This window comes from Eubalaena glacialis, chromosome X (assembly GCF_028564815.1).
Source record: "Eubalaena glacialis isolate mEubGla1 chromosome X, mEubGla1.1.hap2.+ XY, whole genome shotgun sequence".
In the NCBI taxonomy this organism is placed as follows: Eukaryota; Metazoa; Chordata; class Mammalia; order Artiodactyla; family Balaenidae; genus Eubalaena; species Eubalaena glacialis.
In genome coordinates this window covers 20,645,418-20,767,055 of record NC_083736.1, presented here as the reverse complement: position 1 = coordinate 20,767,055, position 121,638 = coordinate 20,645,418, and the positions used below count along the sequence as shown (strand labels likewise).

At 40.7% G+C, this 121,638-nt stretch overlaps 4 protein-coding genes and 2 long non-coding RNA genes across 9 annotated transcripts in view; 2 read left to right on the top strand and 4 right to left on the bottom strand.

Moving 5' to 3' along the window:
* Positions 1–29,980: 29,980 nt before the first annotated feature.
* Positions 29,981–32,992, bottom strand: SAT1 (spermidine/spermine N1-acetyltransferase 1). The gene is made up of 6 exons (XM_061178921.1): positions 32,741–32,992; positions 32,465–32,516; positions 32,291–32,374; positions 30,765–30,866; positions 30,630–30,670; positions 29,981–30,501 (listed from the first exon to the last, which is right to left on the bottom strand). Exons 1-6 carry the CDS (start codon positions 32,804–32,806, stop codon positions 30,331–30,333), a joined length of 516 nt encoding a protein of 171 aa, XP_061034904.1. The 5' UTR covers positions 32,807–32,992; the 3' UTR covers positions 29,981–30,330.
* A 236-nt stretch (positions 32,993–33,228) lies between these two features.
* LOC133082411 (uncharacterized) lies at positions 33,229–69,015 on the top strand. Of its 3 annotated transcripts, XR_009698948.1 has the most exons (6): positions 33,229–33,556; positions 41,984–42,423; positions 53,769–53,971; positions 62,713–62,769; positions 67,511–67,655; positions 68,577–69,015. It is a non-coding gene; the product is annotated as an uncharacterized LOC133082411 (long non-coding RNA). The 3 variants fall into 3 exon arrangements; XR_009698949.1 differs by lacking the exon at positions 41,984–42,423 and having other exon boundaries at positions 68,603–69,015; XR_009698947.1 differs by lacking the exon at positions 41,984–42,423.
* LOC133082393 (NADH dehydrogenase [ubiquinone] 1 beta subcomplex subunit 1) lies at positions 67,129–67,378 on the bottom strand. The gene has a single exon (XM_061178978.1). The coding sequence runs from the start codon at positions 67,373–67,375 to the stop codon at positions 67,202–67,204; it is 174 nt and encodes a 57-aa protein (XP_061034961.1). The 5' UTR covers positions 67,376–67,378; the 3' UTR covers positions 67,129–67,201.
* A 684-nt stretch (positions 69,016–69,699) lies between the features above and the next one.
* LOC133082209 (uncharacterized) lies at positions 69,700–71,828 on the bottom strand. The gene is made up of 3 exons (XR_009698920.1): positions 71,799–71,828; positions 70,272–70,311; positions 69,700–70,021 (listed from the first exon to the last, which is right to left on the bottom strand). It is a non-coding gene; the product is annotated as an uncharacterized LOC133082209 (long non-coding RNA).
* Positions 71,430–99,496, top strand: ACOT9 (acyl-CoA thioesterase 9). Of its 2 annotated transcripts, XM_061178700.1 has the most exons (16): positions 71,430–71,594; positions 76,366–76,463; positions 77,608–77,634; positions 78,245–78,290; positions 80,146–80,316; positions 80,575–80,612; positions 84,645–84,728; positions 85,106–85,209; positions 89,993–90,066; positions 94,992–95,059; positions 95,529–95,640; positions 95,803–95,893; positions 96,071–96,156; positions 96,569–96,656; positions 96,806–96,956; positions 97,380–99,496. In XM_061178700.1, the coding sequence occupies exons 1-16, from the start codon at positions 71,575–71,577 to the stop codon at positions 97,466–97,468; spliced, it is 1,347 nt and encodes a 448-aa protein (XP_061034683.1). In that variant the 5' UTR covers positions 71,430–71,574; the 3' UTR covers positions 97,469–99,496. The 2 variants fall into 2 exon arrangements, with proteins under 2 accessions (XP_061034683.1, XP_061034685.1); XM_061178702.1 differs by lacking the exon at positions 77,608–77,634.
* Positions 99,497–109,501: 10,005 nt separating this feature from the next.
* PRDX4 (peroxiredoxin 4) overlaps positions 109,502–121,638 on the bottom strand; it is a 17,246-nt gene continuing 5,109 nt past the window's right edge. Inside the window, exons 3-7 of the mRNA XM_061177771.1 lie at positions 119,793–119,909; positions 117,132–117,254; positions 113,681–113,811; positions 112,800–112,834; positions 109,502–109,616 (exon numbers count right to left, since the gene is read on the bottom strand). Coding sequence (XP_061033754.1) covers positions 109,566–109,616; positions 112,800–112,834; positions 113,681–113,811; positions 117,132–117,254; positions 119,793–119,909 — 457 coding nt within the window. The 3' untranslated portion in view covers positions 109,502–109,565. The remainder of the gene's footprint in view (positions 109,617–112,799; positions 112,835–113,680; positions 113,812–117,131; positions 117,255–119,792; positions 119,910–121,638) is intronic.

Sequence of the window (121,638 nt, the reverse complement as noted above, 5' to 3'; positions counted from 1 at the left end):
ATCATTAGCCTGGCTGAGGCTCTTCAGAACCGGAAGTGGCCGTAGTGCTTCCAGGGCCTTCCCCACTTCATGCACCCCACTTGCCTCCTGTTGGTGAGGGTGGAGAGGAGAATGTGTCTCCTTTCCGCACCTGCCCTCTATCCTATCAAGCAAACATGGCACTGTTTCCTACTCCTCACTTTGTGTTACTGGCTCTTTGTGGTCCCACTGACCTAAAGGGGCTTAACTTATTACTAATAGATTTCTTTGTGCGATTTCTGTTACCCCTTGGGACATCTTCTGTTCTTGTTACTTGTTTCTAGGCAGGATGTGAGGTTTAGGAAAAACTTGCACCCTTGCAAACCATTTTTAACTTGTTTGTACTCCTATTGAATTCATCACCACTCTTCAGTTCTGAAGAACTGAATTTCCAGACATTAAAAATCTTCTCTCTCTGAACTCCTGGATCACTTTCTCGATTTCTTATGGCTTTATGCATGTTCTACCCTTGTTAGCTCATACCTGATCTCTAGTGGACTATAATCTCCTTGAGGCCAGGGCAAGTATCTTTCTTCTTTGTGTTCCCAGTGCTGACCTAATGTACTGATGTATACATTGCAAAATGTGTGTTGAGTGAACTCTTTAAAGTTCAAAATTGCATTATGATTTTGTTTTAGTCGAGCCTTTGAGGGTACCCATAGGCATTGGAATTATTTCATTGCCACCAACCTGAGAGTGTGTGTCCCTGTGTTTCTGACTTCCAAATCTACAAACAGAGGAGATTGGGCTAGGTACTCTGTAAAGGCCTTCAGTCCCTGTAACTTTTCCTCCTTAGATTTATTAAGCATCAATTGAGTGCATGGTCTAGATATTTTGTTTTGATAGGCAGAGAGGAGAAATACAGTTTACAATTCAGATGCAAAGACAAAGCAAGTACACAAAACAATCAGAATAATTACAGGGGAGCATCATTATAACATACAGATTAACTATCTAATAGATAGTGATTCCATATATTGGTCTTGTGCAAAGAAGCACCCAAGGATATTTGTCTCTAAAACATGAACGTAATGTACCTAGGCAGTGGTTATACGTTTTTTGTGTACAGTAAGTTTTTTAGAGAAAGAAGAGTAATCAGAGGAAACAAGCCTGGTAAAACAGATGACATTGAATGCGTGATTTTACTTTTACTGCGTTAGGACCTAACTTGTGCTCTCTTTGTGTAATCACTGTTGCCCCTTGGAACACCTTCCGTAGTAAGTTCAGCAGGAGTTAGCCCAGGTTGGGCTTTTGAGGCACCCTTGTTTTATTCTTCTAGCTTATTCCTTAATGTTATTGCATATAGACAAGATTTTTTTTTTTTTTGGCTGCGCGCAGGCTTTCTCTAGTTGCGGCGAGCAGGGGCTACTCTTCGTTGCAGTACGTGGGTTTCTCATTGCGGTGGCATTTCTTGTTTCGGAGCATGGGCTCTAGGCGCGTGGGCTTCAGTAGTTGCAGCATGCGGGCTCAGTAGTTGTGGTGCGCGGGCTCTAGAGTGCGGGCTAAGTAGTTGTGGCGCACGGGCTTAGTTACTGCAAGGCATGTGGCATCTTCCCGGACCAGGGATCGAACCCATGTCCCGTGCATTGGCAGGCCGATACTTAACCACTGCACCACCAGGGAAGTCCTAGACAAGATTTAATGTCTTATTACTTTCAGTATGAATAGGAATTTAAATGTCTGGCTAAGAGTAGTACCAGTTGAGATCCTGCAGGTCGTGCTTTAATGGATAGATATGTTTAATTTAAAATTAATATCTGGGCTTCCCTGGTGGCGCAGTGGTTGAGAATCTGCCTGCTAATGCGGGGGACACGGGTTCGAGCCCTGGTCTGGGAAGATCCCACATGCCACGGAGCAACTGGGCCCGTGAGCCACAACTACTGAGCCTGCGCGTCTGGAGCCTGTGCCCCGCAACGGGAGGGGCCGCGATAGTGAAAGGCCCGCGCACCACGATGAAGAGTGGCCCCCGCACCGCGATGAAGAGTGGCCCCCGCTTGCTGCAACTAGAGAAAGCCCTTGCACAGAAACGAAGACCCAACACAGCCAAATAAATAAATAAATAAAGTAGCTATAAAATTAATATCTGTTTGCATAGTAAGGTATGCCACTGTCCTTTAAAAATCTCTTAGCTTAAACATGTACCATACAATATCTACTGTTGTAATATACTTTTTAAAATTCATTGATAGTATAAACTTCATCTCACTAAAATGATGACAAAATCAGAATATCATTAGACACCAAATTTGAATGTTTCCTTAAGTAAATTTCAAATTGGAGCTTAAGTGAATGCGATGGCCTCTGTGCAGAAGAGAGTTAACATAGCAGGCCTGAGACTGCCATCTTTAGAAAGACTTGCTTGCAGGGTTGGCCCTTAGGAAACTCAGCTTCTCAGAAGTTCCCCAAGCTGATAAAGGCTGGGGCACCAGACTCTGCTCTGTCAGGTCACATAGATTGTTTGTGCAAATGATGTGATTTATGGCAAACACTTGATTTCCTTCTGGGGATCGTGAATTTTGGTAGTTGCTAGGCAGGGGCTGCCTCTGCGACCAGCCCCCAGTAAAAACCTTGGGTGCTGAGTCTCTATAATGGGCTTCCCTGTGGCAGAAGCATTGCACATGTGTGGCTGCAGTTTTTCTGCTGGAGAAAGGAAGACGCTCATGTATCCCTGCTAGGCTGGGAGGGAGAGAGCCTCTGAAGCTTATGCGTGCATTTCTCCAGATTCTGCCCTTGTCTTTTTCTCTTGCTGGTCTTGTTGTGTACACTTTGCCTTGATAAACCTAAGCCACGAGGACAAATGTATGCTGTCCTGTGAGTCATCTCAGCGAATTGCCGAATGTGTGGGTAATCTTGGGGACACACAAAACAGCATGTTGAGATGCTATTTGTTTAATTTATGTCGTGCCATCTTCCCCTCTGCTTTAGAGGAAAAACATAAATATAAAAGGACTATTATATTTACATTAAATATTTCCAGGTCACAAAACATTAAAAAACAGTTTTTATTCGTCTTCCTCAAGCAAAGAGAAAGTAGTTTTTGAAAGCCACCAAAAACTCTAAGCTCCCTTATTTAGACCAAATTAGTGATTGGATTTTTTTTTCTGATTCTTACAATAGAGTCTTTCTTCCTTCCCTCACGCTATGGAGGCAAGCTGTTTGGGCTAGTTCATAAGTAAATAGGTCATAAACTGCACTCCATTCAAAAGTGACGTACTTATGAAAGCATTTATTTGTCCTACAGAGAGAGCACTAGCTCATTTCAAATATTGTTCTCAGCCTAGATCAGAATGCTAAAGAGCACACATTGCACATTTTGTTTTAAACACAATAGTTTGTTTGTTTTTTGATGGTGCCATAAATATTTCCCTGGGAAAGCACTACCAAATAGGTAAGACTTTTAGACTGTGTGGGATCATAGACCTAAATGTAAGAGCTAAAACCAGAACTCTCAGAAGATGACATAGGAGTAAATCTTGGTAAAGGAGTAAATCATGACCTTGGGTTGGGCAATGGTTCCTTTGATACAACACCAAAAGTACAAGTGACAGGATAGATAAACTGGGCTATCTCAAAATTTAAAAACTTTAGTGCTATAAACAATACTATCAAGAAAATTAAAAGACAACCCATTGAGTGCAGAAAATATTTGTATAATAAGACGTATATCTGATAAGAGTCGGTGTCCAGATATATGAAGAACTTTTACAACTCAACAGTAGAAAGACAAATAACCCAGTTAAAACTGGGCAAAGGATTTGAACAGACATTTTTCCAAAGAAGGTATACAAATGGCCAATAAATACATGAAAAAGATGTTCAACATCCTTAGTCATTAGGGCAATACAAATGAAGACCACAGTGAGATACCACATCACATCTACTAGGATGGCTATAATAAAAAAGGCAGACAATAACAAGCATTGATGAGAATGTGGAGAAAACAGTCCAGCAGTTCCTCAAAATATTGAGCCTAGAGTATTCATATGACCCAGAAATTCCATTCGTAGGTATATACCCAAGAGAAATGAAAACATGGTCCTCATGAAAACTGGTACACACATGTCCATAGCATCATTATTCATAACAGCCAAACAGTGGAAACAACTGAATGTCCATCAACAGATGAATAGGTAAACAAAATGTATTTTCACACAATGGAATATTATTCAGCCATGGAAAGGAATGACGTACTGATAAATGCTACATCGATGACGCTTTAAAACCTTATGCTAAGTGAAAGAAACCAGTCACATATTGTATTGTAAGACCACATATGGTATGATTCCATTTACTTGAGATGTCTAGAATAGGCAAATCCATAGAGACAGAAAGTAGATTAGTGGTTGCTTAGGGCTGTGTAGGGTGGGAGTGGAGTTGAGTGTTATCAATCAGGGTTCAACTAGAGAAACAGAACAAGTAGGAGATATATATTGAGAGGTTTATTGCAAGGAATTTGCTTAGGTGATTGTGGGGGTTAGCTAGGCAAGTCCAGAATCCATAGGACAGAGCGTCAGGAAGGGCAGGCTCTCAGGTGTGAGCTGAAGCTATAGTCCGTAAGTGGAACTTCTTCTTCAGGGAAACCTCAGTTCTGCTTTTAGGCCTTTCAGCTGATTGAATCAGGCCCACTTAGATTTAAGTCAACTGATTATGGACTTAATCACATCTACAAAATAACTTTCACAGCAGTACCTAGATTAGTGTTTGGACACCTAGGGACTGTAGTCTAGCCAAGTTGATACATAAAGCTGACCATCACGGGCAGGGGCATGGAGGGGAAGTGACTGCTAATGGTTTTCTTTTTGAGGTGATGAATATGTTCTAAAATTGTGGTGATGGTTGCACAACTCCGAATATATGGAAAACTATTGAATTGTACACTTTAAATGGGTGAATTGTGTGGTTTGTGAATTATATCTCAATAAAGATGTTTTTTAAAAGACTGTGTATGTATTTGCATACCTGTGTTCATAGCAACACTATTCACAATAGCTGGGGGGTGGAAGCAACCCAAATGCCCATCGACAGATAAATAAAATGTAATATATCCATAAATGGAATATTACTCAGCCTTAAAAATGAAGGAAATCTAAAACCAAAAAAATTTTTTTAAAAAGGAAAGAAATCCTGTCAGCATGCTACAATGTGAATGAAACTTGAGGACATTATTCTAATTGAAATAAGTCACAAAAGGACAAATACTGTGTGATTCCACTGATATGGTATCTAAAGTACAGTGGTCCCCCCTTATCCATGGTTTTGCTTTCTGCAGTTTCAGTTACCCAGTTTCAGTTACCCATAGTCAACCAAGTTCCCAATATATTAAATGGAAAATTCCAGAAATAAACAATTTGTAAGTTTTAAGTTACCATTATGAGTAGTGTGATGAAATCTTGCGCCATCCCACCTGGGACATATAAAAGTTATGTTTATATTGTATTGTAGTTTATTAAGTGTGCAGTAGCATTTTGTCTAAAAAAGCAATGTATGTACCTTAATTAAAAATACTTTATTACTAAAAAAATGCTGACCATCATCAGCCTTCAGCAAGTCATAATCTTTTTGTAATAGTAACATCAAAGATCACAGATCACCATAACAAGTATAATAATAATGAAGAAGTTTAAAATACTGCAAGAATTACCAAAATGTGACACAGAGACCTGAAATGAGCAAATGTTTGGAAAAATCGCACCAAAAGACTTGCTTGACACAGGGTTGCCACAAACCTTCAATTTGTAAAAAATGCGGTATCTACAAGGTACAATAAAGTGAAATGCAATAAAACGAGGTATGCCTGTATGTATATAGGGTTCGGTATTGTCTGTGGTTTCAGGCATCCACTGGGGGTCTTGGAACAATGTATCCCCCATGGTTAAGGGGGCATTACTATAGTCAAATTCATAGAAAAAGAATGGTAGTTGCCAGGAACTAGGGTGAGGGGGAAATGGGGAGTTCTTGTTTAATGGGTACAGTTTCAGATTTGCAAAATGAAAAGGTTCTGGAGTTCTGGAGTTTCAGATTTGCAAAATGAAAAAGTTCAAGATGGAAAAGTTCTTTTGCATAGCAATGTAAATATACTTAACACTACTGAACTTAAAAATAGCATACTTAAAAATGGTTAAGATGGTAGGTTTTATGTTGTTTTTTTAAATCACAATTTTTAAAATGAAAAAAAAAAGACTTTGTGTCCTGCACTGCCCAAGCAACACCCCTATTACCTGAACTCTGCCCCAACACCCTGTTCTGTCCCATATCGTGTTATACATAGTCTCTGAAATGAAAATGAGGGAATTTCTCAAAATGTAATAAAAGTATACTTAGGCAGTTCAAGTGATATTAACTCAGTTATTTCTATTTGTGGCTTATTTCTAGGAAGCTGATGATATTTAGAGATGGTGAGTTTAGATGATAAAATTTGAGGTAGAGTTGTTTACATTTATTTTTTCCAGTTAACTAAGACAACTGCTAAAAGCAACTAAAAAGCTGGTCTTGAATGATAGAAATGTGGCTGCCTGGCCCTTCTCTAAGTTTGATGGACTGCTGGGGGATCCTCTTCAGGGGAGTGATGCAGAACCCAGTCCCATGGTACCCGCCTGACTGTGTACCCTGTGGTATTCTGATACTATCTCACCCCAGTTTCAGGCTGCAAGTGGGGAAGAAGAGCAGCCCACGAAGAAGGGTTGAACCAGGAAGTATTCCCACTTCGTGGTTTACCTCTTTCATCTTCAAGATCTATTGCCAGTTGTCACAGTTGACAGATTCACTGAGAGGGAGGGGCAGCTGGAACTGGTGAGGCCAAGCAGGCTGGGCCCAGTGGTTCTCAGTCAGGCAATTCTGCCCCCCAGGTGACACTTGACAATGTCTGGAGACATTTCTGGCTGTCTCAACTTAGGAGAGTGGGTGCCATTGGCATCTTGTGGGCAGAGGCCAGGGATGCTACTGAACTTCTGCCAATGCACAGGACAGTCTCACAACAAAGAATGATCCATCCCCAAATGTCAGTAGTGCTGGGGGTGAGCAGCCCTGCCCTGGATCTTTGCAAGGCTAGCTCCTTGACATCCAGGTCTTGACCTAAATCGATCTTCAGTTGGGTGGGTTCCAATCACCCAGTGTAAGGTAGTTTTATTTTCCTTCTTGCACTGTCGCTATATTTTGTTTGTCTATCTTTTGTCTACACCATCTTTTCCCCACATACAATATACTAATGACTAATATAAATTCCAAAAGTCTGCAAAGATCAGATAGAGACCTTGTTCTTCCTCATTGCTGTATCCCCAGCTTCTTGCATAGTCTTTAGGACCTAGTGAGATGGAATCAATATTTATTTCATCAATGAATGAAATGAATTTAACTTGCTCTAGTAACTGGACTTCCTCCCTGCTCCCCAAGGCATGCCAGCTCCTCTTTCTTATTCCTAAAGCCCCTGGTCCCTTCCTGCCTCCCCAACTCCTCCTCCTATCATGGTGGGAATTGGGGAGGAGTGAAATTCCTGGGGGAACAAGACCGGCAGGGCTCAAGGGAAGTCTCTGGAGCATGCGCCAACAGGGAGAGGAAGGACTCATGGGAAATTAAAAAGCTAAATGGCAAAGGGTAGGATGGGGGAGTCTGAGTCTGCCTGACCATACATTTTTGAGTGGGAAAGAAAGGAACTAATATTTATTGACTGCCTTCTTGGTGCAGGGCAAAATAATCTCATTGAATCCTTTTAATAATTCTGAGATGAGGACCCTTAAGTCCGGCATAATCAAGTCCACACGACTAGCACGTGGCAGAGTTGAGATTTAAATCAAGAATTGTGTAATTCCACCATACACAAAAATAAACTCAAAATGGATTAAAAACCTAAACGTAAGGCCAGACACTATAAAACTCTTAGAGGAAAACATAGGCAGAACATTCTATGACATCACAGCAAGATCCTTTTTGACCCACCTCCTAGAGAAATGGAAATAAAAACAAAAACAAATGGGACCTAATGAAACATAAAAGCTTTTGCACAGCAAAGGAAACCATAAACAAGACGAAAAGACAACCCTCAGAATGGGAGAAAATATTTGTAAATGAAGCAACTGACAAAGGATTAATCTCCAAAATTTACAAGCAGCTCATGCAGCTCAATATCAAAAAAACAAACAACCCAATCCAAAAATGGGCAGAAGACCTAAATAGACATTTCTCCAAAGAAGATTTACAGATTGCCAACAAACACACGAAAGGATGCTCAACATCACTAATCATTAGAGAAATGCAAGTCAGAACTACAATGAGGTATCACCTCACACCAGTTAGAATGGGCATCATCAGAACATCTACAAACAACAAATGCTGGAGAGGGTGTGGAGAAAAGGGAACTCTCTTGCCCTGTTGGTGGGAATGTAAATTGATACAGCCACTATGGAGAACAGTATGGAGGTTCCTTAAAAAACTAAAAATAGAAGTACCATATGACCCAGCAATCCCCCTACTGGGCATATACCCTGAGAAAACCATAATTCAATAAGAGTCATGTACCACAATGTTCATTGCAGCTCTATTTGCAATAGCCAGGACATGGAAGCAACCTAAGTGTCCATCGACAGATGAATGGATAAAGAAGATGTGGCACATGTATACAATGGAATATTACTCAGCCATGAAAAGAAATGAAATTGAGTTATTTGTAGTGAGGTGGATGGACCTAGAGTCTGTCATACAGAGTGAAGTAAGTCAGAAAGAGAAAAACAAATACCGTATGCTAACACATACATATGGAATCTAAAAAAAAAAAATGGTTCTGAAGAACCTAGGGGCAGGACAGGAATAAAGACACAGACGTAGAGAATGGACTTGAGGACACCGGGAGGGGGAAGTGTAAGCTGGGACGAAGTGAGAGAGTGGCATGGACATATATACACTACCAAATGTAAAATAGCTAGCTAGTGGGAAGCAGCTGCATAGCACAGGGAGATCAGCTCAGTGCTTTGTGACCACCTAGAGAGGTGGGATAGGGAGGGTGGGAGGGAGATGCAAGAGGGAGGGGATATGGGGATATATGTATATGTATAGCTGATTCACTTTGTTATAAAGCAGAAACTAACACACCATTGTAAAGCAATTATACTCCAATAAAGATGTTAAAAAAAAGAATTGTGTGATTCCAGAGGCCAAGCTTGTTGTTAAATCCTTTGGGGAGACCAGGTAAGATGGGTCCTGTCCTTAAAAGAGCTTCTAATCTGGTGGGAGGGGCAGGTAGGCCCACAAATTAGCATATGAAAGTTGTAGTAGGTATGACCTTTTCACCAGCTTGGAGGTACAAATGTCACTTCCCTGTAACCAAGTTAATTGCTCAAACAGCCACATACCCAAATTAGTAGCCAATCCAATATTGCACTCTCTCTCTCAAGCCCCCCCGCCCCAAATCGTATTCAAGAACCCAAGGGGCTTACTAGGTCTGAATCGGTCAGTCCTAAATGAAAGATAGACACATGACCATTACCACCTGCTCACTACTGAAATTAGTCATTGCAAGGGCTGGAATGGTGGCCTAAGATTACCACTCTTTATATTCCTGTAGGTGATTTGTACTCATGGACTCGGCCTTTGTCCCACAGGGAGTCCCCATGCCAAGATAGTTCCAGCCTCAGGCACGTACCGCCAAACCTGCTATGATCAGATATGGCCATAGCAGTATTTCTGGTTCCACATGTTCTTGTAGAACCTGGCCATACCTCCCACCAAAAGGAGGAATCTAATTCTCCTCCCTTTGAGTGCGGGCCGACCATAGTGATTTCCTCATATCAAATTGGATGCAGCAGAAGTGAGCTGCATGACTTTTGAGGTTAGGTCAGAAAAGGCAATGTGACTTCCACCTGGTTGCCTCACTAAGCTTGCCCTCAGAACCCAGGCACCATGCTGTGAGGAAGCCCGGGTCGCACGGAGAGGCCAAGTGTAGGTGTTCCACTGATGGTTCCAGCTATGATCTTGGCAGACAGCCAGCATCAACTGTCAGACATGCGACTGAGCCAGGCTTCAGGTCTTCCAGCCGAGATGCAGTGGAGCAGCAACCCTCTGTCTCTGCTGAGCTGTGATGGAATTGACGACTCAGAATCCATGAGCATAAATAAATGGCTGTTTTTCCGCTTCCAAGTTTGGGTATAATTTGTTTCGCCACCATTGCAACAGGAACCCCACATAACACCTGTGAGAGTTTCAGTCCTGGCATTGAGATAGCCAGTCCAGATACTCCCGACTTCGTTGTTCTCAAAGGCCTAGTCAAAGGTCACCCTGTAATCATTCTGACGCCTCCTGGGGAGAATTCATCTGTTTCGCCTCTATTTTGATGTAATGTTTGTCATATTGTATTAAAGCTACTTGTGTCTGCCTCCCAGGTTGACTGTGAGCTGTCTTGGAGGACGGGCCCACGTTGTATTCTCTCTCTCCACTGGCACCTAATATGTGGCAAGGCTACCAGCTCCTTCTATACTCGCATGAAGCGTAGACTCAAAATTCAACCCCTTTGTACAGTATCAGATAACTTCAGTGTCTTTGTTTATGAACACATGTATGTATCTTTTCTTTAAAAACAATTCCTATATCTATCCATACAATGAAACATAATTCAGCCCTGGAAGGAATAAAATTCTGACACATGCTACCACGTGGATGAGCGTTGAAGACGTTAAGGTAAGTGAAATAAGCCGGACACAAAAGGACAAATGCTGTATGATTTTACTTATATGAGGCACCTAGAGTAGTCAAATTCATAGAGACAGAAAGTTGGATGGTGATTGTTGAAGGCTGCAGAGAAAGGAACGGGGGCTTAGTGTTTAATGAGAGAGTTTCAGTTGGGGAAGATGAAAAGAGTCCTGTGGATGGATGGTTGTGATGGTAGCACAACAGTGTGAATGTATTTAATGACACTGAGCTGTATGCTTAAAAATGGTTAAGATGGTAAATTTTATATTATGTTAATTTTACAACTTAAAAAAAAGATTTCTATATAGCCTGTTTTTTGAATATCACCAAGAAGATATGAGACCCATACCACAAATTTAGCCCTGGAAGAAGCAATAGAGATGCCTTCTGGGCAGTTTCATCTCTTCCTCGCAAGCCTTCCATGAAAGAGCCACACGAGAGAAGTCACGTGCACACAGTGGGAGCCTCTTCCCTTTCCCATCATGTGCCGCTCAGAGCCTTTGGGTTAAAAGTTCAGCCTGTGGTCCTCCCCATGTGCTTCCCACTCCTGTGGCTTCAGCTCTGCCAACAGATTATAACTTGGCAGAGCTCGTAAGGCACTCGTCTCACCCTCCACATGCTCTTCCTGGACATGGCAACACCAGTTTTGAAGTGGAGTGCCTAGTGTGCCTGACTCCTTGGCTTGAAGGAAAGAACATTGAACCAGGAGGTAGAAGGCCTGGATTCGTGTCCCAGGCCTGTGCCTCACCACCTGTGTGACCTCACAAATCATTTTACAACCATGTTCCACTCTCACTCTCCCCGAGTGACAAATGCATTCTGAATTATACACCCATAGAACGTGTGCTCGCCTACCCTTCTCCCTAGATGAAGACTATTAGTCATTCATTCTCACTGTGAATCAGTTTAATCAGATTGCAAGAGGGTGTTGGACAGTTTTGCTGTAGGGAGAAGGCAGGCCTAGAAGAGGTCACAAGGGAAGGCGGCAGAGAGGCCAAGGGGAGTCTTTGGTAAGCACCATGGCACTGACCTGGCTTCTAGCAATACAGAAGAGGAGTCAGGAGCCAGGAGTCTGCCAGTCAAATTAAACTACCTTTGCAGTAATACAGGAATATATCATGAAAACAAAGGGGTACCTTTGTAAGGTAGAGGACTGGTACCCTCCCTAAACTGAGTTTGATGTGTTAAGGAGAGAAAGGGGAGGGTCTGAGACCTCTCCCCTAGTTCTTTATTTTCTGAGATCACAGCTGTATCTCTTAGGATTGGGTTCAGCCTAAAACTAGTGGCTGAAAATACAGAAGTTTATTTCTCAAATAAAAGAACCTTAGAAGTAAGCAGTCCAAGGGCTGGTGTGACAGCTTCATGGTCATAGGGACTAAGGCTCCCTTCAGCTTTCCACTCTGCCATCTCTAGGATAGACTCTTCATCCTTATGGTCTAAAATGGCTGCTGGAGCTCCAGCCATCACACCATAGTTCCAAGCAGCAGAATAGAAGAAAAGAGGACGGTGCATATGCCACCTCCCTTCCAAGACTTCCCAGAACTTCCACCCATTACTTCAGCTTACTTGTTGACTATAACTTAACCGAGCTACAACGGAGTGTGACAAATGTCTTTTAGCTGAGAAGCAATATGCCAAGTGAAAAACTGGGATTCTCTTAATGTGAGAGAGAATTGGAGAGTATATTTGGTAGGCAGCTAGGCCCTGCACCACAACAGCCTAAAAGGCAACAGCGGGCATGGTTACTAGGAAATCTAGTTCATTCAGCCACACATTCCCTTAGCATTTATTGAGGTGTCATAATGCAACAACCACTTTTACTTTAAAACTTTTAGCTCATTTTCATGTGTAGAAAGATGCCAAATTTGTCTGTCCTATTCATTCAGCAAAATTTCCTGAATGCCAGCAAATGGCAGCATAGCACTGGAGAGGAAGAGATGAGTAAGATACAGCTTTTGTGCCTTCCCTCACTTCATCACTACTGCTCCTGCTGCGTAGATTTGCACCGCCTACCCCGACTCTCCACTCTCATGTGCTGAAAACAGCTGTGACACCCCACCTCGCGCTGCAGAAGGAGAAATACTGTGGGGGAAGAGAGGAGGTCATGACATTTTAGGCAACACTGAGAACCCAGAAAATACGGAATGCAGTGTGAATATCTATTGTTTCAAACTGAAGAGAGCTGTTTCCCTGAAAGGGAAAAAGTTAAATTTAGTACTAAGAATAGAGCAAGAGAAACATAGGCCCAGTGCCTTCAGCTGAGAAATGAATTTCATTAGAGTCACAGTTATTGTCTATTGTCCCCATTGGTTGTTCTAGTCGGGCTGAGATCTGATTTCCACTTCAATTCTCACAGTTGGCATTATTATTTCCCTTTGTGTAACTTTTGGGAAAAAATTCAATATGAATCAGATTTTGTTTTTAGTTCCCACCAAAGAGAGACTTTTCTTTTAATAGAATGAGAACAGACTCAGATCAAAATACATCACAATGGAATACCTTTTCAGAGTACTGTTGAGTCCTCTGCCTTTTATTGTTTCAGAGTCTGCAGTTGCACGACTGTTCCTGTCCTAATTTAGAACGGAGGGCACCTGCTGCCCAAACCCTTTGACTTCCTTTAGCTCAGCCTTCCTTTTTTAGTTTTTTTTCCCCCATGATATTTATGAACCCGAGATTTATTACTGGATGCTTCCCAGTCAAAGGAACATGCAAAACTCTCCAACTTCAAGGGACCACCCAATTGCCTGATTCCCAGTCTTTCTTGTTCTTACAAGTTTGGATCTTCAGCCTTCTCAGATTTGATCCATGAGTGATCACATCATCTTCCAAATTTTCTTCCTTTAAGTTACCCAGATTCTGTTTCTGACATTTGAAACCAAGATTTTTAAAAACTTGTCATAAAAACCACATAACATAAAATTTACCATCTTAACCATTTTAAAGTGTACAGTTTAGTAGTAGTAAATATAGTCACATTGATGTGAAAAAGATCTCCAGAACTCTTTCATCTTGCAAAACTAAAACTCTGTACTGTTGGGGAGGAAGAAATTTTCCTTTGCCCTCCTAGGTTTTTCTGGCTGGTCTAAGAATTAAATTGACATGAAAAAATTAATAGGAGAAAATCAAACAAAAGTTTAATAACATGTATACATGGGAGAGACCCAGGGAAACTAAGTCACTCCCCAAAACGGCCTAAGCCCTCACCTTGAATACCATCTTCAGCTAAAGACAAAACAGCATGTTGGGGGTAGTGGTTTGGGACTTCAAAGGAGAGGAAGGCAATTCATAGTGAAGATGGAACCATAAGCAAATGTTTCATAAACAATGTCTGCTGGGCCAGGCAGAGACAGTGGGGTACATAGTAGACTCTGATCTCTCTAGGCCCTGCTGAGTCTCCTTCATCACACCTCGCCCATGTTCTTTACAGAGATCTCTGGTGATAGCTCTATTTGGGGAGCAGGCCTTTTACCTAAATTCTTTTAGGCAGTTAGGCGGCAGGTCAGAGGTTCTTCCTGAGTCTTGGGCCTTGGTTGTTTTCAGCTCGAAATAATCCACATGCCGAAGAGACACATTTTGGGATGGCAAGTTTTGCTCCCCTATAATACCGATTAAACGACAACTCCCTGTTTCTCCCTTCCCACAACCCCTGGGAACCTCCATTCTGCTTTCTGTTTCTATGAATTTGACTAGATAGATACCTCATATAAATGAAATAATATAGTATTTGTCTTTAGTGACTGCCCTTATTTCACTTAGCATAATATCCTCGAGGTTCATCCACGTTGTAGCATGTGACAGGATTCCTTTTTAGCGCTAAATAATATTCCACTGTATGTATATACCACATTTTGTTAATCTGTTCATACATCTATGGACATTTGGGTTGCTTCTGCCTCTGGGCTATCGTGAATAATGTTGCTATGAACCTGAGTGTACAGATATCTCTTTGAGACCTGCTTTCAGCCATTTTAGATAAATACTCAGAAGTGGGATTGCTGGATCATGTGGTAGTTCTATTTTTAACTTTTTGAGGAACTTCCATACTGTTTTTCTCTTTCAGTTTTAACCCAGAGATATGTAAATCTTAATCTCTTTGCAGATTCAGAAGTGTACATCAAGGAAATACCAATATTTTTGGCAGACACAGAAAAAAAAGGTGGAGCAGAATTTATATCAAATTGAAATGATCAAAATGAAATTGTAATGAAGTCACAGCAGTGAACGGTTCATTTCGAGATCAGACTTGAAAATGTATCTTCATTTTCAATCTGATTTTCACTTCTTTATACTATTTTTTACCTCCTCTCATTAAACCTCATTTTACTTTACTAGAATGAGTTCTCAGAGACAAAGAGGAGTTACAGATCACTTTTTTCCTCATCTAGCGCTGTTTAATTGTTAGGTGAAATAAAACTAGACAGAAACTAAAGCTCCCGCATGTGCATCATTACATAGATATTTTTATGGCTAAAGTTACATGAGCTTTTGGTCAAATGGAGGTAGCAATAAGTGTGATGTCAAGCACCTTTACACCAGATTTCTCTGATTGTCGTTAAAACACACACACACATGCAGGTCCCATCTCTTAAACAGTCTAACTTCGAACATTTTTGGCGTTCAAACTCAGCCTAAGTGGTGGTGAGCAAACCCAGCATGACAGATGCCAGCCATGGAACTTTTCCTTTATACCCTTTTCTCCCAAACATCTGAAAGAATGGGAAAATTCAAAAGGTGGTTTTTTGTTTTGTTTTTTTAATTTGGCCACACCAAGTGGCTTGCAGGATCTTAGTTCCCTGACCGGGGATTGAACCTGCGCCCTCGGCAGTGAAAGTGTGGAGTCCTAACCACTGGACCCCCAGGGAATTCCCTAAAAGGTTTTTTTGATGCCCAGATTTCTTAGAGTAGAAACTCTCTGAGGATATACCTGCGGTGGAGGGTGCTAAGCTAAGGGGGATGGAATCAGAACTATGGATTCCATCTACCTCAAGAAATTCCCCGAGACTTCCCTGGTGGTCCAGTGGTTAAGACTCAGTGCTCCCAACGCAGGGGGCCCGGGTTGATCCCTGGTTAGGGAACTAGATCCCGCGTGCCCCAACTGAAGATCCCGCATGCCCATGCGGCAACTAAGATCCCGCGTGCTGCATCTAAGACCCAGAGCAGCCAAATAAATAAATTTTTTTTTAAAAGAAATTCCCTTCTTTCTCTGAGCAGCTGCCTTGCTTTCTAAGCAATTTTGAGGATAGTGGTTCTTGCCCTTAACCACACATTTGAATCACCTGGGGTGATTTTTAAATGTCCGATGTCCAGGCTGTACTCAGACCAATGACATCAGGTTCTCTGGGGCAGGCAAGCGGGGGAAACCCAGTCATCAGTATTTTGTAAGACTCCCCAAGGCTGGGAACCACTGTGCCAAAGAGAAAAAGCAGATTGCTACTGCTTTCCTCTCAGCACCATGATTTGTAAATTTACCATTTTTATTAAAACACAGCACACAAACTTTCATTTCAAAGTTGAAGTACCATATAATCTGTGATATTTACGGTCTGAAAAATATAAGAGCAAGTATCCTTCAAGAATTATTCTCTCTACAAGAAAGAACAAATGGCTAGCGTGTACGTAGTGCAGGTCAGTATATCTCCAAATTAATTTCCATTAAAAATCATTTTTCTATCTTATGAATATTTTCCCTAACTGTGACTTATGTCTTATTTCTCACATTTGTATAGAACTTTATACTTTTCAAAGAGCTCCAGGTCTGCTCTTCCTTGGGGTGTCCACTTCTGGGTTCCCACACTATTTGCTTCTTGTGGTTCTAGTGAGTTTTGAATGCTTGTGACTCACTGGAATGTTTACCCTTTTAATTCTTTTTCACAGTCGGCCTCCTGGTCTCCTTCTACCTTTGATGTTAACTGGCTAACACTGTGGTTCATTTCCTGTTATTTGCAACTTTGGAATTAAAAGCATAAATAAAGTCAAAGAAATGAAAGGCCCAGGTCAGCTATCTTGTTAAGGGTCACAGCTGTGGTTCTGGAAGGTCCCAGTCCAACAACTGGCTTGTCCTCCCTCCCTCCATTCCCCAAATGTAGGCCTCTCCTGCAGAGACAGTTATTAAGGTTGGCCAAAGGCACTCTCAGAAAATGTGTTATCTTCATGAGCAGTTAGTTTTTTCTATGCTGAATCACATACTTTGTTGCTTGGGAAATGTATTTGATGAAATTCAAGTGGATAATTTGTCCAGTTTATTCAGCTTGTAAGGCCTTGTCTTTGAACATCCTTTATCCCTGAGATAACCAGGAATAACAAGGTGCTGCAAGTTTGCTTGTTGGTTGCGGGGGGGCGGGGTGGGGGTGTGGTGAAGAGGAGGCATTATGGGCCGTTCGTTTTCTTATACAGAATTTGGAGTCAGGGGTACTTGCGTTCATTGCAATTTATAACTCAGTTCAAAATTCCAAGGTCATAAACTTGAACATCCACCTCACAGGTTAGGTGTGCAGATTAAACGAGATAATGTAAGTTCTGCACCATAAATGCTGTTTTTTAAGCAGCCACCTAGTGTGCTCACTTATTAGAAAAACATTCTGGTTTTAGTATACTTTCTGTCACAAGAAAAGAATTGAACAAATCTTAACTACATTTCCTTGTTTCTTGGAAAAAAAACACAACAACATAACATGACCTGCTACCAAGCCATTTAGGACCTAGGGGGGGAGAAGAGCTACTCTCGTGGGGTAGATTCAAGAATATGAGGCAACCTATAAATGGGGAGGCTGCGGTTCATGGTGGAGCGTGAGCTAAGAGTTCAAGGGGAGGAGGAACATGTCAAACCCAGCGCTTGGCTCTGGCTCCCACAGGCCTCGGTGCATCTCGCAGCAGGTGCTCCCTCAAGGCGAGGACGGTGGCAGCCAACAGCCCCCGGCTACAGCCTTTAGCCTGTGAACTAGTGGGAGCTGTGGAGCCTGGGTACACCCCGCCCTGAGCCAAGTCCTGGGGTGATGGGAGCTTTGAGAGGAGCGGGCATCCTGACTGATAATCTTACCAGGACACCGGGACCATGTAGGTGGAAGGGGAGTTCTGCTAATGAACAGAAGGAGGGAGATGGGGAGTGGGCTGCGCGAAAACTAGAGCCTCTGCAGGCCATGATATTTGCACTTTTGATTTTTTTGCTTTCTAGACAGAAAACAAAAAATCTGGACCGTTCCATAAAAAAAACCAGAAACCAAACAACCTTATATGTAGTCCCCCTGTATTGTCTACAGGATGCTATTGGTACATTAAGGTCACTGTCATACCAACGCCTATACAGACACTTCAAAAAATGTTCAGTATGGTACTAGCCTCTCTTCCCTGCCACTCAGCACAATTTCTCTATGATTTCTCACCACCCCTCTTTTTTTTTTCTTCTTGTTTTTTTTCTGCTTGCAAAGCATGTGATTCTATTTTAAAATGCTGTCTCTTTCTCCTCATGTTCCTTATCCTGCAGACTTTTCACCATATCCTCTTTTGGACTTTTTCTCAAACAAAACACTAATAATGAAACACTTTGCAAAAAGTTGTTAGGATGTTTGTATGCAATGTATACTGAGAGAACTGGGGCTCTTACCCCTGGAGCTACCCCAGGGTTCCTGCTGAGAGTCCAGGTGGGAGAGTATAGATTGTGATGATGACAGGATTCTATTTTACAAGAAGAAAGAAGTTAGGTACGAATCCAACCGCATCAGCCACAAAAGCTTCAGAAATGATCTTCCATATAAAAGACTCACATGAAAAGATAATTTTTTTCAATCAGAACAAATAATCCCCTTCTAAACCTTTAAATAATCATGAAGACTTATTTGAGATTTTTCCTGGTTTATTTTCAGTACTCAAATAGTAAAGGCAAAGGTTTATCTGAGTTTTGAAGATACTGTTTCCTTAACAGGAAATGAAACTGCCAATGTTCCACAAAGCAGACAAAATGCATAATTTGATGAAGAAATCATGCTGATTCACCAGAAGAAAATGGTCTTAATCGTAATCAACTGAACATTTGTGTGCAAGTCTTTTTAAAATTAAGTTGCCTTAAAAAATCAAATTGCTCTATAGACAAAGTCATGTCCTGGTGTGATTCACAATTTAAAATGCATTTTAAGAATTTCTGACTTACATGCTGATCAGGAAACGTGAACATCACAACCATTTGACACTTTGGGGTAGGGTGGTTGGAGTTGGGAGTGGAAAGAGAAGTCACTGGAAAATTTCAAGAGCAAAGCAATGTCAGGCCATGTATACTACCTTTTATTTTTTTGTGAGTCTACATTTTTTGGTGAACTGTTTATATTTTTGCTTTGACCCAACTAGAAAATTGCGTTGCTTTACACACTGTCAAAGTTTTGTTTTGTCTTAATAACTACTTTGTTAGCTGATTATTTAGTTTACCTTACAGTCTTCCAAATAACTTCTAAAACCATAGCTTGTAATTTTTCCGATATGTGATTTATCACTTTGCTCACCTTATACCCATGACTTTCTATAAGAGTAATCGGAAAGCAACATACTAGAATTCCCAGCCTCCTTTACCACTAAGAGTTTCCTTGTGACACATCCCAGCCAATGAAATGTAGATGGAAGTGATTAGAGAAGGCTTTCTTTCTTTTTTTTTTTTTTTGGAGATGGCTTTCTACAGAATTTTTTTTAAAAGGCCGAGCTGTTTAAGGACAGGCTGTGTATTTTACCCTCTGCCTTCCCCCTTTCCCTGCGTAGAAAGTGGACACATTGCTTGGAGGTGCCGGAAGTGACATTTAAGCTGATTGCTGAGGAAGAGTAGGAGTCTATAATTAGGTGAAGGGGAATGGAGATCTTCAAAGAAGGATGGTGCCCTGCCAAGAAATAATATAATACAGAATTTTTAAAGGATTGGATATTGGATGTGTCTATCTTGGAATCATTAAAAGCCTGCTCAGTGGGTGAGGGGCTATTCCAGCTCCAGTGGCAGAGTTAAGGCCACAGTTGGGTGAATAGAAACAACAAAGAGACAGTTTTCGACTTCAAGCTAGCTGAACTTTTTCACAAATGGAGCTTTCCAACAGTGCTTTGAGCTAGCATGTAGGGTAGTAACTTCCCCAGCACCGAATGTGTTCAAGCAGATGCTGACTGACGCCCACCCAGGAAGAGTAGAAGTGGGAGTCCTGTGTTCATGCAGTGATTGTACTATTTCAGTTTCGTTCAAGCATTTCTGTTCAAAAGAATTTTGAACAACTATGTACCCCTCCACATATTTCATCTTTTAAAAATTTAATTTTCAAATTTTCTCTTGTACATTTTGAATTGACATTTTATATTTTTAAAATCATAGGTTAAATAGTTGCAAAGAACATGATTTCTGATGTACTGTGCATTATGCACATACTTTAAATCTATTTTTATTGCTTTGAAATCTCAGCACAGCTCATTTAGCTCATTCAGTTAATGGAAAGTGCCTGCTGTACACCTAATGGCACAGCCAGTCCTCATTGTCAAACCAATCAGCCAAAGCAAACTAACTTTTAAAGAAGTGTGCAAAATATTAACCCTCTCCCTGCTCACCAACCAATGGTGGACCTAAAACTGACATGATTCTTACCGTTATGAGCTTCTGTTCTAATGAGAGAGACAGATCTTAAAGAATTTCACAGATTAACAGCAAGTCACAAATGGGAAGACTGCAATGAAGGAGGTGTTAGTGGAATGTATACTAGGGGGTGGTCTGGGAGGGCTTCCCTGAGGAAGTGACATTTAAGTGGAGAGTTGAGGAAGAGTAGGAGTTAATTAGGTGAAAGGGAATGGAAATCCTTAAAGAAAATCTGACTTTATTTTTCAATTCAAATAAATGTTAAACATTACCTCACTTCCACTTCTAATGCTTAGATAAAGCAGTTTGTCACCTGGATAAAATAAGTTGCCGTTCCTCTCAATTTGTTTTTTAACCAAATGAGCTCTTTCTCAGATCTTGAGAGAGAAAACTGTCCCAAATGTCTAATGGAATTTACAGTCTCTTCTGGGATGTAATAAACAATCATGATAAAATGCTTGAGCCAGCAATCTCGTGGAAATTTATGGTCGTTTCCCCACCCCCCACCCCCCCACCCCGCCCCGCCCCCGCCCCTGCCCGGAGCCAACTGACTGCTGACACTCTTTAACCAGTAGTTCCTTTATTGTACCACTTAGATCTCTACCAAGAGAGACACTTTGAATTGGCTTGCTCAGGAGCCTCTTTCTTTGTGGAGTTTGAAATATAAACCTTGGTTTGTGCTCCTAAGCAATCTGAGAAGCTGGTGAAGGGGAGCAGAATATCCCTCCCCCCAAACATGCCTCTTTGGCATGACGATTATTTTAGGCTGATTGTTTTTAAGAACTAGCAGACACAGGAGAAGCTCTGAAAATCGAGTAGAAATTACCCTTTTGTAAGAGACGTTTACACTTATAAGAGAAATATCCGTTTGTAAGGGTGTCTCCCTCTGTGTACCAGGACAAAGAAAATGTCTAAGTCTCTAGAACCTCTTATCAGTGGAGAAGACAACAACTTAAATCTGCCATACCCTTTACTGTTTACTGTGCTTTTTCTGGTAACCATCCGTAACTGGCTCTCCTCTCCCCTAACATCTTTCTTTTGTCTTTAGCTAGAGATGGTATTGAAGGTGGTGCCTTGGGCCATTTTGGAGAATTAGTTTTCCTGGGTATACAGGAGGCATACATGTTGTTAAACTTCTGTTTGTTTATCTCCTGTTAATCTGTCTTTCATTATAGGGAGATCTCAGCCAAGAACCTAGAAGGGTAGAGAAAAAATTATTTTTCCTCCCTGACTCTGGCTTAACTCTCAGGGAACTTCCCTCAGGAGCTATACATTGCTGAATTATTCCTTGGTTTGGTGCCCAGAGGTTTTTACACTTTGAGGTAACACACTCTGCTAAGATTCAGGGTAGATGAGGGATACATCTTTTTGTATTCAAGTGCAAGGACTATTATGGACGGGGAGATGGTCAAGAGGAACCCTTGTTACCCCAGGGGCACTGTCAGGCAGATTATTTCCAGAAAGAGTACATATGGAATTTGAGGCTTGGAAAGCAAGTTCCTAAATCTCAGTCACCTGGAAAGTTCTCATATACTTCAAATGGCAAGTATTTCCCAGTTTGAAGGCCTTGAACTAGTAGACTCCTCTGTGCTAGGGGCAGAGGGTTATATAAATGACTGCAGAGAGTGATTTATCAGAGATCATGTCAAAAGATTATTCTTAGGGTTTGGGGACAGAGGCCCCTGCGGCAGCAGCCTGCATCTTGTCGAGTATCCTCAAAGCCCAGTCTTCTCAGTGGCTGCTTTGAGGACAGAGTGATTATTATTCAGTGGTTATTGTTGCAGAAAGATCATGTTGTGCTTTAGTTTCTGAAATGCAGGCCTTGATGAAGGAAACTAGAAAGAAACAAAAGTATTCTGTTTCTCCCCTAGGTGTTGGAGCATATGAAACCTAAGGGTTTGTTTTAAAAACGAAGTCTTAAACAATTAGCATTTGACCCAAAAGATGGTGTATTTTTCATTGGAAAAAATAATATTTTTAGTTTTGTCTTATCACTTGTAAATAAATTTTCATTTCCTTTCTCAATCCAAATCTCATTCTTTCCTACAAGCCATTACCAGGAAATACCTAGGTTTTAAAACATACACTTTGCTTTTTCCCATTGAGTTTTAATTAGAAAGAATAATAAACTTCATGAAATTCAAACCTAGGACAATACACCCAGAAAAATACTAACACAACAACCTGGGTTGCAAAACTTGTTTAGCAAGTTTCAGCTGGAGGTTAATTAAAACCTGCCTGGAAACCTCTTAAAACACAGACAGGAATGCAAACTACACACACCACCACCTAGATTCTTCCCTCTGGAACTTCCTCCTCCCCACTTCCCTGGATTTCGGTGGGAACATTTCCAGAGAGTTCCATCTGGTTGGACCCAGTGTCCATGACCAATAAGATTCTGCTTGTCCCATCCCAGGGGAGGAGCGGTAGGAGGGTGGGTAGGCAGCTCCCCCGCCCCCTTAGCAGTTATAACAAACAGCCTGCTACACCACTCCTTAAGCTTTTAGCTCTTCTGGGAGGTGGGGTGGGGACTGAGGGATTGTAAGAATTTCCTCCGGTGTTTCATGTTTTAAGTCAACATGTTTCAAGATACAGAGGAGTTAAGTGATGTTGTTCTGGACAAGACAAGAGAGCACAGAGAGAGCTCAAAGCAGAACAGGAAAAGGTAGAAATGCTGCCTGACGTTTGATCTGCCTGTAAGAGACTACTGAACTGGCCGAACGTTCTAGAATATTAGCTGTATATTCTTTCAGAAGTTCCTCAGGGTTACCGCTATTATTTCTTCTGTCCAGGCTTGTTTAGAGTGATTGTCAGCTAACACCCCGTTGGTGGATAAGCATCTGCGAGATGTGCAGGAAACAAGGCCGGGGTGTAATTATAACATAATGCTGTAACAACATTGCACAAGGCTGCCTCAGTACTATATGCCAGAGTACATCGCCACCATCTCACTGACAGGCATTTGGATGGTGATTAGTGTTGGATCATGTCCTGGAATCAGGCTTGAAGCCAGAGAAACTGGAAAATGATTTTTGTTTTTCAGTTCCTTGGAGGCCCGTGTGGAAAATTTAGGCGAGCAAATTTTTGTTTCTAGTAACAGAACTTGTATATAATTTGAGGAAGAGAAAGTGAAGTGGGGTGGTTCCTGAACCACTTGCCTTGCCTTGAAGCTGGTCCTCTGCGGAAAAGCCGCATTTTCTTGCAGAGCTGGCTGGGAAGCGTTGCGGCAGGAAGCAGTTGGTCTCAATCCCACCTTCCCCCTGGCTCCTCCACACCTAACGTAAGCACAGGCAAGACCTTTTCCAGGTGACAAAGAAACAGTCTGAGTCCCAAAGCACCACCAGTATTAATGACTCAAGGCCACTGTGTACAGTTAAATTAGACAGTGAGTTGTGGTTTGTGAGGTGTGTCTGGGGCCCAGCTGTCCAGTTCAAAGCTCAACCCCATTGCCTTCCGGTTGTATAACACAGAACAAGTTGTTTCACCCCCTACACCCTACCTGCCTCATACACAAAAGGATGGCTTTGTTTTAAGGATTAAATGACATAATCCATGTATAACATGTGGAATGTAGAAAGTGCCCTATAATTATCCGCTTTTTTTTTTTACTTTGTACATATACAAGATATATAGTTCTTTTTATTAAAATAGAGACATAAAATTAAAAAGAAAAACACAGCAGGGTCCTCAGGAGGATCTTTTTTTTTTTTTAATCACTCATCGATTTTATACACTCCACTTTTTTTTTTTTCCCAATTAAATTCTGACTCTCAAAGTGGATGCCTGTTACAGGTAAAGCATGACATTAAAGTTGATTCTCTCTTTCCGTTTCCCCCCAAAACTGGGGCTGGTTGATTCAATTTATTTAATGAATGTTTGTTGAATGCCTACTGCGGGCCATGCGTGGAATGAGGCCCTGAGGATATAAAGATTATGGGACACGTCCCTGCTCCTGGGATGTTGACAGTCAAGGAGGTCAAAGAGTGTGGATCAGCTGCTTTGAGAAGGGCCAGCTGTGTGGTAGAGAAAGCACACATTTGTGGAGGCACAGACCGGGTTGACAGCCTGGACCCACACCCCCTGCCGTGAATCCAAGTCGCTCAACCTCCCTAAGCCTCCATTTCCTCATCTTTGAAATGGGCCTGATTCAGTGGTGTGCTGAAGCCTGCTCCTACTGGCTTGGGAGAGCCTACTGTTAAATATTCGGGAATTTTGCAAGCCAGTTGTTGAAGCCTTTGGTAGCTTGAAATCAGCCTTGGTGGAAGTATTTACACGCTGTTAATCAGCAAATTCTACAAATCAAGGCTCCTCCCTAACCCCAGCTGGTTCACTGGCACACCACAGGAACATGTGGGGGGAGGAAAAACTTGACCTTTACCCTCTTGCGGTTTTTGGCTGGGCCTGAGAATTTAATTAATATAAAACAGACTAACAGGAGAAAAGCACACAAATTGATCAAATATGTTTTACAGTGTCATGGGAGCCCTCATAAGGAAATGAACGCTCGAAGAGGTGGCAAACCTAAATGCTCTTCTAACAGATTGGACAAAGGGGCGATTGTGGAAAAGTAACTGAAATAGATGGGAGGCTAAAGGCAGACCTTGACTCCCAGTGGAAGAATATTTCTTTTTTCCTGGTACAGGGGAGGCATCTTTCACTTGGGAGTGTTATGTCCCGTTTTCAGAAGGAAAAGGGGAGATGAGAATGCTCTTCTTGGCATCTGCTGTTTTTCGAGTGCCTTTAGCTCAAAATAATCCTTATGCCAAAGTGGCATATTTTGGGGTGGCATATTCTGCCACTGTTGTTATGAAGATTAATGAAATAAAATCATGGTATCTACCACATAGTAGACGCTCAACATAGGGTTACTCTAAGTATATCATATAGAATATATTAATCATGTACATCCTGCACTTCCGTATTCATAATCTCATTTGCAACTCTGAGGTAGTTTATTTTTAGTCCCGTAAATGAAGAAGAGCCAAGATCCAATTCAGTTTCCTTTGACTCCAAGTGGAGTGTTCTTTCCACCAGACCCAAACTGCCCCTGGACACACCGTGTTGCTCTGCAAACAAGGATCATTGTCATTGTGGATTTAGCTGTTTTGTAACCACTTTTGTTGTTTTTGTTATTGATTCACTGAATGAAAGAAAGCGGGATAAGCCCCGAGGTGGAAGAAGACAGCCCTGGGCCACAGCTGGTGGAAGGCTCCCTGAGCTAAGCTGGAGGTGAATGGCACCAGTCTGCTGTGCCCATGTTATTGTCAAAACAGAGCTGTGAACACTGCTTGATCCCAGTAAATGTTGCTTCCCTGGAAATCTCAGAAGCTCGGAATTACCTAGCCATTGATGTCAGGTCTGGGGTAGGAAATGTACAAGATGAACCTGGGACATCTTAAAAGCGAGGAAGCTAACAAAGAAAGGCTTCTGCAGTCGTGTCCAAAGGACGCTGAAGCCAACTTGAAGAAGCTCTCACTGGACAATTAGAGCAATCCGAGCTTCAATCAGAAAAATGATGGCAAGAAATTAAGACACAGGAAATATTTAAAGTCCATGAGTTAATAAAGATACTTGGGGGGAAAAAACCGAATTGGAAGATGCTGGGGAAGCCAGTTCATTCTTTTGAAACCTAGTAAATAAAAAGAATCAAGCATGTATCCTGCCTTTGCTGGGTGAACTGTACTTCATGGTAACGAAATACAATATAGGAGAAAGTTCTCTTTATAGAAGTATTTTAGCTAAGAAATGAAGAAGGAATGATAGAGTATCACAGTTTGAAACTCCTAATGACTCAGTGCACCTTGGTATTGACATCATCGGCTGCATTACAAAAAGAGACAACCAAACATTATATGCCTCTTGGTGGAAAAAAAACATATCTATGAAATATTCTTGCTGAAATATCAAGACTAAATCTGTCCAAATTGGGGCTTAATTGGTAAAGTCTTACCTCTGATGCCGTTGGCCTTTTTTTAACCAATCAGAAGCAGGCAGTACTGCATTATGGTCACAGCAGTGTTTCTCAAACTCTAGTAACACAGACTCCTTTTACAGGAAAGACGTCTCACAGTGGTGATTGAAATTATTCTTATTATATTTACTTACTGTAGACATACAACTAGATGTGAACATTTGATGTTCATAGCTCCTATACAACTGTGAAACCATACACATTTACAAGTCAAATCAGACAAAACTACCAAATGAATAAAATTCAAATGGGCAACACTGATTTAATGTGAGGGAAGATGTTTTGCTGAAATGAAGTTGCTGCTTGCAAAGGAGCGTGGTACTGATGTCTGTTTCCGGTTGCAGCACCGTATGCAGTTGGTTGACACAATTCTCCCACCATTTTTCTCTAAAAACTCTCCAGGAGGTTCTCCCTCATGCAGCGTGATGTGATTTCACTTGTTCTTTGCTTGTTAATGATGTGGTGCCAAGGTGAGCGGCGTAAACACAGACTGAAATGGTTGTCCTCACAGTTGTGACTAGGATTCGGTTAAAAGGTGATTATCTACACCAGTGGCGATCAACCCTGCCTTCACTTTGGAATGCACATTAAGATATAATTAAAGATTCTCTCCGGGTGGGGCGTTAGTATTTCTTAAAATCTTTCTAGGTGATTCTAATGTGCAGCCCGTACTAAGAACTACTGATTTCAATGATCTAGAAAATGCTTATACAGTTGGCCCTCCCTGATCTGTGAGTTCCATATCCGCGGATTCAAGTAACAGTGGATGGAAAATATTCGGAAAAAAAAAATTCCAGAGTCCCCCTCAGATACTGAGGGACAACTGTACTTATTATTCTTTAGAGTATAATCCAAAAGAAACACCAAATTCAGTCATTCTTATGGAGAATATGAGGTCCTCTGAGAATATGGCAGTGAACCCCCAGGGGTTTGAGAAATTTTGTTTGGAGTTTGATTCCCAGGCCTAGTTGTGTGGCCTTAGGCAACTTAACCTCTCTGAGGGTTAGTTTCTCATTATAAAAAGAAACAAATAGTAGCATCTACCTCACACGATGTTTGTGAGAATTAGATGACATAATAACTATACAAAGTGCTAAACGCAATGCCTGGTTCCTGGTGAGTACTTACTAAACATTAGCTCTTATTAACTATTATGTTGATAACCACGTGGAAGCTACTAAAACATTTGCTGGGCAGATGCGAGCCACAAGAAAGAAAGGTGTTGGGGGAAGAGGGTGCTGGGAGAACCTTGCAAGGAAGGGCATTTGGTGGCCTTTGATAGATGAGGCATAAAAGGCAATGATGGTAGGGGTGGGGGTGGGATGGACTCAATAAGGGTGTGGGCCTGTCAGTCTGGGTTGTGGGTGACAGCTGACTAGCTTGAAGCCCAGACCGGCAGCACAAAGAAAAGGGATGAGAATAAAGCACAGAGTCACCCTGAGATGACAATCCACACGAAGAGATGATGAAGCAAGGAGACGAAGATGAGGCCGGTCTCGCAAACAGAATCCTGGGAGCGGACATGGCCACCTGCAGACTCTGAACAGGAGGCCTGGCCTGCCCAGAGCCTGGCCAGCTCCCTCAGTTGCTGCTGAGCAGCCACTTGCCTCAAGGAGCACAGATAAGTGCCATCATTCTAGGCCCTGCTGGGGACTCACAGGACTGGGTAGAGTGGGTGTTAAGACTTTAATAAATCATTAGATTTCTTCTGAATTGTTGCTTGTGCATTTCTGTGAAAAAGACTCCACTTTCTTTCCCTAGAAAGGCTGCCCAGTGGAATCTAAGCAGTTGATGACCTTGGGCTCTGGTTTGGAGCATGACAGAAGGTGCCTCTACTGTTGACCCTGTAATCAGATTGGCAGCAGGATGTCTTGTAAGCCTATGTGTGGATAAACCCAGCTACTTCCTGTTTTAATACTATCAAAATTTTTGATTTTATTATTCTTTAAGGGAGCTAATAAACTTAGCAGATAAGTTATTTTTTTTAACTACACAGAGAAAACCCCAAAATATTCTTATGTAATAATTGGCAAGTTCTTAGGCCTGAAATACTGTTCTTCCCAAATGATTATGTCAGGCATAATATTTTAGTAAAATAGTAATTTCAAAGTTATCTTCACAGAGGTGTTGCTCACCTGGACTCCCCCTGCCCCCCTTTTCCAGGTTTATCATTGTTTATTATTTCCTTTCATATAATTTCCCCGGAACGTGTTTTCTTACTTGCCTGGTGATTTCAAGCTTTATGCATTTGTTTTTATAGTTGTTTTTAAAGAGGTATCTTTGTAACAGAGTTGAACATTCAGTGGGCTGACGCTGTGGTGTTTCAGCCTCTAAATTTTAAACTCAAGGGACTTTTTTAAAGTGGATACAAAAACTTCCTAAAAGCTTTCATGGTGACAACACTGGGCCTTTAGGGCTAAGCTCTAAGAAGTATGAGAAAACAAAGAGTTACATTGTAACTCACTTGGTTAATCTAATTTATTCACATATTTAACCACAGTCAGCATGTAGTTGTTTTCCTCAAAGAGGCCCACTTTCCAAAACACAATTTTCAAAATGTCTTCTTTCCCCACAAAGCTCCTTGTGTTTAGTTAACCCTTTTTATGCTTGCCAGCGTTTGTCTCCTATAGTTACTTGCCTGTCTAGCAGGACCCTGGTTGAGAATGGACTCTATTTTCATGACATGCTCTCTGAGCTACCAATAAATCCCAAAGCACTCCTGTTAAACACAGTACAGGATCCTGCTTGTTTATATGGCTGCCTTCTAATTTAGGAAGCCACAAAAGACACTGAAACCAAGGGATGCAGGACAAATCACCCTTTGAGTGAGGAGCCCAGTATTTCTTTCCTGGAGAACACACTAAGAAGATACAGAGTACTGCTTTTCAGTCATCTGACGATTTCTTTTGGAAAACATTAATCTTGGAAATCAGTACAGTGGTTATTAACTACCATTTTCATTATTGTGGGAATTTGTGGGTTTAGGAATTTAGGTCAGTGTCATGAGTAATAAAGGAGTTCACCTATCTAAAACTGTCTCCTCCTCAGCCCTCTTTGAGAGTTTCATTTTCAGTCCTGGAGAAAGCTTCTATGTACTTCTCCCCTGACCCCCAGCAGTTTTAAGCCCTCCTATTGTTTCTCCGCTTAGAAACCTATGTGTTAACAGTTATCAGAAACTTGCCCTCCAAATAGGATGCTCATTTCCCTGATTGGTACCTGTGTCCAACTCCAGCCTTTTAGTTTACAAAATTCCTTTAAAAATGTGGAAGTTTTGTTCCTGCCTAACCAGCAAAGTGATCTACTTTCCCTTCAGAATAGTATTTGTGTGTGGGATGAGGTTGTTGTGGGCAAGATGTTTTTTCCCCCAATTTCCAGTATTTCAGAATCCCATTTCCACTTCTTTTACTGGTGTAACAAATGGGCTTTTTCATTGTGGGCCTTAGTTTCTAAGCTCTTGAAAATTCTGTTGGATTAAGTGTAGTGTCATCAATATAAAGTCATATTTTTATATGTTGCTACATGTAAAACCTTGGGATTCAACTGGCTTCTTTCTAGACATTGGGAATACCAGCACAACACAGCTCCTGACCATAAGACACTTTAAACTGGGTTAAAAGCTCTTTTTAAAAAACTGTCAAGTTATCATGTTTCTTGGGCATTTTTACTTTGCACTCAACAGCAAGAAAATGTCTAAGAAATAAAGGATCAGTAAAAATGCTTACACCAAACAATTAAATCAAAGGGTAGTTTATTAAAAAAGAATCAAAACAGAAACTCTAAGTACCAGTGTGTACATTGTACACATTGAAATGACTCACAAGAGTGGAGTTTTTTTCATAGACATTATCATACCACCTTGCTGTTCATTAAAGATGTTCAACAGAAGTCTGACTCCAACGTGCATACAAGGATTGCCATCTTAAACAGACCTTACTTCAAACATGCAACAACGCCACTGGTAATAAAGCTTTGGAATGGGTGCTCATTCTATCATTTCACTACAAATAGGATAGAAAGCAAGGTAAGTTCAGAATTTATTCTAAAATAGAATGGAAGCTGTCATTGTCTACACCAGCACTCCTCACTCCTCTGCTGCCATTTTTAGCAAGTACTCCTTGTCGATCTTGAAGAGTCTCCATCCCTCTTCGCTGGACAGATCAGAAGCACCTCTTCTTTTGTAGAAGTTGATAGATGGTTCATTCCACTCTGCTACCAAGAAGTGCATGCTGCTGCAGCGACACTTCATCGCAACCTGTTACGCAGGAGAGGAAAACACAAACTCAGTGACATTTCACCTGCTTTCCAAGACCCAATTTTGATTCAGGCGTTAAAATAATCCAGTAACCCTTACAAATTTGGAAACCAAACACCAAGACATACTTGGCTTAGATTCTTCAGAATTTCTGATCCTATGCCAAAGCCTAAAAAAGAAAGAGAAGTACCATTTAAAAGGTCATTTTAAGGACTTCAAGCCCTGATTTCTCTTTAGAGCAGCCCCCCTGAACTCAACCATACCTCTATAATCACTCATCACGAAGAAGTCCTCAAGATACAACAGTTTGCCAATCCATGGGTCATAGGTAAAATAGTACATGGCAAAACCAACAATGCTGTGTCCTGTAATAAGAGTATCACATGAGTTATGGATGAAAAACAATCCGTCAAAGTTGTAGCTGCAAAATCAGAAGTCTATCATAAGTTTTTAAAAAACATACATGCATGTATTACAGAAATAAGTAGCCAGCGGGCCGGACTGTCTCCTGACTTTTATGCTAGTGCAATCCAGGCCACTGTTGGATGATCTCACTGTTCTTAGAACATGTATTTGCAAAAAGCACACATTAGAGCTAGCTGAAGCCAGGCTAAAACTGTGGACTGGCCACTCTGCAATCTGCTGGATCTCACACTCAGGAAGTGAGAATGCTTTCATTACTTGCCAGAACGAAAGTGCTATGGTCTTAAAACTAAACACACACATTATTCACATCCTATTGATATACTGGTATCTTGACTTGGGATTAAGTCAGGTTTACACGGCAGTTCAGAATAGTTAAGTATTTGTAGTTTAGAAACTCTGCTTCCTTAAGGTCAGGACATCAGGCCAAAAGAGCAACGTTTAATTTCAGAACTTGCCTTCCAATTCACACATTTTCGATTTGCTCTCCCCAGTGTTTAAGCCGGAAGAAGTAGAGGTACCCAGGTGTGATGTAACATCCATATACCTCTGGAAAGTACCTCATCCCTTACGTTTTCTGCTCATTTTTTCTAGTATGAGGAAATGACCTCAGAAAAAACCTTAAGCACCCCCCACCGCCCCTGCCCAACAACTTCCCTCTTTAGCTCTGTCTTCTGCCCATTCAACAAGGACCAGAAAGGAAAAAACAACAACAAAGAAAAAACAAAGAAAAAAAGGAAAAAAGCATCTGACTCCTTCTTTACGGGTGTCTGTAATTCCAATTGGAGGCAAAGGTTTCAAATTAAACTTTCTAGCCATTTTATAGTCCTTTGCAAACAGGAAGTGAGTACAATGGAGCTTCTGATCTACCGTGTTTTAAGTGTGTGATAATAGGGCCTTACCTCATTTATCATGATCATCTACTTTATTGTGTAAAGGATCTTTTAGTTACCTCCCCGCCCATCCATGTACACGGAAGGGCCATGTACATGGCGAAGCTAGAGACTGTAACCTGAAGATTGGGACAAATTAAAGAAAAAAATGTAATTTAACACAAATACAAAAAAGGTTACGTTAGGGTCAAACAAGAACCATTTATGAAACTGAATTACAACAAACGACTTTATACCTAACTTTTCCGGGTCTCCACAGCACTGATACTTAAACAGCTCTTCTAACCCGCCCTATTATTAAGTGCAGCACATCTATTTTTTTTTCTCAGTAGTTTGAACACTGGCTGGCTAGTATTTCTGGCCAACTTCTCAGTAAGTAACTTCAGCCTGTGTTGTCAGTGCTTCTACAGAGCAGCCACTACGTCTTGCACAACACTCGGTCTCTCCGGCTTCTGGAAGGGGAGGGCGATTACCTTCTGGAGTCACGTGCTCCTTGGGCACTTCTGCAACCAGGCAGTGGTAGAAGGGGTGCTCTCCAAAACCATCCTCTAGCAGATCTGCAAGAAGAGGCAGCAGGGACAATGTTGGCCTCGATGAAGGTGGCAGGCACCGGACGCTCGTCCCCCGCCCCGCCACTGATGCGTTACCTTTTTCAGTTAATATTACTTGCTCTTCCATGTATTCGTATTTAGCCAGTTCCTGGGTTGATGTACACAGGAGAAAGGAAGAGAAGCAGAAAATTAAGTGAGGCCCCGGCCCGGCCAGCTCGGGGGAATGGGGTGGGCTGGGCGGGGATTCATTCCCAGAGTCTCGCCCAGAGCGGCGCGGCCGGGCCGGGGCTGGGGAAGGCAGGCGGAGAGGGGGACCTACCGGGGACAAGGACCCCACCGCCCGCCGCAGGAAGAGCCCCTGCCTCCCGCTACCTTGATCAGCCGCAGAATGTCACTGCAGTCAGCGGCGGTGGCCGGGCGGATCACGAATTTAGCCATTTTCTTCTTTTGCTTTTCTTCCCTTTGCGGACCAAGCCCCTGTACTTGAACAGCAGGAGGAGGTGGTTCCTCATTCGTCTCCCGGGAGCGTCCTCTTCCCAGTCAGGATGGCACCATGACCCGGCGAACCTCGGCGAACAAGGTAAGAACACCACCGAACTGAAGCAGCAGCCGCTCGCTTCAGCCGCCCGGCTCCGCTTTTTAGCGCGAAGAAGCCCCGCCCCGGACCGTGAGGCGGAGGCGCCTCGTCCAATGAGGCCGCGACCACCCCCCTCTTCCGGGCACCTCCCTCTCTTCCGGCCGCCCGTGTGAACCCGGCCCGCGCGGGCGGGGGCGCGGGCGGTGAGGCGCCTGGTGCGGCTCTCTAGCGGCGACCTCTAGCGGCGCTTGGCGGAGCCTTCCCGAAAGCCCGACCTCGGAGCCTAAGCGTCCCCTAGCAACCTTCGCAAAAAGGAAGAGAGGGGTTCCCCTTTTGGCCCTGGACCAGTGACTTTGCTGTTTCTTCCTTGGAGAGACCTGGCTTTGGGCGATGGGGGGATAAGGGGATTAGAGCAGTGGCTCTCGTAGGGTGGTCTGAGGGGCCCTGTGGGTCCGACGATCCTTTCAAAACTAGTTTCATAGTAATGGTAGGATTTCGTTTCCCTTTCTTACTCTCGCTGAAATTTTCCAGAGAACTGATGTGTGATGACGTCATCGCTCTCATGACTAAAGGAATGTGTGCTTGTATTGTGTTTTCTAGAATTTCCTAAGGTAAGCTACTTCGATTCCTCAATGATTTTTTCCCCCCTTTGCTGGTAATTTTTAGAGTTAACAGAATATCTTCTTTCTTACTTTTTTCCTTATTTTTTCTTAAATTTCTGACCTTCCTTGTGGAAACACTTTCCTTCTGCCTGAGGTACACTCCTTCATACTTCCATTTAGTGAAGGTCTGCTCTTGTAAAATTTTTGTTTTGCTTGTCTAAATATGTCTTTAAATTCATCTTAAAGTTCTTGAAGAATTTATTTCACTGTTAGCGAGTTTGAGGTTAGAAGTTCTTTTCTTTCAGCATATTGATGATATCTGACTATCTTCTGGCTTGCATTGCTGTTGAAAATTGTTATATTCCCTCCTTGCTCATTCCCTGTGCTTCTCTCCTCTCCCCTTTAAAACTTTTTTTTTTTTTTTTTTTTTAAATTTTTTTTTTTTATTTTTTAAAGAAACTGCAACCTATTTTATTTATTTATTTATTTTTGGCTGTGTTGGGTCCTCGTTTCTGTGCGAGGGCTTCCCCCAGCTGCGGCAAGCGGGGGCCACTCTTCATCGCGGTGCGCGGGCCTCTCACTGTCGCGGCCTCTCTTGTTGCGGAGCACAGGCTCCAGACGCGCAGGCTCAGTAGTTGTGGCTCACGGGCCCAGTTGCTCCGCGGTATGTGGGATCTTCCCAGACCAGGGCTGGAACCCGTGTCCCCTGCATTGGCAGACAGATTCTCAACCACTGCGCCACCAGGGAAGCCCCTAAAACTTTTTATTTCGAACCAATTACAAATTTACAGGATGTGTGATGACATCATTGCTCTGGTGACTAAAGGAATGTGTGCTTGTGTGTTCTCATGTTTTCTAGAATTTTTGAAGGCAAGCTTTTCAGATTTTTCAATTATTTTTAAATGTCCTGAGAGTAAAATGTTTGAGAACAGTTGGATTAGAGTATAGCTCTTCCTGGATTATACCCAGTGGAACAAGTACTCAAGCCTCTTGCAGATAGAGGGTTTTTCTGTTTGTTTTTTGTTTCTTGGCTTTTTACAAACCACCTTCCCAGACAGGTCCTCTGAGGGCCCTGCTTTGGCTGGCCTGCCTGGGTTCTGGAATGAGCCAAAGAGAAAGCATAAAAGGGGCCTGCAGTGTTTTCAGTCTATAGGTTGGATTATCACCAGATGACTCCCCCAACGTTCAACAAGTAATTCTCTGCCTTTGCTCGCAATATCCTGTATGTAGAAAAGAAAGCAAAAGTAGCTCCTTCGTTACCCTTCCCACCCTCTGGGGGTATCATGCATAGTGAGTCATTGGGAGAATTTATGAAATGTGTTTCTCAAAGATCTTTAAAAATAGCATTGATTCTTGTCTGCCTAAAGCCACTTCAGGTAGTGTCTTTCCTGACACCATTGCACACAGATGACCATACATAGGCCCTTCCTGCCTCTGTTTTGTTCTGTTTTGTGGGAGGACCCAGGAGAGCTTGTTACAGAGTTACTGCTAACAGTAAGTAAGAACTAGGTGACTAAGCACTAATAATAGCTGCCTCCTTGAAGCAAAAACAAGGTCATTTTCAATGTGGGCTGCTTAGGTTTTTAGAATAATGATTGTTTCATTAAAACACACTATAATTTTTTTCTATTTATTCTGTTTTTCCAGTTTAAGTTTCATGCTCTTATGCTTCACTTTGCCATTATGACAAGGAGAGCCCATTCTGAAAAACAGGTGGCTAAAAAAAGCTCATTGTGATTGTGTTTTTTGCACATGTAAAAACTTAGAACCCTAAGAAATGTGAATTTTCTTTATGAATCAAGTTAGGTTTTTCTATTGTCAGGAGTAGATAGATGCCATGGAGGACCAACATTACCCCCTCTTGATACTGGAATTTAAATTTAAAACTGCATAAAAAGGCGTTAACTCCCTAGCATTTGGAAAACTTTTATTTGGCTAATGAGTCAACAAATCAACAACTATTTATTGACTCTTATGCTAGGTACTTGGGGGTTATAAAGGAGGACTAAGTTTTGAAACGAGCCCTCAGGGCATACAGTTTACTTTGCAGATATGTTTGTAGTTTACTACAACAGAATTTAATCTTTGTGAGAAAGATAATTCCTATAACTGAAGAGGTCTGAGTAGGGGGAGAGTAGGAGGAAAGGAAACAGCCAAGGGACATCCTGGGTGTTTTACATTCATTGACTCCTTTAATATCAACTGTCCTGTGAAATAGCTAATGTTAGCTCCATCTTCGCAACAGAGAAAACCAGAGGCTCAGAGGGCTACAAAATTGGAACAGCCAGGAAGTGGTAGAGCTAGGAAAGAAGGAATTCTGTTGATTTCCCTGCCAAAGTGAAGCTGTCCAACTTGCCCTATTAAACTATTATGGAAGGTGTCATAGTTTTTTTTTTCTGTTTATAAAAATAATGCATATTGATTAAGAAAATATAAGTGCAGAAATACAAAAAGGGGGCTTCCCTGGTGGCGCAGTGGTTAAGAATCTGCCTGCCAATGCAGGGCACACGGGTTCGAGCCCTGGCCCGGGAAGATCCCACATGCCGTGGAGCAACTAAGCCCGTGCGCCACAACTACTGAGCCTGAGCTCTAGAGCCCGCGAGCCACAACTACTGAGTCCACGTGCCACAACTACTGAAGCCTGCACGCCTAGAGCCCATGCTCCGCAGCAAGAGAAGCCACGACAGTGAGAAGCCCGCGCACCGCAACGAAGAGCGGCCCCCACTCACTGCAACTAGAGAAAGCCCGTGTACAGCAACGAAGACCCAACACAGCCAAAAATAAATAAATAAATAAATAAATATATTAAAAAAAAAAGAAATACAAAAAGTTAATAAAAATAATCCCTATTAGTAGGTTGATTTCCTTCCAGTCTTTTTTTCTATGTACATATACATGCAGGGCTGATATTCAGTTGGTATATACAGTGTAGTGGATTAAAATAACCACAAATTCATTGCAGCTCCTCCCATCAAGAGGTAGAATCTAGGACTTTGCTGGTGGTGCAGTGGTTAAGAATCCGCCTGCCAATGCAGGGGACACGGGTTCAAGCCCTGGTCTGGGAAGATCCCACATGCCACGGAGCAACTAAGCCTGTGCGCCACAACTACTGAGCCTGCGCTCTAGAGCCCTTGAGCCACAACTACTGAGCCCGTGTGCCACAACTACTGAAGCCCGTGCGCCTAGAGCCCATGCTCCACAACAAGAGAAGCCTCCACAATGAGAAGCCCACGCACTGCAATGAAGAGTAGGCCCTGCTTGCCGCAACTAGAGGAAGCCCACGTGCAGCAACGAAGACCCAACGCAGCCAAAAACTAAATAGATAAATGAATAAATAGATAAATGAATAAATAAATAAATAAATAAGAGGTAGAATCTATTTCCCCACTCCTTGAATTTGGGCTGGCTTTGTGACTTGCCTTGACCAATAGAATACAGTAAAAGTGGTGGTGTACAACTCCTAAGCAAGACCTCAAGAGATCTTAAAGCTTCTGCTCACACCCTCTTGGAACACTGCTGCTGCCATATGAAGAAGCTTGAGCTAACTTCCTTGAGGATGAAAGACCTCATGAGGAGATGCGTAAGTGAGGCCAGATGCGTAAGCGATGCCACCTTGGACCATTCAGTCCCAATTGAGCTGTCAAATGATTGCAGCCACACAAGTGACCTTAGGCAAGACCAGCAGAAGAACCCCCTCGCTGATCCCAGTCCATGTTATCAACCCACAGCATCATGAGTCAATAGAATTGTTGTTTTAAGCCACTAAAATTTAGGGTTCTTTGTTACACAACAAAGGCTAACCGAAATCAGACGGCCATTTAGGTTGTTTACACCTGGCTTCCATTCTGATTGGTTGTAGTGTCCATTCCGACTGGTCTGTGCTTTGCAATACTCATTTAAAAATATTTTAAAAATCACCTGTGTGGGTTGTATGTATGTAATAACAAAAAATTGGTATCATGTATCTATAATATCTATCCTGCAGCATAGTGTAGTGGCTTCTTATCTACTACAGCTTTGGACTTAGATACTCCCCATCTGTGTGATTGTGTCAATACTTAACCTTGTTAAGTCACCATTTCTTCATCTGTAATTAGTAAATAATAATAGTACCCTTCATATGGTTAATTGTTGTGAGTATTAAATGAAGTAATACATATAAAGTACCCAGTGGGAATTCCCTGGTGGTCCAGTGGTTAGGACTCTGCACTCTCACTGCTGAGGGCCTGGGTTCAATCCCTGGTTGGGGAACTAAGATCCCACAAGCCTCTCAGTGTGGCAAAAAAAAAATACCCAGCATAGCACCTGGCATAATTACTATTAATAGTATAGAGTATTTCCATTATTACTATTAATTATTACTATTATTATTAGCATTATTACTATTACTATTACTATTATTACTATTAATAGTATAGAGTATTTCCCCATGTCACTAGGTATATTTAAATTAAAAAATATATATAATGGCTCCTTAGAGTTCCATTGTGAAATTTATTTTACCATTCTATTGTTGAAGATGCAGGGCTTTTCCCCAACGATAAATAATACTTTGTTTTGTTTTGTTAATAAATTTATTTATTTATTTATTTATTTATTTTTGGCTGTGTTGGGTCTTCGTTGCTGCGTGCGGGCTTTCTCTAGTTGTGGCAAGCGGGGGCTACTCTTTGTTGTGGTGCACGGGCTTCTCATTGCGGTGCCTTCTCTTGTTGTGGAGCACAGGCTCTAGGCACACGAGCTTCAGTAGTTATGGCTCGCGGGCTCAGTAGTTGTGGCGCACGGACTTAGTTGCTCCACAGCATGTGGGATCTTCCCGGACCAGGGATTGAACCCGTGTCCCTTGCATTGGCAGGTGGATTCTTAACCACTGTGCCACCAGGGTAGTCCCTAATACTTTGATAAACATCTTTTTACCCAAATTTTAGCCCAGGTTTCTGATTGTTTCCTTAGGTAGATTCCTAGAAGTGAAATTACTAGATGAGCAGAGATGTAATTTTGTTGATCTGGAGCCAAAGAAACACTCTAAAACTTCAGGTCCTCACTACATGAAAGTGTAATTTGAGATGACTCTCTAGATGTGCTTGCTCTAGCTCGAATTATCTAAATTTTGATAACATCTGATAACATCTGGGTTCCACAGCTGTAATAGAAGTTGAGTCTTTCTCAGAGGGTGGTTTTCTTGCTACATATCACAGATGGGTGATAACCTGTGAGAATGATCAGTAAATAAATACAACCACCTCCAAGAAAACACCTGGTTTTGGGCCAAGATTTCCTTTTTTTTTTTAATTTATTTTTTATTGAAGTATAGTTGAATTATGGGCCAAGATATTCTTTTCTTTTCTTTTCTTTTCTTTTCCTTACCTTACCTTACATTTCTTTTTGAGAAATTATAATTTAGGACATGGAAAGCTGTTTCATCTTTGGGGTAGACCATCAAAAGTGTAAGACTTCTGTTTATAAATGTAAAGTATTACATGACTTTAGGCCACAATTAAAAGGGCCGGGTCAGCAATAAGTGAGGTGTTAATCAGGCCTCTTGTTTGCAAGTGATCGCCACATCTTACTCTTCCGCCTTCTTGAAGGTCTCCATAGTCTTTATTTTAAAGTCTATTTTGTCTGATATGAGAATTGCTACTCCAGCTTTCTTTTGATTTCCATTTGCATGGAATATCTTTTTCCATCCCCTCACTTTCAGTCTGTATGTGTCCCTGGGTCTGAAGTGGGTCTCTTGTAGACAGCATATATACAGGTCTTGTTTTTGTATCCATTCAGCCAGTCTGTGTCTTTTGGATGGGGCATTTAATCCATTTACATTCAAGGTAATTATTGATATGTATATTCCTATTACCATTTTCTTAATTGTTTTGGGTTTGTTATTGTAGGTCTTTTCCTTCTCTTGTGTTTCCTGCCTAGAGAAGTTCCTTTAGCATTTGTTGTAAAGCTGGTTTGGTGGTGCTGAATTCTCTTAGCTTTTGCTTGTCTGTAAAGGTTTTAATTTCTCCATCGAATCTGAATGAGATCCTTGCTGGGTAGAATAATCTTGGTTGTAGGTTTTTCCCTTTCATCGCTTTAAATATGTCCTGCCACTCCCTTCTGGCTTGCAGAGTTTCTGCTGAAAGATCAGCTGTTTACCTTATGGGGATTCCCTTGTATGTTAATTGTTGCTTTTCCCTTGCTGCTTTTAATATTTTTTCTTTGTATTTAATTTTTGATAATTTGATTAATATGTGTCTTGGCCTGTTTCTCCTTGGATTTATCCTGTATGGGACTCTCTGCACTTCCTGGACTTGACTATTTCCTTTCCCATATTAGAGAAGTTTTCAACTATAATCTCTTCAGATATTTTCTCAGTCCCTTTCTTATTCTCTTCTTCTTCTGGGACCCCTATAATTTGAATGTTGGTGCGTTTAATGTTGTCCCAGAGGTCTCTGAGACTGTCCTCAATTCCTTTCATTCTTTTTTCTTATTCTGCTCTGCAGTAGTTATTTCTACTATTTTATCTTCCAGGTCACTTATCCGTTCTTCTGCCTCAGTTATTCTGCTATTGATTCCTTCTAGAGAATTTTTAATTTCATTTATTGTGTTGTTCATCATTGCTTGTTTGCTCTTTAGTTCTTCTAGGTCCTTGTTAAACATTTCTTATATTTTCTCCATTCTACTTCCAAGATTTTGGATCATTTTTACTATCATTACTCTGAATTCTTTTTCAAGTAGACTACCTATTTCCTCTTCATTTGTTTGGTCTGGTGGGTTTTTACGTTGCTCCTTCATCTGCTGTGTGTTTGTCTGTCTTCTCATTTTGCTTAACTTATTGTGTTTGGGGTCTCCTTTTCGCAGGCTGCAGGTTGGTAGTTCCCGTTGTTTTTGGTGTCTGCCCCCAGTGGCTAAGGTTGGTTCAGTGGGTTGTGTATGCTTCCTGGTGGAGGGGGCTGGTGCCTGTGTTCTGGTGGATGAGGCTGGATCTTGTCTTTCTGGTGGGCAGGACCATGTCCGGTGGTGTGTTTTGGGGTGTCTGTGGCCTTATTATGATTTTAGGCAGCCTCTCTGCTAATGGGTGGGGTTGTGTTCCTGTCTTGCTAGTTGTTTGGCATGGGGTGTCCAGCACTGTAGCTTGCTGGCCGTTGAGTGGAGCTGGGTCTTAGTGTTGAGGTGGAGATCTCTGGGAGAGCTCTCGCTGTTTGATATTACGTGGAGCTGGGAGGTCTCTGGTGGACCAATGTCCTGAACTCGGCTCTCCCACCTCAGAGGCACAGGCCTGGCACCCGGCCGGAGCACCAAGACCCTGTCAGCCACACGGCTGCTAGTGTTGGAGGGTCTCTTGCAGAGGCAGGGGGTGGCTGTGGCTCACCATGGGGACAAGGACACTGGCAGCAGAAGTTCTGGGAAGTGTTCCTTGGCGTGAGCCTTCCCAGAGTCCGCCATTAGCCCCACCAAAGAGCGGGGTAGGCTCCAGCTGTGTGATTTTGGACCAGGTTCTTGCATCTCAGTGTGCTTACCTGTCAAATGGAGTTAATAAGAATAATTTCCTCCTCCTAAGGTTGTGAATATTAAATGCTGCTGTAAAGCCCTTTGTAAAGTACTTAGAATACAGCACTTACCCTCTAAATGTTTACTCCTTTCTGTCTACTTGGTAAAATAAAGACTGTAACAATTTTTGGATTAGGAAGAATAATTGTGAATGGTCCAATGCAGAGAGAGAAGGATTTGTCCCTAAATCAATTTTCTTCCTGCCTTTACACAGGGATCATTCTCTTATTCACTGACCTTTGTCATGAAGCTTCACCTTTCTCATGAATAATAAATGTGCAATGATTCTGTTAACATTTGCCAACCAATGAGGGAACATTGCTCCAATGATCATAGAATCAGGAATCATCACAGAAGCTGGTAATCACAGAGGCTGGGTAATCAGTATTGTAATCCCTATTGTACTCTGCCTGGAGTTTTTTTATCTGCCTAGCCAGACATCATGTGGACAAGGTCAAATCCAGAACACATTATGCAGGATAAATTATTTACAATCCTGTCTCTAAAAGTGGACCTCATCTGTGACCTAATTAACATTCCAACTATAAACCACATGTGGAGATCTTTTTTAAAGAGGTAGGCTTAGTGAAAATAGGAGAAAATATTGAAAAAGCATTATGCAGAACATATTGATTCACACAACTTTTTTTTTCCCTTCTCCTTTTTACAGATATTTTAACGTTATACCAAATAGAGGGAAGTTATGCAGTTACAGTGCTTAGAATCTGGGCAAGACAGCAGATAGAACAATGTCCCAAACTTTCTTTCAGTATCCAGTCTCTGAATGCGTGGTTAAAAACAAAAAGCTGTTAAAGAGCTGTGAATAGTGGTTAAGTACTCTTCATTTACCTTCAGCATTCTATAACAATGAAACTCAATTTACAGTTTTATAATTCTCTTACTCAGCTTTCCGAATGTTCCACATTTGTTGAAAACTACAAACAAACATATCCAAGAATCCCAGTGAATGCCAAGCAGCATAAACACGAAGAAAACCACATCAAGGCACTGCAGAATCAAATTTCTCAAAACTAGTGATACAGAGAAAATCTTAAGTTAAGAGTAATCACTGGTTTCTCATCAAAAACAATGCAAACCAGAAGATGGTGGAACAACATCTTTAAAGCACTGGAAGAATGCTTTCAACCCAGAATTTTATATCCAGTGAAAATGTCTTTCAAAGATGAAGGCAAAATAAAGACATTTCAGATAAGCTAAAGCCAAGAGCATTCATCACTAGTGACCTTGTACCACAAGGAATGCTAAAAGAAGTTCTTCAGGTTAAAGGAAAAGGATACCAGATGGACACAAGAATCTATGCAAAGGAATGAAGAGTACCAGAAATGGTAAATGTGTGGGTCATATAAAAGACATTTTACTTGTTTTTAATGTCTTTATTTTATTTTTTTTAACATCTTTATTGGAGTATAATTGCTTTACAATGGTGTGTTAGTTTCTGCTTTATAACAAAGTGAATCAGTTATACATATACACATGTTCCCATATCTCTTCCCTCTTGCGTCTCCCTCCCTCCCACCCTCCCTGTCCAACCCCTCTAGGTGGTCACAAAGCACCGAGCTGATCTCCCTGTGCTATGCGGCTGCTTCCCACTAGCTATCTATTTTACGTTTGGCAGTGTATATATGTCCATGCCACTCTCTCACTTTGTCACAGCTTACCTTTCCCCCTCCCCGTATCCTCAAGTCCATTCTCTAGTAGGTCTGTGTCTTTGTTCCCATCTTGCCCCTAGGTTCTTCAGGACCATTTTTTTTTTTTTTTTTTTTTTTAGATTCCATATATATGTGTTAGGATACGGTATTTGTTTTTCGCTTTCTGACTTACATCACTCCGTATGACAGACTCTAGGTCCATCCACCTTACTACAAATAACTCAATTTCATTTCTTTTTATGGCTGAGTAATATTCCATTGTATATATGTGCCACATCTTTATCCATTCGTCTGTCAATGGACACTTAGGTTGCTTCCATGTCCTGGCTATTGTAAATAGAGCTGCAATGAACATTTTGGTACATGACTCTTTTTGAATTATGGTGTTCTCAGGGTATATGCCTAGTAGTGGGATTGCTGGGTCGTATGGTAGTTCTATTTTTAGTTTTTTAAGGAACCTCCATACTGTTCTCCATAGTGGCTGTATCAATATACATTCCCACCAACAGTGCAAGAGGGTTTCCTTTTCTCCACACCCTCTCCAGCATTTATTGTTTGTAGATTTTTTAATGATGGCCATTCTGACCGATGTGAGATGATATCCCATTGTAGTTTTGATTTGCATTTCTCTAATGATTAATGATGTTGAGCATTCTTTCATGTGTTTGTTGGCAATCTGTATATCTTCTTTGGAGAAATGTCTATTTAGGTCTTCTGCCCATTTTTGGATTAGGTTGTTTGTTTTTTTGATATTGAGCTGCATGAGCTGCTTGTAAATTTTGAAGATTAATCCTTTGTCAGTTGCTTCATTTGCAAATATTTTTTCCCATTCTGAGGGTTGTCTTTTTGTCTTGTTTTTGGTTTCCTTTGCTATGCAAAAGCTTTTAAGGTTAATTAAGTCCCATTTGTTTATTTTTGTTTTTATTTCCACTTCTCTAGGAGGTAGGTCAAAAAGGATCTTGCTGTAATTTATGTCATAGAGTGTTCTGCCTATGTTTTCCCCTAAGAGTTTGATAGTGTCTGGCCTTACATTTAGGTCTTTAATCCATTTTGAGTTTATTTTTGTGTATGGTGTTAGGGAGTGTTCGAATTTCATACTTTTACAGGTACCTGTCCAGTTTTCCCAGCACCACTTATTGAAGAGGCTGTCTTTTCTCCATTGTATATTCTTGCCTCCTTTATCAAAGATAAGGTGACCATATGTGTGTGGGTTTATCTCTGGGCTTTCTATCCTGTTCCATTGATCTATATTTCTGTTTTTGTGCCAGTACCATACTGTCTTGATTACTGGAGCTTTGTAGTATAGTCTGAAGTCAGGGAGCCTGATTCCTCCAGCTCTGTTTTTCTTTCTCAAGATTGCTTTGGCTATTCGGGGTCTTTTGTGTTTCCATACAAATTGTGAAATTTTTTGTTCTAGTTCTGCGAAAAATGCCAGTGGTAGTTTGATAGGGATTGCATTGAATCTGTAGATTGCTTTGGGTAGTAGAGTCATTTCCACAATGTTGATTCTTCCAATCCAAGAACATGGTATATCTCTCCATCTATTAGTATCATCTTTTAATGTCTTTAAAAGATACGTAACTATTTAAAGTAAGAATAACAACAGTATATTATGGGATTTATAACATTTGTAGAAGTAGAATGTATGAGCACAAGAGCACAAAGAATGGGGGAGATGGGATGGACGTATATTGTTATACGATTCTTACATTATATGTTAAATGCTATAACCTTTAAAGTAGACTGTGATAAGTTAAAGTTGTATATTGTAAAGCTCAGAGCAACCACTAAAGTTCTTAAAAAGGTATAACTAATAAGCCAATAGAGGAGATAAAATGGGTTCGTAAAAAATAATCCAAGGGAAGACAGGAAAAGAGGAAAAAAGGAATAAAGAACAGACGGGACAAACAGGAAGTGTGGGACTGCTGTTGTTTCTGATATCTTATACCTATCAGGTAAGAAATCACCAAAGGAAACACCTAAAACATCTTATATTTACCTCTCAAAAATGGAATGAAATAAAGAATAAGTAAGTAAGCATGATATCCAGATTCCCACAAATGGAATTCAGTAGCTTTTGTTGATAACATCAACTATATTCTGATTCATTCAGCATTGAAATCAGTTTCTGTTTATCATGATAAAAGAGATTATTTTGGCTCAGAAGTGCCAGCAACCTGGCACAACTTGGAAAGATTTGAAAGAAGGAACAGATCAGTCAAAGGAGTGTTGGGAAAAGGAGACCTGAGGTGCTCAGTGCTGTCACATTGGGTAGTGGCATTAGAAATCAGTGAGATTAGGATAGGCTCTGAAAGTGAAATTTAAAATCGAGCAGAGATTTTCAAATTGTATCCTAGGCCAGTTAATACTTGACTATAAACTGACTGACTGTATTAACATACCTAAAGAGAAAAGATATATCTTATAACAACCTTAATCATTGTATCAGTTAGGAATGCTTTTGACTACAACTAACAGAATAACCTACTTACAGTAGCTTAAGCCATGAAAACTTAAAAAATTCAATTAGAAGACTGGAGGTAGCCAGTTTCAGGGCTAGTTCAGCAATTAACCATGTTACAGAGGAACTGGGCTTTTAAAACCCTTCCACTCTGCCAATTATTCTCAACTCATTTCTTGAACATAAAAGGGCTGCAGTAGCTCCAAGCATCATTTCCTCACATCAGCATCCTAAACAGGGAGGAAAGGTCAGGAGCTAAAATCTTTCTCTGGCTGAGGCTCTGTCTTTTTATCTGGAAAGCAACATCTTTACTAGAATACTCCAGAAGTCTTCCCTTTATGTCTTATTGGACAGTACTGGGTAATACGGCTACCCATGGCTGCAAGGGAGGCTGGGACAGTGAGTATTTGGCACAGGGGAACAGATGCTATGTTTGGCCAAGATGAATTGTGATTCGTTCTTTGAGGTTGAGCACATTGCTGCCCCGAACAAAATTGGGATGCTCTTAGCAAGGAATTAGAAGGGAATGGCTGTAGTGTAGGCAACTAAAGGTATCTACTAGGATCAGTCCTGGAAGCATAGGAAAAGAATCTCAGATGCCAAAATTGGCGCCTCCTGCTCTGGCACTGTACTGGAACCAGAATACCCTGATGCAAGAACTCCAGTAGCTGAATCTTGAGATCAGTCTTTGCATATTGTGGAGATGGATACTTAAGTTTCTCTTTATTCATTCATTTAATTGATTTTTATTGAATCAGGTGTTGTTATAGACGCTGGAATTTTAGCAGTGGAAAAATCAGACAAAAATGTCCTCATGGCGCTTACATTCTAGTGAATGTGTCTTAGCTGAATGCAACTGATTCCTTGCTTATCAGTAAATTTTCTGATTACGACCGGGTTTCTCATGGCCCCCAAGCAGTCTCACATCTCATTATGAATTAATAAATTGATATGCTTATTTCACGTATCAGTCTCTTGGTTGATGTGAGTCTTCCTAAGGACATAGATTCACCTTTAGTGAAGTGACAACTCAAGTTTCTGACTTGCACATCTCAGGGCTAGTACCTGAACCACGGTAAATTCAACAAGGCATTTCAACCCTGTGAGCCATTGTGGAAGACAGAGAGCTACACAGCTTTCTCCAGTTAATAATCCAATAGTGCATGTTTTCCCTATTTGGAATGTTTAGGCTTATTCATATGTGTGAAAGGGATACAAGAAGGAAATATTAAATTATAAACATTGAAATCTATCAAAAAAAAAAGAAGTCCTGACCTTGAAACTGTGATTTGTGCAATGTATTATGAATGAATTGGATTCAGATTCATCCTCAGGGGCTTCCCTAGTGGCGCAGTGGTTGAGAATCCGCCTCCCAATGCAGGGGATACCGGTTCGAGCCCTGGTCCGGGAAGATCCCACATGCCGCGGAGCAACTAAGCCTGTGCGCCACAACTACTGAGCCTGTGTTCTAGAGCCCGCGAGCCACAACTACTGAGCCCACGTGCCACAACCACTGAAGCCTGCGCGCTTAAAGCCTATGCTCTGTAACAAGAGAAGCCACTGCAATGAGAAGCCCGTGTGCAGCTACGAAGAACCAACACAGACAAAAAAAAAAAAAAATCATCCTCAGAGGATTCAAGGTTAAAAAAATTTCCTATTCATGGACATTTAGATTGTTTCCTTTTTTCCCTCCCTGCCATTTCAAACAATGCTATTATGAACATTCTTGTATATGTCCTTGAGTACAGGAGCAGTAATTTATAGGGTACTTGCCAAGGACTGGAATGCTGGGTCAAAGCATATAATATTTGGGTTCAACTTTATAAAATAGAGCCAAATTGTTCTCCAAAGTGATTCTGCCATTCACAACTTCTACTAGCAGTGAATGAGAGTTCTTAGCGCTCTCCATCCTCACCAACAGTTGGTAATTTCACTTCATGGTTTTTGCTTATCTGATGGGTATAAAATGGTATCTTATTGTGGTTTGAATTTTATTAATGTGATATTGATCTTTTCATATGTTTATTGGCCATATATTTTTTTCTTCTATTGAATTGCCAATTCAAGCAAGTTCAGAATTTTTATATTTTCATGGTGAATTTTTCCTATTCTCACGTTTGTGCCTCTTTATTTTTATAGTGGTTTTTTATTTAAAGTACATTTTTATGAAATAAATACAGCTAATACAGCTTTTTTTTTGGTAAGTATTTACCTGATATGTCTTTTCTCCCAATCTTGACTTTAACCTTACTGTATTATACCAAGAACAGGCAAGTAGGAATGGTCCACCCCAGTTACAGAAAATAAGAGCCCTGTAGCCCCAGTACCAGGTTGCATCTGGTTTTGAATTTCATGCTTGTTTCTGTCCCCTTATCACTTACTGTTTCCATGGTGGACAGGACCAAGGGGTGGATAAGGATGATATGTATGTAAGGATCTAGCCAATAAATGAGACAGACTCAGATCCACCTGAAAGGATCAAATTAAATAGTAATAAGTTCTGAATCTGTTTTTGCCAAAACACAGTGGAAAGGAAAGAAGTAGAAATAGAGTTTCCTTATTTACTGGCTTGAGATAGAAAAGAGTCCTAGATTAGGAAAATTAACATTCAGATATAGGATTCTGAAATGACAAATTTCAAAACATTTTGTTTACAGTATGTTGGGGAGCCATTTGATGATAACACATCCATTAAGTTGGAACCATGTGTCATTACTTTATAATTTACTAAAGTAAAAATTAAATGTAGAATACATTTGTCCACATGGGGAAACAAACCAGAAAGGGAGAAATATTGGCTGAAGGCTTAGAAAATGCTGAATATGTACATGAGAGGGGAACTTGAGGATTATGATTTGAGGCCTTGTGATCATCTAGTTTTCAAGATGCCTTCTCATTTCCCAGTTTGGTTCCTCTGACTGTGCAGAATCCCCTGATTCCAGCAGCGATTGCTGTTGTACATGACTGGGATCATGAGTTTACTTCCTCAGATCTACCCACATCATCAATTTTTCGGGGCAAGTCTGGGGCATAAGACTATGCCCTCTGGTGAAGGACACCATTCACTGCGCGTCTGGTAATAGCTATTTGGGAAATTCTTGCTAGCCATTTTGATTTTTGGGAAAGTTACTTAATGCCTGTAAACCCTGATTTTTCCTTATCTGTAAAATGGGAATACCGATCTCCTATGGTTGTTGTGAGGATTAAACAAGATAATTGAGCAATAAGTTCTCAATAAATAATATTATCCTTACTGCTATTCCCTCTTTGTTCAACAAATATTTATTATATATTTTCAACATGTTAGGCAGTGAGGTAAGTATTCAATACATGGTAGCTATCATACTGCTATTTAACCATTTCATCAATCCATATTATTATATAATTACAGGGTATCAGGCACTGTGCCAAGTTTAGGAGCCAGTAAATAAAGACAGAACCTTCAAGACTCTGGATAAGCTTTTCTGGTTCTACCAATGGGAATCCTCTTCTCCCTTATGAGTTCTTTGGAATTCTTCAATGATATCTTCTCTTCAGTGAAAGAGATCACTGTCAGATGCCTTCCTACAATGTGCCAGGTTCTGGCTGACTATAGGATGGAAGAGGGGTATAAAGGATGTGAAAAGCCTTTGCCCCATATAGGCAAGTGGCAGATAACCTGCTCCTGATGGCGCTTTTGCTTTTGCTTCTCCTTTCCTTTCCTTTTCCTATCCCTATCCCTTTCCCTTTCCCTTTCCTTTCCCAGAACCTAGTGTACTAGGGAAAAAGTTCTGCCGAAGTACCAGGGGAAAAACTCTACTGTAACAGGAGAAAAGAATATAGACACAAAGCAACACAGACCAGAAGAAAGTAGTGGACTTGTCTTTTTACAGCCCACAGGGGAAACGCAGCCCTTCAGACTTCTTCCACTCCATAGCCTTCAGCTGGGTGTCAGTCATCCAGTTCCTTCTGGATGAGACAGGCCAGGGGTTAGAAAAAGATTGAGGATTTCCTTGGGCTTGAATCCTGCAAGTAAGTAGAAGAGGGGAGGAAAGAAAGAGGCCCTTACCATGGTTACAAAAAATCAGACCTTTCCCACTGCCAACATTCATGTGCTTTCAGGCGTTGTAATGTTACAGAGTTGCTGTCTCTTTCCCTACTAAATGCCTACTTCTGTTAATCAGGCTTTCCTAGAAGGTGCCAGACCCCAAGAATAGGGATGAGAGAGGGAGGAAAAAATCCTTTATGGCAATAAGAAAAAAAGTTATTTTTAATTTAAAAACATCTTAAAGGGTTTAGATTAATGCATGGATAATAGATCGGTTAAATTAAATTTAGGATGCTGGGAGGCTAGCTTTTGAGGTTGACATTTACATGGTCCTCCCATATAATAAATCATCCTTTTTTTTTTTTTTACTGTGATGGACTCAATCTTTAATTGGATGGATTGTGAATATGATCTATAATGTGGACCCTTTTGTTTTTATGTTATGCTCTTATGGAAGGTTCTTTAAACGCAATGCAGCTGGTTTTTGAAGGCTGGGTTGGGACTAAACCAGCCTTTGAAGGTGGGAGCATTGCTTACCATTCCTCTCCTTCCATTACTGCTTGAGAGCTGGTTTCCATCATCCAATCAGTTAAATCTTTTTTTTTATTATTATTTTAAATTTTTATTTATTTATTTATTTATTTTTGGCTGTGTTGGGTCTTCGTTTCTGTGCGAGGGCTTTCTCTAGTTGCGGCAAGCGGGGGCCACTCTTCATCACGGTGCGCGGGCCTCTCACCATCGCGGCCTCTCTTATTGCGGAGCACAGGCTCCAGTCGCGCAGGCTTAGTAGTTGTGGCTCACGGGCCCAGCCGCTCCGTGGCATGTGGGATCTTCCCAGACCAGGGGTCGAACCCGTGTCCCCTGCATTGGCAGGCAGATTCTCAACCACTGCGCCACCAGGGAAGCCCCCAATCAGTTAAATCTTAACTAAATATTGAGAATTAACTTTGTGCCCAGACTCAAAATTTAAAAGATGACTCCTGCCTTCAAGAAGCTTACAATATCATTGGAGTTCCATGATGGACACTTTAAATAATTAAAGAAATAATACAAAGCAAAGTATAATTAAGTGATAAGTTGTCAGATACAGACTTAGTGAAATAGAAATGTAGAGAAAGTAAAAGTTAGTGATTACAGGAGTCAGGAAATCCTCTTAGAAGAAGTAGGACTTCAGTTGGACTCTGCGAATCCAGGAAGGGAGGAAATGAAGAGAGTACGACATGAACAGACCAGAGTAAGAAACCAGAAAGTTCAGAGCCTCAGCTTCTTCATCTGGGAAATGAGTCAGGAAGCCAGACATGAGCCCCTCTGTGGCAGAGACTGTTGTTTTCAGTCTCGTGGCTCCAGCGTCAAAGCAGTTTCTCTCATAGAGTAGGCACTTGATAGGTGTGTCTTGACTTGAACAAACATGACATATGAAGGCGATGGTTTGGAGATTTGTCTACCCAGGGCCAAAGTTCATGTTAGCAAGCAATGAATCTCCCTCAGGAATCTGGGGCTTGGCTCTGAACCATCCTGAGAGAGTCACATTACTTCTCCCTGGGCGTGGAACTAAGTCCTCTGAGAATGCAGTGAAACGGATGTCTTGCTTATGCAACTCATTTCCTCTGAGGACACATAACCCTGGTTGCCTCCAGCATAAGTTTCATCTGGGTTGGGGGTGATAGTGACGTTGGCAGGTTACTCAGGGAACTTGCTTGCCAGGAAATGAGCAGCTGGGCCATTGGTACATTGATACCTGGCCACCTTCCATGGATGCCTTTAATTAAAATGATATTTTATTTTTTAACGTTTTATTTATTATTATTAATATTTTATTATTTGATTTTACTTTTGGCTGCGTTGGGTCTTAGTTGTGGCGTGCGGGCTCTTCGTTGCGGCGTGTGGGCTTCTCTCTAGTTGTGGCATGCAGGTTTTCTCTCTCTAGTTGTGGCGCGCGGGCTCCAGGGCGAGTGGGCTCTGTAGTTTGTGGCACATGGGCTCTCTCGTTGAGGTGCGCGAGCTCAGTAGTTGTGGCGCATGGGCTTAGTTGCCCCACGGCATGTGGGATCTTAGTTCCCTGACCAGGGATCGAGTCCACGTCCCCTGCATTGGAAGGTGGATTCTTTACCACTGGACCACCAGGAAGTCCCTAAAATGACATATTTTAATTAGCCAGGTATGTGTGATAATGTGAGACAGAAGAACGAACAAACACATTCCCATTTAATTATTTGGGAAGCGTTCTTAGCCTCTTTATAAAAAGTGTATTTATGAAACTGGAAAATTCAATTTGGGTTATTTAGTCTCTTTTTCTCTAAGGGAAGAACTCTCAAATGTCACCTTCTCTTGTGGCTCTACAGGCCACTATCCTGTCTCCTCACCAAGACTCCTCCAACACTGCATACCAGCAGAGTGCATTATTTATATTGCTTCCTCTGAGGTCTTATGGCACATTATTCATTGGAGCAGTTACCACAGTGCATTTGATCACATTTCTGTTTTTTCCTCTCTGGGTGGTGGATTCCTGGAGGTCAGGAACTCTCTCTGTTTGATCTTTGTAACCTTAGCACCCAGCAAAGCACCTGGCATATAGTAGGTGCTTAATAAATGGATTAAATTAATATATTGGCTCTATTGATTTTTAAAATAAATTTATTTATTTATTATATTTATTTTTGGCTGGGTTGGGGCTTCGTTGCTGTGCGCGGGCTTTCTCTAGTTGCGGTGAGTGGGGGCTACTCTTCGTTGTGGTGTGCGGGCTTCTCATTGCGGTGGCCTCTTGCTGCAGAGCACAGGCTCTAGGCGCGTGGGCTTCAGTAGTTGTGGCACGCGGGCTCAGTAGTTGTGGCACACGGGCTTAGTTGCTCCGCGGCATGTGGGATCTTCCCGGACCAGGGCTCGAACCCGTGTCTCCTGCATTGGCAGGCGGATTCTTAACCACTGCGCCACCAGGGAAGCCCTCTATTGATTATTTTTTAAGAATTTAAGATAGAATTCATCAGAAAAATTCCTCCTATTCATTATCTTGACTTTCTCTGAGACTGTAAGAGCCTCTTGGCCAAGTAAAAGCCATCCCCAGAACTGGTTTGCAGGGGATTCTGAAATGATTTCTCTCCAAGAGCCTCCAGGAAAGAAAACAGCCCTGCCAACACACCTTGATTGTAGCCCACTGAGTCGTGTGCCAGACTTCTGACATCCAGAACTGTAAGATAATCAATCTGTGTTGTTTTAACCCACTAAGTTTGTGGTAATTTGTTACAGCAGCAATAGGAAGCTAATATAGTGGATGAGGAAAATACTGTCCAAATCACATTGTTCAGGAATAATTCACTCTTGCTGTATCAGGAGTATTTTGCATATTCCTCAGTTAATGTCATATTATATTGATTTGTTTCCGTGTTCTCACTCTCGTAGGCTGTGTGCCTCTCCTGGTGCAAGACTGTGCTTTTTTCATCTCTGTATTCTTAGTCCCTCAAACGTCATTGAATCTCTGTGTGTTTCTATGGTGACAAAGGATGAAGTAGGGAGGCACATGGGGCGGAGACCTGATGATGGTGGCGTCAGCATTAGGGAGGGGAAGTGCGAGAACTGGCGGGGACCGGATTGGCTGACGTTAGTTCTCAGTGGTGTGGGCTGGCGGGGCTGGAAGGCAGAGAATCTGCAGGTTCACAGCAGGCGTGACGAGGAAGCGCTCAAAGCAGCTTGGTTTCCCTGGGGCTCTCGGTCTGGGAATGATTGAACAGACTTCTGAGTCTCCTGCATATGCCTCATCAGTAGTGAACCCCTCTCTGATTCCCTCCCACCCACTCCCTCACCCAGAGTGTTTCTCAACGCTTATAGTCCCAGACACGAAGGCACAGACTTCAGTTAGAATTGGAGCAGCTCCAATCACTAAAGTATTCAATTTGGGCTTCCCGCAAGTGACACTGTTTCCCTAGTTTCCCAACACTAGATTTCAGTACCTTGAGGGGCCCTGAATGTGCCCTTTAATAGCAAAACCAAACTCTGGCAGGCTTGGCCTGAGACATTTATTCTAGTACATTAAAGCAGATTGCTCTCAGTGTGTGTGTGTGTGTGTGTGTGTGTGTGTGTGTGTGTGTGTGGTTAAAATTAAATACAAAATGGAGACTGGACTTGAGAATTCCCTGAGCAGACAAAACCATTTAAGCCAGTAAGCTCAACTAAACCTAGCTTATTTCATGGACATAAATGAAACTTAACCTAGGTTATTTCTTGTAAATGCCTCTGACAGTCATAAAAAAAAAAACAACCTTAAGTCATGGTCTTTAAAATGGTATGAGATAATCACTTTTAACCAATCCCCTGCCATCTGGAACCCCCCATTGTAATAACCAGTCATTGTAAACATTAATAACTTTCTCATTTTCACTTTATAAGCCTTGCTGTAATTTAATGCCTGTGACCTTCATATCCATCTTTGAATCTGGAAGCTCCCAGTTCCTAACTGTTTTTATATACACAACAAACTCTTACTAAATACTATTTATTGATTTGGTGGTTTTGATTGTGTTATTTCTGGATTTTTGACAGTTTTCTGACATCAGAAGTGGGATCCAAAGAAGACCCTCAACAACTCTGAGGCCAGTGAGCAACCACGTGCTGGTACCCACTGGGCCCATTGAGCTCACCACTGTCTTGCCAACCTTGCAGTCAGCCTGAATGCTGCTCTCTTTGCATGTTGAGCTCTCGGAATTTATTGTGCATACCTGTATTCTGTTTGTTGAAGCTTCTTGGTAAGTCACCCTTCTGTCTGAAAGGGGAGAAACTTGTGATTCCCTGGGATTTAGGCAATGGTAGGATTACTGAGCTCCTCACAGATTGTTTCAGGGAATCTAGAGGAAGAGATAGGCTCCACCTCATCTAAATCTCATTCTCCTCCTCCCTTAAAAACTCTTGCTTCTTGTATGTATACCTACTATGGACCAGGATCTTGTGCCTTTCTGGCAAAATGGGTAAACTTTATAAAGGATAATTTGGAATTGTAGTGGCCACTTCGGGGAAACTTTAACGTAGATAAGATAGTCCACTTTACGCGGTGCCCTTGAAAAGAGGATTGCAAACCTCTCAGAGACGATGGAAGATACTCTTTGATTGGTATGCAGAAGTTTCTAAGAGACAAAGTGACTCTAAAAATAGCTTCTCTAAAAGAATCCTTACAGTGCGCGCGTGTGTGTGCGCACACACACACACACACACAAAATCTTCATTAAAAAACTTTGGCCATCTGAGCAGGTAACCTTAACTTAGTCTGTCGGCCAGAAACACAATTTGGATCCAGATTCTTTTGAGTTTTGTATTATTATACCTGAGATATGGCTAAAATTTAAAAATGAAAACTGTAAGACCTTTGTGTCTGTCTACATGTTTATGTATATCCATATATGTATGTATATTATATATACACATATATGATATTTTTTTGGCCGCCCCATGCAGCTTGTGGGATCTTAGTTCCCCAACCAGGGGTTGGACCCGGGCCCTGGGCAGTGAAAGCCCCGAGTCCTAACCACTGGACTGCCAGGGAATTCCCATGTATATATGATATATATTTTTTTAAACATCTTTATTGAAGTATAATTGCTTTACAATGGTGTGTTAGTTTCTGCTTTATAACAAAGTGAATCAGTTATACATATACATATGTTCCCATATCTCTTCCCTCTTGCATCTCCCGCCCTCCCTCCCTCCCCATCCCACCCCTCTAGGTGGTCACAAAGCACCGAGCTGATCTCCCTGTGCTATGCGGCTGCTTCCCACTAGCTATCTATTTTACATTTGGTAGTGTATATATGTCCATGACACTCTCTCACCCTGTCACATCTCACCCTTCCCCCTCCCCATATCCTCAAGTCCATTCTCTAGTAGGTCTGTGGCTTTATTCCCGTCTTGCCACTAGGTTCTTCATGGCCTTTTTTTTGTTTTTCCTTAGATTCCATATATATGTGTTAGCATACTGTATTTGTTTTTCTCTTTCTGACTTACTTCACTCTGTATGACAGACTCTAGGTCCATCCACCTCACTACAAATAACTCAATTTCATTTCTTTTTATGGCTGGGTAACATTCCATTGTATATATGTGCCACATCTTCTTTATCCATTCATCTGTCGATGGACACTTAGGATGCTTCCATGTCCTGGCTATTGTAAATAGAGCTGCAATGAACATTTTGGTACATGACTCTTTTTGAACTATGGTTTTCTCTGGGTATATGCCCAGTAGTGGGATTGCTGGGTCGTATGGTAGTTCTATTTGTAGTTTTTTAAGGAACCTCCATACTGTTCTCCATAGTGGCTGTATCAATTTACATTCCCACCAACAGTGCAAGAGTGTTCCCTTTCCTCCACACCCTCTCCAGCATTTATTGTTTCTAGATTTTTTGATGATGGCCAGTCTGACCGGTGTGAGATGATATCTCATTGTAGTTTTGATTTGCATTTCTCTAATGATTAATGATGTTGAGCATTCTTTCATGTGTCTGTTGGCAATCTGTATATCTTCTTTGGAGAAATGTCTATTTAGGTCTTCTGCCCATTTTTGGATTGGGTTGTTCGTTTTTTTGTTATTGAGCTGCATGAGCTGCTTATAAATCTTGGAGATTAATCCTTTGTCAGTTGCTTCATTTGCAAATATTTTCTCCCATTCTGAGGGTTGTCTTTTGGTCTTGTTTATGGTTTCCTTTGCTGTGCAAAAGCTTTTAAGTTTCATTAGGTCCCATTTGTTTATTTGTGTTTTTATTTCCATTTCTCTAGGAGCTGGGTCAAAAAGAATCTTGCTGTGATTTATGTCATAGAGTGTTCTGCCTATGTTTTCTTCTAAGAGTTTGATAGTGTCTGGCCTTACACTTAGGTCTTTAATCCATTTTGAGTTTATTTTTGTGTATGGTATCAGGGAGTGTTCTAATTTCATACTTTTACATGTATCTGTCCAATTTTCCCAGCACCACTTATTGAAGAGGCTGTCTTTTCTCCACTGTATATGCTTGCCTCCTTTATCAAAGATAAGGTGACCATATGTGTGTGGGTTTATCTCTGGGCTTTCTATCCTGTTCCATTGATCTATATTTCTGTTTTTGTGCCAGTACCAAACTGTCTTGATTACTGTAGCTTTGTAATATAGTCTGAAGTCAGGGAGCCTGATTCCTCCAGCTCCATTTTTCGTTCTCAAGATTGCTTTGGCTATCCGGGGTCTTTTGTGTTTCCATACAAATTGTGAAATTTTTTGTTCTAGTTCTGTGAAAAATGCCAGTGGTAGTTTGATAGGGATTGCATTGAATCTGTAGATTGCTTTGGGTAGCAGAGTCATTTTCACAATGTTTATTCTTCCAATCCAAGAACATGGTATATCTCTCCATCTATTTGTATCATCTTTAATTTCTTTCATCAGTGTCTTATAATTTTCTGCATACAGGTCTTTTGTCTCCTTAGGTAGGTTTATTCCTAGATATTTTATTCTTTTTGTTGCAGTGGTAAACGGGAGTGTTTTCTTAATTTCACTTTCAGATTTTTCATCATTAGTATACAGGAATGCAAGAGATTTCTGTGCATTAATTTTGTATCCTGCTACTTTACCAAATTCATTGATTAGCTCTAGTAGTTTTCTGGTAGCATCTTTAGGATTCTGTATGTATAGTATCATGTCATCTGCAAACAGTGACAGCTTTACTTCTTTTCCGATTTGGATTCCTTTTATTTGTTTTTCTTCTCTGATTGCTGTGGCTAAAACTTTCAAAACTATGTTGAATAATAGTGGTGAGAGTGGGCAACCTTGTCTTGTTCCTGATCTTAGTGGAAATGGTTTCAGTTTTTCACCACTGAGGATGATATTGGCTGTGGGTTTGTCATATATGGCCTTTATTATGTTGAGGAAAGTTCCCTCTATGCCTACTTTCTGCAGGGCTTTTATCATAAATGGGTGTTGAATTTTGTCGAAAGCTTTCTCTGCATCTATTGAGATGATCATATGGTTTTCCTCCTTCAGTTTGTTAATATGGTGTATCACGTTGATTGATTTGCATATATTGAAGAATCCTTGCATTCCTGGAATAAACCCCACTTGATCATGGTGTTTGATCCTTTTAATGTGCTGTTGGATTCTGTTTGCTAGTATTTTGTTGAGGATTTTTGCATCTATGTTCATCAGTGATATTGGCCTGTAGTTTTCTTTCTTTGTGACATCTTTGTCTGGTTTTGGTATCAGGGTGATGGTGGCCTCGTAGAATGAGTTGGGGAGTGTTCCTCCCTCTGCAATATTTTGGAAGAGTTTGAGAAGGATAGGTGTTAGCTCTTCTCTAAATGTTTGATAGAATTCGCCTGTGAAGCCATCTGGTCCTGGACTTTTGTTTGTTGGAAGATTTTTAATCACAGTTTCAATTTCAGTGCTTGTGATTGGTCTGTTCATATTTTCTATTTCTTCCTGGTTCAGTCTCGGCAGGTTGTGCATTTCTAAGAATCTGTCCATTTCTTCCAGGTTGTCCATTTTATTGGCATAGAGTTGCTTGTAGTAATCTCTCATGATCGTTTGTATTCCTGCAGTGTCAGTGGTTACTTCTCCTTTTTCATATCTAATTCTATTGATTTGAGTCTTCTGCCTTTTTCTCTTGATGAGTCTGGCTAATGGTTTATCAATTTTGTTTATCTTCTCAAAGAACCAGCTTTTAGTTTCATTGATTTTTGCTATTGTTTCCTTCATTTCTTTTTCATTTATTTCTGACCTGATCTCTATGATTTCTTTCCTTCTGCTAGCTTTGGGGGTTTTTTTGTTCTTCTTTCTCTAATTGCTTCAGGTGCAAGGTTAGGTTGTTTATTCGAGATGTTTCCTGTTTCTTGAGGTAGGCTTGTATTGCTATAAACTTCCCTCTTAGCACTGCTTTTGCTGCGTCACATAGGTTTTGGGTCGTTGTGTTTTCATTGTCATTTGTTTCTATGTATTTTTTAATTTCTTCTTTGATTTCTTCAGTGATCTCTTGGTTATTTAGTAGTGCACTGTTTAGCCTCCGTGTATTTGTGTTTTTTACAGTTTTTTTCCTGTAATTGATTTCCAATCTAATAGCGTTGTGGTCAGAAAAGATGCTTGATATGATTTCAATATTCTTAAATTTTCCAAGACTTGATTTGTGACCCAAGATGTGATCTATCCTGGAGAATGTTCCATGTGCACTTGAGAAGAAAGTGTATTCTGCCACTTTTGGGTGGAATGTTCTATAAATATCAGTTAGATCTATCTGGTCTATTGTATCATTTAAAGCTTGTGTTTCCTTATTTATTTTCTGTTTGGATATCTGTCCATTGGTGTAAGTGGGGTGTTAAAGTACCCTACTATTATTGTGTTACTGTTGATTTCTCCTTTCATGCTTGTTAGCATTTGCCTTATGTATTGAGGTGCTCTTTATGTTGGGTGCATAAACATTTATAATTGTCATATCTTCTTCTTGGATTGATCCTTTGATCATTATGTAGTGTCCCTCCTTGTCTCTTGTAGCAGACTTTATCTTAAAGTCTATTTTATCTGATACGAGTATTGCTACTCCAGCTTTCTTTTGATTTCCATTTGCATGGAATATCTTTTTCCATCCCTTCACGTTCAGTTTGTATGTGTCCCTAGGTCTGAAGTGGGTCTCTTGTAGACAGCATATATATGGGTCTTGTTTTTGTATCCATTCAGCCAGTCTGTGTCTTTTCATTGGGGCATTTAATCCATTTACATTCAAGGTTATTATCGATACATATGTTTCTATTATCATTTTCTTAATTGTTTTGGGTTTGTTTTTGTGGGTCTTTTCTTCTCTTGTGTTTCCCTCTTTGAGAAGTTTCTTTAGCATTTGCTGTAAAGCTGGTTTGGTGGTGCTGAATTCTCTTAGCTTTTGCTTGTCTGAAAAGCTTTTGACTTCTCCATCGAATCTGAATGAGATCCTTGCTGGATAGAGTAATCTTGGTTGTAGGTTTTTCTCTTTCATCACTTTAAGTATATCCTGCCACTCCCTCTGGCCTGTAGAGTTTCCACTGAAAAATCAGCTGATAACTTATGGGGATTCCTTTGTATGTTATTTTTTGTTTTTCCCTTGCTGCTTTTAATATTTTTTCTTTGAGTTTAATTTTTATTAGTTTGATTAATATGTGTCTTGGTGTGTTTTTCCTAGGGTTTATCCTGTATGGGACTCTCTGCGCTTCCTGGACTTGATTGACTATTTTCTCTCCCATGTTAGGGAAGTTTTCAACTATAATCTCTTCAAATATTTTCTCAGGCCCTTTCTTTTTTTCCTCTTCTTTTGGGACCCCTATAATTCGAATGTTGGTACATTTATTGTTGTCCCAGAGGTCTCTGAGATTGTCTTCAATTCTTTTCACTCTTTTTTCTTTATTCTGCTCCTTGGCAGTTATTTCCACCATTTTGTTTTCCAGCTCACTTATTTGTTCTTCTGCCTCAGTTTTTCTGTTATTGATTCCTTCTAGTGTATTTTTCATTTCAGTCATTATGTTGTTCATCTCTGTTTGTTTGTTCTTTTGTTCTTCTAGATCTGTGTTAAACATTTCTTGTATTTTCTCAATCCGTGCCTCCATTCTATTTCTGAGATTCTGGATCATCTTTACTATCATTACTCTGAATTCTTTTTCAGGTAGATTGCCTATTTCCTCTTCATTTATTTGGTCTTGTAGGTTTATACCTTGCTCCTTCATCTGTGATATATTTTTTTGCCGTGTCTCTTTTTTTTTTTTTTTTTTTATGAGTGGGATTGTGTTCCTGTCTTACTGGTTGTTTGGCCTGAGGTTTCCAACTCTGGGTTTTGTAGGCTATTGGGTAGAGCTGGGTCTTGGTGCTGAAATGAGGAACTCCATGAGACCTCACTCTGATGAATATTCCGTAGGGTCTGAGGTTCTCTGCTAGTCCAGTGGTTCGGACTCGGAGCTCCCACCGCAGGAGCTTAGGCCCAACTCGGCTCATGAACCAAGATCCTGCAAGCCACCTGGGGCGGCAAAAAAAAAACAACAACAAAAAAACCAATAACAAAGTAAAATATAAAATTAGACTAGGAAACTAACAGATATGTTATGAAGAATATAAAAATAAAAATATAGATGAATCAACAACCAGAAAGTACTACAGTACCACAATAGTAAAAAAGAGGAGGAGGGGGAAAAAAAGTGGGGGGGAAGGCCTTGGCTGTGGAGGGCAGGGCCTAAGCAAGGGCAAGGTTTGGGCGGTGGGCAGGGCCAATGCTCAGGACCCACAGGGCTGGAAAAGGCCCTGGGGGCTGTGGGTATTGGGGGTTAGGATCAAGGAACAGAAGGGGCCCAGGTGTGCCCCCCACCCCTGGTCTCAGAGGGCAGGGGACCTCACCTAGGAGCCCAGCAGGCTTCCTGGGCTCTAGTGGGTGGGGTAAACGCCCTCCTCTCCTGCTTCTCCGGTCTGGGAGGGCCCCTACCGCCTGCTTCTCCTGATCTCCCTGGCCTCCCTCCTATGCCCTCAAGAACCCATGTGGTCTGGAGGGGGCTTTGGAGGGCAGGGGATCGGCCTGGGAGCTCAGCAGGCTCCCCGGCCTGAGTTGGGGGGGCAGTCGCCCTCTGCTCCTTTCCTGCTCTTCCTGGAGAGTCCCTCCCACCTGCCTCTCCTGATCTCCCCAGCCTCAGGGGCACTGATCCTGTCTGGCCTCCACTTCTCCTCCCCCCTCAGTCCCCCTACGTCCTACTGGTTCACTTTGGGGTTCCTCCTGTCTCCTTGGGGGTCTCCCCACCAGCAGCCGGCAGGCGCCCTAGTTGTGGGGAGACGCTAACTCTACATCTTCCCACACTGCCATCTTGACTCCGTCCCTGATATTTTTAAAAGAATTCTACTTTGTTGGCTTAAAGAGAAATAAGTGCATGTATAAATTAAATATTCCTAAAACTCTCAGAAATGGAAACTCTAATCCAACTGTTTTCAAGTTCACATGATCAGGATAATCTTTGTTAAATAAAAGTTAGTTTAAGTTTGTTGGTTTAATAAAAACAGATGTGTCTTTGGAATTGTCAATATTAAATGTAATGCAAACATATAACTTTTTCTACCTTGGTTTATTTGTCGAATAAGCTCATGCTATCTCTATGTTACAAAATAACTTAAGATGATGGCTAGCTGTTTGATGGCTAATCTAAGCATAATTGTTAAAAACAAGTAATTTAAATAAATGTAAATAAAAGTTTATACTAAGCTAAACTAAATATTGAACATTTATTATCTAGATCATTTCCAAATAAGATAATTTACTGAGACATTGATCACTAAACATAAATTTAAATTTATTTATTTTTCTTAATTTTTACAGAGACAAAGATATTTGGGTCTATTAATAAATATGTCTTTTGCCACATTAAAACCACATTAAATATTGTACTATGAAAAACGTGTTTCTAAAAAGTATAAGTTTTTATAATTATGTATTTATAAATTTGCTAATTTACTATAGGGTGCTAATATATGATAGATAGTTCACTATTGCCTGCTTTGTAATTTTCACTGGAAAATAAAGATTACTCATAGTTAAAATTTATAATCAATATGTAAAAATAGAGCTACTAGAAACAATAAAGAGTGAAGGAAAACAACTTTGTATAAAAAGAAAGGGAAGAAAATTGGATTTAAAAAATATCAGTACAGATTTATTTCATTTCTTCATAAAAAACAACTCCATAAAATATCTGAATAAAAAAAGAACAGTTTTCAGTAAGTGTTTGCATATTTTTTCTACATACTTTCTTCTCCCTTCAGATTCCAAAAACAGAGTAGAACTGAGACATTCTTAATTTTGTCACAGCTACATAGCCTTTAATTCTGTCAACAGAACTTCTATCCATTCTCCATAAAGCCCCTAAATATCTAGCATTAGGAAATTAATAAACTCATTGGTCTAAACCCGAGGATACAAACCCCTAACAAGTGCCAAAGCACTCATTCATTATGAGACTGGCTCTTCCGTTTCCTTGCTAAGGATGTAGAGGTGTGTTCTACATCCTGAAAATAATAGACTGAGTTTACATGGCATGGATACAAGCAATAGTTACTGCACAAGTGAATAGGACACAAAACCACCTGAGCTGGTTGTTTAGTGTATTGTAGGGCGAGGAGCTGATGTCTGGTTTTCTCTTTCCCTCTAACTCTTCTCTTTGACAACCAACAGCACATGAACATTATTTGTTAGACTATTCTGCCCTGCAGTTTTTCACTTTGATCCAAAGAAATGAAAACTGACATTGCTCTCCCTCACATTGATTGGAAGAAATCAATATAATAGTGAAAATATTGCTGATTCTAGGGATATGGAACATCAAAGTGATCCTTATTATGAGGTTTGAACTTGTAATTTTTAAAAATTGAAGTATAGTTGATTTACAATAAAATATATTTTCATATGAGGAGTATGCAAGGAATATAGGATGTGTTTTTGTTAAGGAGAAAGAGAGTAATATGTAAAACAAAATGACTGTTTTTTTTTTTTCAGAAGAAGAAAGGAAAAAGAAGAAGGCAAAACCTAAATGGATATAGAAAGATGCAAAAGGTTTGTGGAAGAGAAATTTTATGTTGTGAGGTCACAGCTGGCTAAAATTGAATAGATTTATTTACAAGGATTTTTTAAATGAGCTCAGTAATGTACTGATACAAAACTAGAGTTTAATTTTCTCTCTGTTAAAATCACAAAATTTCTTAGATTATTGGTCTGTTCTTAATAAAATATTATAAAAGGTTTTTCTTTACCTTTAATGTAATCTGCCTAGGAAACAAGGATTCTGTGTCATGGGAAATATTTCCTGTGTTCCACATTGTCTTTATCAGATCTTTGATTAATTAGGAAAACTGAGTCTTTTCAATTTTAAGACCTAGGGTTTTTTACAACTATGTAACTTTCTATATTTGCCTTTGAAATCTTTCAGTTATCACTTTGGTGAACAGATAACTAAGTATTATGTCATAGTGACTTACACTCCTAATTGATCAAGGGTTTCAAATCTTTTGACATTTTTAACAAACTTCCCCAAATCAAATTCTGAATGAAGTCTTTTTGACCTCAAACTAACTTTGGAATTTTCCAGAGGGCCCCTGGAAGTTCTGAAAAAATTTGCTCTTTCTCCTTATAAAAGAGAAATCTCAGTTTATTTAGGCTTATTTGATATTAAATTGCATGGCAAACATTGTCAAATAAAAAGTAATGTTTGACCTTCTTAGATTATATTTACATAGTATATATTATTAATATGTGTTTTAGAAATTATATGAGATTCCTAAAAACCTGATATGTCCTTGTATAATGTTATCAGTCAAAATTCCAGTTATTATTTTATAATATTGTATGTCACAAAATAATAATTTGGGCATCATTTTTTGGTGAATTCTCACTAGATCTTTAACCATGGATGTTTTTAAGTCTTTTGTCACAGTTATTGTTTTACTCTTGATTCCCCTCTGAAAGCATTTGTAATCATCTACAGGCAAAATGCTTCATCTTCAAAGAGATTTATGGAAAAGATATTAACAAGTACTCTAGAATACAGGTTTCTGATAACTTTAAGATCATAACACCGAACTGGGTAAGAATTTCTAAGACTCTACTGGAAAAGTGATTGATTCATAAAGCTACTAACCCAAGATGAAGCAAAACAAAAATTAATTACAGGAGACTGAATGAACTGATGAAGATGATTATAACTTTTATGACTTCATTTTAAATATTGCTGGTTGTTTAATGTTTTGTTTTCCAGATTTAAAGGACTCCTTTTGCTTCTCTCTTTTAAGCTATTAATATTTATAACTTGACAGCAATTTGAGAAAGTATACTTTTGTAAACAAAAGTTGAAACATTTATCTTTTTCTCCCTACCTAATCCCTCCAGAATTCAAAAACTCTTATTAAATACTCCTCTTTTCATGACAATATATGTATTTATTTAAACTCAATAAGAATTTGTTCTTCTTGTAGCAGGACACAATTAAACAAGTCCTTAGCTTGGCTTCTTAGCCTAAAGAGACTTTAAAGGTCTAATCTGAAATTCCTTATTACCAGACAATTTTAAAGAACTAAAGTTGACTTTATGGAGCCAGTAAAGCCCCTTGGATATTACCAAGGCTTTGACCAAAATGTCATATTTGAGAATCTGCACAGAATTACTATTCTTACTACATTTATGTAAATAATCTATCCAAGTTTAATAAGATGACTTATAAACAAATTAGTTTCACTATAAATATCTTTGATAAAAGTGGGATGACTATGGAAAAAATTGTTTCACTAGAAAACTATGGTTATCATGGTATCTCTCCTACCAGGTAAGTATAGAAAAGTATGGTGTATTCATTATCAAATTCTAGTCCTGTTAATTGTCTTTGAGGTTTCGTTATCTACTTGTAAACTTCAGAGAAATCACCACAGTAGATCATGTATGGACAACCTTCATGCTTGTTGCTGTACGGGCTGCTCAAGAAAGTTCAGTAGAATACCTGATGACATCAAAGACAGTTAAGCTGCAAACCAGGAAAATCCACAGATTGAAACTGCCATCCTTATTCCACTCCCTAAAGATGCTTCGAATTCAAATCTAGAAATGTTCTCAATTGGCTGCTCTCCAAACTCAGAAACTGAATTTATAATTTGCTTGAACTGTTAACCCTTGTTTTTCTTTTATTTCCATAGAAATGCATCTTATTAAATTACCTTATTGCTCACATCATATAGAGGCCTAACTTAGGTGGAGGCGCATCTGCAGTACCACCTCCCGAACTAAAATATCCTCATGTTCATCCTGTCCTAGGTAATCATGAGGATATATGATTGCTAATACATCATGTTGTGCCTATGTTAAAAAAAATATATATATATATATTATATGTATATATATAGGTAAAGCCTGAATTTGGTTACAGCCCATTCGAGTTATCTAGTTGGTTAAATCTTAGCTTCTGCGAATCTCTGCCCTGGAGAATTTTTAAAATTCTTGGCTACTATTCTGATTATAGTCATCGTGTTAACCTTTCTAGTGCATTGTATCCTCCCAAGGGTTTTAAATGCCTTTTGCCAGCCTCTCATACACCAAATGATATCCATCAGGATTAGATAACCTGAAGAACTCAGTGATGTAACTTCCCACGTCTATGATGATGATGCAGCTGTTGGTAACAGCAACTACATGACCCTCCATCCTGTTGACTCAACTACTGGAAACAATGAACGTGTGATTCTTTAGCCTGGCTGTGTCAACAGTGGTTACCAAGAGTAATGCTAAACTAGTTGGCCACACCCTTAGCTTGCTGAGATAATGACCAGAAAGGGGGGAATTGCTAAACATAAATACAAAAGGGAGACCAAACCTGAGGGTTCCCTGGACAGACAAAACCATGTAAGCCATGGAAGCAAAACTAAGTCTAGATTATTTCATGAACATAAGCAAAACTTAGGTTATTTCTTATAAATGCCTCTGACAGTCATAATAAAACTTAAGTCATCTTCCTAAAAATGGTATGAGAGAATCACTTTTAACCAGTCTCCTGCCATCTGGAACCCCCATTGTAATAATGAGTCATTGTAAACGTTAATAACTTTCTCATTTTCACTTTATAAACTATCCTTTAATTTCATGCCCATGAGCTTCATATCAGTCTTTGAATTTGGAAGCTCCCAGTTTGAGAGCTAAATACTATTTATTGATTTGGTGGTTTTAGTTGTGCTATTTTTGACAGTATCTATATATCTATATCTATGTCTTTATCTATACCTATACCTCCTCAGGGAGCTATATATATCTCCTCAGGGAATTTTTACAGGAACTGCTAGGGCCAGGGTGAGGGAGATGGAGGAGCCTGAGCAATACACGGGGAATAATTGTGGGTTATAGTAGGAACTGGAGTCAAGGAAGAAATGGCCACTTTGAAGAGCCTTTTTAGGAGTATAACAAGGATCTTTCTTCTCTCCAGGCTTGGTTTTTGCATCTCCACAGACGAGGCCAGACAGAAGCCATATGTGGTGTCCTGTGCAGTGTGCTAATGAGTTACCTGTATAACCAGAACAAAGCAGTCTAGCAATCCCTGAAGATCACATGTAATGATAAACCAGCTAGAATAATGTCACTGTTTCTGAAGATAAAGTCAACTAATACTAATGGCACCATCCTGTCTTTGTGTGGCCCCATCTCCAAATAGCACAAGATACAAATTTATACCCGAAAACATGTTATGTAAATTCAAACAACCAGCATGATTTTAATGTCTATAAAATACACAAATCCTCATTGTAAAGTCAATTTTGAAAGCTTGCGGGCACTCTGAAGCATGTGCTTTTGCAGAGATAGTGAAGTATGTTTATAGCTTTGTTCCCTCTATGGCTATGCATCCTGGTGCAGCTGTAATTGTATCAGAGGTACTTGTTGATTTTCCTTGGGCTGAGGAATGGCAGGGTTGGCTCCTACGCTGGCCCAGCTGAATGGGCTGCCTAGGGGTCTGAAGGGAGGCTCTATTTCCCAGCTGGGATGGTAGCAGTTGGGGTGGTGTGAAAAAAATGATGGAAAGTGGGTGGACAAGAGAATGGAGAGAAATAGGATGCAGAGGGAGGAACGAATGGAAGAGAACTGAATTTGTTGGAGAAAGTGTATGAAGTGGGAAGGAGGGTGGCCGTGACAAGGTGAAGAATGATCAGAAGATTAGGCGTGGGTAGGAGAGTTGCCCACTGAAATTTTACCTTTTAAGTCCTATTTTATTGAAAGAGACATCTTTATTGAAGAGGACACCCTGAAATGAAGATGTCCTATCCTAAAGAGACATCTTTATTGAAGAGGACACCCTGAAATGAAGATGTCCTATCCTGAAGAGACCCTCTGATCCCATGTCACTAATAGTATGACATGTTTTACATGTTTGCCATTTTTTTTTTCAAATTAAGTAATGAATGTGTTTTTATTTCTCTTATAATTTAAAAACTGTGAACATTCTGTAATTCAGCAGCAGCCTTTACTTCCAGGTGACTTCTTCACTGGGTCTTAATTCCCTTTTATATAACAGACTCTTGTTCCGGAAGGCAATTAGCTTTTCATCATTCTTTCTGTCTAGGTAACATCCAACGACAAATCCCACAGGGACAAGTATATGTACCCAGTGGTCACGCACAATCTGAAGTAAGTTCATCGTGAATGTGCTAACAAGAGGGCGTAGCACTAAACTGTGCCAGGATGATGTAGACTGGATTCCTGCTGCTCCTTCTAGGATGCTGGTTCTCACACACATTCTAATTCTTTATTGCTCATGCTTTACTATCTAAAGGCACTGAAGCCTCGGGAGCAACAACGAGTCCACTGCCATTTTTAAGCAAGAGGAAATTGTTAGAGGAAAAAGAGCATTGCTAAAGACATAAAAGCTTTCAACACTTGGATTTGATGAGCAGTCATAAAGGTGGAGCTGAGGAAAGGTAAGGAAAGTGATAAAAAATTACCACTGTTTTGAAATTGCCTAGCCTGGGTTTTACTTCTGTTGGAACAAGTGGGTATAATACTAAGCATTTTCATGTAACAGCTCACTAGTCTTTCAGGTTTAGGGGGAAAATCACCTTTCCATGGTTTCCTCCTCCCCCTCACAACTTTATTCTAGATCCTTTTGTATAATCTCTAGTCTGGGAAATAAGCTATTTTTTAAAAAGTGGTTTCTCTATCCTAATGAAATAATAGCATGAATCAATTTGTTTGAAAGTTGATGACATAGTTTTCCAAGAACATTTTCTACCTGAATTAGATATCCAAAAATATCTATGGTTTAGCAGCCCAAGGATGCTTACTAGATACTTTTCACTCTTAATACTAGGTTGAACTGATAACGTATTGTTAGGTTTTGTTATTTTATATTATTCTTCTACTTGTAATAATAATGACATTGATAATGTCTTATGTATCTGTCAGTGTATGATGAGGCGTCTTTGGTTTTAATGATACATTTGATACCATTTCAGAATAGAACTAACGGAGAATAACAGCAAACAGGTGGGGTGGAGAATCTGTTATTCAGGACAGATTCTCACCACCATACAACTGTTGCATGTTTCCTGGCCTGATTTTGCGACCACTTTCCTTTCTATCCCTGCTGTCCAAAATTTGGTATAGCATATACCACACTTACAACCCCACTACCACCACACACACAGAAATGAGGGTTGCTAAGCTGTTTTAAGAATTTTACGCATGCTGCCAATTGAGATAATTGTAGATATGTGGTTGAATGCTGGGCTGGCTGGGTTTTAGCAGGGGTTCCCTGAGGTTAGAACTAAGGTAAGTGGGCTAAGTGATGAGATCATTTTTTTTCTCTTTAAATAACATCTGGGACTTCCCTGGTGGTGCAGTGGTTAAGAATCGCCTGCCAATGCAGGGGACACAGGTTCGAGCCCTGGTCTGGGAAGATCCCACGTGCTGCAGAGCAACTAAGCCCGTGCATCACAACTACTGAACCTGCGCTCTAGAGCCCGTGTGCCACAACTACTGAGCCCGCGTGCCACAACTACTGAGCCCACATGCCACAACTACTGAAGCCCGTGCACCTAGAGCCCGTGCTCCGCAACAAGAGAAACCACTGCAATGAGAAGTCCCCGCTCGCCGCAACTAGAGAAAGCCCGCGTGCAGCAACGAAGACCCAACACAGCCAAAAAGAAAATATAAAATAAATAAATAAATAACATCTGCAGTGGGACATCTGTGGGGTTGGTTGCTCTGTACTCCTTTTCTACGGAGTGCTCCACATCCCCCTCTGAGAGGCTACTTATGGAAATAGCCATACTAGTAGATCGTGACCTGTCCATGGGCCTGGGTAAGGAGGTTCCTGGTAAGTCAAATGGGCCAGTCCCATCACCTTGCCCTGCTGCCACAGTTGACCAGTCCAGGGGTGTGTATCTGATCCCACCTGGGCCAATGAATCTCTTTTCAGGGCTTTTTGTATTTGGGATACAGATTTTTGGGTCAGTCTCCAAGCATGTGGATGTGTCTGTGATTGTAAAATGTAAAGTTCAGGAGCTGCTTTGGCCATGTGGAGGAAGCCATTATTCAGAGAAAAAAGAATGAAGCCAGTATGCAAAGTAAAGCAAAGATAAGTGATGGAGAAGAGGCATCTTCATGGCATTGAGTCCCTGGTTCTAGCTGTTCCAGCCCAATTGACACTGTTTATACCCTGATTATACACTGATGAGAATGTGTCTGGCTGGAAGGTGACTTGATTGCACAAAATTACAAGCTACCCCTACCTATCATTACACCATCTATGTAACCTAAAAAATTCTCTTGAACTTAATTTTTTTCCCTGAACCTACTATTGCCTCAACTGAAAGTTCAAGTAAAAACCAACCAAAAAGTATAATTCGATAAAATATTTATTGCACTGTGTTAGGTGTGGTAGAGTATAAGGAAGTATTGTTACCAAACCAAACCTGGGTCTGCTCACCTGACTCATGGTAAAGCCAATCTACTGACACCGGGTTGTGGTGAAGGAAAGTATAGTGTTTATTGCAAGGCGCCCAAAGTGGGGTCAAGCAACAAGATAGGGCAGCTCATGCTCAAAAGGCCCGAACTCCCTGATGGCTTTCAGGGAAGGGCTTTTAAAGGCCACATTACAGGTGAGGATTGTAGGGGGCCTGATCAGCTTGTGGACATTCTTCTGATTGGTTGGCGGTGAGTGGTATTGGTTGGTGGTATTTTGGGAGTTAAACTTCATCAATCTTCTGGTTCCAGCTGGTCTGGGGTCTACGTGCTTGTGGGCAGCATGCAGTAAACTTCTCCCACCTGGCGGGGGCTTCAGTATCTGCAAAACAAATCAAGGATGTGGCTCAGGATATTATCTATAGCTCTTGAGGAGGCGCTAAAGGTCCTTGACTTTGCTTTATGGCTAAATTATTATTATTTTGTCTTGCTTGACTGTTTTTCCTTTGTTTCTGTATCTTCTCACTTCTCTGATTAAATTTGCTTCATAGAACTTGGGGAAGGCCTAGGAGGCTAAAGCTTTTCTATAAACGAGAGGCAGGATATATGGTGGGGGAGGGGGGAATCTGTACCTGGGAAGGCCCTGTAGGGTCCTGCTCGGTTTCAGTATAGCTGCCACAAAACAAAACAAAACCGTCACTGAAAAGGTATGGACAACATGAATAAAAAGGAAGGCGAGATCCCTGCAGGCCAAAAGGAGAGTCTTCTGGATGTGGGACTGATAAAAGCAGGGAAAGTTAGGTGGAGAGGAAAGAGGAAGCCAAAGACTGTGCTCCATTTGTAATTCATAAAGTGATTTTTAAAAAAAGCCAGCTTAATTAAAATTGACAAATTTTTAGTAAGCATGGGGTATCAGAAAAAGCATACGATATCAACCCTGCCTTTTAGGAAATTACCATCTTCAAGGACAAAGCAAGACGATATCAACCCTGCCTTTTAGGAAATTACCATCTTCAAGGACAAAGCAAGACGGGCATGTATTCTGGAAAGATCCCCCCTCATTACCTTATTTCCTCCTTAGACCGCTTTATCACGTTTGAAACGATATAATTTGCTAACTTGCTTGCTGACTTGTTTTCCTTCCCTATAACGTAAGCCCCCTAAGGGCAGGGAGTTTTGTCTGTTTTGTTGCATCTCCAGAATCTACAGCGTCTTGCGCACTGCAAACAGCTGAATAAGAATTCGTTGAATGAAATGGAAAATCAGATTCTAGGGTAAAAATCATCTTAACTTTTTGGCCTTGAATCTCTCTGGGCGGGCCAAGATCTCCAACTGTCAAACACTAGGGGGCAGACCGAAATTAGGAGAGGAACAATTTTTTCCCCTTCGGGTAAAGGCTTTCAACCTTTGCTTACGTTAGCATCACCTGGGGCGCCTTTAGACATCCTGAAGACCAGGCTGCACCCTTAATTCAGAATCTCCATAGGGTGGGGCCCAGGCATCAGTATTTTGGAAAGCTGCCCAGAAGATTCCAACGTGCAGCTAAGGGCCGACCGGGAGCCAGGGCTTGGGGGTGAAGGTCGCGCAGCCTTCAGCGAAGCGGGATAACGGAGACAAGCTCCAAGGATGCGGCTGCACCTAGCCTCTAGTCACACCCCAGCGGTGCCGCCTGATGCATTGAATCAACAATGGAGGAGCGAGACTAACTCCAGCTTCTCGCCAAAGAGTGGGCCTTCATGCGCAGCGTGGCCCCGCCCCCGGGCAACGAGGCCCCGCCCCCGCCCGCGGCCGCGCTGCAAGGGTGCGGTCCTGGGGAGCAAGGTCTAGTCCGGCGCCCGCGATCCCCCTCCCGCCTTCCATTGCCCCAACTTCCCTCCGCCGACCGGCGCGCGGGTCCCGGGTCTGTGGTCACGTGGGCGGCGGCGGGCAAGCGCCATGAGGCGGGCGGCGCTGCGGTAGGTAGCCGGGCGCCTGGCGGGGCGCGGACCGGGGGGCGCCCATGCCCGCCGTCCGCGCCGCTAGCTGGCCCGGACGGAAGGAGCGGGCCGCGGAGGGCGGAACTAGTGCCGGGGCTTTTGGGCAGAAAATAGGGCCGGGTGGGGAAGGGGGGCCGCCTACCGCGACCCCGCCGGCCTAGGGTGGGGCCCCGCGCCCCCCACCTTCGCGTGTTCTGGCCCGGAGTTTGATGTTAACAGCGAAGCGGCCCTTTAAGGGAGGAAGTTGGGCGGTCCCTGAAATTCCTATCTCTTTGCTCATCAGGGGAGTGGTTTGGAGTTAGCCCCTTGTCGGAAAGCTAGTACTTAGGGTTGAACGTTCCTTTTCCGGCCCTCTGCCCTCCTTTGCAGAGCGTTTTAAAGGTTGAGTGCTTGACTGACTTGGACTCTGACTTAAGTGTGTTGTAATGTGGGTAGAGATTGCAGGGCGCCTTTTGGGCTTTCAGGACCTCAGGACTGTGTGACCAGGGCCCCTGGTGCTGATTGCACTTTACTTTTACTGAGCAGCAAGGCCTGTAAGGCTAGGTGGGGGAGTGGCTTTGATTGGGCCCCTTTGACAAGGAGGATACCTTTTTGCGTAAGTCATCATCCCAGCTTGTCCAGTTAAGGCGTAGGGCTTTAGACTCCAGGGCATGTCTGGCTCTCCCCCAACCCCCTTCACTGGAGCACTCCAGCTGTTCCAAGTTCTTTCTGCCTGGTTGGGTCCCAGGGGGCTCACCCCTGTTGCAGCTTCTGAATTCATCCCGCTATAGGTATGCCGGCCCCCCTGGTGTGGCCCACAGTGGTTCCGAGTGACAGTGATCCCCAGCAGTTCTCTTGGGGGCCCTGGATCTCTCTCATTGTCCCTGTGGACCTTGCTCTCAGTTGAAAAAGGTTCTCTGCGTCTCTCTGTCTCTCTCATTCTCTTATTTACTTTGTTATACTGTTTGAAGATGAGTTGAAGGTCATTACAAGAAGAGCCACAGTTGGATTTAGCTTGCATTGGACATGATGTGACAGGCCTTCTACAAGCTCCAGGGTTTTGTTCATGTGTCTTCTCCGAGGAAACCTTCCTTGGTCTCTCCTCCCCCCCTAGTTTGGAAGTCCTCTGTCTTTGCCCTGAACTCCTTATAATCCTGTGGCTCATTTCCTTTGAGTCCTGTTGAACCTTAAGCAGGTATTCCATTAGTGTCTAGTGAGAGAAAGAGTACATAAATGAATACAGACTGTCTGACATGATTAGGTTATTTGACTGGTGGGCAATCTTTGTACTTCTTTTTTCCCCCAACTCACAAAAGAGTCATCTGAATTTGTTTAGTCTCTAAATTGAGGCATTTCCCCAGAGTGGAGGGCATATGAGTGGCATTGCCTGTTTTTGTACTGAAAACTCTTCCCCGACACCCACCCTAAGCTTGGAACCCAGAACAGCTAAGACACTTACGTTCACACCTTCATGCGACTTTTGTGACTCACTTGGCTAGCCATGGAGAGGTTGGGCTCCTTGGTCTCCTTTTATTGGAAAGGTTGAATCATGGAGTCCTAGGGCCTGACTGTAGAGGCCTCTTGACAGTTTCTTCTAAAGGCCTAGAGGATTTGCTGTAGGTGAAACTCCTGAGGGCTTATCAGGGAATAAGCCATTAACCCTGAGGTACTGAGGTGTTAAGCAGTGATTGAACCATTCTCCTGCTCCCTCCACCTCAGTGTTGCATATATAAAGGGAAGTAGCCTGAGATTGTGAAAAGAGCAGTTTCCTTACATGTATGGTGTGTATGAGGTGGGGAGGGATTAGAAGAACTGGGCTCTATCCAGTGTGCCAGTTGACAGGCAGGGGAAAAGTCATCTAATTCCTTTGGGCCTCAGTTTTTTCAGGAGGTTGGTCTGAATCACAATTTTTTAAATCTAGGGGCCCATGGGGGTGTCAGAAGGGAGTGGTCTGTGAACCATCTGAAATAGTATATACCATTTTCTGTATCAATAAAAATGTATTCCCCCCCAACAACTACTGGGCATGAGGGTCCACAGGTTTCATCTGATTATCAGTAGGGATTATATCAAATTGTAGTGAAAAGTTACAATAAGCCAAATGTTCACAAGAGAATAGAAATTTATCATACCAGTATATGATTAGTATAATCAACGATTTTATTGTTTTTAAATATATATATTTTTAATAAATTTATTTATTTATTTTTGGCACGTTGGGTCTTCGTTGCTGTGCGTGGGTTTTCTCTAGTTGCGGCGAGCAGGGGCTACTCTTCGTTGCGGTGCGTGGGCTTCTCATTGCAGTGGCTTCTCTTGTTGCGGAGCACCAGCTCTAGGCGTGTGGGCTTCAGTAGTTGTGGCTCACGGGCTCAGTAGTTGTGGCTCACGGGCTTTAGTAGTTGTGGCATGCGGGCTCTAGAGCACAGGCTCAGTAGTTGTGGCGCACGGGCTTAGCTGCTCCGTGGCATGTGGGATCTTCCTGGACCAGGGCTCGAACCCGTATCCCCTGCATTGGCAGGCAGATTCCCAACCACTGTGCCACCAGGGAAGCCCTACTCAATGATTTTTAAAAAAGCACTCACATTAGGCCTTTGCTGTGTTACAGGGATATGTTTTCAAATTTATTGTGGCAGTATGCAACCAACAGGGCTGCAGGACCACAGTTTTCCAAATAATTTGGCCCAAGTGTTTCTCTGTATTCATCAACTCCCTCTTTACTATCTCCGTTTGAGTCTCCATTCAGAGATGGTCCATTATAGTGCCTGGCTTATTTCCAAATTTCTGGTCATTTTTGACTTTTAGGGGAGACTTTGGAGAAGCATGCCTTTCTGGAATAGAGTTTTTTTTTTTTAAGTATTTTTTTTTGGCTGCGTTGGGTCTTCGTTGCTGCACACAGGCTTTCTTTAGTTGCTGTGAGAGGGGGCACCCTTCGTTGCGGTGGGATCTTCCCGGACCAGGGCTCAAACCCGCGTCCCCTGCATTGGCAGGCGGATTCTTAACCGCTGTGCCACCAGGGGAGTCCCCATGGTCAGGCTCTTAACCTCTGTATACTACACTGCTTTTCACTCAGGCAGGATGGGATGATTTTCATCGCTTTTCAGAAAATGCTGCTTCTTAAGGAACAAAACAGAAATGCTTGTATATATGTGTATTTACCCAAATATGTGAGATCAGTTTTACAGCTCCTGTTAGTTTGTGATGAGTATTCACAATATTTAGCCATTCAGAGTCAGATCTCATTTCTTATATTGAGATCATCTACTGCAACTATTATTATTGCTAATTAATGTATCAAGGGCATTATTTTTTTGCTCTTTCAGCTAATAGTAGCAATGGAAGATTTTAGCTTTTTCCAGTGTGCTTTTTAAAACCTGATATATTCAGTTGCAGAACGATAGTTTCTGAGATGGCAGAAGGAAGGACCACATGCTCTTGTTTCCTTCAGTGAGGGATTTGAACCTACAGAAAATACATAAAATGAAATAGTGAAAAAGAAAAAAGTTTAACTCATGTTCTGAGAAAATGCAAATTAGAAGGTCAAGAACAAGAAGACTGAAATATTAATTCACATATAAAAGTACATAAATGGAAAATTTATTGTGAAAAAATAAACCACAGCTATGTAAGATAGAGGCTTGTTAGCTGTGTGACTGGAGAATAAACACAAAACCAAAACCCCAAATGCTTTAGGAAGTATTCCAGTCTTAGTGAACCAGCAGGGATTGTATCAGGGCCAGTGTGATGAGTGGCTGGCTAAGGAGTTGAATTAGCCAGTGAGCATGTGCTGCTATTTTTGTGTTCTTTGCAGTTAGAGTAGTTGACTTGGTGAAAGGACCAGGATTTGTTCTAGTAGGACAAGTATCAAAACTACTTGTAGATTTTACCAAATATTTTTACTCAGAGACTCTTCCTGAATGCTGTAATTCAGAAGAGAAATCTATAATAAATTTGGGCTCTAAAGAAAATTTAAAGTATGCTTTTTAAAAATAGGTTAGTCATCATTGGACCTGGCATTAGGTAGTAAGAATTTACTAGTCACTTGAGCTAGAATGAGTAAGAGTATCTGGGGTTCTCTACCTTTTCAATGCCTTGCCTTCTTCCACTGTGCTCTCAACAGATCAGTTTGTCAGTCCCTGATACTATACGTGTGTTATCCCTGATAGGATAGTGTGTGGTTAGGAGTCAACAGTTAAGCAATAGTGAGCCAAAATCAAGTTAAACAGCTTATTTTGGGAGAAGAGTTTCGGCACATTGGGGTAAATAGCTTTGACTTTATTCCACTGGGGAGTAGGAAATTTCTGCCTAGGTCCAATAAATACTCTCTTTGAGTAACCCTGGAAAGGGTTAATTCTGTTTTCAAAGTTGATTGACTTATAATTGGGTTTAGCTTATTTATTGAGGAAGTATGGTATGACAATAACGAAATAAATGTTCATAATTAGTTTACTCAGCTGTTTACCAAATTGATTCTGGGTTTCTGAAGCTAATAAGAATAAATCCATTAAACCTGGTTGATATCTTTTATTTATTTTGTAGATCATTACCTAATTGGTCTCTGCTCTCAAGAAATGTTCTCTTATTGGAGAGATGATTTACGGAGTAGCCTCATATGCAAATATACATACGCTTGAGAAACATGTACAGACCCTATAAGACAGTATTTACTAAGGGTGTGGGATGGCTGAGTGCTCTGGAGGAGGCACAGGTCTTTGGGGTTGCCAGGGAAGAAGTCATGGAACCTTCTCGAAGCGTGTTTCATCTTGTTTTGTAGGCTTTGTACCCTGAGCAAAGGGCTGCTTGCTCCCAGCAGAGGACTGACTCAAGGATCTCAGAATCCCGAGAAACAGAGAGTCTTCCACATTCATGAAGGCAAGCATGGGTGTTTACCTTTTAGGCCTATGTGGGGGGAAAACCCTGTTTTATTTACGAAGCATGTAGATAGACAGTTTAGGGCAAATGAGGCATACTAAAGGTAGATCTTTCATAAACTTCTCACTTAGAAAATGACCAGGATAGCTTTGGGTAGAAATCACATACAGTACTTGAGCTTTGGTTCCTGGGAGCCTTGGGGACTGAGCTCTTTTAGTTAAATGATTTCTGCTTCCTTTGTGTAGGTACTGAAGTGGAAGGCATGGAAAAAAGAGATCTAATGCATAAGCAAGAAATAGGCCCTTCAGTTGTACCAACTAAACGCTCCTAGTCCGTAGTTTTGTTAGAGGGACCCTGTTAATTGAAGTTAATTTCAGTAACTAATCCATATGCAAACTATGGATGTCTTTGTCAATGTAGGAATATTCATTATAATGAAAACTGGGACTTGTTTAAAGGATCCAAATAAATATATATGTATATATATAATTTAAAATTCTGCTTTGTTTCTTGGCCCTCAACACCTGCCTTTCTTCTTACACTGATTATAAACTAGTAATAATCATTTTATGTCACTGAGCATCAGTAGTCTGTGTACTACTTGGGATACTTTCTGTCCATTCTTTTATTCAAGGAGCTCAGGAGGGAAAAAAAATCAGAAATAAGACTAATTTACTAATGGATATTTTTGGTGCAGTACTACTCTATGATTTCATTGTAATTAGAGTTTGCACCTAATTTATGGTATATAACAATTGTGGGTTTTGTTTTTTTTTTTCCTTTGGCCGTGGCTTGCAGGATCAAAGCTCCTTGACCAGGGATTGAACCCTGGCCCTGGCAGTGAAAGTGCCAAGTCCTAACCACTGGACCACCAGGGAATTCCTATAACAATTGATAGAAAAATCAACCACTTTTTCATGAAAATTAAGATGTATGTTCATCTAACCATATTTGGTTTTGATCAAATATTTAGTTGTTGAAGGACCAAGGATTGCTATAGTTAATTTTCTGTAACCAGAATATGTATTTTAAAATGCTAGAAAAAAACACATGAACTCAAAACATTATTTAAAATCCTATAGATTTATTTTTTAGTATTGACTTACTACTGCTTATCTAATTTATTTCCCCTTTATCCATATAGCATGTTCACCAATACATGTGAATCATGGTGTGTGTGGTAATTAGTATCAATTTTTTTTATAAGTGCTTAAATTTTTTTTTGCACTAATTCATTCTTGCACTTTTGGGCAATGGGCATTAACTAAACTTAAATTGCTTTTTTTTGCCTTTCCTTTTTTGCTTCATTTTTCTTGCCTCAACTTTTCTAACATTTAGGGTAGTATAAATATATGAGAAATCAATTAGAGTGAGATTCAAATTTTGATATTAGTCTTAGTCCCACTGCCTATAAGAAGATAGGCAGGGATTCTGTTCATAATATCTCCATCATAAAGGGACTCCTGCCAACACTGATACAGCCCCAGCAGATGAATAATTGGAGTTATCCTTTTTTGCTTATTTATATAAATCCCAGTGATTGACACAAGGATATTCTTTTCTGCACTAAGGAGACAATAGTTGTTTCAAGTTTTCGGGAAGCAAAGACCTGATCCCTTCCCTGAGCTGTTTGTTTTGTGGCATTAAATGGAAATTCATGGACCTTTGAAGCTTTTGAGTGCATGAATCGCTTTTTGCTTTTCGTAGTTCTTGAGCTCATTGCCATAATCCATTTCTCACTTTCTTTGTTTCATGGAATGACCTCTTTATTTTTGTTTCAGTTCGAGATAAGTTGCGGGAGATAGTAGGAGCATCCACAAACTGGAGGTACGTGCTCTGTGTTTATTCGTTCTTCTATCCCTAAGCGGCGTGCTAGGCTGTGTTTAGGCTCAGTTGATGGTCCCACTGTAGGAATGGGGGGAACCCTTTGTTCAGAAATGGGTTGAGAGTTTTTTTTACTTGGGGGAGAAGATCAACATTCCAACATACTCATCAGTTGATGCTTTGTTGTCATAAAATCATGTAATTTACACGTACTCTGCATTTTTCAAAGTGTATTCAGGAGTATTACCTCACTGATTCTCAGTGAAACTTGTGACGTGCTTATGACATATGTTCCTATTCCTTTTTTGCACATGATGAGATTGAAACTCAGACATTGAGTGACTGAGTACCAGGTTTGGGACTTGAACCCAAGTTTCCTGGTTTTTCTATTTCATGCACCCTGACTCCTTTACTGCTTCTTGTCAGATCACAATTAACCAGGCCTCCCATACAATCTTTCTCTTTTCTCTTAGTATTTCCCTGCTGTAAAATAGGATAATATCCCTCTTGGTGCATAGAATTTTGAGGCTAAAATGAGATAAAAAGAAAAAGCACAATAACAATAATCTATTTGGTATAAAAATTATCTAATGACTTCTTTTTATCTCTTTATATGAAAAATTTCAATTTTCTGAAAAGTAGAAGAAATGAATACCTTTGTTCCCACTATCTGAATTGGATACTTATGAACGTTTTTCCAGATTTGCCAATATACATATACTGGCTAAACTATAAAGGTGTCATGACACTTCAGCTCCAGTTATATTCCAATACATCTCTAATAAATAAATATATTTTCCTATGTAACAAAATCAGCAGTCGTGCATCTCCAACAAATAAGATATTCTCTTACATAATGAAATTGGCAGTAATTCCCTAATAGCATATTATTTACCCATATTCAGAATTCCTCAATTGTTCCCCGCATACCTTTTATAGCTTTTTAAAAAAAATCAAGATCCGGTAAACAATTGCATATTGCATTTCGTGGTTATGACTCTTTAGTCTCCCCTAATCTAGGATAATAGTTATCCCTCCCTCCTTTTTTTTTTCCCCATGAGCTTGATTTTAAAGAGGCCAAGCCATGTGTCTTGTTGAATGTTCCACATTCTGGATTTACCTTGTGCCATTTAACTTGTTCGTCAGTTCCCTCCCTATATTTTTGTAGGCTACACTTTTCTGGCAATAATACTTCATAAGTAAAGCTTAGAAAGACAGCTTAATTAGTGATATTGTCAACATTTTAGTTCCCTATCCCCTTGTCTCTCTCTTTTCTTCCACCTTAATCGTCTCTTCTTTTTCTTCCCTTTCTGTCTCCTTTTCATGTTCTCTTCCTCTTTACCTTTTGCTCTGCCTTCCAAACTTCTTTTGGATATACTCCATTTTTCCTCCTCTGTCTCTCTTTCCTGAAATTGAAGGCAGAGAGAGAGAGAGCTGGGGCACAGAGAATACGAGACTTGTCAAGGTGAGAAACGGGAATATGGAGTTCAGTGGCTATGTTGTTCTTTAGTGTAGATATATATATACGTACATATATTTACACTCTATTATGTCCATTTCTGTATTTTTAATTTCATTTCAAAGATTCTATTCTTTGAATACACTTTTTGATGAGGGTGAATATATAGTTCATTTGGATATATCTATATCACTTATAAGTGTATTTTTCTTATCTACTAGCCTGAGAAATTTTTGATTTCACCAAGTGGCAGGTAGGAAGGGAGGGAAGGAAAAGGAGATGAGGTAGGTCCAGACCTGCTCTTTCCTCTTTCGATGGTGTCTGACTGACCTGTATGTCACTGGAGTTGGGGGATAGCACTGTCCTATGTTTTATGAAGCTTGTGTCCTTTCTTCTCAGAGACCACGTGAAAGCAATGGAGGAAAGAAAATTACTTCATAGTTTTTTGGCTACGTCACAGAAAGGACTGCCACCTAGGAGAATGAAAGACAGTTACATTGAAGTTCTCTTACCTTTGGGCAGTCAGCCTGAATTACGAGAGAAATATTTGACTGTTCAAAACACTGTAAGGTAACACGGCACTATTTCTGTTTGTGTCATTTGTTTTTATTTTATTTCCTTTCTTTATTACAACTTTGAGATATAATTCACACATCATACTGTTCACTTATTTAAAGTGTGTGATTCTCTGGTTTTTCGTATATTTAGAGAGTTGTGCTACCATCACCATAATCAATTTTAGTAGATATTTATCACCCCATAGTGTTATTTTTTTTAAAGGGTGATCATTATGATTTTCATTTCATCACAGTTTTCTTTATTTCACAGGTTTGGCAGGATTCTTGAGGATCTTGACAGCTTAGGAGGTACTGATATTTTAGTATTTTTAAACTGGTACTTACAGTAATACATTGAATCCTCTGGCTGGAAAGGGTCTTTTTATTCTTTAACTTGCACAGATGGAGATATTCTGAACGAGCAGAAAAAGAAGGGCATCTACTACTTCTGAATTGTCATAATTATTTAATTAAATTTACCGAAAAGTTGCAGAGTACAAAGAGTTGTTCTCCCCTGAATCATGTGAGAGTATGTTGCTGACACGATGCACATCACCCCCAAATATTTTCACGTGTATTTCCTACAAACAAGGACATTCTCCTTCATAACCACAATATAACCCTCAAAATCAATAAATTAACACTGATATTTAGACAGTCTAATCCTCAGACCCCATTCAACTTTGGCCAGAGGTCCTTTATAGCAGAAGGATCCAGTTCTGGATCCAGTTCTGAATCACATGTTGCATTTAGTTGTTGTGTCAGGGATAGTTCCTCAGTCTTTCCCTGACTTTAATGACCTTGATACTTTTGAAGGTTATGGGCCAGTTCTTTTGTGGAATTTGTCTCAATTCGGGTATGTTTGATGCTTCCCCAAAGTTAGATTTGGGACATGCATCTTTGGCAGGAGTGTCCACAGAAGGGATGCTGTGTTTTTATTGCATCTTAGCAGGTAGTGCATAATTCTAATTTGTCCCATTACTGTGATGTTAACTTTGATTCCTTGATGAAGGCGGTGTCTTCCAGGCTTCTTTGCTGTAAAGTTACTCTTTTCCCCTTTGTAATTAATAAGTACCTTGTAGGGAGGTACTTTGAGACCTTGTAAATATCCCATTCTTCATTAGACTTTTATCAATTACTTTAAAATCAGTATGGACTCAGGGATTCCTATTTTACTGAATGGATTATAATATATTTCTATCATCTGTTTTGATGCTCAACTTGTCCCAGGACTGCCCTTCATTCTTCTCGCTGGCTTCTGTGGATTTTTTTTGGCTGTGTCCCCATCATTCTTTGAGCACTTCCTCACTTTCTGGCGGAACATTTCTAGGCTCATTTGTACTTTCCCTGCCCCAGTCCTGGAATCAGCCAAATCTCTGAGGAGCCCTGATTCTTTTTAATGGAGAATGATATTTAGAAACCAAGATCTGGGTGCTGGGAGTTGTCATTGTTGCTGGGGTATCACTATTCCTCTGTGCTTTCAGTGGATGAGCTGGGGAATATATGCACGTACATGTACATTTACATCTATACCTGCCTGCCTGTATGTGTATTCCTTCCTTCCTTCCTCTCTCCCTCCCTCCTTTCCTTCCTCCCTCCCTCCCTCCTTTCCTTCCTCCCTCCCTGTCTCTCCCTCCTTATCTATCTACCTACCTACCTACCTGTCTGTCTGTCTGTCTGTCTATCTATAGGAACCCTGGGTTCATACTGATAGTTCCAATTCTAATTCAACCACAGTTTCATTCTTAATTCCTCCCTTTTCTCATTTGTAATTCCCTTCTCCAGCTGGCTCCAGTATCTGTAGTACATTTACTTATTTGATCAGTTCCCCTGTATGTAGCCAATTTCATATTGCCGCCACCCCGAAACCCTCATGGACGCTCCCCTCACCTCAGTGGGATTCTGCTCCATCCCAGGTCCCCCTCGTCATTGTGCTTGGGCTGCGGCATGCTGGGCCATCTCGCTCATTGCCTCCCTGCATGTCTTCCTGACCCCTGTTGGGCTTTAGCACCCGACTCTGGGCTGTCTATCTTGCTTGCTCCTGCGTAATGGCTTTTGGACTGAACTGTTGGGAAAGGGTTTAAAAAAAGGCTCTAATAATCTTTAAAATAGAGACACAAATCCATTGTTAGGCTTACGGCTAGCTACGTTTTTCTTCAGATTAAATAAACCTGCTTTAAAATTCTTATTGGCCTTTTAAAAAAAAATCACACACACACACAGACACAAACACACACACACACACACACACACACACACACACTTGGCTTTAGTTTACTTAGGTGTCCCTAAATATACACACTCCCCTGCCACTACCCTGTTTTTCTTCATCACCTCCTGTTGATGGCCAGTCCCTTTGACCTGTTCACTTGATTCTATTCCTTCCATTTCTTCAAGGAACTTGCCTTATCACGTACCCTGAAGATATGTCCCTCATATCTCAAGCCTTTTCTCAACCTCGCTTTTCCCTTAACTTCTAAACATATTCAAGCCTCTTGCATCTTACAATGAAAAATAGGTAAAATCTCCTTCCCTTATAACACTCTCCAGTTTTCTTTCTCTCTCACTTTAGAGCTAACTTTGTGTTCTGGCTTCTGCTCCTCCATGTCATTGAGCTGATTGTGCCAAACTCTCCATTGTCCCCCTTACTGTGTGATCTCGTGGGTGCTTCTCAGGGTTTACCTGACGCCTTTGAAGCTCCTAATGATGTCAAACTCACCCTTGGGCTTTGGTGACATTTCCTCCTGCCTCTCAGGCTGCTACTTCCCAGTCTCCTTTGTGGATTCCTCTTTCTCTGTTGATCCTTTAAATGTCGCTTATCTTCAGGGTTTTGTCTTCTGCCCTTTTTGTTGTTGGGATCTGCACTTTCTCTATAAATAATCTTCAGTCCCAGTGCTTCAGTTGCTCTCAGTATGTGGAATACTTAAGAAGCTACATTTCCTGGCCTGCTTTGTGAGTTGCAGACCAGTTTGTCCTCCTGCCTACTGGCCATCTTCATTTGGATGTGCCGTGGACTTCTCAAATTCAACATGTTGAAAACAGTCCATTCTGCTCTCCCTGTGCTGTATTCTCTTTCTCAGTGAATGGTACACCATCTTCACTCATGCAAGTTAGAAACCTGAGTTAATTCAAGTCTTGTCAAGCCTGCCTTCTTCTTAGCTCTTGCATCTTTTCTCTTGTCTTCATTTCCACTAATGCTGTGGAAGGTCAAACACTTAGGATTTCTTTTCTGGGTACCACAAGTTTTTTGAATGGAGTTTCTTACCTTTTGCCCCTCATCCCCCCAGTACATCCTTTAGCAGGTGCATGGATGAAAGGGTTTATTGTTACTCAACAAATAGTTATTGAGCACAGACCCTGTCCTGAGGGTTGATGATAAAAAATTTGTTCTTAATAAATTTATTTATTCTTTTATTTTTGGCTGCGTTGGGTCTTCGTTGCTGCGCACGGGCTTCCTCTAGTTGCAGCGAGCAGGGGCTACTCTTTGTTGAGGTGTGCGGGCTTCCCATTGGGGTGGCTTGTCTTTGTTGAGGAGCACGGGCTCTAGGCGTGTGGGCTTCAGTAGTTGTGGCTCGCGGGCTCTAGAGCGCAGGCTCAGTAGTTGTGGTGCACGGGCTTAGTTGCTCCATGGCATGTGGGATCTTCCCAGACCAGGGCTCGAACCCGTGTCCCCTGCTTTGGCAGGAGGATGCTTAACCACTATGCCACCAGGGAAGTCCCGATGATACAAATTTGAATGAATCATAGGGCAAGCAGGGAGACCACTAAAGAAGTACAGTACAATTTTAAATGAGTTGATATTTGTAAGGTACATAGAACCATGCTTCGCACCTTTAAATGCTTGTTAAAATATGGAAAGTACACAGATAACCACAGGATGGTGTAGGAGCTGAGGGTGATATAGGGAAGGAGGGAGAACTCTGAGCCAAATAATAGCTTCATGATTAGGAAAGAGTCAAGAGGAAAACGGGTAGCTGAGCCCTTGTGATTTGTTTCTCTTTTTTGAAGATGTCTGATGCTGTCAGACTCATGTGCTGGGGTCTTTTTCTGATTTAGGCACCGTGCCTCTGTTGAGTGGTAATAAGCCACCTGGCGGGCCTGGGCTTTGGGCTTCAGTTTCCTCACCAAATCTAAAATTGAACAGACAGTCAGAGTAGAGGATTCCCAGATCTCTTCAATGTATAAAAAAGTGTTTGGTTCTAGGAAAAGACCATAGTGGAATATGGAGGATTGGGTCTTCAAAACCAGACAAGACTTTTTATGGATTTCAGGGAGTAAATTGCGAATGTTAAAAAATAATTTTGCTTTTCCTTTATTTGGTTCTCTTCTATTTTCCTACAGTTCTTATTTGCTACATGCACAACAAAATTCATTCAGCTAAGATGTCTCCTTTATCGATAGTTACAGCCCTGGTGGACAGGATTGGTAAGTGATATTATTTTCTAGACATACTTAGAATTTGTAGTAATTACAAAATATTATTGAGATTAGAGGAAATGTTTTCCTTTTATGGGGGAATTTTTATGTATATATGTGCATGTGAAAATGTCTAGATTGCAATATGCCAAGATATTTATTATAATTATCTTTGGGTAGAAGAGTTTTGCATGATTCCAGTTTTATTTTTTATATTCTTTGCATTGTCTAATTTTTCAAAAATTATTTTTGAAAAATTATTTTTAGTTTTGAAGACAAAAAGGAAATATAGTGGAATTTGCCAAAATTTCAAATGAAATTATCCATTTACAGTACAGAACATTTGGAGTGTGGTTTGGGCTCAGGTTGATTTTTCTGTTTTGTAGATATGTGTAAGAAGAGCTTAAGCCCAGAACAGGACATCAAGTTCAGTGGCCATGTTAGTTGGGTTGGGAAGACGTCCATGGAAGTGAAGATGCATATGTTCCAGGTGTGTCTGCGCCCGAAGACTGCCCCCTTGTTCCAATACAACCAGCTAGTGTCAGTGAAAGAAAAGCTTATTCACCTGTCTATCCATAGACAGATATATAGTTCACCCATTTATAGAAAAACAATTCAAGTTCATGTCATGCAGATGGTGTGTTATTAATATCCTCCTCCTGGACAAAGACTGACACGTAATTTGGTGTTTATGCTTACTGTTTATTACTTTGAAATCATATACAGCTCCATGTTAAGGTACTTGTTTCTAGTTTTGCCCCAGAGAATTTCCCTACAGTCTGAGTTCTGTTAAGCATGAATGGGATTGGTGACTGTTAGTTTCCTAGGGCTGCTGTAGCAAAGTACCACAAACCATGTGGCTTAAAACAACAGAAATTAATTGTCTTAACAATTGGGAGGCTAGAAATCCAAAATCAAGGTCTCAGTAGGACCATGCTCTCTCTAAAACCTGTAGGGGAGAAGCCTTCCATGCTTTCTTCCTAGCTTCTAGTGGTTTGCTGGCCCTTTGGCATTCCTTGGCTTGTAGTTGTAACACTTCAATCTCTTCCTTCTTCATCACATAGCATTTTTCTCTTGTGTGTCTGTGTCTCTTCTCTTCTCTTCTCTTCTCTTCTTTTATTTATTTATTTATTTATTGGCTGCGTTTGGTCTTTGTTGCTGCATGTGGGCTTTCTCTAGTTGGGGCGAGCGGGGGGCTACTCTTCGTTGCAGTGCGTGGGCTTCTCATTGTGGTGGCTTCTCTTGTTGCAGAGCACGGGCTCTAGGTGTGCAGACTTCAATAGTTGCAGCATGTGGGCTCAGTAGATGCGGCATGCGGGCCCCTAGAGTGCGCGGGCTTCAGTAGTTGTGGTGCGTGGGCTCAGTAGTTGCAGCACACGGGCTCAGTAGCTGTGGCTTGCGAGCTCTAGAGCGCAGGCTCAGTAGTTGTGGCGCACGGGCTTAGTTGCTCTGCGGCATGTGGGATCTTCCCGGACCAGGAATCGAACCCGTGTCCCCTGCATTGGCAGGCGGATTCTTAACCACTGCGCCACCAGGGGAGTCCTCTTCTCTTCTTATAAGGACATCAGTGATACTGGATTAAGGGCCCACCTACTCCAGTGTGACCTCATCTTACCTGATTACATCTGCAGCAACCCTATGTCCAAATAAAGTAATGTGCACAGGTACTGAGGGTTAGGACGTCAACATATCTTGTTGGGGGACACAGTTCAACCCATAACAGTCACTGAGATTACTACAGCAGTTAGGAACAGCCTCTCTAATGAGCAAAGCTCAGAATAGCTATTATAAAGAAATGAAGAAATTTGTCAAGAAAAAGTACCTCAAAGAGGATAATAGTACAGAAATCAAATAATTCAGAGTATGTTCAAGATTTCATTGTGAAAACTTACTTAAGAGTGACTTATTCAGTTATGTCAGGGTATTCAGTGGATCTGTCATTCAGATACATTTTTTTCTGTTATGGAATTATGAAGCATTTCACGTTTTGGAAAAAGTCTGAAGGTTGCTCTGTAGTATTTAAAATTATTTGTCAAAATAGGTAAGTAGTTTTTTATTTGATGCTGTATGTAAACAGTTGAATTTTTTAACTTCCATGTTGCTGTAACTGACGGTAATACTGCTTTTAAAGCAAATATTGTAAAGTTGTTGGGGATGCTGCTCTGATTTGTTCGCACCCTTTTTTAATCTTCATGGTTGATGCACGGTGGATTCCTGGCATAAGACCTGCTTTCTAGGGAATCTTGGACAAATAGGTTGAAAAAGAGATACAGGAATTATTGGGAAGAGAGAGCCAATGAAAATCAGTGTCAGAGAAGTACAGACTTTTGTTTTAAATTTGCATTTCTCATTGGCCATTTTGATTAATAACTCACGGCTTGAGTGATCCTTTATTCCAGAGAGGGAGCGTGGCAATAGGTACCCTGCCTCTGGTTTGGCTGAAATGTAAGTTCAAATCCCACCTCTGCTGCTTATTAGCCATGTGACTGTGGGCAAATTTCTTGCCTTCTCTGAGATGCTGTTTTGTTATCACAGTAACCGCTAATCAAATGTTGCCAATTATATAACTTTATCATCATTACTATGGAGGTGGTCCCAGATCTCTTCTAGGCTTGACCGTCAGACCTGCCTTTTGGGGTTCCTGTTAGATCTCTCTTCCGAGTGTGCTCTCACTACCTCAAGTCCAGTGTGTTCCAAACTGAGTGCATCAGCTTCCTTTCCGATCCTGACCCTCCTCCGGTTTCCCCTTTGCCACCCTCCCGTTTCTCCAAGCTCCAAACCTTTGTGAAAGCTTTAATTTTTTTTCCCTTTCCTGTGCAGCCTTTTGCCAAGTCTTGTGAATTCATCACCCACAGCTACTCACCAGAGTCCTTTCTTCCCCTTCCCCTTGGCCTCTGTGTTTCATTCAAGCCCTCACTGCCTCTTGTGTGAGTATCTTAGCTATCTTTTAATTACTCTGCCTGCCTGTAGTCTGCTCTCTCTCTGTTAATTTTACACATTTCTTCCAGATAGATCTTCCAAAGCTGATCTTCAATCACATCTCTTCCCTTCTCAAAACCCTTCCATGACCATTATCTGTGGATCAAAGTCTAAATTGCTTTGACTAGTTAGGATCTAAGGTGCTCCATAAACTAGCACCAACCTACCTTTGCAGCTGTATTCCCTCCAACTTACCGTTCACACACCTTCTTGGAGCGCACAGCTGGTGACCTTGAGTGTCCTGAGTAGAGAGTTGTTCACCTTGCATCCCCGATGCTCAGCACTAGTGGATGTTCATTGTAATACACTGGAACGTAAACAGTAGGTGAGCGGATGAGCATCCTCGCACACACTTTTCCCTTTGCCGGGATTCCTTGGGCTCTGGCTCTGCATATCCATATTCCACCTGTGCTTCTGGGTCACTTCATACTCGAAGCCTTCCCTGATCTTTTCAGCTCATAGTACCTGTTCCTTCCCCACGCCTCCTTCCCTCTGACCTTCTCTCCTGGTACCTGCTGTCCTCTGCCCTGCAGAGCTGCGTATGAACGTCTTTTCTCTTCCACTCGACTCTGTGCGCCTCAACAACAGGATCCGGGTGTGAGTCACCTCGCCCACTTCCTGACGGCGTTCATTTAACGTTGACTTAGCAGTGATTTATGGAGTGCGCCGTCTGTGCTCGGTGTACAGCAGTGAGCAAACAGAAAGTTCCATTCTCTTGGAGTTCACACTCTAGTAGTGCTCAATAGTTAGCTGCCTCAGTTCATTCGTTGGCAGTTGGCAGCCATTGATCTGGTATCTGCTGTCTGCCAGTCTTTGTGTCAATTGCTGGGAAACAAATGAGAGTAAAAATGGTCTTTGTCCTCAAGGAGCTCTCGGTGCAGTAGGGAGACAGACACATAAGTAAATGATTATGATATAGTAAATTATTACGCACTGTTTCTCAACAGGGACACTATTGGCATTGTATGTGAGAAAATTCTTTGTTCTGCAGGACCGTCCCCTGCCTTGTGAGCTGTTTAGCTCTTTGGTTACCCCTCGCTGCGCTAGTGATGTCCCCCAGCTCATGTGACAACCATCACCAGCGCTGCACGTTTCCAGATGCCTTCCGGGGGGTGACATCTTCCTCACTTATGTTGAGAACCGCTGTCAAGAGAGGACTTTGTTTCCACTTAGGTGGCAAACAAAGGAGGGAGTGATGAACTCTGCCTGGGGAGTAGGGCTGGGGCCGGGGAGGGGAGGAGCGTCTTGAGGAATGTGGCCCTGAGGAAGGCATCTGGCAGAGGCGTGGAGGGGAGGCGGTCAGGTGACAAAATGGGACATTTCAGGACCTCCAAGTTGTTAGCTGTGGCTAGAGAAAGGAGTGCAGGCATGCCGGGAGTGTTTGGTGAACAACTAGAGTGGAATCTGGGCTCCGTGGTGGAGGCTTTACATAGAATGCCAGCAGGCGTAGACCAGATGCTGGGGTAAAGGAGGACCTCTTGCAAGGTTTGAACAGGACAGGGACATAGTAAGGTTGGTGAGACTCTTCCGAAAGTCGAGGGGGAAGGCTCATACCGGCCTGAACAGGTAGTGGTGTTGAGGACTAGCGGTGGGTTTGTTGAGGATGGAACCAAATGTACCCTCAGGTTACGATATGACTTGATGATATGACTCTCCTGGAAGTACAGACTTCTAGGGGAAAAAAAAAATACCTTAAAATCTCAATGGCCTCTGCATTGTAAATATTTAGCTTAATCCACAGAATTCTCATTGATCTTACCCCTTCTTGGAAGCCCCTGTGCCAGGCTAAGGAAACAAACACATCCTGGTAGTTGGCACACTCAAGTTCCCTGAAAATACAAATGTCTGGGAGAGCGATGGGAGGTCCGCCTGGCTGTGTGTGCCTTTGGGAGGACAGGTAGGCCTGGAGGAAGCCAGCGTTCTGCAAGATGCGGGACACTTAAATGATGGTGATGCACTAGGTCCCCCGTGACCCTGGCCCTTGGGTCCCAGTCACTCACAGCTCCAAGGCCCATAGTTTCTGCCCATCCCAGCACTTCTCGCACTGTGCACTGTTTGGGTTTTTGGGTGTCTCTCTCCTCCGCTAGACCACAGACTCTTTGCTCTTGCTGCCTTTTCCCCCCTAGAGCCCAGTTGTGTGCCTGGCATCTCAGCAGATGGTGGTTAATGAAAGCACTCGTCCTCTTTTGCTAATTTCAGCCTTTCCCGAAGGCTGTGATATCAGTTAGGATTGTAGTAGGTCTTCCCAGTAAATGCATTTCTTACATCTGCATTTTCTTTCCTTTGTTCTCTAGTTACACGACAATGAATTTTCCCCTGTTTTGGATGCGACATTTGTAATGGTGGCTCGTGATTCTGAAAACAAAGGGTAATTGCGTTTTTTTCCTAATTCTTTATTTTGAAAAATATCAAAGATACATAAAATTGAAGAGAAGACTTTAATAAATTTCTGTGATACCATCACCTAGACTTAAGAGTTTTAAAATTTTGCCATATTTGCTTCTTCTGTTTTTTTTAAAGTATATTATTTTCTTTATAATATTTTAAAGCAAATCCCAGACATAATGACATTTCACCTCTAAATACTTCAGTGTAGGGCACTGCTTTAAAAATGAGGCTATTTCCTTAAATAACCACATTACCATTAGCACACCTAACAAAAATAATAGTAAGTCCTTAATATATTCTAATAGTTCATATTCACTTTTTCCCAAATATCTTTAACGACTTATTCAAATCAGGATCCAAACAAGGTCCACATATTACATTTGATTTGTACGTCTCTTAAGTCTGTTTTTTTTAACAGCTTTATTGAGATATAATTCACATACCATACAGTTCACCCATTGAAAGTGTACAATTTAATGGCTTTTAGTATATTCATAGAATTGTGCAGTCTCTTCAGTCTGTTTTAATCCGGAATGGTTGTGTGTCCCCACTGTCCCCTTATCCTTTCATATCATTAACTGGTCGAAAGCCCAGATTGATCGTGCTATACAGTGTCCCACTTTCTGGATTTGTCTCATTGCTTCCTCGTGGTATTTTTTTTTTTTTAACTTGTTTCACTATCCCTAGTATTTTCTGTAAATTGAAGTTAGGTCTAAACCTTGATTAGATTCGAGTTCAGCGTATTTGGTGAGAGCACTTTGTAGGGGATGACGTCTCTGTATCTCATATTGTATCATGTCAGGAGGTATAGATTGTCCCACTCATAGTAATGCTGAGATTAGTGTGTGGGTTCAAGTAGCGACACACTTTAATTTTTGCCTTGTGTAGTTCAGTTTATCCTCTTATGATCAGCAATAATCTACAGGTGTACAAGGTGTATCCAATGTATCCAATCGTATGAATAGCTAGTTTCCCATCAGTCTTCCTCCAGTGCTTTTAATGTCCTTTGCTGATCATTGCTTTTATCATTTTCATTAGGGGATGTAAAATGATTCTCAAATTCTGTCATTACTTTCTGTATTTATTAGCTGGAGATCTGTAAAGAAGAGTTTTCCCTTATCAACTAGGGCAATTTGGTTTGTAAAGGAAAGTTAGGATCAGTGTTTCATTTTTGCTTTTATTTACATATTTACTAGCTAGTGATGACATAGTTTTTCTACTATTTTGCTTTTTAAAAAAGTATCATTGTCAGTTCATGGATTTTAATATAGTAAATATGTTTTAATAAATTGCAGCCATTGTTCTTCCTGTTTATCGGAGTGAACATCTTTGGTCAGTGGGAACTCCTTTAAGCTGGCTGCTGTGATAAGCTATTTTGACATTTCCTAGTTAGTCTTTGATAACTTCCTGCTCTCTGGTACAATGAGATGTCTTGGACTCATCCTGTACATTTCCTGTCCCAGGGCTGGAATCAGCCATTTTTCCAAGGAGTCCTCAGGTTCCTTTTAGTGGGAAACTGGTATTTAGACACCAAAATCTGGGTACTAGAACTATACATTGTTACCAGTTTGTCATGTTTCTAGGCCTTTTCAGTAGACAGGGCTTGGATGTATGTTAAAAAGCAAACAAAAAACCTCATAAATTTATACTGTCATTTCCAAGTCCAGTTTAACTGTACAGACTTTAACACTTTATCTTTTTTCTCTTACATTGGATTCTTGGTTCCCTAATGCCAGTTACACCCAAGGCATTCAGACTGGGAAAAACTGTTTAATTATGTGTGTGGGAGTAGGGTGGGGGGGAACGTTACAGGATTGCTGTTTGTACAGGACGGAGTCTAGAGGTCTGTGGGAAGTCTAATTTGTTTTAGAAACTTGGGTTAGGAGTCTGCAATGAGAAATCTCTTCTGCTGCATGGAAAGCTGACTTGGAAACCCGAGTTAAGATCAAAAAACCCCTTGGTGACTCTGATCCGAGCAAAGAATCCACCCATCTTCTCTAGCTCCTCTCACCAGCTCCAGCTGACCTGCCGCTCCTAGGGGCTGCCCTGGGTCTCCTTTTCCAGCACTGAGGGCATTACTTTAAAGCTTCTCTCCCAGCTGATGCATTCTAATTTTCCAAGCTGCCATTTCTGTACTTCTGTTTCCGTTTTTCTTTCATCCAACCTTTGGATTCTACCACAGTGAAGTACTATCCCTTTCTCAGTGTTTTATTTTGGAAAATTTCACATCTACAGAAATGTAGAAAGAATAATGCAATGAGCACCCACATGCCCTTCACCTAAATTCTCGAATTAACATTTCACCACATTTGCCTTACTCTTGTCCTTTCTCAATAAATACAAACATATATACTTTTTCCCCTGGAATTGTTTCAAAGTAAGTTTGAGACTACTTTACCCTAATTCAGCATGTATCTCCTAAGAATAAGGCCATTCGCCTACATAACCTCAGTGCCTTTATTATATCCAAGACATTTAACGGTGATACAATTATATTATCTAATATATGATTCATATTCAAACTTTGCCAATTGTCCCTAAAATATTCTTTATAACCTTTTCCCCTGAGTCAGGGTCTGATTAAGGACCATATATTATATGCGGTAATCATGTTTCTTTAAATAATTCCCCTTAAAATAATCCCCCTGCCACTTTCTGTCTTTTAAGACATTGACTTTTTACAATTTTTTATTGAAGTATAGTTGATTTACAATGTTGTGTTAGTTTCAGGTGTACAGCAAAGTGATTCAGTTACATATCTATATCTGTATCTATATCTGTACCTATATTCTTTTTCAGATTCTTTTCCCATATAGGTTATTACAAAATATTGAGTATAGTTCCTTGTGTTATGCAGTAGGTCCTCGTTGGTTATTTATCTTATATATAGCAGCGTGTATATTTTAATCCCAAACTCCCAATTTATCCCCCCCCAGTTTCCCCTGTGGTAACCAGAAGTTTGTATTCTATGTCTGTGAGTCTATTTCTGTTTTGTAAATAAGTTCATTTGTATCATTTTTTTTTAGATTCCACATATAAGCGATATCATATGATATTTGTCTTTCTCTGTCTGGCTTACTTTACTTAGTATGATAATCTCTAGTTGCATCTATGTTGCTGCAAATGGCATTATTTCATTCTTTTTTATGGCTGAATAATATTCCATTTTGTATATATTACCACATCTTCGTTATCCATTCATCTGTCGATGGACTCTTAGGTTGCTTCCATGTCTTGGTTATTGTAAATAGTGCTGCAGTGAACATTGGGGTGCATGTATCTTTTCAAATTATGGTTTTCTCCAGATAAATGCCGAGTAGTGGAATTGCTGGATAATATGGTAGCTCTATTTTTAGTTTTTTAAGGAACTCCCATACTGTTTTCCATAGTGGCTGTACCAATTTACATTCCCACCAACAGTGTAGGAGGGTTCCCTTTTCTCCACACCCTCTCCAGCATTTATTATTATTATTATTTTGAAATATTTATTTATTTATTATTTACTTATCTTGGCTGCACCAGGTCTTAGTTGCGGCATGTGTGATCTTTAGTTGTGGCATGCGGACTTCTTAGTTGTGGCATGCATGTGGGCTCTAGTTCCCCAACCAGGGATCGAACCTGGGCCCCCTGCATTGGGAGCTTGGAGTCTTACCCACTGGACCACCAGGGAAGTCCCTCCAGCATTTATTATTTGTAGACTTTTTGATGATGGCCATTCTGACTGGTGTGAGGTGATATCTCATTGTAGTTTTGATTTGCATTTCTCTAATAATTAGTGATGTGGAGTGTCTTTTCATGTGCCTTTTGGCCATCTGTATGTCTTCTTTGGAAAAATGTCTATTTAGATCTTCTGCCCATTTTTTATCGGGTTGTTTGTTTTTTTGATATTGAGCTGTATGAGCTGTTCGTATATTTTGGAGATTAATGCCTTGTCAGTTGCATCACTTGCAAATATTTTCTCCCATTCTGAGGGTTATCTTTTCATTTTGTTTATGGTTTCCCTTGCTGTGCAAAAGCTTTTAAGTTTAATTAGGTCCCATTTGTTTATTTTTGTGTTTATTTCCATTACTCTAGGAGACAGATCCAAAAAGATATTGCTGCGACTTATGTCAAAGAGTATCCTGCCTATGTTTTCCTCTAGGAGTTTTATAGTATTTGGTCTTACATTTAGGTCTTTAATCCACTTTGAGTTTATTTTTGTGTATGGTGTTAGAGAATGTTCTAATTTCATTTTTTTACATGTAGCTGTCCAGTTTTCCCAGCACCACTTATTGAAGAGATTGTCTTTTCTCCATGTATATTCTTTGCCTCCTTTGTGATAGATTAATTGACCATAGGTGCATGGGTTTATTTTTGGGCCTTCTATCCTGTTCCATTGATCTATATTTCTGTTTTTGTGCCAGTACCATACTGTTTTGATGACTAGTTTTGTAGTATAGTCTGAAGTCAGGGAGCCTGATTCCTCCAACTCCGTTTTTCTTTCTCAAGATTGCTTTGGCTATTTGGGATCTTTTGTGTTTCCATACAAGTTTAAGAATTTTTTGTTCTAGTTTTGTGAAAAATGCCATTGGTAGTTTGATAGGGATTGAATTGAATCTGTAGATTGCCTTGGGAAGGCATTGACATTTTTGAAGAGTCCAGGCCGGTTGTCTTACAGAATGTTCTACAACCTATATTTGACTGTTTCCTCATAATTAGAATCAGGTGAAACATTTTGGCAAGTGGCTATATCCTTTTACAACGTGAACTTTCTAGTGTGTAGATAAGTCTGTAACCAGAAGACTCCCCTAATTGTTCAGAGTTCTTATGTGAAGCAGTCAGTTAGTGTTACCCAAAATGAACACCTTCAGTTTTTATTAGGTAATGGCATGTCTTAAAATTTTTCTTTTCTTTTCTTCTCTTTAGGCCGGCATTTGTTAATCCACTCACCCTTGAAAGCCCAGAGGAAGAAGAGCTCTTTAGACAAGGAGAATGTATATTAATTTGTTCATAATAAGATACAATTTAAAAAGCACATTAACTGTACTGCAGAGGAGATTATTTAAGAGTATGCATGGACTCCTCATACCAATAAAGTGTCCACAGAGTCCATACTTTGAACGGTTTTTATTGATGATACAATATTAAGTGAAGTAATTTGTTTTCTCACATTTAATGAAATGGGAAATGTATCTTAATGAGATGACTGCTGGTTGGGGCTGTAGGTCAAGGTGATTATAAGTGGTCTCACACTGAGCAGACATGATTTCCATCTGAAAACAAAAAATCACTGAAAGTGTTACGTAGCCTCAGCAGCCTTCTCTGGGGTAGATGTGCAATTTCCAGTGGGCTTTTCGAAATCTGGAAATACTGCGTTTATAGGGTCCGAGGCAGCCCTGGTCAGCAACCCAGTGCTGTAGTGTGGCCCTCCTGATCATAGCTCCTTATTGTCTCCTGTTCCAGTGAACAAGGGGACAAGGGTCGCCTTCAGCTCCATGTCATTACTGAAAATGGCTCCCACTGCTGAGGAGAGGACAACCATACATGAGATGTTTCTTAACACGCTGGATCCAAAGTAAGTTAGGACGGTGAGATTCCTGGTTGGGAAAGCATCTAAACCTTGGCCTTCTCCAGAGCTACACTTGCTTGAACATATTGGGCGTTGTTTGCAAATATTTTACTTTTCAGCAGCAAAACCATGGCATTGACAGGGTTTACTCAATCTCCATTTGTACAGGACTATAAGTTTTCGAAGTCGAGTTTTGCCTCCTAATGCAGTGTGGATGGAGAATTCAAAACTGAAGAGCTTGGATATTTGCCACCCTCAGGTATTGGAATTTAGTGAAAAATCTTCTAAACAGGATAACTTGGACTCATGACACTCATCTAAGAGTTGACACGCCTTCAAACTGACCTCTGTTCTATGGCATTGTGAATTCCTTTGTTCTACAGATTCGGATGGTCACAGGGCTTGTATTTATTAATATTTATTTTATGTCCTGTAGGAGCGGAACATTTTCAATAGAATCTTTGGTGGTTTCCTTATGAGGAGAGCATATGAACTTGGATGGGCTACTGCTTGTAACTTCGGGTGAGTTGGATTTAAGGTAGTCTTAACTCCTGAGAAGCCGTTTATGCTGCCTCACTCAGTGAAACATTTTGGACCCGTCTGGATGTGTTTGGGAATATATTGTGTTTTTAAATAAATGCCACACTGGTACCAGGTGGGTTTGATCTTCGTTTTAGAAGGCTCTTGCTCTGATGTTGTCACTTAGTACATTAAGTGCCTGCTGAGAAAAAGGGGTGATGATACGCAGAAGGGAAAAGATGATTTAGGTACTGATCTGGTCACAGTGTCATCTCTTACCATCTGGTATGGTTATTCCCTCCTTCTCTAGGTTTATTCTTTGATCATTTAAAGTTTGCTTCAGCTGATTGTCAGGAAAAAACTAGAGATCATCTGAATTTTGCAGTTGACCCCAAGTACTGTGTTTCCCCAATAGTGGTTCCCGACCATTTATAGTCACCGTGGATGATATCATGTTTCAGAAACCTGTTGAGGTTGGATCATTGCTGTTTCTTTCTTCGCAGGTAGGTGTGCGATGAGAGATGAAATACAATTTTTATTATTTGGGCCTAGAAGAGAGGTTTTTATATTCTAAAGCCACCGTTTCTCTTATGACTGCTTTCTTCCCCCTTCCTAATGCAATTAACTAACTATCGTGTCCATAATCGCTTAGGTTTGCTTTACTCAGGGAAATTACATTCAAGTCAGAGTACACAGTGAGGTGGCCTCTCTACAGGATAAAGAGCATATGACCACCAATGTCTTTCATTTCACGTTCGTGTCGGAAAAAGAAGTGCCCTTGGTTTTCCCCAGAACATATGGAGGTAAGTGGCAAATGACTGCTTGTCCCTAACGAGGGGAACTTTTAAAGACATTTCTCTCCTTTTAAATTGTTGTAGGAAGTACTCTGATGCCCATCAGCCCTAGAGCATGTCTTTAGGGGATTGTGCTTTTGAGATTCTGCAGCCCTGAAGGCCAGGATGCCTCATGGCATTCAGGTGGCCATTGCTGCTCTGCCTGCCTGGCTGTTGTCTGAAGGGCCAGTGTCAGCTGCAGGCAGCCACTGGTGGTCAGGACCGGTCCAGCCAAAGGGCCGGAGTCGAGGCACTCCCTGGCCCAGCAGCGCATGCCTGGTGCCGGTTTTGAATTTTCATTGCTGTCCCAGTGTTCCCAAGTAGTTTTGTGTTTGTATAGTGATTTTCTTGGGTGCTGCACGTGTCTCCAGAGCTCTCTCTCTTATGTTCCAGAGTCCATGTTGTATTTAGATGGGCAGCGGCATTTCAGCTCCATGAGTGCACCAGTGACCTTGAAAAAGGACTACCTCATCAAGCCCTAGGAAGACTGCGTTTGTTGAAGGCCAGTGCCCCACAGTGACACAGTGTCTGATGAAGGCCTGAGCAAGTATATTGCTTAGTGTTTATTCTCATCCTCCATAGCGAAGAAGGATGTATTCAGCTTTTAGGTTGATCAGAAAAGTAGAATGAGAGAATGGCTGGGTGGGGCAGAGGGGGAAAGAATTATTGAATAATAAATACTTTCAAGACAGTTTAAATTGTGAACCTACCACGTTTCCTCCTGTCTACTCAGGAAATGAGGGCTGAATGCCTTTTTATGTGAGTGGACACATTCTTTTCTTACACATATTGCAACCATCAATCTACATGGTTTCCTGCCAGGGCATTTGGAGGGCATTCTTTAAACCTGACCTTTACTGCAATTCCCCTGTATTATTTAAATCCCATCAACCCTATGTGATTCCTTTGTATTTTTGCCTCCTTCTATTTTCCAGCTTTTGTTGTTAGCAGAGGGTAGATGAAAAGTTGTAGTGAAGGGATTCAACAAAAGACACAGCATTTGTAAGGATTTGTGGGAAGCTTTAGATCTGAAACCATACCAAGGAAACACAAAAGACCCCGAATAGCCAAAGCAATCTTGAGAAAGAAAAATGGAGCTGGAGGAATCAAGCTCCCCGACTTCAAACTATACTACAAAGCTACAGTGATCAAGATGGTATGGTACTGGCACAAAAACAGAAATGTAGATCAATGGAACAGGATAGAAAGCCCAGAGATAAACCCACGCACATATGGTCACCTTATCTTTGATAAAGGAGGCAAGAATATACAGTGGAGAAGACAGCCTCTTCAATAAGTGGTGCTGGGAAAACTGGACAGCTACATGTAAAAGTATGAAATTAGAACACTGCCTAACACCATACACAAAAATAAACTCAAAATGGATTAAAGACCTAAATGTAAGGCCAGACACTATCAAACTCTTAGAGGAAAACATAGGCAGAACACTCTATGACATAAATCACAGCAAGATCCTTTTTGACCCACCTCCTAGAGAAATGGAAATAAAAACAAAACTAAACAAATGGGACCTAATGAAACTTAAAAGCTTTTGCACAGCAAAGGAAACCATAAACAAGACGAAAAGACAACCTTCAGAATGGGAGAAAATATTTGCAAATGAAACAATGGACAAAGGATTAATCTCCAAAATATACAAACGGCTCATGGAGCTCAATATCAAAAAAACAAACAACCCAATTAAAAAATGGGTGGAAGACCTAAATAGACATTTCACCAAAGAAGACATACAGATGGCCAAGAGGCACATGAAAAGATGCTCAACATCACTAATCATTAGAGAAATGCAAATCAAAACTACAATGAGGTATCGTCTCACACCGGTCAGAATGCCCATTATCAAAAAATCTAGAAACAGTAAATGCTGGAGAGAGTGTGGTGAAAAGGGAACCCTCCCACACTGTTGGTGGGAATGTAAATTGATACAGTCACTATGGAGAACAGTATGGAGGTTCCTTAAAAAACTAAAAATAGAACTACCATACGACCCAAGCAATCCCACTACTGGGCATATACCCTGAGAACACCATAATTCAAAAAGAGACATGTACCACAATGTTCACTGCAGCACTATTTACAATAGCCAGGACATGGAAGCAACCTAAGTGTCCATCGACAGATGAATGGATAAAGAAGATGTGGCACATATATACAATGGAATATTACTCAGCCATAAAAAGAAACGAAACTGAGTTATTTGTAGTGAGGTGGATGGACCTAGAGACTGTCATTCAGAATGAAGTAAGTCAGAAAGAGAAAAACAAATACAGTATGCTAACACATATATATGGAATCTAAAAACAAAAATGGTACTGATGAACCTAGTGGCAGGACAGATACTTTATAAAGAATGGACTTGACACTGGCGGGTGGGGGGAAGGGGAAGCTGGGGCGTAGTGAGAGTAGCATTGACACATATACACTAAATAGATAGCTAGGGGGAAGCAGCCGCATAGCACAGGGAGACCAGCTCGGTGCTTTGTGATGACCTAGAGGGGTGGGATAGGGAGGGTGGGAGGGAGGCTCAAGAGGGAGGGGATATGGGGATATATGTATGCATATGGCTGATTCACTTTGCTGTACAACAGAGAGTAACACAGCACTGTGAAGCAATTATACTCCAATAAAGATGTATCAAAAAAAAAAAAAGGAACCATGCCAAGAGGAGGTGTTCACAGATGGTGAACAGAGGAGACACAGGACCAAGTGTTCATTCTTCCATTCACCTGACAGCTCTTCAGCACACTCTGCTAGGGGCTGGGCAGCATATATCTGGTTAAAAAACATGAACAGTAATAATAATTACAGATGCTTATGCTCACAGAGCACTTGCCACGTGCTAGATAGGCACTCTCTTAAGCACTTGACGTGTTTACTTCTTCCACCAACACTATGAGGTAGGTTCTGTAACCCGCTCGTAGGGTTTGGCCACTCAGGAATCTGAAGCACAGAGAGGTTAATAATTTGCTCAGACTCCCCCAGCTAGTAGATGGTGGTGCTGGGATTCACACTACCTGGTTCTGAAGTAAACAGTAAAGCTGGGAATGTATTGATAGCAAGGGGGGCGGTACCCAATGTCACACTGCCACCTAGGAACCCAAAGGGACGTATTCCCATGAGTCTGCAGCCAAGACCCAGTTTCTCCTTTGATGGGATAGGAAGTTGATCAAGTTCACAAGAGAGAGAAACCAGGCTGCACAGAGGGAAAAAATTCATCTCTGAAAAGGTCCTCCCAGGAAAGAAACAGTCTTGAGTGTGGGTTCTAGAACAGCGGTCACAAACTTGGCTCTGCCTCAGAACTGGCTGGAGTGCTTTTAAAAAAATTTGTATTTAATGTTTATTGAAACCACAGTTAATATGAATGAGCACTTCTGGCATAAATAGTCATGGGAACAAACAACTACTCTGGAGGCGTGCAGTTGGACTCATGGCACCCAGCGTGTGCTGCACCGTAAGCTTGCTAGCATCAGTCCTCGTCCCCCTCGCTGTACTTACTAGCATCCTGAGCTTCACCTGGCCTTTCAGTACAGCATTTTGCAGATCTGCCTGTAACCCGGTGAGGTCCCTGAGCTGCCTCGCAGGAAGGGACGGCCCTGGGGAGTTGTGTGAACGTGTTAAGCGGAGTTCAGTTAAGAGACCTACTGCATGCTGGTGTATAGATTGTACGTTATGCATTTAATCACTTATTGCTGTACACGGAAGCTTTTGCAAGAACTTTTCTTGCTGTTGTAAGAAATGTTGCAGTAAATATCCTAAAACTAAAACATTTAATCCTTAAACTATTTCCTTTGGAAAATTGTTGATAAGTGATCTGTAGGTCAAAATCGTATGCACACATTCAAGGCTTTGAATAGTTCACGTAACCCTCCAGAGCAGTTGTACACATGCACTTAACTCGTTAGCAATTTCCCTGAACTTGGCTGAATTTTATCCTTTACTTTTTTTTTTAAATTTATTTTATTTATTTTTGGCTGTGTTGGGTGTTTGTTACTGCGTGCAGGCCTTTTCTGGTTGTGGTGAGTGGGGGCTAATCTTTGTTGCGCTGTGCGGGCTTCTCATCATGGTGGCTTCTCGTTGCAGAGCACAGCTAGGCTCTAGGCGCGTGGGCTTCAGTAGTTGTGGCACACGGGCTCAGTAGTTGTGGCACACGGGCTTCAGTAGTTGCGGCACACGGGCTCAGTAGTTGTGGCTCGTGGGCTCTAGAGCGCAGGCTCAGTAGTTGTGGCTCACGGGCTTAGTTGCTCTGCGGCATGTGGGATCTTCCTGGACCAGGGCTCGGACCCGTGTCCCCTGCACTGGCAGGTGGATTCTCAACCACTGCACCACCAAGGAAGCCCTTATCCTTTACTTTTAAAAACATCTTTGCCATTTCAGTAGGTGAAAAATGACATTCATTAATTGCCTTTCTTTGAATTCTATTGAGACTGAACTCTTAAAAATTGCTTATTGTCTTTTTAGTTAAATTACTTGTTCAAGTAATTTTGGATATCAGATTTTTAAATCAAAGTATGTTTTCTACCAGTAAAAGTTTTTATAAGAGCTAGAGATTTTTATTTTTAATACAGGACTTTAAGAAGATGAGATGAAGGAAACTCCAAGGGATATACAGTAGGTTGTCGATGTTTAGTGTTTTGTCCCTCTTCTTTAAGGAATAGTGGGCTTTTAACCAGTACCAGCACTGCTACTCGTCTAGCACAGAACTTCCTAATGTGGGTTGGACTTAGTTTTGTATTGAATAGTCCATGCTGAGATACCCCATTTTACATCAGGCATTTATTACCAAGTTCTTAGTTTTTGCTTAGGTAGTTCTTCACTGGGCAGTCTTCGAGGATGGTATCTTTATTTTTGGTTTCTTTAGAAGAGTTCACTTCACGCTAGTATGCTCTGCACTGTGTTCTGTGTGCCCATGTGGTGCTGTGGCCCCATTTCTCGTGGTAACCCGAGTGTTCTACATGTCTACGTGTTCCCTTTGCTACCGGCATTCTCTATACCGTCTGCTCTTTCTCCTCTCTTTGAATAGAGCCAGTAGCTTGAGTCCTGAAAAACTGAAGTTTGCCCTCCACCCCCACCCCAGGAAGTTCAACATTTTATTTTTCTTTTCAATGAATTTGGGCAGAGAAAAAAGCCTTTCATCTTTCAAAAGACACATTTGATTCTGTAGGGTGGCTCGGCTCATCTGGGAGGTTCTGCTCTGTGTGGCATTGGCTGGGGTCACTCAGGCAGCTGTGCTCACCTGGGAGCTCGTCAGGGCCTAGACCATCTGGCACATCAGCTGGGGAGGCTGGAACGGATGGGGGCCAGCCAGGCCTCTCTTAAGAGGCTAGTTGGACTTCTTAAATGGTGGCGCATGGGCTCCATGAGCAAACAGCCAGATTCCCAGCTCCTAACTACGTCATCCTCCTTCTCAAAGCCATTTTTGGAGTGCAGAAATGTGCAGAGTGATCAATGGTGTCATGGAAGTTCACAAAGATGAGCACTGGGGAGAGGCGACCGGTTGGATGATTGAGAGGTCGCTGGTAAGAAAAAACAGTTTCAAAAAGCAGTGGTGTCTAGGGCTGGATGGCAAGGGGCTGAGTAATTCCAAGCATCCAACTCTCTTTCCTGGGTGAAGTCCTTGGACACTGGTGAGATGCTCTTTCATAAACATTTTATATGTTTATATTATAAACATTTTATATGTTTATATTATGAACAACTTAATACAATATATGATTTTATAAAATGTCTTATAAACATTTTATTGACAAGTAACTAGGAGATACTGCATCGGATACCTCTCCTCTGGTATTTTATAATGCGTATTAGCTTACAAAAGACTTTGAAAAGTAGGGCCATTAGAACACCTGTTTAACTTTTTACATCAGCTTTTGTGAAACTTACTTGATCATGGACTTTGTTGTTGTTAATACCTATGAATAAATGGAACACACTAGGAGTTTTAATAACTTTTACAGAGCTGGGATTATACTCTGTATTCTGTTGTCTAAGGGGTAAATCGTTATGCCCTCTTTTGCTATAAAGAATCAAGTATTATATTATGTTTCTTAAAAACAAATTTAGGACAGCATTTTAGATCTGACTGACTTTCCTGCTTTCCAGGGTTGGCAGTCTTGCTTTTCAACAGGAGTGTAATTTCTTGCTGTCACTGCTGATGTTTTATAAAACATTAACTTGTAACAATGCGTTTAACTTTACAACAAATTCTGAATAGTAATTTTTTAGCATTATGCTCCTTTATAGATTAGAAGAGGGAGGCGAGAGGAAGTGCATCAGGAAGATGGTGAAGGTTATTTGATAAGATATTTGCCTCCATTTTGATACAGAGAATATAAGTTTGTGTTATTCTGTTTCTGTATAAGAGCCTCAAGCTCAAATTCAGTGCTTTATGCTTTAATATGAAAACATTTGGAAGTAATTACGGATTCTTTATTTGGTTATACAGAACCCCATGGCAACTTGTATGTTAGTGCAGTGTAGGAAAAAATCAGTCACAGTATGTAATCATCATAAAATAAGAATTTTTATATATGGCTAACACATATTGGATTCTTAGCACTGTGCTAATGACATCAAAATGTATTTTCTAATTTAATCCTTAGAATCAGCCTTTGAGGTCAATACCATTATTGCCCACTTCTTCAGATGAGGAAAGTGAGACTTAGAGAGGGAAAGTAACTTCCCACAGCCCACCTTGTAACTGTATATAGGTGGGGTTAGGTGGGGTAGGCCTAGACTAGGTCTAGAATCTTGGCCCTTTGCTGCATTTCATACATATTTTCTCAACTAGTGTGATAAAGGGTTAACTTGTGAGATACACACACACACACACACACACACACACACACACGAGAATACAATCTGGTCTCAACCATAAGAGACAAGGATGGCTGAAATATTTTGGGCATTTGTTTTAATTTGCTCTTAGAGAAAAACTTTTGCTGCAGTTGTGATTGACTCTCTAAATTGACTTGTGAATGTTTTCTGTCCCTCCCTGGGCAACATATAATGAACTACTTTAAAATAGATAACAAGAAAGAGGAATTAAAAATAGGGATTTGGCAAGTTCAAAAACGGATTTAAGGGGCTTCCCTGGTGGCGCAGTGGTTGAGAGTCTGCCTGCCAATGCAGGGGACACGGGTTCGAGCCCTGGTCTGGGAGGATCCCACATGCTGCGGAACAACTAGGCCCGTGAGCCACAATTACTGAGCCTGCGCGTCTGGAGCCTGTGCTCCGCAACAAGAAAGACCGCGATGGTGAGAGGCCCGCGCACCGCGATGAAGAGTGGCCCCCACTTGCCGCAACTAGAGAAAGCCCTCGCACAGAAACGAAGACCCAACACAGCCATAAATAAATAAATAAATAAATAAATAAAATAGCATTAAAAAAACAACCAACGGATTTAAGGACCCCTGACCAGTCACGTTGCTTCTAGTAAAACTGTTGTATCATGGGATTATTTTGATCTAAGGGGATCAATCTGAGGTGGATTTGGGGTCCTTTGGTCCAGCGGGTGGCTTTCGGGCAGGCAGTGTGACATGGGAGGAGTGCTGCTGGCCCGAATGCTGGCTCTTAGGCACCTCTGAGGTCTCACCTATGTCTGCAGCCAGCTAGTTCAGGGCATAGCGTGGAGGATTCATCTCTTTGGGTTCTGTTTCCTTCTCCATAAAAGGAGAGGCAGCTTTCTCATTCCAGAGTTTCCTGATTTAGGCCTACTTCCCTTCACTTGATTTGCTGTTTGGTTAGAGAAATATTTTAATGACTATATTGCACATAATTTAAAAAAATCAAGTTCCAGTTAAGATGTGTATGCTAAAAAAAAAAAAAGGAGCTTCAGAATAAAACAGGACCTTCTCAAAACCATTCAGTAAGCCAGAGGCATTGATAAAGCAATACCTCAGGGAAAGGATTGTAGTAACAAAACAAAGGGTAGGATATTTTTGTTTTTTTGTCACAGAAATTGTGTACCTTTAATAGAGGGAATAGTATGGCTAAAACAAATGAACAGTACCGTAATGGAAGGAAAATTACATGACAGGGTATTGATATGCCAGGCATTTACTGTATTTTATTTATACACACACACACACATATATAAATTTAAATTTATATTTTATATGTATGTATTTGTTTAAAAAAAAGTGACCCATTAGTAGGTCATGAAATTTAGTGGGTTGTGGCCAACATTACAAAAATAAAAGAATACATTACCCATAGTAATGGTAAGTATTGTGTGAAACTTGTTATGCATGTGCATGATGCACATGCACATTTATGGGTGTTCTAGGTCACAGTGTAAAATATACATCTAAATGGGTCATGGTCATTAATGGAAGGGGCTCTCTCAGTACACATTAACATGCTTCTTTGAGTTGTACTTAGTTTTGATTGGTCTGAATTTAAAAGTTTTTTTTCCATTTTTTTCCTCTAAATTAGATTGGTTTAAAAACAAAAAACAAAAATCGTTTGAGTTAGTTGTTGCTCTTTTAGTTTATCCTGACAGGGTGCCTCAGGACAAGGGGATTTCTGTGTGCTGGGAGCCATCTCATGGCCTTTGGGTTACAGTGCAACATAACTCCCTTTGATAGAAAACTTGCAAATCCTTTTTCTGATGTCCTGGCTGAGCTGCACAAATGGCCAGAACTTGAAGTTAACAAACCCAGGCCTGCAGATTCAATTCTTACCTTCTATCCTTGGCCACACACTGGACCCCTGAATCTAGCCAATCAACTCTATAGTATGTGCCATCTCCCAGTAGATGATCACGAGAGAGGAAGACCAGTCAACGCTTTGTCTCTTGAGGCTGGGTCACAAGCACTGCCTTTTATTTATTTTATTTAAAATTTATTTTATTTTTGGCTGCATTGGGTCTTCATTGCTGTGCGCGGGCTTTCTCTAGTTGCGGAGAGCGGGGGGGCTACTTTTTGTTGTGGTGCACGGGCTTCTCACTGCAGTGGCTTCTCTTGTTGTGGAGCACGGGCTCAGTAGCTGTGGCAGGTGGGCTCAGTAGTTGTGGCTCACGGGCTCTAGAGCACAGGCTCAATAGTTGTGGTGCACAGGCTTAGTTGCTCCACAGCATGTGGGATCTTCCCGGACCAGGGCTCGAACCCATGTCCCTTGCATTGGCAGGCGGATTCTTAACCACTGTGCCACCAGGGAAGCCCCAAGCACTGCCTTTTTGTATAAGGACAGTACACTGGCAGGGGACACGGCCTTCAGTGGACGAATAGCAAATGGGCTTACTCCTCCCCTCCTGTGACACGTTCCCTCATCCCTATATTTCCTTGTCGTTGCTCATGCTGGCCTTGGAGCCAACACAGGTGTCAGCATTTTTAGCATTTATTCACTGTATTGCTCTTTTTACATGCCGACTTTGGGAAACTGGGGGCTTCTTGAGGGAAGGGATTGTGTCGTATCTTTTTATCTGTATTGCGTAGCAAAGTACATTGCATGTGTGCAGGTCGTTAATAACTTCCATATGAGCGAATGTATGATTTAGGTGAATTTGGGTGTTTGACTTGACTTTTTGTTAATTTAAAAAATTTAAGCTTAAGGCTCAGGAAGGTGGATCTTTAAAAATTTTTTTTTAGGATTTTACTCGTGTACAACATTATGCCCAAATTGTGTTATTACGTTAATAATGGAATTGCTAAAAGTTGCTTTGCTGTCTAAGACTAAATACACAGTAGCTATGATATTTTATTTCCTTTTAAAAGCTAAGTAAAAAATTTAATGATTTTATAGACGTGTGTATGTATATGTATGTATATGTGTATGTATATGCATGTATACACACAAACATATTAATATTTATACACCCCCCCCCCCGCACACACTGGCATGGAGACCTTTATGGACCTATTTACCTGAAATACACATTTCTTCACATTCATATGTTAAGAATTCTACTCAAAGATATTTCAGTGACATAACATCAGAATTCATGGGTAACAAAATACAAGGATGCATTCCATGGTATCATATGGGGGGGTTAGGGTATAAAAATATCATTAATAAAATAGTGGTTAATGTATTTAAGAACAAAATATAAAACCTGGAAGTCTACTGACATAGAAAGTGTAGGGTGTAGGATTAGATGTGCCCTTGGATATAGAAGAAATGATGGGAGTGGGGAATGATTCCTTGCATGAGATTCTGGGGACTAAGAAATCCCCGAAAGAGCAGTCCACTACGATCATTGTAAAGGTCAGAACACTGGCTAGGCTTAATTGGGGAATATTCAACAGAAGGTCAGAAATTTGAGGGAGAAGCAGGGAATCACAGATGTTATTCATATATATGTAAGTGCACTGAAAAGACATTGCCTAGTGTGTTTCATAGAGACTTCGGGCCACCTCTTGACCTATTATTTTGGATAAGCTTCTACTGTCATGGCATGGTCTGTCCTCCTGTTGCACAGGTAGCTACTAAACTATACTGGTCTCCTTTCCATAATCTGTTGGCAACTGTCCCTAGAGAAGGGTTTCTCAACCTCACTACTATTGACAACTTGGACCAGATAATTGTGTTGTATGTCCTGTGCATTGTAGGATGTCTAGCAGCATCCTTGACATCTACCCACTAGATGCCAGTAGCATTCCCATAGTTGACAACCAAAAACATCTCCAGACATTACTATGTCCCTCGGGAAAATTGTGCCCAGTTGAGAACCACTGCTGTAGATTATGGTAGGTCAGCATGTTTGGGAGTTGGTCTCTTGTAGCTCATCCTGGTCAGGCCTGGGCCCATCCTCTCCAGCAGGGCAGGGGACTGTTCTTTTGGAACACTCTTTCTAGCCTTCTGTAAATGGCCACATGAGATCATCTTTAGGGTATACTTCTGGGCCTGTGGACTTTCAGAAGTCAGCTGTTTGAAGGGATAAAAGGCACCGAGGAGTGCATTTATAGGCTATTAACATTACCCAGTTAATATGAAAAGTGGTGAGTCAGGATGTATTTTCACTTATTTGTAGGTACCTGGAAATTATACTATTAGGACCTGCTTGTAATCAAATACTAAGCTCTTTGAGGACAGAAATTTGTCTTCGGTCACTGATATATGCCAGGTGTTTAGAGTAGGTGATCAATAGTTCCTGAAAGTTGAATGAAAACATTAATGACTGGCTTTTTTGAATGGATCCAAAAATAGTTGTCTTCCTTGTAAACATACCTAAAATGAACATGAGGCTAGAAAAGCTCCAAAGAATGGAAACTATTAATCAAGAAGATACAAGCTTATTCCATGAGTAAAAAAATTTGTACTTTTCAGATTGGAAAGAGGAAACCTGAGAATAAGATTCCAATTGTATTGCAAGTACTGATTGACAAGATTATCACAAACCTGTCTGAACACCAAAGTAGTAGCAGTCTTCAACTTTACTAATAGTTGGCTTCTAAAATGTTGACTGTAAGTTAGCACTTAGAACATACTTTGCTATAGCAAAGGGTTATAAATGGCAGTTGGATTCCCGTGTCCATGTCCGAATACCTGTCACTAATCCCCTGCCGTTTATGACAGAACTCAGAGCGTCAGCCAGGAGGCCAGGGATATCCCCAACTCTAGGACGGCCTCCCCTGGGGCGAGGGGCTTTTTGCGAGTGTTGAGAGGGGATTAGCATGGAAGACAGGACGAGGCAGATGCTCTCGGGTCCCAGTTCCCTTAAACTACATGGCATGTATATAAGTAATTATAGTAAAGCCATTGCCATACTGGGGTGACAAAGTACCACTGGAGTTCAGCTTTATATGTGGTCATTTGTGAATAGCTGGCTACATATACTTAGGGATTCAACTTCTGTTAAACTAAATATCATTTTTTTTTTGTTGTTGGCTGCACCACGCGGCTTGCGGGATCTTAGTTCCCCGACCAGGGATTGAACCTGGGCCACGGCAGTGAAAGCCCGGAATCCTAACCACCAGGCCACCAGGGAACTCCCATTGTTAATATAAACATGTAAGTTGTTACTTATAAATTTAGTACAAGCTGTAAATGTAAATTTAGAAAAAAGGAGGAACCAAGGGGCTTTATGTTGTATACAGAGAGTCTGGGGTCCACCGTCCCTACCAGATGCTATAGAAGGTGACTGTGCTCACAACCTATTCTTTCCTGCCACCCGCAAAGGTACAGAGAGGTGAGCCACAGTGGAGTGGTAACAGCCCCGAAACTAGAAATTAGCCTGTCTGGGTTCAAAGACTGAGTCTACCTTTGCTAGCTAGCTGTTTCCTTATCTGTAAAATAAAGAATTCAAAGAGTTGCTGTGAGAATTAAGTGAAATAATGCACCTAACCTCCTAACACAATGCCTGGTAGGTGGCATGTACTCCATAAATGTTAGTTATTACTCTTGTTACTAGTTTGAGTCAGTCTGACATTTTTGTATTTTGGAAAGATAGAGAATAACTGCCTACCTTTTGGCATCAGTGTCTACCAAACACTAAATATCTTTGGACCCTGACATGGATTTTTATTATTATTCAAGGAATTACTACTGCAACACAATGTGGTAATAAAACAGTGAACTTTACTGAGAAGTTTCAAGCATCATGACCTGAGGAAGTATTTTTCAGTTCAGTTTATCAAAATACTTCAACTTTCCAGCTGGATCTGGGATTATCTGTTAAAGAAAAAAAGCAAATTATTCATTTTAAAAGCCAAAGTATATCAACAGTAGTCTGACATTAGTTGCTTATCTCTTGACTAAAGGTAAAGATTATTTTGTGTACCAAATTATATCATATATATTTAGGAAAAACTGGATTTGTCCTGCTAATCTCAGCTATCCCAGAAGGCAGATAATTTGCTAGTAAATTAACATCTGTACTCAAGCACCCTCAAATTTACTTACAGCTCTTCTCTTTGCCACCAGGCTTTCATGGCATCTTCAGGTATGGTCTAATTAAATCAAACATGTTAAGAGAGCATGGCTACAGATGTTAATGTATTTTTAAAATCATCTGCTGATGAACTGATGGTATGCTACAACCTGAAAAGGGGGCAGTGGGTTCAAATGGATTGCTTGGAGGTCCAGAACTGTAACCTTTTAATCTCAAACCGCAAAGTAAAAGAGGTACTCTAAAAACAACATGAGTGCCTATTTAGTGAATGGACAAATGCTCTGAAAGAAAAAGTGTTCCCTCCTAGAGCGTTACAGCCTTAGAAACCTCCTAGGTTTCTCATTTCTCACATTAACTGTTACTTGCTAGTTACAGGTAAAGTACATCTATCCCTATATAAAAATATAACCTTGTAATTTATTGTAATCAGCTTATGATAGTTCTATATGCATTTTCTTCAGCATAAAATAAATGTTACCTAATTTCAGGCATCACTCCAGGAGTATTTTGTCTTTGCCAATATATAATCTCTCCGCATTCCAATTCAATTCAAGAGTACTTATGGCATAACCACTGGGTGCCAACAGTGTGCTGCACAGTGGGGGATCCAGTGGTAACCACCGAAGTCCCCGCCTTGGAGGCTTGTACAGGCACGTGGGGAAGATGTACGTGTACATAACTGCTTTTGATGCAACACACAAAACTAGGACACAGGCTCTGTGACTCAAAAGAGGCTGAGATGGCATCAGGGAAGGCCTCAGAGTGGAAGTAGCATTTAAGTTGGTCTTGAAAGAAGAATTTGGAGAATTTAGGGAAGGGGAGAGAGGTACTCCAGGCTACAGAAAGAAAGACCTGAGCAAAGGCACAAAAGCGTGACAGAGTAGGGCTTAGTTTGGGGAAAGATGAGTCACGTGATTTGGTGGGAGCACAGCATGTGTGCATGTGTATGCGCGTGCGTGAATCATGGGACGATGACCAGGGAGAGGCAGTGGCAAGAGAGAACGCAGAAGCTTGAAGGCTGTGCCCGAGCATGAGGACTTTGTACTGCAGAGCCACTAAGAGGTTCCGGTCTGCAGAATGACATGCGTTGGAGAGGAGAGAAACTGAGGTCGGGGAGACAAATCAGGAGGCCTGTGCAATGGAGATGAAAAGTTCATCTATCTTCAAAGAAACGCCACCACCAAACCTTTTCTGATCCTACATCCCCCTCTCCAGCTCTTTTCTTTCCTTCTTCCCTTCACAGCTGTAGTTCTTGAACTAGTTCATACTTCATCTCCTTTTCCTCATCCTACCCTTGCCCTATCCTCAAACCACCCGCTGCCCTCCCTGTGGTCACGAGGGACTCCACATTGCTCAGTCAACTCATGGGACTCCAACCCTCCGTGCACTGGGACACTGGCGTCCTCTCCCATTCCCACAGCTCAGCGTTCTGCCCGCGCCAGCCCTTTCTGCTCCCCCGCCGCGCTGAGCCGCTTCCGGCCTCAGGGCCTCTGCCCCTGCTGCTCTTTCTGCACGGCTCCATGCACGACTGGCTCCCTTTCTTCACTCACGTTTCAGCTCAAATAGCATCTGAGAAGTCTTTCCTGACCACTTTATCCCCATCCCAGGCACTGTCCCACCGACTCCCATCAACCTGTTTCTAAAAGCATTCGCCACAACTAAAATTAGAACGTAACTCTGAGGGCTGGGACATTGGCTATGGTGTTCACTAGTAAGTATCATCTGGCTATCATCCAAGTTCGAAAAGTTGCCATATAGCAGGTGCTCAAGGAATGTCTGTTGAATGAATGCCCATAAAAACGGAGTAGAATGGTGGTTGCCAGGGGCTGGGGCTGGGGGAAATGGGGAGACGCTGGTCAAAGGGTATAAGCCTTCAGTCTTAGGATGAATAAGTTCTGGGGAGCGGATGCACAGCACGGTTAACTATAGTTAATACTGTTGGTATACTTGAAATTTGCTAGAAGAGTAGATCTTAAGCCCTCTCACCCCACACAAAAAAGGCTAACTGTGAGATGATGGATTTGTTAATTAATCTGATTGTTTTCAACTATAATCTCTTCAAATATTTTCTCAGACCCTTTCTTCTTTTCTTCTTCTGGGACCCCTATAATTCAAACGGTGTGTTTAATGTTGTCCCAGAGGTCTCTGAGACTGTCCTCAATTCTTTTCATTCTTTCTTCTTTCTTCTGCTCTGCAGTAGTTATTTCCACTACTTTATCTTCCAGGTCACTTATCCGTTCTTCTGCCTCAGTTATTCTGCTACTGATTCCTTCTAGAGAATTTTTAATTTCATTTATTGTGTTGTTCATCATTGTTTGTTTGCTCTTTAGTTCTTCTCGGTCCTTGTTAAACGTTTCTTGTATTTTCTCCATTCGATTTCCAAGATTTTGGATCATCTTTACTGTCATTACTCTGAATTCTTTTTCAGGTAGACTGCCTATTTCCTCTTCATTTGTTTGGTCTGGTGGGTTTTTACCTTGCTCCTTCATCTGCTGTGTGTTTCTCTGTCTTCTCATTTTGCTTAACTTAATGTGTTTGGGGTCTCCTTTTCACAGGCTGCAGGTTCGTAGTTCCCATTGTTTTTGGTGTCTGCCCCCAGTAAGCCAGATTTTCTTAAAAGCTTTTAATATACACTGAAGGTTTTGCTTGTGACTGTTTTCTTTGCCCTGAATTGATTCTACCACGTCTCCATTGTTCCCCCCCCCCCCCTTTTTTTTAATGGTATCTTTCTCTGTATACTTGGCTTTAAAATTCACAGCGCCAGGTCCCATATTCTGCTTTCCCAGTTTCAGCTACTCTCCGTACAGTCCAAAGAATGCCTGTAGTCTTATCAGTTCTGCCTAGCAATGTTTACTTCATTTACAAAATCAAGGCAGTTCTATTACAAGGAAAGATTATCCTAGGGTTGGCTTTTTTTTTTTTCCCCCAGCCATCCTCTTAACAGAAAAATCAATTTGACTTACTGTTTCACTACCAGGTTTCCATCCTGCAGGGCAGACTGAAAGAAACAAAAATTGGCAAAAGACAGTTTAAAAACAGAGTTCAGTTCTCTTTAGCAGCTCTTGTGTTTTCTTTTTCCAAATGAAACTGAAAATAGAGCCTATATTAATGAGAACATTGCTACAGGACACTTGACTTCTGTTAGCTTACTGGCTTGCAGCAAGAAATTTTAGTCATGGAGCTTATCAGCAGGCAGCTAATCTATTTTCACTTTTGTCAAGGTTCACTGTGTGTCAAAAGAGACTTTAACATTATTTGGAAGGTAGGATTTCCCCTTGATTTAGAGTGCACCCTGACTCAGGCACTGAGTTACACTTTTGAAAGGAATATGTAACATGTGTTCTATTTTAAGAAGATCTGACCTTTTCCATTTGGCTACTACAAAAACTTGAAGTGAAAGGATGAAATGACAGATTACCAGTGTGATACTGAATAACCTTAAGGATTTCTGAATTACTTTGAGGAAAAAAAGCTAAATCAAACAATGTAAACATGCAAATAAAACCTACGTTACTAGATACTGCCCGATTGGCTGGTGCATTTTAAGTTTATAGAAACATAATTTGAAAAATTACAGTAGCAGAAACTTCTCTGAGCTTAACCAAAAAGACTATGAAAATAATATTTTGTCCATCCTATTCAGTAAGTAGAATATATTAGTGATATTTTGTTAAAAGCACTTTAAATTATAATTTGATCTGCTTAAAAGACCTAATAATCTGAAAACAATCAGAAGACTTTGGAACCATGAAAATTACTTGTAAGATAAGAAACCAAACCAATTATGCTAGTATCTCTCAAACTAAAAAATCAAGAGGCTATGATGGTTAGAAGGGAAGGGCACCTTCTCCATGTTTGTCGGTGTACTGGAATGCTTGAACCAAACGCAGTGTCTCATCCACAGATCTACCCACAGGAAGGTCATTCAGAGTAATCTGTCTTAGGATTCCTTTGTCATCAATAATGAAGAGACCTCTGTAAAACATAAGAATGGTAAAGGTGAGGACATTTGTTCTCAGTCAAGAAAAATATTAGTTAACGTGAATCCCTGTACTGCTCACACAGAAGGATGTTATACAGAACCAAAAACACTACTTACCTACTTGACTGGTATGCACATGCACACACCCCCATACCCACACTTATCTACTGTATATTTTGGGATTATCACTGTTAAACGGTAGCTTTAATAATTTGTTTTTGTCTATGAAATGTACTGTAGTATTATCAGTTGAATCTTGACATGTACTAGGTTTGGGATTGTACTGTAAATGAAATGATTAAACTACCTAGCAAAGCCTTCCTTTGGGTGAAGGAGTGATCCATGTTTCTTATCACTGGCTGTTTAGAATGTCTTTGTATTTCCTTTTTCAGTGGCGGAAAAAGACAAAGTCGCCAATATGAAGTTGCCTTTCCTTCTGAATCTTTCTATATGTGATTCACTACTAAGGCCTGGGGAATAATGAGATAGTTCGACCTAAAAGACCTGCTATTGAGATAGGGGTGGCACTGTAAGAGTTAAAGTATACTAGAGATAAAAATTGTCAAAGGATTTTACTATCTATTTATTTCAGTCAATATGGATTTCAACCCAATACTTACTTTGGATTAGAAAAGGATCTTGGGTACTAGGGCTAATTGCTTGTGTACAAGTATTAAAATAATGATGAGATATATATATTTAGTAGAAATACATGGCATTACATATCTATTACATGAAATCTTATTCCATAATCATGTTAAACATTACTGAAGTGTTCCTGCTCATTCTACAACACTTTTGAATGAGCAACTCAACGTCTGAACTAACTAGGGCTCAATCTCCTTAGACCAGATCAATTTGGCCAAACTTAGGCAAAATTGTTAATTACTACTCATATGGGTATTCTTTCATGTACTACTTTTACAGTTGAAAATTCTCATCAAAGGTGATCAAGTCTGTTCTGAAGTAAGTGACCCTGACCGGAAATTTTGACCTTGCCTCTGTAAGGCACATCATACCAACACACACCACACAAAAACAAATCTGCCTTTTCTTTGGTAGCAAATTGTAGCTTCTGTTTTCTGTTCTGATTTTGTGAACTGCTTCTTTGGTAGACTATGAGACAAAGGCATTTGCCATACTTGGTGTAATATGTATATATGTCTCTTCCACAGAGCAGAGACAGGTCATTCTTACAAAAAGCACGAAATTAAAATGGCAACAGACATCTCAATACCAGCCCCAGAAGCTAAAGGTATCAGGGCAATGCTTTCAAATGTCCACAGGAAAATGCCTTTCAATCTAGAATTCTACACCCAGCCACATTATTAATCAAGCATGAGAGCAGAATAAAAACATTTTCAGACACAGAAAGCCCTCAAGCATTTTACCTTCCAAGGACCTTGTATTAGGAAGCTATGAGGATGTGCTTCACCATAACAAAGGATTACATAAAGAAGGCAGGCAGGCATGGGAGCCAGAAAATTGGGTATCTAATAGAGAAGAGGTGAAGGAAAGTCCCAGGATGCTGGTGCATAAAGTGCTAGGACAACAGCTATGCAGCAGGCCTAGCGAGCCATCAGTCTGACTGGAAGCAGGAGGATGGAGGAAAAAAACTGACAGAGGAAAAATGCAGCACTTAGAGGGGTTACAATCCAGGTGTGGAATTTAGGAATAATTAGTGATGGATATATAGAAAACTAAGGGAATGAAAGAAATGAAGTAGTTTATTAGCTACAAGAAAATTTAAAAATTTGCCAGAGGGGAAGGTTATCTTCAGCACACTACACTTAAAAGCTTAGCAGTGAACAATATTTATATAAACACTGAATATTGACTTAATCCAAAATTGTGACACATCATACTGGGAAAATTAATTTGGGGAATGATGTAAGAAAGATAAAGTCCTATTTACCATGAAAAATAATACCAAAATTGATATATCCAGGAGATGTATTATATAAGATACTATTTAGAAATATGGAGTCAAATAATGCAAACAGTAGCTAAAGGGCTGAAAGTAGCTTCCTCCATGAAGCAGGGCTAGGAGTAAGGAGAGGACTGTTTAAGAAAATGTGACTTTTAAAAACTATGTGCATATATTACTTTGATGAAAATAAAAAATTAAAAAAACAAACTTGGTTCAAATCACATAAAATAGCTAATATTAGATAATTTTACTTGGTTAACGTTCAAATAATTCTAAATTTTAAAAGTGCCTCAATCTTTTTAGTGGCATATTTACTCTTTGGGAGTTAACTTAGTAATAAACTCTAGGCAGAAACCATTACAGACTTGGCAAGTACCAAAAAAAAAAAAAGAGAAAGGAACTTGGTAGTGACACATGATACAATATGGATGAACCTTTTTTGAAAACATTATGGTAAGTGAAAGAGGCTAGTCATAAAAGAGCAGATACTGTAGGATTCCATTTATATGAAATGTCCAGAATAGGCAACTACAAAGACATAAAGTAGATTAGTGGTTGTGTAGGGCTAGGGGAGGGGGACTGGGTGAAATGGGGAGTGACTGCTAATGGGGATGGGATTTCTTTTTGGAGCAATGAAAATGTTCTAAAATTGATTGTGGTGATGGTTGTACAACTCTGTGAATATGCTAAAAACCACTGAATTGTATGCTTTAAATGGGTGAGTTGTATGGTATGTGAATTATATCTCAATAAAGCTGTTAGATGAAACCCACAGGATTATAAAATACTGACACCTTCACATAAAACATTAAAAAAACTTAGCACTGCAAAGCAAATCAACAATATATAAGAAAATTAAAACTGTTTCAAGCTGAAGTTGCCCTTTTTTCAAAGAATTCTATCAGTATTTATTAACTCAAGTAACTCAATGAGGGTTGTTGGGTAAAATATTTCCTTAATTTTTCCTACTCCAAAGACACAGGTTTGCTAAATACTATGATACTTGTATTTAGAAAAACCATTACTAGAGTCAGTTTGGAAAAGAGGAGAAAGAAATGGACAAACAATTTGGGGACCTGGGTTCACGTCTGGGCTCTGCAATTAACTATAGTAACTTTGGCTAAGTCCATGGAACTCTGAATCTGTTTTTTATGTAAAATGACAGGGTTGGTCAAATACCTCTAAATAATCTCCTGGCTCTAACAGTCTATGACACTCACATAGCTTAAGTTGGGCACTTACCAATTATTTTTAATGGTATCTACAACATTTTTGCAAATAGAGCAAATATTTCTTGATCAAACCTTGTACCTTCTAACTCCATTTCAAGGAGGATTACAAATATATTCATATTTGTCATAATGTAAAACCACTGAAAGGTACCTAAGAGTGTGGCCCGAGTCTTCCAGATATACGCCATAGTCCTTTGAGATCTGATGGTTCAAATCTGAAAGAAGTGGAATGCTTATCGGCCCAAGTCCTCCTTGTCTTCGAGGGGTATTAATCCTGTAACAGAAAATTTACCTTTCAGGGTTAAGTAAATGGCATATATTAAAACAGCACTCTTTCTTTGCATATGCACACAAACACACAACACACACATTCTCTAACAAAGACAGGCTAATATACATTCTATTTTTCTTGCCTCTCCCTCCCCTTAACAATATATTCATATCCTTTAAACACTAAATATGGAGATACACATCACATTTTTAATGTACAGACATATGTTACTAATCTCTACTGACAGTCATTTAAACTGATTCCATTTTTTTTGCTTTTATAAACACTGCTGGAAAATCCTGATAATTCTCAACTTTGTATACTTGTCTGATTAATTCCTAGAAGTGGAATTATGGATCAAAGGATATGCACTGTCATAAGCATAACCTTAGAATTGTGATTGCAAGACAAAGCCTTGTGAGATAAGCAGGATACAACTGGATGGCATTTTAATATTCTGAGAGACAAGAAATGCAAAGTCCACTTGAAGCAGCAAGGAAGTTAGCTGTAATCTCAGACTCATCAGTCTTCAGATTTAAGTATTCTGCAACTTGAACCTGGGGGATGTGGGTTGGGGCCCTCATGGTAGGACACTGACGTAGCCGTTAGGAAACAGGGAACTGTTGCTCCAGATGTTTGCAGCCCCAGTTCTGACATCCAAGTAGAAATCTCTGGTTGATATGAAACCTATCCAGCTGAGAATGTATCCCGCAAAATTCCTTGGGAAAGCAATCCCAAATTATTTGGGATGACATAACTTTCTCCTTAGTGGATTTGTGTTTTAATCCTGCAAAGATTTAGAATTACTAAAGAAATGATGAAGCAAATTAAACCCATAGTTTTAATATTTTTATATTTAGAAATAATCAGTATATATTTGTATACGAAATTATTTATAATGTTTAAGAGATTTGGCATGTTAAAATAACAGATTCACTTTATGATTCCAATTCAAAATGTATAATCTGAAATTTTAGTTTATAACTAGTAAAGAAACATTTTAAAAGCACTTAAGACACACCTATTTATTTATTAGATTTGCAAGAATTACTTAAGTTCTTGGGAAAGTTTGTCTGAAAATTGAGATGCTTAAATATATTAAATATATAACTGCATCTTAAAATACTTAAGAGAATCAATTACTTAAGGAAATGTAAATTAAATTTAAATTGTAGCTCCTGAACCAATTAAAATTTTACTTACATATATACACATACATATATGTGTGTATGTATAATTTACATTTATAATTATAATTTATACATATTTACAGTTATGTATACAAATATATATTCATGTATATGTATATATATTTATATACATAATTGTAAATGGAGAAAAACCTGTTTTGACTTTGTTACTTTAATGAATTGAATGTTAAATTTTAAAAGCAAAATAATTCTGAACAATCTTTATTGTGCAAAAATTTTGTGAACAAAATTATGGATGCTATTAAAAACTCACATTAGGGACTTCCCTGGTGGCGCAGTGGCTAAGAATCCGCCTGCCAATGCAGGGGACATGGGTTCGAGCCCTGGTCCGGGAAGATCCCACATGCCGTGGAGCAACTAAGCCTGTGCTCCACAACAACTGAGCCTGAGCTCTAGAGCCCATGAGCCACAACTACTGAGCTTGCGTGCTGCAACTACTGAAGCCCGCGAGCCTACAGCCCGTGCTCCGCAACAAGAGACGCCACCGCAGTGAGAAGCCTGCTCACCACAACGAAGAGTAGCCCCCGCTCGCCGCAACCAGAGAAAGCCCGCGCTCAGCAACGAAGACCCAACGCAGCCAAAAATAAATAAATAAATTTATAAAACAAAACAAAACTCACATCAACATGAACATTTCAATGTTTGAAACATGTTGCCTAACTGCTCTCCAGAAATGCTGAATCAACTGTGTTTGTGTAAGTACCATTTCTTCACACCTTTGTCAACATTGGATGAAATTCTTAAATATTTGAACTCTTGGCCAGACAGAGGAAAAAAATGGCATCTCTTGTCATTTTATTGTAAATTCTCTGCAATTAATTAGGCGGAGCATCTTTTCATGTTTAATGAATTTTAAAAAATTATTTAAAGCATTAATTTAAAAAATCATTGCTTCTTAAAAAGTAATTATAAAAGCTATTTTGAGTTTGACTTAATACTAGACAACTGTGTAACAGAGAGACATGGTATTTTAGATTTTATTTCTCCAGATTAAGGTTACCCAATTTATGATAATAAAGTAATCATACAATTCAGTGGTTTTTGCTATGGATATTACATCTTTTGAATTTAACTTTTTTCCCCAAAATTTGAAATGTCCTATAAAATCATTAAGCATTTTTACTGTACCTTCATTGAACTAGCAGCTCTCAGATAAATTTATTCCTGAACTGTCTGATAAATAACTATATTCCTGTCATACAAGTACCATGCGCTAACCGATTGTGCCACTGGAGCTCCTCTATATTCCTGTCATGTTAAGAGTTGTCTGCCCATAATTTAAGAGTATGTCCATTCTTTTCCCTACAAATATTAAGTTTAAGATACTGACCACGCCAAATGGGTAAACTGTGAATCAACAGAGCATGCTACCACTTCAGTGTTTATCGATCTGAATTCCTCAATTCTATCACCAAAGGCGATGATTTCAGTTGGACACACAAAAGTGCTGAAAGTTAAAAAAAAAAAAAATTATTCTCAAAATACACATATACTTAGTTTCAAATGATTTTGTTTTTATAAACACCTTTAGTATATAAAAACACACATTAAGAACAATTTTATATATGAAGCTTCTCAAGGTGGAGTAGTCTAAAAAAATGGTTATTTGATCAAATCTTATTTAATTTAAAAAGTATATTATAGAGTTCCCAATTACATCTTGATAAACTTTACTTTTATAACTTAATGGATCAGTGGTCAACCAATGTTCCCTTCTCCCTTATGGCAGCATCCCCCATTTTATTAGCTTTTATTCAATAATACTTTATATAGTGCTTTATAGCTTTCAAAGGATCAATACAAATTTTACATTGTTTCACTATTTTTTTTTAACCTTCCTATGCCAACCCTATGAGCTAGATGCATCTACCTCTATTTTGGAGATGAGGAAATACTCTCCCACCCCCTCCCTTTCTTGATAAGGTCCTCTTGTACTTACTACCTCGTCTCCCAGTCCTGTTGTCAGAAGGGCACATTTAGAGAACATTACCTTAGGGTAGTACTTTTCAAGCAGTGATAGGGACTCCTTAAGCCAATTTATTGAGTTCCAACCAACATTTTAAAAAAGTGAAATAGAAAATATGATCACACATATATCACACACAGTAAGGGTAAGTTATAAAGCATATACATGTATATATAAGTGCATATATATGTGTGTATTCAGGAGTGATATTAAAAATATTTAACCACCTTAACTCAAAGTTGGCTTTAGCTCTCTCTGGAGGTTTCTGAAAGGGACTAGGTGGGAGGGGCAACTTGGGGAGGGGGTTGGTATGGAAGTTGTTCAGTATTTTAAGGAGCATGACTATACCGGTGCATACAGACTAAATATTACCTTGTATGTATAAGTGTATTGGGAGGCAATGAAAAATGTATTTCCTACTGTGTGTCATCGTCAAGAAAGTTTGAAAAACAGACTTACAGGACAAGAAGTTCCTACCACAGCCCAATAGAGGCTTTTCAAATGTTTCCGTTGTTCGAGTGGAGGACTGCCATATGCAAGCAGACAATTCTAATCCAGATTATGTCCCTGGAAACCTGGCCTATGACATGTATTTTTAATATTTTCCAAAAGGTAGGAATGATCGGCCCCTGCCCTCCTTCCTATTATTCCAAGAAATGCCACCTAGAGACATACTGGCCCAACTTAAAGTTTTGGCAGAAAACTGAAATTCTGCAGAATCTCAGCAGAATTCTGACTTTCTTCCTTGCAGACTGTGGCAAATGTCCCAGGATTCTTCCTTCTCTAACCAGGCCCAGTCCGGCAGGCATTACACAGAAACAACAGAAAGAAGCTTTCTCAGCTCCCTGCCCCAGAAGACCACTGCTAACATCATGCTCTAATTAGATATATCTTATTCATTATGGAGTTTTAAATAACACTGGAGAAATAGCGTATTTGTCTATGTTACACTAATTTCAAAATTCAGGTTTAGCATCAAATATATTTAATATATGTGTTGCTTTTCAGTTTTACAGCATGAATTTAGAAGACCTATCATTTTATATATATTAAAATTTCTACTGGTTTCTATTTGAAGTTAAGTTATATAATACATTTTAGCTAGTCAAGCCATAGTACAAGTTGATTAGAAAGAAGCAAGTTCTTACTAATTTAAAAGATTACATATTATGCAGATTCATGATTTGTTTTAGCCTCAATGTACAAATTT

What these genes read in the sequence shown, in the direction of transcription:
- ACOT9 (XM_061178700.1), top strand. Translation starts at nt 71,575, where the DNA reads ATGAGGCGGGCGGCGCTGCG. An exon ending in GGATCTTGACAGCTTAGGAG is followed by an intron (nt 80,613 to 84,644) that starts GTACTGATATTT and finishes ATTTTCCTACAG; the next exon opens with TTCTTATTTGCTACATGCAC. An exon ending in CTTAACACGCTGGATCCAAA is followed by an intron (nt 95,641 to 95,802) that starts GTAAGTTAGGAC and finishes CCATTTGTACAG; the next exon opens with GACTATAAGTTTTCGAAGTC.
- SAT1 (XM_061178921.1), bottom strand. Translation starts at nt 32,806, where the DNA reads ATGGCTAAATTCGTGATCCGCCCGGCCACCGCCGCTGACTGCAGTGAC. An exon ending in AGTAATATTAACTGAAAAAG is followed by an intron (nt 32,375 to 32,464) that starts GTAACGCATCAG and finishes CTCTTCTTGCAG; the next exon opens with ATCTGCTAGAGGATGGTTTT. An exon ending in TTCTGAAGAATCTAAGCCAA is followed by an intron (nt 30,502 to 30,629) that starts GTATGTCTTGGT and finishes CCTGCGTAACAG; the next exon opens with GTTGCGATGAAGTGTCGCTG.
- LOC133082393 (XM_061178978.1), bottom strand. Translation starts at nt 67,375, where the DNA reads ATGAACTTACTTCAGATTGTGCGTGACCACTGGGTACATATACTTGTC.